The sequence below is a fragment of the Eschrichtius robustus genome, chromosome 13, assembly GCF_028021215.1.
Source record: "Eschrichtius robustus isolate mEscRob2 chromosome 13, mEscRob2.pri, whole genome shotgun sequence".
NCBI classification, from domain to species: Eukaryota; Metazoa; Chordata; class Mammalia; order Artiodactyla; family Eschrichtiidae; genus Eschrichtius; species Eschrichtius robustus.
The window spans coordinates 45,884,766-46,026,424 of record NC_090836.1 but is presented as its reverse complement, the minus strand read 5'-3'; the positions used below and the strand labels follow the sequence as shown (position 1 = coordinate 46,026,424).

The 141,659-nt window shown below is 46.7% G+C and overlaps 5 protein-coding genes across 6 annotated transcripts in view; 3 read left to right on the top strand and 2 right to left on the bottom strand.

The window, feature by feature from the left end:
• Window positions 1-169: 169 nt before the first annotated feature.
• PPP1R1A (protein phosphatase 1 regulatory inhibitor subunit 1A) lies at window positions 170-7,740 on the top strand. 2 transcript variants are annotated; one of them, XM_068560807.1, is made up of 7 exons: window positions 170-316; window positions 3,847-3,907; window positions 4,909-4,946; window positions 5,314-5,347; window positions 5,940-6,095; window positions 6,955-7,061; window positions 7,609-7,740. In XM_068560807.1, the coding sequence occupies exons 1-7, from the start codon at window positions 233-235 to the stop codon at window positions 7,612-7,614; spliced, it is 486 nt and encodes a 161-aa protein (XP_068416908.1). In that variant the 5' UTR covers window positions 170-232; the 3' UTR covers window positions 7,615-7,740. The 2 variants fall into 2 exon arrangements, with proteins under 2 accessions (XP_068416908.1, XP_068416907.1); XM_068560806.1 differs by having other exon boundaries at window positions 5,284-5,347.
• Window positions 7,741-9,732: 1,992 nt separating this feature from the next.
• On the bottom strand, window positions 9,733-24,133 carry PDE1B (phosphodiesterase 1B). Its single transcript, XM_068560177.1, has 15 exons — window positions 24,071-24,133; window positions 18,864-18,977; window positions 17,786-17,968; window positions 17,532-17,598; window positions 17,069-17,185; window positions 14,680-14,820; window positions 14,167-14,267; window positions 13,960-14,085; window positions 13,741-13,842; window positions 12,579-12,699; window positions 12,174-12,255; window positions 11,746-11,854; window positions 11,188-11,318; window positions 10,560-10,679; window positions 9,733-10,091 (listed from the first exon to the last, which is right to left on the bottom strand). The coding sequence occupies exons 1-14, from the start codon at window positions 24,121-24,123 to the stop codon at window positions 10,576-10,578; spliced, it is 1,551 nt and encodes a 516-aa protein (XP_068416278.1). The 5' UTR covers window positions 24,124-24,133; the 3' UTR covers window positions 9,733-10,091; window positions 10,560-10,575.
• An 18,111-nt stretch (window positions 24,134-42,244) lies between these two features.
• NCKAP1L (NCK associated protein 1 like) lies at window positions 42,245-83,944 on the bottom strand. Its single transcript, XM_068560720.1, has 31 exons — window positions 83,841-83,944; window positions 82,657-82,767; window positions 81,836-81,928; window positions 77,096-77,152; window positions 76,448-76,590; window positions 75,527-75,617; window positions 75,299-75,436; window positions 74,439-74,487; window positions 74,187-74,343; window positions 70,333-70,389; window positions 69,945-70,041; window positions 69,417-69,526; window positions 69,113-69,245; window positions 68,632-68,713; window positions 68,393-68,451; window positions 68,031-68,176; window positions 65,619-65,751; window positions 65,210-65,329; window positions 62,964-63,109; window positions 62,524-62,655; window positions 59,017-59,235; window positions 57,365-57,495; window positions 54,892-54,989; window positions 54,666-54,759; window positions 54,432-54,514; window positions 54,056-54,136; window positions 50,178-50,271; window positions 49,082-49,198; window positions 48,325-48,434; window positions 46,376-46,465; window positions 42,245-42,424 (listed from the first exon to the last, which is right to left on the bottom strand). The coding sequence occupies exons 1-31, from the start codon at window positions 83,940-83,942 to the stop codon at window positions 42,293-42,295; spliced, it is 3,405 nt and encodes a 1,134-aa protein (XP_068416821.1). The 5' UTR covers window positions 83,943-83,944; the 3' UTR covers window positions 42,245-42,292.
• Window positions 83,945-97,345: 13,401 nt separating this feature from the next.
• Window positions 97,346-133,774, top strand: GTSF1 (gametocyte specific factor 1). Its single transcript, XM_068561957.1, has 11 exons — window positions 97,346-97,386; window positions 102,201-102,301; window positions 104,111-104,237; window positions 104,677-104,760; window positions 105,226-105,289; window positions 106,913-107,007; window positions 128,708-128,835; window positions 131,136-131,230; window positions 131,420-131,530; window positions 131,750-131,772; window positions 133,704-133,774. The coding sequence occupies exons 1-11, from the start codon at window positions 97,371-97,373 to the stop codon at window positions 133,772-133,774; spliced, it is 915 nt and encodes a 304-aa protein (XP_068418058.1). The 5' UTR covers window positions 97,346-97,370.
• Window positions 133,775-140,427: 6,653 nt separating this feature from the next.
• ITGA5 (integrin subunit alpha 5) overlaps window positions 140,428-141,659 on the top strand; it is a 21,107-nt gene continuing 19,875 nt past the window's right edge. The window contains exon 1 of the mRNA XM_068559605.1: window positions 140,428-140,932. Within this exon, the coding sequence (XP_068415706.1) occupies window positions 140,565-140,932 (368 nt within the window). The 5' untranslated portion in view covers window positions 140,428-140,564. The remainder of the gene's footprint in view (window positions 140,933-141,659) is intronic.

Sequence of the window (141,659 nt, the reverse complement as noted above, 5' to 3'; positions counted from 1 at the left end):
GGAAGGGGAGGGGGCCGGGAGGGGCGGGTGCCGAGCCAATCGGCGGCCGCGGAGTCTCCGGGGCCGCGAGCCGGGAGCGCTGAGCCGGGAGCCTAGAGCCAGGCGCGCCGGGCTGGGGCCGGGCCGGAGCGGAGCGAAGGGGGAGCGCTCCCGCCCCAGCCCCGAGTCCGCCGCCTGCCCGCCCGCCGCCGCCGCCGCCGCCGCCGCCGGCCCAGCGGCCGCCGCCCCAGCCATGGAGCAAGACCACAGCCCCCGGAAGATCCAGTTCACCGTCCCGCTGCTAGAGCCGCACCTTGACCCTGAGGCGGCGGAGCAGGTGCGGAGCGGGGCGGGGCGGCAGGGAACTCGCCCCACAGAGGACGAGGGACCCCCGGACTGTGCGATCCGAGACCCCCGCTCAGTCCTCCCTTAGCGGTGCGCCCCTGCGAGCGCCGGCGCGCTGTTTGGGGGGGGTCTTCTCTCCCCTCCCCCACCGTGGAAGCCCCGTCTCCCCGTCTGTGCTTCTTCGAGACGGACTGAAGGACGAGCGCCTGCCCTCGAAGCCGGTCCCCGCGAGAGTCGCTCCCTGCCTCCCCAGCCCTGGGGGAGGGGGCTTGCCTGAGGACACGACCCCTCCCCCCTTCGCCAGTCTTTCATCCCCCACCCAGTCAACCCCCCCCCCCCCCCCCAGAGTTTCTGAGCTCGGTAGGGGCGCCCAAAGGTGTCGGAGGGCCTAAGGGAGAGGGCAGGTAATGGAGGGAGTTGAAAGAGGAGAAAGAGCCCCCCCAGCCCTCTCCTAATTGGGGGCGACCCTGCCGGACCCCAGAGGGTGAGAACAAGAAGGGGCTGAGGAAAACTGCGAGGGCCGGGCTTGGGGGAGAGGAGTGGTCGCGTCTGCAGGCTGACTCCGCCGCGCTCTGCAGGTCTGGACACTGGGTCCTTATTCCCATCTCCTGCCCTTTGGATCGGTAGTGGAGGGGGGGGCGGGAAGGGGAGGGCATGGAGAGAATGGCCCTGGGGAGCGCGAAACGAGGGCTTTCTCGGGGCTGGGATCCTAGCTGGGCGTGGGCAAGGGAGAAGCACTGTGCTGGCCTGGGCTCAAGGGGTGGGAGTCCAGGGCCCTGGCCCAGCCTCCCGGCCTGGCCTATTTTTAGCTCCGAGCAGCCTGGCAGAGGCGGCAGTGTATGAGACTGTGTGAGCAAGTGTGTGTATCAGGGAGAGTGAGCATGTGCGTGGAGACGGTGACCACCCGTGGTCGCTACTACCGCCCATTTGCCAAAGATTTGCTCATTTGCTCATTGCTCCATCTCTTTTCGCGTTCTCTATCCATTTGCCTAGACATCCCTGTTCCTAAAGACTATCCATTTCCCTCAAGGTCACTTCTCTGTTTCCCCCAACCGGCTGCTAAGTCTCTGGCTGGGCCTCCCCACCTGAGAAAACTCTGACCTCTTGGGATGGGCTGGAGAGAGTGTTCTTTCTGCTGTTCCAGCTGTTTGGTGGAATAAGGTCTGATGTGAAGGGAAAGGTTGGGTACACACGCTCTCCTTATAATGTTAGCTTCCCAAAGTGTGGGGAGGGGTTAGGGACCTGTGTCTCCATCCTCTCCCTGGCCTGTGGGGGGAGCCGGATCTCCAGACCTCTAAGGTGTGACAGTAGGAGGGAGGGTGGTGAGACTGCAAACCTCCTGAGGATGAGGAGGGTGGAGAGCCAGGAGCATGGGAAGCGTCCCCTTGGGGTCAGGAAAAAGGCTCTTATGCCTAGAGGCAGTGGGCTGGCTAAGATAACCTCAGACCCAGGGAAAAGGGCCCAGGAGTGTGAGCTACGGGCTCAGGGGTGAGGTTCCAAGCAGAAATGCCTTCCACTGGCACAGCCAGTGCTCACTGCCTGACGCCTGCCTCTGTTTGGTGTTAGATGTGGCAGGTGTAGGTGTGTGTTGGGGGAGGGCAGGCCAGCTGGCCCAGGGCTCTGGGGAGCAGGGGAGGAGGATGAGGCAGTGCTATAGAGCCAGAGGGAAAAAGAGCTGGGACTTCAGCCTGCTTTTCTCTCATCTTCAGAAATCTGTGACTGCTCAGCCTGAAATTCTACCTGCAGTCTAACTTCAGCCCCCCCTTGCTGTGTTACCCAAGTGTGTAGGCAAAAAGCTCCAGGCTTGGCAGGAACACCTAACCCAGACTGACATGAGAGGGCGGCAGGGGTTGGAAACTCTGAGTTATGGAGCACAGAGTGGCAGGCGATGGAGGGGTGCCCACAACTACCAGGTCCTTGGCATAACTGGTTTGGAAAGAAATCAAAGGCAAAGGCACCAAATGTCCTTGAGAACTAGGATTTGCGATCGGGGCAAGGAAAATAAGAGACCGCCTACTCATTTGCTAGTAGTTCAGGTGCCTGGGAGGTACTTCAGGAAGTCTAACTTTACTGCCTCCTGCTGTAGGACATCAAAATTCTCAAGGAGTCTGAGTGCTTAGAAATCTTGTCCAAGGCAAGGAAATTGGTTAAGGGACCTGTCCAAGATCACAGAGCCCTGCTGCCCTCTCAGAGGCCCTTTCTGTCAAACTTGCAGACTCCTTCTCAGGCTCCCAACCCCCATTAATCCCCACCCCCACCGCACCCTCTCCCTGTCTCAGCTCCCCTCCCCCAGGGCAGGAAAGAAATAGAGAGGAGTCCTCTCCTAGGAGAAGGATGGCCTCACCCCACATGCACGAAGCACACTTGCCCACCTGCTGGCCCCCAGCACGTTTGCACCAGGAATAGCCAGCGACGGACTCACAAATAATGTCTATGCAGTGCATGCTTGTATGCACACACAAACACACACACTGAACTGGTATTGCCAGGGACCTTGAAATGCCACCAAAAACAGATACTGCTGGATTCTCCTAAGAAAACAGTGCCTACCCCAACCTACCCCCATTCTATGTACCCATTTCTTCTCTCAGGAGTCCTTCTCTCAGATTAACCCTGCCCCCAGCTAGGGCTGATACCCACTTTCTGCCCTGGAGGGAGCTGCAGGGACTCCAACCCCACGGTACCCTTCACTTTCAAGCCTCCAGAGTAAAGGAAAAAACTACGTGTCCCAAGAGTCCTTGGACTGACTTCAACAACAGTCAACTTTATTGGCAGCAAGACAAAAGAACAGAGGCGGGGAAAGGGGGCTCAGAGGCCCAGCAGTCAATCCGCTCTTATCTGTTACTTCCTTAGAATGGGACCCCAGAGCCCAGGATAAGATTTTTCAGCTTAGCTTTAGTCCCTGACCAGGGTCCTGCCTCACGCTTCTCCTCATGTTATATACCATGACAAGGATTTCTCCAGGCCGTATTTCCTGACAAATCAGAAAGGCAGTGTGTACAAGGATAGGGAGGAGATGAGGGAGGGAGGGGCATGGGCCAGGTGAAGGCACGTTCAGACCTACCTTCTCTGTGCTGTCCTCCCAGGCTGGGTGGGGATCGAGGGGCGCTCTCCGCAGGTGCTGGCCCACGACAGGTTCATGTCCGTTTGGGGAGTGGGCTGGGAGACTAAGGGGAAAGCTTTGTGCCCTCTCGGGTTATTTCTGACCATTGATCCAGGATGGACGGAAGGACAGCAGGCCAGAGATTGATGCATTAGCACAGATATAGCTGCTGAGATGGAGAGCTGGGGCCAGGACCCGGGGAGATGCGGAGACAGAAAGGGGGTTGGGGGAAGCAGGGAGTGGAGGTGGTCTTCTGGGTCCCCAGGGCAGAGGGACGGGCCCAAGAACATCCACCTGGAGACCGTGGGTTCAGTGTAACGTGGCACTTTTTGAGGTGTGCTAAGTGGGCGGCCTGGATTATGTTGCTGAGTGTGCGCGGGGCTGTGATGCTTCCACGTGTACTTGACCTCTTCCCTCAGATCCGGAGGCGCCGCCCCACCCCTGCCACCCTCGTGCTGACCAGTGACCAGTCATCCCCAGGTAACCCCAGGATGGGTCGCTGAAGGGAGTGGGGGCTGCTGAAGACAGCTGGGTCCCAGTGAGAGAAGGTGGGTGCTAGACAGGAGGGCACATCTGAGGAGCCCGCGGTCTCCTCAGTCCTGGAGGCAGGGAAGTGGTGGCTGGGTTAGCAGGAGGATTTCCTCTGCTTTGGAAAGACAGAGCAGTGCTAGGAAGGAGACAACCTGGTTCCTAAGCCCCCCAGGAGTTGGGGTGGTCAACGGAGTGTTGGTTGCTGTGGCAACAGCCTTCCAGTTTTCTCCAGCAACTGAGAGGCGGCTGCCCCCACCGCCAGAGGCGGTGACAGCTGTGAGGGGGAGGGGCCGTCACCATCAGCTATTCTCATGGCCCCCAGAGGGGAAGGGGAAGGTTAGAAACAGCTCAGGGAGCAGCTGGCATTCTGGTCACCAGTGTCTCCATCAAGGTCTGGGGAGAGAACAAGGTCTCAGAGAATGTCAGGGGCACTGGCGAGAGAGTGGAAGAGAGGTAGTGATGCTAAAAAGCCGGACTGGAATTCAGGATACCTGAGTCTCCAACTTTCCTCCAACTACTAAAAAGGACTGTCCTGGGCCCTGCACAGGATAAGTTTGCTGTTCTCTATCCGGTGTTCCCTCCTAGGCATGTTTCCGTTCTGGATCGGGGGTGGGGGGCTGATTGGAAGGAGACAGGGAGGAAAAGAACAAAAGGACCACAAATCCTGCCTTCGAGAACCTCCAGGTCTGAGGCAAGGATGTAGATGCAGACTGACCACAGAGGCAAGGACACGACTAGAAGCAGGAGGTAAAGCCAGCCAGCAGAGAAGGAAGGAGCTGGAGGGAAGAGGCCGGGGACAGCCACCATCAGGGCCAGCTTCCTAGGGGCAGATGTGAGGGACGGATCAGGAAGGAGGTGATTGGCAGAGACTCCTCCCCTTGGGAAGTCAGCCTGCGGGACCCCCTGGATTTCCCATCCTCAACACTTTCTCCTTTCCCTCCTTCCCTCAGAGGTGGATGAAGACCGGGTCCCCAACCCGCATCTCAAGGTGAGCTGGCCCCTCCCGCTCAGCCCAGCACAGAGAACCCCCAGACTCATTAGAAAATTATTGCTCAACGCCTCCATCTGTAGGACCTTTTGTCTCCCTCTTTCTTGTACCCCCCCCCCACATGTTCTGGAGTGGATGTACACACATGGTCCTCTACGTTCTCCCACACACCGTCTCCTTGCTCACCATCATGGGGGTGGGGGCCGAGGAAGCAGGAGTTTTCTTCCCCCACTTGCTGAAGCCCACACCTACCCCCAGTCTCCAGTCCCAAAGCATGGCACGGCAGGGAGGAGGGCGAGAAGGGCGGACGCCCACCTGTGCTCTGTGCCCTTCACAGTCCACTTTGTCCATGTCTCCACGGCAACAGAAGAAGGTGACGAGGACCACACCCACAATGAAAGGTTCGGAAGACCCTTCCCCGCTATGCCTGATGCTGAGCAGTGGCCGGGATGACCCCTTTGGAAGGAGTCCTTGGGAAGTCATTAAATCTGCCTTTATTAAAGGAGAGTTGTTGCTGGACCACGCGGGGCTGCATTCCAGCTCTGCCACCCACTAGCTGGGTGGCCTTGGAGAACCTGCTTAACCTACAGGGGCCCTGAATACTACCTCACTTTGGCAGTTAAATAAAGTATGTGAACTCACCCGGCATAGTGCACAGCACAGAGGAGGTACTCAAATATTTCTTGAATCTAAATTGAGTCTTTTCTCCTGCCCCCAAAGGAGACCAGGTATCCCAGCAAGTCAGGAGGATCTTTTGATCTTAAAGGCTCTTCCTTTCCCCTCCCTTACCTTTGAAAAAAGTACATTTTATTGTCTAGCTTTAGTCCCTCCTTATTGCCCAGCAGATGTCCCTCCTTGTTCAATCTCAGACAGGAAAGTCAAACCACACGGGCAGTGTGTGCTGGCCCTCTAGTGGGGCTGTCAAATCTGAGGGTCCATGGAGGAGACTGGGCAGTCACGTCCATTGCTCCCTCCCTTTCTCTTCGCCCTCAGAGCTCCAGATGATGGTTGAACATCACCTGGGGCAACAGCAGCAGGGAGAGGAGCCTGAAGGAGCCGCTGAGAGCACAGGGACACAGGAGTCCTGCCCACCTGGGATCAGAGACACAGCAGCGGAGTTGCGGCTGGGCACCTCTGGGAAAGCACACAGTACGTTCAGGCTGGGGAGGGACCAACCCCAGGGGAGGCCAGCCTTACCCATTGTAGGGAGGGGCCTAGCAGTAGCCAGAAACTGTCTTGAGAGTATGGATTCTTTGCATGGACGGTGTGTGTTTGCATCTCTTCATCTTTCTTTACTGAATGACACCATCCCCTCCCAACTTGGACTGCAGAGCTCCCTATTGTATCGGGGGAGCCCGCCGGAATGGGAGCAGCCTTCACGGGCTGGGATCCTGGCTCTGCCACTTTATCAGCCCAGAGGTCTTGAGCAACTTAAGACCTGCATTGGGTTGTTTGTGAAAATTCAATGAGACTGGTCCTTAGCCCAGCAGCGAACACAAAGTATGCAAGAAATGGAACCTGCATGTCCACGAGTCCTTATCCCAGATGCGGGCCAGAAGTCAGAATTTTTCCAGTTTTATGAAGGTGACACGGTATATATACCATATGTTCCATAATACCCCCAGCAGAGCCCCCTGTAATCAAACACATGAATATTTCTGCAGGGACATGAATGGTCACACTAAGTGGGATAAATAAGCTATCAAAAGCTCATCTCTGTTCAGGTCAGGTTTAGCCACACTTTGAGATCATACCCAAAATTTTAAGCTTTTTTTTAGAGGGTTTTTTTTTTTCGATTTCCGATTGCAGATTTTTAAAAAATAGTGAACCTAAGTAGTCATTGTGACCAGAGAAAACCCTGTTGGTCTTGCCCCGTTGCCCTCCGCTTGGTCTTGGGCTCCTCTCAGGGGTCGTTGAAGTATGGGCTACAGTGAGCAGAAACAGCTCCCTCTCTCCAAGCCCTCCTGAGTACTACCTGTCCCTCCCACCACCTGTTCTCCCTCCTCAGAGCCTGCAGAATCCATCCCTAACACTCAGGAGAGGGGCAGTGAGAAACCCAGCACAGAGGAACCCTCAACCCGTAGACCACCATTGGATTCCCAGGGAGCCAGTTCGGTAAGACCCCAGGGCTGGGCTGCCCGGTCTGCAGGAGAGCAGGCTGTGTGGAGAGGGTGAGGGCTAAGATCTGGAGTCAAGGAAAAGGGGGACAAAGGACCAGCTTCAGTCACTGAAAAGCTGTCCTTTGTGGCCAGAGGATTTGCATCTCCCCGCAAGGACAAACAAAGAGAAATGGGATAAAACTGCAGCAGGGGGGACTGAGGTTAGACTCTGTCTGAGGATTTCTGGCTCCTGGAATGGGTGATGGAAGTAGACCATGGATTTTCTGACAAAGGGCATTTGGAACCCAAAGGGAGATCCTCACCTGTCCAGGCTGGTGAGCAGTGGTCCTGCCTGGAGTGGAGACACTGATGAAATAACCCCATGAGCTCTGATTTTACAGTCTCCCCTCCCCTGTGTAGACTGGACACGGGGCCAGGGACTGGTGTCAGACATTAGAAGTTAGATGCCTAACGGGATGGTTGGGCACACCAGCAGGGGAGGGGACAATAGGACCTCAGGCCTCTCACTCACCTTCTCTTTCTACCTGCTTCCCTCGCAACAGGTCTGAGAGTGAAGGAGGTATCTTGGAATCAAGACTGCAGTTGGGAATGCAAGGACACTGGATTTGTTTCTTACTTCTTCACTTTTGGGGAAAATCTCTTGTTTTTAAAAGTGATAAATTTAGTGTTAAGTCCTTGGTATTTTCCTTCTTTCCCAACTTGGAGAATCTGTTCTCCCTCACGTCTTGTCCTGCCTTCTCTATAGCCCCCCTCCCTCTTGCCCAGCTGCCTCCAGGAAGGAGGAAATAAGGAAGCTGGGCAGGAGCCTTGAGAAGGGAGGAGTTTTTCCCCAGCCTTGCCCTGACTTGCTGGGGGAAGAGAGCTGAGGGTCAGATAGGTAGGAGGACTGACTTCCGGGGTACCAAGAAGGAAGGATGGCCCCAGGCTCTCTTCATATTGAGGAAACGATACAACCACCTGGCAGGGCTGCCCTGAAGCCTTGGAGCCCTAAGGCCCGGCTGGCTGCGACGCTGCTGTGGGCGCCATCTGCTGAACAAAGCCGGGAACTGCACCCTGGCACTTGGCCCATGGGAAAGAGGCGGGGCGTTGCGTGGATGCCTCCCTGCCTGCCCTCCAAGCCTCAGTGATTCCCAAGCTTCAGGATGTGTTCCCTCTCCAGCTGTGCGGAGACCACCACCCAGATTCCAACCTGTTAGCCAAGCTAGATTGAGGACACAGTGGCTATTCACGAAGAGGCCCTTGCTGGGAACTGGAAAGGTCACCTCTCCCCCTTGTCCGAGACACCGAGGGGCCAGGGTAAACGACGAAAGCTGAGCAGAAGTAAAGAAACTTCCTCAGACCCCACAGCCAGGCCTCTCCTGTCTACTGCTTTTGATTTTTCCAGGCAGTGGAGGGGAGAGGGGAGGAGGGAAGGCAAGATTCACCCCCTCTTTACTGAAGAAGTAGAGTGATGGAGAGAAAAAAGAACTTCAGAAGTGTAAGGTCCCCTTCTGCCACCCTTGCTGTGCACCTCAGGCAAGACCTCACCTCTCTGGGCCTCCCTATATAGCAGGATGAACACCGCACCAGGGTTTCATCAGCTTGAAGAGACAGTGCACGTGAAGATGCACAGTGCACTTTCACCCGGCAAACAACACACACAGCCAGGCCAGGTCTCCCTTCTTTATTGATCTCTGGCTATAGCAGGATTCTGGGAGACCAAGGGCGCGGGTGAGTCACATGCGTCTCTGCCCCACTCAGGGTGGGGTAGGAGGGACAAGTGGCAGGTGGCAGGTCTAAGAGACCATGGATATGACTTCACAGGAACAGGGCCCACTGTACAAATGCGTGGTTGGTACAAGACAGGAGGAGGGCAGTCACCTGGACTTGGGCCCTTCCTGGGACAAAGTGGGGTGAGAGGAGCCTGAGGAGAGGAAGGGGCAGGCGCCTGGCTGGGCTCTCTCCAGAGGACACGAGAGCAGCAGCCCTGAGCCCCTGCCCGTCTGCCTTCCACCCGCCACTCCCCACTTGTCCTGGGGAGGGGCCTCTTGGGCCGGGGCTAGGAGGGGGAGGGACCCTCTCTGTCAGCAGCACAGGATTACCGGGTTACACCTCACCCTCCCCATGCGCCCTTGACCCCAACCCAGCTCTCCCGCCTGTGCTCGTAGGATGTATCCTGAAGGTGCTTTGCTGGGGAGACTTCAAAGCACTTTACAGACATTGGTCGGATGGGAGCCTCCCAGCCCCAGGGGAGAGGAAGGAGGCAAAGGGTTCAGGACTCAGCCAGGGCAGGTGACAAGCCCCAGGGGCCTAGACCAGTCCCGAGTCCTTGGGGACCCCAGGAAAGGCCTCCTCTCAGCCCCTGGTGGCAATGGCTCCTCTTCCCCCGGTCACCATTTCAGAATGGGAGAGAGGGAAGATTGCAGGGTCTGGGCTGGGGATGGGACTGAAGCAGTGCAGGTCTGGGGTAAAGAGGATGCCCCCCATTCCCAGGCCCTAGAAAGGTACCATGCCCTGAAGGAGCCCACTCCCCTACCCTCACATAGGGCTCTGAAAACCCCCAGCTTCCTATCCTATTCCAGCCCTTCCCAGGGGAGGAAAAGGGGGACCCAGACCTGCCAGCTAAGATCTGGGGTGGGGGCTGAGGAAACCCCCAAAATGTATTGCTTAGAAACTTGGAGGCAAAAAGGATGGGGGAGGACCCAGGGGGCTGGCATCTCCAACCCTCCCCCTCAGGCCCTGGGAAGCCTCCAGGAAGCTCCCCTCCAGCCGATCATCTGGTCATAGGGAGAGTCCAGAGGCAGGGGGGATGGACACAGTGACCACTGGGAGCCTGAAGTTCCCCAGTCTTGCCGCTGGGAGATTAAAGTGCGCCCCAGTGGGTGTCGGACGGGGACAGGCCCTTTCCCCAATCCCACAATCTCTGGCATTTGTCCTTCGGGTGGGTTGTCTGTTCCTCGACGTCCATGCTCCCTTGGAGCAGATGGGGGAGCCAGTCCCGATGGATGGTGCTGATGACATCGAACACTTCGGACCCGGTGAGGACCTGGAGGAAGAGGCGACACCTCGGTGCTCTGATCTCCGCCTTCATCTCCAGCCTGACTTACCTTCCTCGGGTCCCACCGGATCCCCACTCAGTCCCGCTTACAGTTGAGCAAAAAATGCCCTGCAGAAGGAGCTCAGCCAGGGCGCGAGCGGGGCTGGATTGAAAGTCATGCCCAGCTGGCCTCCCGCAGCCTTGGGCCCTGACTGCTGCCTCTGCCCAAGCCCTCACAAAGGAGCTGCTCAGCCCCACTCCCCTCCTCCTGCAGGTGGGCGGACTCTGCTCTGCACTCAGGCCCCGGCTCGGGTCTGTGTGTTCACTTCCTCCATATCCCCGCTGGGAAAGAGGGAAGGACCGCCTTGCATCCACTGAACCCCAGAGATGACCCTTCAAAGAGGCCTGTGGGACGTCCCGCTGGCCCGACTCCCTGCAGAACCTTAAGCCCTTCCCCGCGCACCGCGACAGGCTCACCTGGGCCAGCCCCCCGCTAGTCCAGATTCCCGTTCTGGCTGTGCTCATCGTCGGCAGGGGAGGCTGGGGCCTCTTCCTCACAGGGGGACAGCTCGTCAATGGACATCTGGTTGGTGACGCCTGCAAAGGGGCATGAGGGAAGCTGGGACCAGACCAAGCAGTATGTTTCCCCCAAACCCAAGGAATATGTGGAGACAAGTAAGGGATTCTCACACATCCCCCTTCCTTCGAGCTGAGCTATGTTCAACCCATGCCCACCCGGGGAGAGCCTCTCCAACCTTGCTAAAATGCACAGCCCTCAACGCCCACGTTAAGGAAGAGATGTCCCAGCCAGGGCCACCAGGTTACCACATCCACAGGGCAACACTGACAGACCGCAATGTGCATGGGGTCCCTCGGGTCGTGGCATGTGGCTGTCCCTATCTTCTCTCAAGTCCGCATTCTAGAACAGTTCAGGCCAGTCAGCCAGTCAGTCTTTCCTGGGGTCTTACTGCAGCCTAGTCAGTTTCCTTCCCAACTCAGGGAGAGAGTCAGACAAAGGGTTGCTTGACGGGCTTAAGGAAAAGGGACCCGCTACTGCTGCATCAGCCGCCCTCCCCGCAAGGCCTCATCCTCCCAATGGACCCACCGCTTGCCGCCCGTTCCTTCCATTTCTGCTTGTTCTCCTGAATGTATTTGGTCCAGGTAGAGCGGAAGCTGACCACGTCGGGGTTGGGGTCTCCCACTTCCACATCCAGAGAAGGCTGGCGCCACTGGAAGCTAAAAGCCGGACCCCCAACATTGCAGAGGTCAGGCCCTGCCCACCCCAGAGCCATCTTCACAGCCCTCGGAGTAGAGGGGGTGGAAGACCAGGAGGCTCAGGGAGCCTCGTCCTTCTCTTTTCCCTCTGCTAGGCACCCGCAGTCCCCATCCCTCTCCACACCTTCCCTCCTACTAGAAGGAAAATAAAAGCAGATTAGCAGAAAGGCAATAAAGGCAGAGCTAATGGGAGAGAGATAAATACGGCGGAGGGAACACAGGTGCAGACCACACTCCCTGCCCCCCATCCTTCCGCCCCTGTGTGTGACTCGCAGTAGAGGGGCTCCCACTTTTGGGGTCGCCTACTTCTCCACGCCCGCCATGCCTGTACCTCCTCCCTGGGAGTCGGTGCTCTCTGTGGGTCCCCGGCTGCTGCGGCCACCCTCACCTGGGCTGGGTTTTAGACTTGGAGTCTTCATCCCCCATGGGCTGGACACTCTTCTCGGCCACATCAGTCAGCACAGAGAACGTGGGTTCCACGATGAAGTCAATGAAACCTGCAGTGCAGGGGTAACACAATGGAGCCATCTGACCTGGGGGGCTGGGCAGAGGATACTGCCAGCACAGCTGTGCCCCCGGCTGCATGTAAAACAGGGTCACCTGGGGCTGAAAAGTTCCCGGTGGGGGCAGCCTTTGTGATGATGTCTTCGCGACCCCAGAGAACTCCACCCCAGGACCCCATGCTCTAGCACAGCGGGCTTGCCGCTACGGGAGGAATGGCTTTGAAGGATGCGGACTTGGAGAGGTCCTGACCCGGCCCAGCCAGCATCCTTTAGCCTTCGCAACTCTCTCCTCCCTGCGGGAAGGGACACTCACCAATCTGGGACTGTGCCACGAGAGTGGAAGTGCGGTCACAGAGCGGAGAAAAGGGCAGGCCCAGCTCTGCCTCTTTGTCACCCTGGGGGAGCAGACAGGGCGGGGAAGCACCTCAGTCTACCAGATCGAGGTGCAGCTGGGGGTAGAAGGGGCTGCCGGGGGAGAAGAGGGATCTGTGTGCCTTTGACCTGGAAATGAGTGGCATGCAAATGCCACTGCCAGCAATTACTGTTAAGCTTTTCGGAGATGACATTGTATCCCATGGGTTTGGGATCAGGTTGGCAGCGGCAGGCCACTGAATGAGGAGCTGGAGTAGGAACAGGGAACTTGGAGAACAGAGGGGAGAGAAGGCCCCATGGGGGGGGTGGGGGGGGAGGTGCGGGGGCGGGCAAAGAGGCCTCGTACCTGGCGGAAGAATTCCTCCATGAGGGCCTTGGTCCAGCGGCTGTGAACCGACCACTGCTTGGTTGGGTGGCTGATGTCAGCCGTATGGAGCAGTAGAGACAGGGCCTTGGACTTATCAATCCTGTTGGGGCAGATGGCGAGGGGAGGGAGACTGATCTTTTAGGAAAAGGAAGCCTGGACCATTCCTAACTTCCCATCACATGCCCTCTCTCAGATCACACTTCAAACACCCTGTGAGGCTAGACACACACACACACACACACACACACACACACACACACACACATTTACATATGTATAGGAAGCAGCCCAGGCTCTCAGAATCAAAGGGCCTGGGTTCGAATCCCCACTATACCTATCACACACTAGCTGTGTGATGAAGAGCAAGTTACTTAAAATTTACATATTTCATTCTCCTCAATCCTAAGTGGAAATAATAACAGAATCTGCCACATAGAGTTGTTCTGAGAATTAAATGACATACAGCATATAAGTATTTAGAAGAGTGTCTTGCACCTAATAAGTGCTCGGTAGATGTAATCTATAATTATTATTATTATAATTATTATTATTATTTCCCAACAATGACACACTCTGACACTGCACACTCTCCCACACACAGACACCGTACATTAACACACACCTTCAGGACACACAAACACAGTCTGTTCTCCCTTACATTTATATACTCCCACCCACTTTTAAGCAACATTAGATGTAATTATGGCATTTCTTCTGTGCTTTTTTTTTTTTAACCTCACATGACTCTCCCAATAGCCCTATTAGAGTAGGAACTGGTGGCAAGCTATTGTGGAGGGAGGCATTACATTTTCACATTTCACAGATACAGAAATGAGTCCAAAGAGTTGAGTGCTTTTCCATTACATTCCAGAGTAAGCCTGACCTGAAGCTGCCCTGAGAACGCCCATCTCAGACCCCCAGCCCAAGCGCTCTCCAGTAGACCGGCTGCCTGGGCTGTACACAAACCCAGGGCCACGTGCACACACATCACATACACGAGATACACTCAGATAGCTGGAGCCAGGAGAGTTTCTATATCCAGGTAAAGACTTGTAACACCCTTTACCCATGCGGATGCCCCCCCCCAATTCACACACCCCTCACTCTGGCCTATGCCCAGCCACACCCCACCATATCTCACCTTTCCAGCTGCTGCAAGGCCGTCTTCATGGACTTCACTTGCTGGAAATGGCAGGACATGTCTGTGGCCAACACCATCTCAATGACCAGGGCCCGCAGCTCTCTGAAAGGACAGAACCCAAGTATTGATCAGCACTGCTACGCAGGAGTTCCGGGAAGTGGGAAAAGAGGGTTGGGGTTAGGGGGTCTCTAGGGATGCCCACTCCTGGCTTCTGCTCACACGAACTCATCCTTGGTGAGGTTGATGAAAATGTTCATCTCGTCGTCCTGCATCATTCGGAAAACAGAGCTGATGTGGTGATTCTCCAGCACGGAACGATCATTGTACAGGATGGCGCATTCTGACCTGCAAAGCCCAAGTCACCGTGTCCGGCCCTCTGCACCTCCGCTTGGCCCCTCCTGCCCCTGCCACGTCCCCATCCCTCACTTGGTCTGGATGTGGAAGCTGTTGGTAGTGCCGGTGTGCTCATAGTCGTGGATGGCTGCAGCAAAGATGATGGCCAGGACCTCGATCTCCGACAGGCAGTGCTGGGAGAAAGAGACAGACGATGAGAGGGGGCGGACCCCCTGCCGGCCGCTGCCCAAAGACCTCCACACACAGGCAGGACCGCTCAGCCCAGCCCTTCCATTCTTCGAGGCCAGCTCTTGGGCTAATGCAGCCACGTTTCTCAGCTCCCGGAATGGCCAAAGACCTTCCTCCATCCCAACCAGCAACATTCCCATCACATGCCGGCACACATCCCCAGCGCTGCCCATGAAGTTACGGTCCACCCAGGAATACTCTAGAGTGAGTAAGCCCAATCTGACTCTGTAAAGACTTTGGGATGCCAAAGGAGAGGAACCAAAGAGAGAAAAAAGGAAATGGGAGTAAAGTCTAGACTTCCCGGTTCTGCAGCCATAAGACCCTAAGTCACAGAAGAGTGATTTCCAGGGCACCTACCACCATCCCTGTGCGGAGCAAGAAGCAATGGACCGTCTGGGTAACGTCAGCTGCATGGATCTGGTTATGGTAAGGGTTCTTGTACTTCCCATAGCCTGTCTCCAAGGCATCCAGGAAAGTCATCAAAAACACAGTGGGAATCTGCAGTAGGACGGAGGAAATCGAGATTTGTGGAGGATGTGCGGGAATGGCAGCGGCCGAAGACGGAGGTCAGCAAGGCCCTTTCTTTGGAAGGCAACAGGGCATAGGAGAGCGCTGGCTCCGCAGTCGGGTGAACCTGGGTTCACATCCTGGCTCTACCACCTGCTGGCTGTGTGACCTTGCGCAAGTCACATGCCTTCCTGCGCCTGAGATGCTTAACTGCAGAATGAAGATAATACCACCTACCTTGAATTTAACGAGATAAGCACAAGGCACTTAGTAAGTGTTCTCTAGAGAGTAGCTATAATTATTATTATTTCCCTGGAGATTTTTAAGAAGAGGAAAGAAAGTTTCCCTCCTACCTTCCAACCACTTCACTCCATCCCCAAGCCAATACACTGGAGAGGGGCTCAGAAGCAAACGAAAGAATAAGATGACCTGGAGAGGCCCCTCTAGCCAGATGTGGATCACCCCCTCCTCTGAGAAGCCTTTCCCCACCCTTCGACCACCACACACACACACACCCAAGCACCAGGAGCCAGAGCTCTGTCGGGCCTCGGGCTACTCAATCCTGTCTCGGTCTCTGCATATGCCCTGGGGTACGTTTGCTTCCTTCAAAGGCCCAAGGTTCCCAGAGGGCAGGGCTGGTGTCTGTACCTGTCCCTAGATCTCTGAGGCTGGGAGGAGAGCGGGGTTCAGGACTTGAGGAAGCTTCTGTAGAGATGCACAGTAGTGACGAGACAACAGAGGATGTGCCACTAGTCAGTCAGACCCTAACATCCCCCGCCCCAAACCCTGGAGGGCTGTGCCCCAAATTCAGGGAATTTTAAAGGACTGTTTCCATGACAACCGCCCTGGCTTTTGCGTTGCCATGGTGTCCCTGGAGGAAGGGAAGGGAAGGGGAGGAGCATGGGAGGGGCTGGGTGCCCAGGAAGGGAAGGTGGAGCTTGAAAAGGGCGGCTCCAAGGGGTTCTCTACTACTAGAGCAAGAAGGCTCCTCTCTCTCTAACTGCCTTGGAGCAAGGTGGGCTGGGGCTAGGCCAAACCCAACGTGATGCAGTTACTCTCGGAGTTCCCCGAACCAGTCCTGCCGGGTGAGGAAGCACCCGGAGAACTTCGTGTCTGCAGTAAGCCTGAGAACCAGTCTGGAGAAACATGAGCTGGGAAAAGTCTTAGGAAAAATAAGAGCCTGCTATTCTCCGTCCTGGAGAGGGCAGGATTGGAAAGAAGAAGAAAACGCAACTGCAGAAGAACAGGGCTCAGGGAGGCACTGAAGAAACTCTCAGCTGAGCATCTCAGGGAAGTTCTGGAAACCCCTTGGGAGTTGTAAAGGGAGGAGTCAAGGGTCAAGGAAAGGCTCTCACACACCAACAGTCTGTTATAGTGGAGTGGAGGCACAGGTGGCCGGGTGGCCTTCCAGAGCCCTCTGGGAGGGGCCCTCCGGCTGGACCCTTTTGACCCCCCCATACCCCTCAGAACACATATGCTCTCCTCCACCCTAACGCCTATTGTCACCCCCACCCGAGCGCTCACCAAATATCCCCATGGCGACTCCTCAGCCCCCCTCACCCTCCACTTCCAAGTGTGGTTTTTCCACATGCAAGTGATTTTTTACCAGCCCCTGTTCCCAAAAGACGCTCCCTCCTGGCACAGGATCTGAAGAGGACGTTAATCCTGTACACTTCCTGGCCAGCCAAGCTGAATGGAGCAAACGGAGTTCACACCCTCCCTCCCCTCCTACAGCCCCACCTAGCCTTGCCAAGAGCTGACCCTCTCCCTAAAATCCCTTGGACAGAGACTAGAGCTGGAGGGGGAGGGGAGGGAGAGGCCCCCCCCTCCCCGGAAACAAATGGAGAGACACTTGTCCTGCAGGGCACCAGCTGAGAGCATCTGGCCTCTAAGCCTCCAGCGTCCATGGGCAGGGGCAGGAGGGCTGAAACAGGGAGCTGAACTTGCAGCCAGCCTGGAGAGGACAAGTTAGGGGACAAAGCAAAGGGCGAGAGTGCAGAATCCTAGGCTGGACAGTTGCAGGGCTAGAATCTTCCCCTAGAAAGCAATACATGAAGCCAGAGGCTGGGACTGCAGCAAGTGAAGGAAAGGCTAGACTGGGGTGTGCACGGGGCGACTTCCCTGACAGTGAGACGGAGCCAGGGAGCCTGTGGAATCTGCTGCTTGTTGGGACTCTTTGAGAACAGGGTGGTGGGAGTGGAGAATCCTACCCAGAGGCAGGGATAGGATGCTGCCCGACCTTAAAGCGGCTGATGAGGTTGTGCCGAGTCAGCAACTCAAAAACAATGGTCCTCAGGGCGTGGTCATCAGCTGCCCGGTTCAAGGAAAAGACATCAAAGCACCAGAGATCCAGGTTCTGTGGAGAAACAAGGAACTAGGCAGGGAGACTCCCAAGGGGGACATCCCCTGCAGCAGCAAGGGCTGCAGGTAGACTTCAAGGAGGACTTCCCAATGGTTACAGAGGCTTGGGAAGCAGGAAAACAAAGCAGTGGTAAATAGGCCTCTTTCTTCCCAGATATCATTCAGTTTGGGAGTGACAAGAAGTCAGGCGTGTGCCTCTTGAGTGGGGAAAAGTTGTTTTGAGGAATATGGAAACAACAGTTAAAAGGGAAGGCAAAAATCATCCCGCAAAGAGTCTGAAAGTCCCAAGGACTCTTCCACCCCCGCAAGCTTCTCCTCTTGCCTGAAACCCCCGGGATCACCTTGAGACAGTTGAGGACCGCAGTGGAATAGGTGGGGCCCACAGAGGTGTACGTTCTCCGGAACATCCTGAGGGAGAAGAACGGAAAGGAGCCCAGGTGTGAGGTCTGGGAGTGGGGTCGGATCAGGCGGGGCTGTGCAGATAGGCCGTGGGCATGTGGGGCTGGTGGTACAGTGGGGTCCTGGAAGACGAGGGTGGCTGGGAACGAGGGACACAGCGAGGGGTAGAAGCGGGCAGGGCGTGGGTGAGCCTCACCGTTCCACGAAGATCCCAGCCTGCACCGCGTGCACGATGCTCCGGAACTTGGGCTTCTCCTCTGCTCGGCGGCCTTTGGCCCGGGCCTGCTGGGTGAAGGTGGAGGCCAGCCAGTCCCGCACCTCCGAAGGCACCGCGTCAGACCGCAGCTCCTGCAGCTCATCCTCCGTGTCCAAGATTTGCCTGAGGCCCCAGAAGGGGAGTCACAGAGGAAAGACGTCAGGTGCTTCCGCAGCCTAGAGGCCCGGGCCCAGCCACACCTTGGAAACTCTCACACCAGCTCTCTCCCTTCTCTGACCCTCCCTTTCCTTTCTTTCGCTAAGTCTTTTTACTTCTGTTTCTCTATCTGATGTCTCCAATAATGAAACAGGTCACTATGCGAGGTAGTGAACACCCCAACTCTGGAAGTATTCAAGCAGACAGTGGAATGGATACCACCCGTCAAGGATGCTACAGACCAGCAGCACTGTCCTCCAGAAGTAAAATGCAAGCCACGTATAAGTTACTTTAAATTGTCTAGTAGCCACATGCAAAGGTTAAAAAAAACAGGTGAAATCCACTTTAATGATAACGTTTCTTTAACCTAATACACGCAAAGTTCTATCATTCCAATGTGGAATCAATATAAAAATATTAATGAGATCGTTGACATTCTCTTCTCAAAATCTTGTGAAATCCAGCATGTATTTTACATACACACACATCTCAATTCACACTTGCCAGGTTTCAAGCCCCACAGCCATGTGTGACTAGTGGCTCCCACCCTGGGCGCGCAGGTCTGGAAGGCCTCCGCACTGGGAAGAAGGTTAGGACTAGATGAGCTTCAAGGTTCCTTCCGGCTCTGGAACAGTGTTCTCTTCTTGATGTCTCTGTTTGTCTCTGTCTCTGCAACTCTATGCCTGTACCTCTGCCGATATTTCTACTTATAGATCTATCTGCCCTCCCGCCCCTCCTCCCTGCTCTGGCTGGGTCAGGTTTCTGTCTGACTCCCCGGCCCTCCCTGAATCACTGTCTCTGTCTGGTATCTTTCTCCTCTGTGTATGGGTTTCTCCCCGCAGCCCCATGTCACCACTCTCACCGCGTCTCATTTATGTAGACGGCCTCCAGCAGGGAAGCTGTGTACTCCAGGTTTTTCTTCAGCTCCTCAATGTTTACCTCCCCATTCTCCAACTGCTTCACCATGTAGCGCAGCCTGTAGGGGCCCGGGTACAGATAACCTGCTTAGGCGCTGCCACCTTGTCAGGAGAACAGGATACCTCTAATAGGATGCATTTTACAGAAACAGCCTCAGTCTTCCATAACCCATTAATCTTTCTAATAGAATAACAGCAGCTGGGCTTCCCTGGTGGCACAGTGGTTAAGAATCTGCCTGCCAATGCAGGGGACACAGGTTCGATCCCTGGTCTGGGAAGACCCCACGTGCCGCGGAGTAGCTAAGCCCGTGCGCCACAACTACTGAGCCTGCGCTCTAGAGCCTGCAAGCCACAACTACTGAGCCCACGTGCCACAACTACTGAAGCCTGCGCGTCTAGAGCCCGTGCTTCCCAACAAGAGAAGCCACGACAATGAGAAGCCCGCGCACCGCAACGAAGACCCAACAGAGCCAAAAATAAATAAATAAATAAATTTATTTTTTAAAAAAAAGAAAAAGAATCCGCCTGCCATGCAGGGGACACGGGTTCGATCCCTGGTCCAGGAAGATCCCACATGCTGTGGAGCAACTAAGCCCATGCGCCACAACTACTGAGCCCCCGTGCCACAACTACTGAAGCCCGTGCACCTAGAGCCCGTGCTCCGCAACAAGAGAAGCCACCACACTGAGAAGCCCATGCACCGCAACGAAGAGTAGCCCCCGCTCGCTGCAACTAGAGAAAGCCCACGTGCCGCAACAAAGACCCAACGCAGCCAAAAATAAATGAACAAATTAATTAATTTTTTTAAAAAAGAATTAAAAAAAAGAACAGCAGCTAATGTTTTTCATCACAGGCCATTGCCACTGCCTGTACTAAGTTTACCTAGCCCCCAAAGTTAAATCTCGGGCTCTTCCACGGTCCCCATCCCCCTCTGACCTCTCAACGCCCCCCTTTTAGTCAGTGTTTCCTGAAAACTCTTGTTTAGATTGCCCGGGGCCCAGCAGAATTAGGCAGGTACAAGCTCCCAGGGTGATGTTTTGGGGATGCGCTGTTTCATAGTCTGAATAACCAAGAGCTGAAACTGCTTATTTCCCCCTAAGAGAGGGCTTTGGGATCAACAGCCATCAAAAGAGCCCCAGCATTCTTTCATTATGTCTTTTGGTCTTGGCGGGGAGGGGGTACATGTCCACAGCCCCTCTGTCCCTGGCAGGGATGGCGAAGACACAGAACAAAGACCAATCTGAATGCTTTCGCCTGGCCTCACTCCACCCCGGCAGAGCTAATCGATTATGATTCCAGAATCCATCAACCAGGACAAAGCAGGGTTAACCCCTGCCTCCCCAGTGCCACTCCAGAGAGAACCTCTGGCCAAGGGTGACTGTACCCATCCCCTACCTCTGCCCCGTGGCAGCTTCCCACAGAGCCAAAGTGGGGAGGGTGGGGTTGGAGGTCTCACTTACTGGATGCTTTGCCTGAAGGAACAATCCCTCATATTTTGCACTCACGAATTCCGGGGGATTAACAGGGAGGCTTCTTAAAAGTCTGGTTTGTGACTGCCTGAGTCCAGCCCAGGCAGTCACAAAGCAAACAGAGCTCTCTGACTTTAGATGATGATTTTAAAGAAAGCGATGAAATATTCCCCTCTGGCTCCTTCCCCCAGCCCTGCCCCACCCCATCCCACCTAAAACCAAGGTGGTGTGAAATGGTGGCCAGCACAGTTCCCCACTGAGAGGGGCTTCAGAAACCCAAGGTCACCCTATGAGTCACGGAGGAGAAGAGAATGAGTCAGGGATTGGAGGCTGAAATTAGCACCGATTCCCAGGGATGCCGGGGGGAGGGAGAACAATGGCATTCCTGAACAGAAGCAGCTCTAGAATCCCGGGGTCTCAGCAGCTTTGGAATAGGGGCGTCCAGAATAGCCAGCCCCAGGAAGCGTCACTGGCCAACTCTCACCTCAGGAATCAGCAGTCCTGGCCAAAGACAGGTCTGAATGCAAATGGGGCAGAAGGGAAAGGGGAAAAATGGGTGGGGAAAGAAGTTGGAGGGTGACGCTGCAGCCTCCTCGGTGGGCTATCTTCAAATATCACTTCCAGCCTTCCTGCTGCACCATCTCCATGTGGAAAGAGCAGGTGGTTCAATAAGGAAGAGTCCAGGTTCAGTAAAGCTCAGTCCCAGCTCAGGCTTCATTAGGGAGGAGTAATAGAGGCTGACAACATAAAAGGCTTTCCAGGGGGCTTCCCTGGTGGTGCAGTGGTTAAGAATCCGCCTGCCGATGCAGGGGACACGGGTTCAAGCCCTGGTCTGGGAAGATCCCACATGCCGCAGAGCCCGTGCACCGCAACTACTGAGCCTGCACTCTAGAGCCCGCGAGCCACAGGTACTGAAGCCTACACGCCTAGGGCCCGTGCTCTGCAACAAGAGAAGCCACTGCAATGAGAAGCCCACGCACCGCAACGAAGAGTAGCTCCCCGCTCGCCGCAACTAGAGAATGCCCGCGCGCAGCAATGAAGACCCAACACAGCCATAAATTAATTAGTTAATTAATTAAATTAAAAAAAAAAAAAAAGGCTTTCCAGCCAATGGGCTGGAAAGGAGCAACTGAGAGCTGACCAGAGATCACAGAGGAAAGAGATACACTCTGCCATTGGGGCACACGGCTTCCCTCTCCTGGTCAGTCCCCATGGCCAGGGACCCTCAACTCCGGGGACGCACAACCCAGGAAGAAAAAAAGGCCTCTGGTCCCATCTCTTCCCAATCCCAGCCCCAGTCTTCCATTTCGATCAGCCCCTTTTACAGCGGAAAACTCTGCCCACTAGGGGTCAATGCCCACCACCAAAGTTCTTCTTTCTTGAGAGCCACCTAGGGAAACACGCATTCCAGCACAAGCTCCCAAGTGAACAGCCAAGCCCATGGGTGCTCATTTGCATGTATTTGCATAATCTCTGACAATGCTGCCAGCTCTACATTCTAAAAAGGGCTTTCTCCTACATTATCTCCTTTTGTCTTCACAATGGGCCTAGAGGGAGGGAGAGAGGGAGGCAGGAAGGCAGTGCTGCCCCGATTTCCAATGCAGAAACCCAGGCTCCCAGCACAACTCTGGGAGGCAGGAGTCCTGGATGCAGACCTTTCACTTCCTGGCTCTGAGTCCTGGGTAAGTCACTAATCCTTCATCAGTGTCTATCAAAGTGTGGCCTGTAGACCACTGCATCTGAATCACCTGGGATACTTGTGAAAATTTTAGATTCTGGGCCTCACTGCACACCTATTGAACCAGAATTTCTGAAGTTTGGGTCCAGGGATCTGCATTTTTAACAAACATCCCAGATAATTCTCATTCACACTAAAGTTTGAGAAACTTTATTTTCAAGCTTCAATTCCTTCATCCATTAAATAGTGAGGATAATAGTAAACCACCTGTTAATAAGAGGATTAAATGAAAGAATGTATGTGAAAGGCCTGGCATATAAAATGAGGCTCTTTAAACATGATTTGAATTGGAATTAACTGACCAGCATCATGCTGGCCCAGCTCACGCCTCACTCCCTTCAAGTCCAACAAGCGCCTGCCTTCTTGATCCCAAGTCCAGATGGAGAAGAGTGAGCCTAGTTTGGATGGAGGCTGGTAATTAGGAAGCCCCCTAACAGAGGAAATGAGAGGATGATAATGACCATGATCTCTCCTTTATAATTGCAAACCTGACTTGAGCCTCACAATCTCCTTATGGGGGAGGTTATAAGACTCGTCCAAGGTCACACAACTTGTCAATCTCACTCAGGTCGGCAAGCCTACAACTCACTCTACTGGAGCCTTACTGTGTCCCAAACACCAAAAGCGATGCTGGACCCCACTGCATCACAGCTCCTTCAGGGTCAGTCGTCCATCCTTCCTGGGGTGATGGTGTCTGCAGACACCATCAGACCCCCAGGAAACTGGGGGTGTCTTGATGGCACTGACAGTGACTTTTCTATCCTGGCTGCTGCGCCCAGAGCACATAGTACATGCTCGGTAAATGTTCATTAAACAATAAAAGGGAAAGGGAGCAGATTAATCAGGTCGGGGGCTATCTGCCAGCACTCCCAGTTGAGATCTCAGGGCTTGGGGAGCAGAGTGCGGTTGTAGGCTGGCTTTCAACACACCCCTCCCTCCAAGTTCCTCCCATCTCCACCTCTCGACGTTGTCCAGGAGCTCTTTTATAGCTCCTGTTGAAATCTGAACCCAACATGATCCAGACACCAGAAGGAGGGGGGAGGGGGGAAAAAAAAGATTAAAGAATAAATTTGCCAAATGGGGAGGCCAAGGAAGGGACCTGGACTCGGGCAGCTGGAAGGATCCAGGTGCTGAACTTCTCCCTCCTGAAGTTACATAACTCTCCCCACGTGTCTCCCCACGACACTTCCTGGCCTGGCGGGGGGCCTCTCTGATTCTCACGCCCTTCCTGAGTTAGGATCTCCACAGACCCACCCAAAGTCCACACCTTGGCATTCATCTGCTTGGACGAGCAGGATGCTCACCCCTGTCCCGTCCTCGTCCAGACCTAAGGAAACCTGCAAGCTTCCCAACAGCCCTTCCACTCCACTCCTAGCCCTGGTTCACCACCACCACTTCTTTCTCCTTTATCTTCAGTCCCCATACCACAACGGGAAAGGCTCAGGTCCTGACTGCTGGAGGCCCCAGTCTCTCCCAGCTCTAGGCAGCCAGCTGGAAAAGGCAGCTCTGAATAGTAATAATCCCAACGCCCCAGAAGAGTGCAGCTTCCCCAGCCCCCATGGGATGATCTGACGATTTCCAAAGTCCCCTGCCACTACTTCCAGCACCCACACTCCCTGAAAGATCACTGTAAGTAGGGGGCTTAGGACAGGGCAGCCTCAAGCTAAGAGGCTGGGAGTTGAGAGAAGAATCCTATTTCCCTCTGGAGGTTTTAAGACCAGATGAGGAGATATTGGAGGAATATGAGGTCCTAAATGATGCTGGGGGGTCAGGAAGGAGAGAAAGAGGGGAAACACTGCTAAGTCACCTGCCACTGCTAACACACACACACATAGCATATGGGGCTGTCAAGTCTTGATCCCTCCCCTCCACCAAACTACAACTGGTAGACCCACAGCAGCCTGTCCTCCTCCCCCCATCTCCCTTCCTCATCCCTGGCGCCTACCTGAGGATGGGGCCCTGGAGGTGACTCCTCGGCACAGGAACAGGGCTTGCCATGGGAATCAAAGTTTCCTACTTCAGAGTATCAAAATGCTGCCCCCGGGCCCCCTGGGCCCCTGAGGGGAATGGCTCCCTCTTGGGTCCCTGACTTCCTCCTCCAGGTCTCAGCAAAAGTGACTGACCAGAGAGAATTTGGGGGAGGGGAACAGGAGGAGCCTGGCTGGAGGAAGGAGTGATGAGGCAGAGACCCAGCCCACAGCAAGTGGGTGAGAGGCCGCAGGAAAAGTTTCACATCTGAATCAGACTGAAAACAAGAATCTGTTCTCAGAAGAATCCCAGAAAGGACAGAAATAGTACAGGCCAGCCCCTTGCTCTGAGGAGGTGGGGCTCCTCTTTGGGGAGAAGGAAAGGGTTAGCAGGAGGCTTAAGGGTGCAGGGACAGGGAACCATCCTGAATTTGTCCATGAGAGGAAGTCTGTAGTGAAGGGAAAGGGCCCTGAAAGAGCCCCTCAGCGAGGCCAAGGCAGATTCGGCTCCCTCCCAGGGTCTTTTTCCCCGGGGCCATTCTTCAAAATGAGCTTTAATCCACCTGAAAGGATGGAAGCAAGACAGGAAGAGAACTAGAAACTGCAGGAGAGGGGCTTGCTAAAGCTAGGGATCCGGGGATCCTTACCCAGAGATCCGCTCAACAGGGAGGGAAGCCCCCGCCCAAGTAGTGACTGAAAGTCAGAAGGACTTGCTCATCGAAACCGAGAGGCTGGGCAAGTTTCTTTAATACTCCCAGCCCCAGTTTCCTCATCTGTAAAACGGGGACTGGGGAATAACCGTGAATTAACTGGAGAGAGGTCAATCCAGCCCAGAGGGAGAAGAGAAGTGATGGGATAGCCTAGAAAGTGTCTGGGAACCAAGACCCCTCTTCCTCCTCCTGGTTTTGCTCTCGCTCAGGTTAGGAAGGAAAGAGCCCGGCCTCTGCGGCGCGAAGTGGACGTGCGTATACAGCTCCAGCCCGCCTCCGGATTGGCTGTGGGGTGACGTCACCAATACAAGTGCATTGGGGTCGCGATTGGTCAGCGGAGGGTCGAGGCGGGGCTAAGGAGGAGAGCCGGAGTGAAGCCAAACGCAGCGGGTGAAGAGAGTTCTGCTCGATTACAGTCTCCTTAATCTACGGCCTAGGGCTGGTGGTAACGTGGGGATGAGGAAAAGCGACTAGAGGGGATGAGTATGACAGGACAAAGAGAAAAGAAAAGAAACGGGCCAAGAGCCAGGATTTTATGATGGGAAGTCTTGCTCCAACCCCTCACACACCCGGCCTCGCACCCCTCCCCACCAAAAGCAGGGAGAAATTAAAATACGTTGTCACTGTGCCATAGCCTTGAAGGCTTATAAACAAATGAAGTTTGGGAAATTACTGGGACCAGCGGAAGTGGGCTTCAGCAGCAACAAGAAGCAGCAATGCAGGTTAAACGTCTACAAAGTTGTGTTCTAATAAACTCCTGGTGGCCATGCAGCGCGGCCGCTGCGCTAGGTAGTGTTTTTAGAGAGAAAGGACTAGACCCAGAGTCAAGAGACCTAGAACTGCCACCCAGGGGATGAGGGACAAGTTATTCAGCCTGCTCCGTAGACAAGCTCGCTTGGAGAGATAACAGATGGGGTGGGAGTGGGGCCAGGTGGTACACCAGCAAACACCAACCCAAGCCAGCTCCCCTCCCTCACCTGACTCCAGGCCCAGCCCCCTGAGCCAAGTAGGCACTAACCTCAACCATCCTACTGAAAGGTAGAGATTTCTTAGACTAGAAAAGCTCTAGAGAGGATGTCTTGTCCATCCCTCTGCTCTCTTGCCCAGTAGAACCAAAGATGGTTGGACAAATAACGGCTTACCACATCATCCCAGCGTGCACCCCGTACATGCTCATCCCAGCCTATTATCTACTGTTCCTAATTAGAAAGGATATTGATCCACCACCATCCCTTCCTGGGAAAACAAATTGTCCCACGTATCCACTCACCCACACATATACGCACATGCCACACTCTACCTCTGTCTGAGCTAAGGAGACTGTTCCCTGGATGGGAGGCAGGGCATAGATGTGATGATCCCAGCATGAATTTTCCTTCAGCCCTTAAATGTAGTTTTAAAATAGCAAGGAGCCCAACTACAATGCCTCCATCCCTGGTCCATCCCCACCATTCCCCACCTGCACTAAAGAACAGGAGCTGGAATAGGGGATGAGCAAAGCATAGGAGACTCTGCCTGTGGTCAGAGAAGAGGGGTGTAAGGGGGAGTGGGTGGAGGGGTGCTGGGGAAGGGATTACCTGGCTGATCTAAAGCCTCCAAAATCTCAGAAATTGAAAAAAATCAAGGAAATCATTTAAATCCAATAGAAAAAGGATATGAATTAAAATCAGGAGATTTTTGCCTGGACTTTAGCACTATGTGTGACCTTGGACAAGACACCCTGGGCTCCAGTTTCCTTGTCTGTAAAATGGGTAAATACACACTTCATAGAATTCTCACGAGGATCAAACGAGATCATATGAGAGCACCCTGGGAACTATAAAGTGATGCATAAATGCAAAAGATTACTATTTAGTTTTTATTTTAGTTAGTTCATTACAAGTCCTCCATGAACAAAGTCTAGTTCATTACAAGTCCTCCATGAACAAAGTCCCCTGTGCCCACCCTTGTACCCAGGGCCCCTGATGTGGAAAAGCCCAGTCTCCCTGCCACCACCATTCCAGATGTCTGGGTCTCCTCCCTGGCTCCTTATTCCAGGGACCAGGAAAGCAGCGGAAGCGGAAGCTGGGGACATGCAGAGCATGGAGCTCCAGAAACCGGGAACAAGCAGATCCCCACTTTACCCAAGCACTGCCGCTCCCCTCACTCCCCTGGCTTCCCACTGCTATACAGGCAGCCCCAGTTCTGGCAGCTGGCTGGGCACAGTGGCGGGGGTGGCTCCGGAGATAAAAATAGCCCCCCCCCCCGCCGGTGACAGAGCTGGGGTGCCATCCCGGGAGGCGGCAGGCCTCAGGTTGACATGGCAGCGGTGGTGAGAGATCTCCAGGTACTGGACAGAGGAGCTGGATGGAGGGAGGGTCGAGGGAGAATTGGGCAGGGCCTGGGGAAGGCTGGTGGGTAATGGAGGAAGGACAGGAGCCAGGAGAGTGGAGGGAGATGAGGGAGAGGGGCAGGAGGTATTAAGGGGGCAGGGAAAGAAAGAAAGGACACTTGAAAAGCACTGCTGCAGAAGGTCTGGGAAACACTGAAGAAGAGGGGGACGAGTCGGCTCACACCCTGCGTGTGGCTGAAGGCAACTCCCCCTCCGCCTCCTGACCAGACGCCCTTTCTAACAGGTGTTCCTAGCAATGGCCCAGCACAGCTTAGATCAGCTGAGGCGGGGGTAATCTAAGCAGCTGGAGCCTTAGCCCAGACTAATAAGGACCCAGATACCCCAGCTGCCTGCCCAGCACACAAGTGAGTCACCTCTCCCTCAAGCTTCAGCCCTTGAAAGAGGGAGGAAATAGGAGGGGTGGGCAAGAAGGTCAGGGGAAGGCTAACCAGAGAGGAGGCTCCCAGGACCCAGCCCAGAAGACCTCTGTCTCTGGTTCACTTGCTCACTCCTCCTCGCCCTCCCTGCACTATTTAATTCTGCTCATTAACCACCTCCGCATGGACCACCCCACCGGCCCTCCAAACCACATCCCAACAGATGTTCCCAGCAGATGCCCTGCTTCCAGGGGACCTAACAGATGTTGAAGGTGGCCTTGGATGGGAGAGTGAGTTGGAAGCTTGGCAAGGTACTGACTGCCAATGTGATGGGAGCAGCTCTAGATTGTGAATCAGCAGGATTTGAGTCTGCCCTCAGCCCTGCCCCCCACCTCACCAACTGTTTCTGGGCCTCAGTTTCCCCCTCTGTAACACATTATGGTTCTCAGAGTCACTGCCTGGGTTGGAGGCACTAGGAAAGTAAGGTGCCTGGGTCTCGAGTCCCTGGTTGGAGTTTATCTTTCTGACTGGTTCACTGCTTCCCCCAACTTAGCCCTAACCTGATGCTTTAAAGGAGGAGGGTGGCTTTCTTCTTTACCTTAGGAAGGTTACATTCTAACCTCCATGAACTTTCCAGGAAGTTCTCCTGCATATCTATCTTCAGTCCATCTCGCTGCAATGAAAACAACAGCATTTTCTTGGCATTTCAAAGAAGAACAGAAAGGAAGAGAATGGGCAGGACGAAGAAGTCTTTGGGGTGAGTCTGGTGCAATTTGATTTATTATATTTCTTTCAGATTGGAATTTCTAAAGCTAGTGCTTGTAGAGAGACGGTTGGAGCCTGATGACACTGTTGGCATGTGTGCTCACTCAACCCAGGCCCCGAGAAGTTTCCAAACAAGGTGGGCGCAGAGGAGAGAACTAGGCAGATGGTGCCAAGTTAGATGATCAAGAGATGATAAACAGGGGAGCAGAGAAGCCAAGGAATAGGAAGGAAAGAAGCTTCTCTAGTCCCCAGGTCCTGCCTGCCAGAGAATCATTAAGCCCCCTGGAAGCCAAGCTCCCTTCCCAACCTAAATGGTGCCAACACCAGCTGGCAGGCTAATCCCACTGCAGCCACTGTAATTATTTGCAAGTCTGACTTCTCATTGCAGCTGCGAAATCAACTGACCTGGGGGCCTGGCTGGATCCAACAGTACCACCTGAGTACCCCCTTTCTAGCTTTTCTCCCAGCCCTGAGCCCCCAGGCCTCTCCCTGGATATGCCCTTTCTCCCCCAAGCCTGCTTCTGCACCAAAACCCCATCCCAGCTCCCTCAGTGGACCTCTGCCAGGTCTGGGATGCTGAAGTCATAACCTAACCTGCTGTTTTCTTCCCAGAGAGGGAGAAGATGCCGCTGGGACTGAGGGGAGAGGAGCAGCTGCAGGGCTGGGGACCTGGGAGACAGAGGGGCAAGAGCACCGGCACTAGGGAACTTCCTGCAGTGAGTGGATCACAGCTCGCTTTTCTCCTTTTCCCTTCTCAGTAGCCCTTCTTCCCCTTCAAGTCCCATCTTTGCCCCACTCACTATTCCCAGGATTCTCCCCCAGTTCTCGGGGACCATTAAGTCTTCCGCCCTTAGGGGACAATCTCATTATATAACAACTGGGAGACCAGTCTCCCAGTGGTCTCACCTGCAGCCCACCTGCTGCCCTGGTTCTGTCCCCCTTTCTCTGCTGCTGTCCTGAAGAGAGTTGGAAAATAGCTACTCAACTTCCATACCTGCGAAAATCAGCCCCCTGAGATCCAAAGGCAATTACCTGGCTTCCTCCCCAGAGGAGCTGGGAGGATGAGGTCACTAAGAAGGCGAAAGAAAGGCCTTGCAGAATACAGGAGTTGAGGCTGGGCTCATAAGGCGGCCCCAAAGGGTGCCTGCAGCAAACTTGCCCTGAACCATCACTGCAACAACGCCTGAGCCTGGGGAAGCTGGCGGGGGAGGGGTGGGGTCCTGGCTCCTGACCAAGAGAGAGAGGAAGAGGGACAAGAGAGGAGAGCAAAATAGAGCCCAGCAGAGAAAGAGAAATGAGAAAGAGATGGGAACAAAGGAGGGAAGGGGCAGAGGAAAGGCTGCAGGAAGACTCAAAGAAGAGGAAAGCAGAGGGAGCAGAGAAGCTGCAAACAAATCCTTGATGATCCCCTTAAAGACTCAACAAAGAGGGAAAGATCTGTTTCAAGGTTCCCGGCTCCTCCATCCCAGTCTGATGGGAATAGCCAAAAATATAAAGAGGAGAAGATGAGACACAACCCCTCACTGCATTGACTTCAGGAGCTCCCTGGACTGGGGGCAGGTGGAAAGGGTCTAGAGACATCCAAGCTTCCTGTGTCTGTCTGTCACCTGGCCTTCCAGTCCGATAGCATCATCCCCAACCTACTTCGCCCTCCTCCTGGCAAAAGTGATAAGTGGCAACCTCAAATGTGGGATCTCCTCTGTCTTTTTTAACTGGCCCCCTGGGGCTCCCGGGCAAGCAGAGTGCTTTTGGGTTCTAAGGGACTTTAGAGATTCTCTAGAATAGGATGTGTCATACCTGGTCATATCACCCCCAGGCCTAGAGATTTAGGATAAATGCCAGAGGGGAATTCCTCCAATGCTCACAGAACTCACCAACGAGGTCCCTAGGCTCTCACACCCACCAAAACTTAAAATTGCTCCATCCACTTCTAGTTTGACCAATCGGAAAGAGATGACAAGGAGTAAGTTTCTCTCTTTTCTTTTGACCTCAGGGGCCCACACCCTTTGTGGGACGGCCCTCTTCCCACCCCACCCAGCCTTCTATTCTCTAAGCTCAGTCACCTGCCTCACCCCCTCCAGACAACCACTCATCAGCAAGACTCTTCCAAATCAGGTCCCAGACACCAGGACGCGAACCTATTAAGTCATTCATATTCCTGCCTCTTGAGTCTTTATTTTCTCCCCATCCAAGCCAATGGCCACCCATTTATTCCCATTCCGCTGCCTCTTCACACAGCAAGCTCTCCCATGCTGAAAGAACTTCAGACTTTATCATTTAACAGCCACTTTCATATGGACGCTACCAAATAAAGAACAGAGACACAGAGATTATGTGACTTCAAGATCATGCAGCTAATACTTGGCAGAGTGGAAACAAGAACTCAGGCTCAAGTCTCCCAACATTCCCTCTGCTCTTCCACTGCCACCACTCCGGTCCCCGGTCCCCTCCAGCCACCTGTTCTGACCAGAGGTTTGTGAAGTTCTCCACTTGGTCTAAATTTGAGTTCCCGTATCTCTGCACCTCCCCCTCACCTTACTGCCGGTGTTTTCCACCCTCTACCATCGAGAGATGCCTCATTCAAGACAAAGCTGGTGGGGGCAATAGCTGCCTCATTCAAGACAATAGAGGGGGATATAAAACCCAGGGAGGAGAGATTCCCTTTGCCATGGTTGGATATAAAGGAAGAAGGGCCAATCCAGGGAGGAAGGCACTAAAAATCATTCCTGCCAAGGCCTGGGAGAAATGATGCTCCTTTTTCTCCAGAGGTCCAGGGAGCCAGTTTATCCTGCAGTCTTCATGGCAGCTCCACAGCCATATGCAGAGAAAGGACAGCAGCACAGTTTTCAAAACTGGTTAAGAGCCACAGAAGATCAGTCCATGGGGCATACACAAAATGAAGACAAAAGGTGGGATAAATCAGTGAGGCACCCAGTCCAGTCCCTGGGCTTCTTCCTCCTGTGCATTCGATCTCCCCAGGATTGCCCAAAATTTGGGTGTGTCACAAACACACACACCGGATCACACATACATGTTATCCCATTACCTATACACACACTCACGTACACACGTACATCATCTCATTCACACACAGGACAATTTCAGGTATTCAGGTAAGCGCGTGTTTATTATCCCAACATATTTATTATCACACATGCCATTTATAAACACAAAAACAGACATCGTCATGGAGCTCACACTCCACCAAATGTCCTTGTCACGCACATCAACCTTTACCCAGATTCATATGTATACACGTCAGGCATTCACAATTTCATCCTGATACGTCTCGATCATGTATCCAGATTGTTTCTGTATCCTCTCTGTAACTCCTTCAGTTCCAGGCTCTGTTCTGAGGTCCTCAAAAGAGAGGACCACACCTTTTGTACATCACCCTCTAAAAGCAACAACAAAAACAACCTCTCCCTTTCTTCCATCCCCATGCCTACTCCCCTCACCCCCTACACACAGGAACACACGCAGCACAGAATCAGAGACAGAACTGGGCTCTGTGACATATACAGGTATATTCATTCATTCATTTGTTCATTCCTTTATTTAAGAGCAATTTTTGAGTGCCTATTATGTTCTGGGTCCCACACTAGACTCTGATGAAACAAAGATGGGCAAAAATAATCCCCAACTGGGTCCTTGCTCCAGGTCCCCTGAAGTGACCTTGAACCACAGCTTAGGACATTGGGTCTACACCATGGGAGCCTGAGTGTACACCATGTGGAGAAAGGAGAAGAGAAAGGGATTGCGTCTATACTATCCCAAGGAAGAGGGAAGTTCTGTCTGTAAAATTCCAGGAGGAACTGGAGCAGAGAGAAGAGAGTGATGCTTGTACTATCCTGGGAGAGAGAGAGAGAGAGAGAGATCATATATGTGCTTTTCCTGTGTAGGTAACCCCCCAAAGGAAAATATGAGGCAGATACCAGAATGGTTGAATTTTACCATTTAGATGGGTGTGGCAAAAATGAGGAGCAGGGTGCCTTCTCTACTCTCCACTCCATCTGTTGGAGTTGATCCATATTACAAGCTCCACAGAATCAGGGACTGAGTCCCTTTTGTCCACCACTATATCCCCAGCATCCAGCACATCACCTGCCCCACAGGGGGCACTCAATTAATAGTTGTTAAATGAATGAATGAGCTAAGGATGGCAAACCAATCTCTGCTCATAGCTTTTCTTGTTTCACAAAAGACACCAAAAACCCTTTCAACTTCTACTGGCCCTTCCCCACACTCCTCAAGGCCTTCTGGTCTCAGAGAAGGGTGGGCAGGCAAGTCCAGTCCTCCATCTTAAGGTTAGAGATGCTGAAACTCATCTGGCCAACACATCATCCCTGAACTGCCTGTCTCAGCCTCTCTCATGCCTCAGCCTATTAGTCTGCTTAGGTAGGAAAATCTTCCTGCTAGGTAGAGGTGAAATCCCACACTTAGAGACTCTCCAGCTAATATGCTCCAGATTCTGAATTTAGCTTTGGCAGAGTGCTAGTACGGGAAACAGAATTCCTGGATGCCCTTCCCAAGAAGAAATTGCCCTGGACAATTATATTCCGATGGGCTTTTTTAACCAGAGGAAAAAACACCAGGCCCAGGTTCCCTAAAGAGAATCTTGATGTCCCAGATTAGAAATTAAAAGGGTCGTAGGGGTGGGGGAGATAGGATATGCTGAGCATGGGAATCTATATATTCCATCTGTCTTCATTTCTGTTCAGTATCTAGTCCTGAGATGATCATGTCCATCTACCTCTTTCCAGACTAAATATCCCCTTCCCACCCAGGCCTATTTGGGGACAGTGGTGACTGGGGGTGAGGGTGAGGGTTCTATTTCCATTTAAAGGAGGAAATGCCCTCTTTGCTCACCTCTTCAGAAACCACTCGACCCTGAGAGTTGTTTCCCTCTCCTACCCAGCAAAAGTCCTAAATCCTTTTATTTCCCTTCATCTGATTGGCAAAGCACACACACACCCTCAATATTCAAACAGGGCCAAATCTAGTAAGCTATCAACTTGGGATCTAACTTGATATCAAGATCTGCCTCTGCTTTGAAAAAGTGAGACTGGGAGTCTATTCCTGGTAATTAACATTGAGGAGATGGTACTTTTCTGGGTAAGTTATTACATGTAGCTAGCACTCTTAAGGACCAGATTGCTGAAGTGAGTGAAAACCAGAAGTCTCATCAATAAGATTAGTGATCCTCGTCCACAGTGATCTCCTGTAAGGACACCTCAGCCAACACACTCTGTAGGGGCAGCTGCCTCTACTCCCTCCTTTCCCTGGGTTTCAGTGCCTCCTTGTGAGGGTCCTCTTCTCTTGCCATTGACCACTTCTCACACTAAAGGAAGAAATAGCAATTTGCTTCCAGAAAAGACCTGTGGTTAGAAAGGTGTGGGAGAGAGTGAAATGGTAGAACCTGCTCATTTGCAGCGTCCCTTACCTGGAACGGAGGCAAGGGAAGTACATGATAAGCCACTAGTGCTGTGGGGAAGCATCCTGGGACACCTTGAATTCTGCCACTTATAGACCCTGTGGGCCCTTCTTTGCCTTTTGACCACTTCCCTACCTACCCTTCTTCCCAGCTTAGTTCCTGTTAACAGAGCAGTGTTTTCTGTCAAGAATCACCCGGGGCTCCTCCCAACAAAAATCAGTTCAATTCAGTTTTCCATTTCTTCATCCCAGAACCTCATTCCAAGGCTGCAGTTCATGGAGCCCGCAAATTGCATTGGTCAGAGACAGCAAAGGAGGGGACCGAGAAGCACATTTGGATTCCACTATGGCACATTTGTTGCCCACTATGCCTCCATTCTCCCTAAGGCCTCTCTAAGCAGCTAGTGTGTAAATCAGACCCACGGGCCCAATATAAAGGCGTCATCTTATCACCACAGGTGAATGCTTTTTAAAAAACACAATCATAAACATCTATCCATATTCTACCCCCATCTCTCCCTCTGCCGGAGCCCAGAAATGAAAAACTTAAGTGCTCACCATTGAGAATGCTGGGGAGGAACTGGGTTTGGAGGCTGTGTTTCCTGTATTTCCTCACCAAACATCTGCAGCCTCTTTCCTAGGGCCATGGAAAGTCTTAGCAGGGAGAGGAGCACTTCCCTAACTCTGGTTAAGAATCAACAGACTGCGGAGATTACCCGATGGCAGCTGACAGGGAGATAAACATGATGCATGGCTTGTCTTTGACCCAATCCTCTCCTTCTCTGATGAGCAGGAAGAAAAGTTCCTTTCCTTCCCTGGAACTGGAGTATGGGACACCGGAGTCCTCCCCTTTCCCACTTATTCCTCCCCACATGCCCTCTTCCTGCAACAATAAGATGCCTAAATGTGCTTGGAGATCCTTGGGAGACCCTACAGCAACAAAAAGGTTTTGACAGTTACCTTGCCCCTGTCAACAAATCTCTCTTCACCACCACCCCAGCTCCCAGGTAGGGGCTCCACCCCTCCTCCTCCAGATCCCAGGTCGGGGTTCCACCCCTTCTCTAGATCCCAGATGGGTCCCCCATTATTAATATTCAGAGAGGTGAGCAGCTCAGGTATGGGGTGCCCCGCCCCCGCCCATCCCCTCCGCCCCCCGCCCCGTTGGATGCAGGAGGCGGAAACCACCAATCCCAGTCGAGATACATATGACCCACAGGTTAGCACAAGTATCCCCATGCAGTAGATCTGCAACTGTGTGCAATCACTCTACACACATCTCTGTGACCCTGGGACAGTCATGCACACACATGTGATGTGTCTCACATCTGCACACCCCTGCACATGGATACGTGTGAGTCAGCCTGGCACCTCCTGAATGCTGCCTGTCCGCGGCCCTGCCACACCGCAAATATTGTGCCGCCTCTCTGCGCTGCATGTGTCACCCGGGGGGTCCGCAGGCACATCGTTAGCTCTGCAACTCCTAAACCCGCTCCAACCGGCCGGCTTGCTCCGCACATGCCTTGCACATGTGGTCTGGCCACGCGTGTCAGGGCAGCTTATTTCCTCTCACCTGCCAACATGTGTGCCCGAGAGAATCCAGCGGCCCGGCTCCGGCTATCCCCCGCCTTTCCAGGCTCCCTAAGATCCCTTCCCCCCAACTCCCCTCCCCGGGGACTCACAGAGACCGAAGCTTAATCCACATCTTCTTGCTGGGGGCTGACTTCAGCTCCAGGTCTGACGGGCAGTCTGACTGCAGCATCTCGGGAGGGCTGCTGGGGGACAGCTCCATGCTCAGCCTCTGTCTACGGAACAGAGGGAGGAGACAGCCCCGCGGCTCAGCCTCAGCCGCTAGCCGGGAGACCCGCGCCCTCCATCCCAGCCCCTTCCCACCTGCGGCTGGCGGGGACCAGCCAGGCCGGTGTCTCTAGGCTCGGCCCAAGCTGGCAGAGCTGCAGTTCCTGAGGCTCCTCCTCTCCCGCTGCCCAGCCGAGCTCTGGGCTCCCAGTCCAAGCCCTCCGCGCCGCCGCCGCCGCCGCGCGCTGCCGGAGCCGCCTCCTCGCCTCTCTCCTCCTCCCCGGGCCGGCTTCCCCTCCCTTTCCCCCCTCCCTTCTCCTCTGCCTGCGCGCTCGTCTCTCACTCCTCTCAGCCTCTCCTCCCCCTCCCAGAGGAAAGCTTGGCAGCCTGGGGCACACACAGCCGGCAGCGCCCAAAGGCGAGTGCACGCACGCTGGCGCCGGGTGCGGGAGGCTGCGTGTGCCCCACGCGGGTGGATGTGAGTGCGTGTTCACGGAGCGCAGCGCAGGCGGCGGGCGGCAGGACTTCGCTCTGGACGGTGCTGTGGGTTCCCTGGGTGTGTGTTTTGAGTTTCTGTGTGTGTGCGCGTGCCGTTTCAGAGCCGCCGGTGCGTCCCAGGCGTGAAGGAGGGGTCGGGGACGAGTCCACAGCTCTGTGCCTGGGGTCCTGGGCACTCGCTGAGTGAGGCCACCCACCACCAGCACCCAGCCCCAGACCAGACCCTCGCATGTGTGGTCCTGCCTTTGAAGCGAGAAGTCCAGCGTCTGCTCTGAGTGGCCACGGTAGCCCACTCCTCTGCCCCCGTTCCCTCAGCGCGGTCTTCCTGACACGCACCCATCATGTGGCCTTCCCCCTGGTGCCTGTAACTACCCACCTGGCGGGTGGGAGTTTCTCCTAAGCTTAAAGCTTTCCAGAGAGAATTCACAAGAGCAGGCTGCACCCCATCTTCATTTGGCTATAGATAACTCCATAAGGGCCAGGAAATCATTCCTATCTCATCTCAACCCCTGCTGTAGCTTTCCAGTTTATTTCCTCTTATTCTGTCTTCTGTGAAAGAAATCTAATGGCTAAGGGCCCAACACAAAACAGTTTAGCTGCTTAAAGCATCTGTAGAATGTATGATCTGGAATTTGAACTCAAGACTTGTAACAGGGCAAAGCCTCTTCCATCAAATTGAGTCCTACCTGGAACTCTGGCAGGAACCACCTTAGGGTTCCTTAAACTTCTCCTCCTTAATGACCACCTACTTTGGCATTGGGGAAAATCCTATATAAACAGAAAGTGGAGATGTATTCACTAACGAATCCATGATCCCAGAATGTGAGTTTAATTTCAAGAACTCTGGAGGTTGGAAGGAGGGGTGATAAGGAAAAGATATGTACTCCATTCTAAATATCGGGTGGAAGCTCCCCTCTTCCCAAGCAATGGAGGAGAAAAGAACAGAAGTGGCAGCGTGAAGAGTCCCAACATAAAATGACTGCCTTCTAGGCAATTGGGTTAGGTCAGGCCTTCAGACCTGACAGGACAGAGAAGTATCAGCAGAACCAGCTCCCAGGAAATGCAGAGGCAGAAGGAGAGAGCAAAGTCAGAGATGCAGAAAAAAGCAGAAAGAATACTGAGACTTCAGCCTCTCTGTCCGTCTAACTTCAGCACACACCGTTTCCCCTCCTGGCCAGTGGAACTGTCCCAGCCAAGACATAGATGCCTCTGAGATCTGACTCCTACACAATCCAGCTCTCAAAACTTGAGAGCAATCACCTTCCTTATCAACTGAAAAAGAATGGGCTGGAAACCATAATTCTTTTTTTTTTTCTTTTTTTTTTCTTTTTTTTTGGCTGCATTAGGGGTCTTTGTTGCTGCGCGCGGGCTTTATCTAGTTGTGGCAAGCGGGGGCTACTCTTTGTTGCGTTGCGCTGGCTTCTCATTGAGGTGGCTTCTCTTGTTGCGGAGCATGGGCTCTAGGCGTGCAGGCTTCAGTAGTTGTGGCTCATGGGCTCTAGAGCACAGGCTCAGTAGTTGTGGCGCACGGGCTTAGTTGCTCCGCGGCATGTGGGATCTTCCCAGACCAGGGCCCGAACCCATGTCCCCTGCATTGGCAGGCAGATTCTTAACCACTGCGCCACCAGGGAAGTCCTGGAAACTATAATTCAAAAGAACTGCAAAATAAGATTACAGCTAAAGAGCTCTAATTAGGAAAGTAGGATTAGAGCTAAGGAGCTCCCCAAATTAGGCAGGTATTTCAAGTAGAAGAGGTGGGAAAGAGGCAGGAGATGTACTTCCCGAGAGATCTCTCAACGTTTCTTGTCAACACAGTGGCATATCCCATCCCTGCCCTCTCAGGCCCCCAGGTCCTAACCCAGTTTAAGAAAAGGAAAATTCACTCACACACACACACACACACACACAAATTATTCATGAAAGATACTTCAGAGTCCATCTAGTCTCACCCCATCCATTTAACAAATGAGAAACTAAGCCCAGAAAAAGTATGTGGTCCCACAGAGTCAGTGACAAAGCCAGGGCCAAGTCTCCTAAACTGTTTCTAGTGCTTTTCTGTTCTGTGGCTCTCTTTCTCTTTCTTTATCCCTGGCCCTGGCATTTAACCTCAACCTCATCCCTCTTGTTTCAATCCAATCCCATTTCTGCCTTACCCTACCTCTAGAGAGGTAAGGACAGGGTATGTCCGCTGCATTCATAGGCTCAAAAGACCACCACCGTTCTTCTCTCCCTGTCTTTTCCCCTCGTCCTCCACCCCCAGCTTTCCCAGGCTCCTTCTGCCCAACCTCATCCCTCTCTTTTTCAGCTTCCAAACTGCCTCTGCCCCAGAGACCCTGCCTCCTCACTCCCCTAACCCCAGCCGACAAGCTTGAGTTTGATAGAGACCAAAAAAAAAAAAAAAAAAAAACGATGCTTTGGCAGCGGGTGGCGGTGACGGCTGGATGTGATCTGCCTCCTACAGGAATGCTATTTAAAGGGGCAGCCTCACAATCCTCTCCCTCCAAAGTGACAAGAGAAAAGCCTGCTCCTCAATCTCTCCAGAGCTGCAAACTCAGCTCAAGTTAACTTCTGACTTCCTCAGCCTGCACCCTGGCCTGCTGCTCCTGCTTCCTAGTTAGGTGGGAGGGAGAGGACTTGACAACTCATCGAGGTGTGGGGGCTGAGGGGGGATTCATCCTCATCTCCTTTGATGACAGGTACTTAGGAGGAGCAGGAGGCCCTGTGGGGTGGAAGACTGGAAGAACACTCGATCCCCAACCGCGTGAGTGCATTTCACCCAGGTGCCAGCTTCTTTTCAAAGTCAAACTTTGTTGGAGGAGAACTGATCTAGGCAAGAGGATCTAAGGTGAGGGAAGTCTTGTCCCTAGCGGGGACCTCCTTCCCTTCTGGGTCCCCGTGCGCAAACCACATTTGTTCTTTTCCTCCCAGGCAAAGTGCCAAAGGGTGAGATCCCCTCGGCCAGGCCCCGGCACCCCCTGCACATGAAGGCTGCCCTCACCCACCCACTGGACTGAACAGCGTAGTGGGGGAAGCACTGTTTTTACTGCCCAAAGGAACGGGAGCTCCTCTGCAAGCATCTCGCCCCGGGTCTGGTGGGAGGGATAATTCTATCTCATTGCCGCAAACAAGTTAATGGAGATTTTAATGAAAACACTGCACTGATGAAAATGCTGAGGCTAGAACCTACTCTCTGCCTGTGAGACAAAACAATCGGGGTCAGAATTTCTCCTTGATAATTCATTCTGCAGTTCCTTTTAGGCCTACATAAAGTGAGCTGGGGATCTGAGAGCAGAAAGCAGTTCATCGTTGATTGCATTCCAGACTGTAAGAGGTCAGAGACCCTCCTGGCCAAGGAAGTAAACTGCCTAAAATGCCTATGGGTCCTGTTACCTCATCTGTCCTTCACCTCTAGACAGTCACCTTTTGTTTCAGGTGGTAAAGGCCATATCTCCTCACCTTCTCCTGTTTTTGCTCATTCTAAGGTCTCTGGATTCTAACAACTAAGTCTTCCCAGATGAAGAAGCAGTCGGGGCAGGTAGAAAAGGTCTAGGACTGAATGTCATATTTGGCTCCCAGTTCCAGATGTACTGCTAAACATGTGACCTTCATAAAGTCATTTAACATTTCTGAATCTGCTTACTGGCCTGAAATAGGGAAGCCTTCCCTGGCTACCTTGCAGAATTGTCTTAAGGATGTGAGAGCACTTTGAAAATTTTTGTGGTAGAGAAGTGTGTGTGATTATATGTTTATAAAAAGATATTATGTCATTATTACAGATATTATGTCTACCCTCTATTCCCCTGCAGCAACTTGTCTTGCTGTCCTCCTTTAGAAAAGGAGGACAGATTTGTGTTGCCAGGGGTTAGGGAAGGGGAAGGGGGTTGCAGGAGGGACATAAAAGAACAATATGAGGGGTTCCTTTTTTTAATATTTATTTATTTATTTACTTGGTTGCATCCGGTCTTAGATGTGGCACGTGGGCTCTTCTTTGCGTGTGGGCTTCTCTCTTGCTGTGGCACGTGGGGCTCAGTAGTTGTGGCACACAGGCTCTCTAGTTGTGGTGTGTGGGCTCTAGAGTGCATGGGCTTAGTTGCCCCCGTGGCACGTGGGATCTTAGTTCCCCAACCAGGGATCGAACCCGCGTCCCCTGCATTGGAGGGCAGGTTCTTAACCACTGAGCCACAAGCGAAGTCCCTGAGGGGGTTCTTGCAGTGATAAAACTGTCCTGTGTCTTGACCGTGGTGGCGGATGCGTGAACCTACATGTGATAAAGCTGTACAGAGCTAAATACACACAATGAAACGAGTATTGGGATTGATAAAGTGCTGTTGGCAACTTGTGATTAAAAAAAAGATGTAAACATGAAAAAAAAATCCTGGTTATGATGGCATAGTATAGTTTTGCAAGATGTTACCTTTGAGGAAAACTGGTAAAGGTACATAGGATCACTCTGTATTATTTCTTACAAGTGCATGTGGATTAACTATCTCAATAAATATTTTAATTAAAAATAAGTTATTATGTCTACCCTCTATTCCCCTGCAGCAACTTGTCTTGCTGTCCTCTGGGAGGCTCCTCTTAGCGATTCCACATGTATATGGAAAAAGGATCTCCCAGCTCCTCAATGAGAAGATCCCAGCAGAGATATAAGAGGGAAAGGGTAGTTGCTCAGATATTTCTGAGCTTTCTCTTCCTCATCAACTTTGCCGTCAGTCTCAGTAGGCCTGACCCCGAATCACTCCTTAGAACATAATGTCCTTTCCATAGCACAGAAGGACAATTCGCTGACGCATGAAGCAGGACCCTCTGATGCTTCTATCCTAAAGAGTAGACAACTGTTGCTAAGAAAAACCTGTGTATTGATTATGGCTGCCAAGTTTAATGAGTATTGACTAAGCCTGGGTCTCGAGAAATAAAGATCAAACACACAAATATCTAAAAATAGCTAACAAATAGCTTTAATGAACTCCCATGGATTTCCTGAAAACCAAAAATCGCTTCCCTTTTATCATGGAAGTATAGACATGACCCTAATTAATCAATTAGTTAATTATATTTGCCCATTCCAACCACTCTAGACTTGTGACATATATGATCCGTTGCTCCAGTCCTCCCTGGCACTGAGTGCACAAAAGTGCTGGATGGGGGCCACTGTTTCCTGCCACGGAGTTAACTAAACCTAGTTTAGTGCTATCTTGAATGCCCTGGGCTTTGTGACACTTGAAATTCTAATTAGTGCAGAAAAGGGCTAAGCTGAAACAGCTTGTACTCCCTCAAGTATACCTACTCTCAGGGCCCTGTAACCTAATGAGGTCTATGAAATTTAAGATCTAGAAGAGAAATCCCTGCCTGGAGCAACAGCTGTACCCAGGATGACAAGGGGATTTGGGTTAAGTTAGTCCCTCCAAACAGGGGGGAGAATACCCCCAAATGCTATGTGACAGAAACTCACATGACACTGGTCCAATTAGTTGTCCTGTGACCTACAATTAATCTAGACTGACCCTCTGCTCTGGGTTGTGGCGATGTCAAGGAAAAGCAGGAGGGGTTAAAGTTAAACAGATGAGAGGACTTAACTGGTTACCTACAAGGTGTGGTAGGGCAGGTGAGGGGGGTTTGGGGCAGTGAAAATCTCTCAAGAGCACTTCCTCGTTGCCCCTGCAGGACGCAGAGCTGGAAGCAGAGGAAGAGACTCACGGCTCCTACAAGAGCTCCCACAAGGGAAAAAGGGGTTCCTTTCCTACTACTTTGCAGTAGGGGCAGGCCGAACGCTTGCTGAACACATTTGGAAAAGGAAGAGAGGAGATAATCATCCTAATGAATGTGCAGGAGACAGAAGCAGCTCCAGTGGGAGGATTATAGGCTCATTATGGTTTAATATGATGATTGATCATCTCTGCCTGCCAGCTTATCCTATAATAGTGATGAAGGTCGAAGAGACCCATGCCAGTCAGAGCTCAAGCTCTAGTCCCCAGAAGACAGAAAACATACTTGTGTGTCAAGATTTTTTCATTGCAAAAATTCATACCCGTGACCCCAATCCCCTAACTTTTTTCCATTAAAAAATCCTCCACTCCCCGCCCCAGTGGGCCCCACTTCTCTATGATATCTCAGCCCTGGGCTGTTCCCCCATATTCCTCTTCACCAACTCTGGCTGATCCTCTCTCTAGTGACCCCACCCCATTCCCACCCTTTGAGAAAATAGCCACAGTTTCCAGTGCAGCATGGGCTGAGGTAGGTCCAAGGGGCCCTTCAGTGGGTACTGGCCGACACTCGGTTCAGGTGGAAGGCCCGGGATACCTCCCGATAGGCATTTCGAAGCAGGACATATGGGAAACAGGACTCCAGCATGTCCAGGGTCAGGAAGGAGGATTCCTCCACCACCTGGAAGAGAAAGGGCCAAGACAGATGAGGACCCCAGGTAGGGCATACCTCAGTGACACCCTGTTCCTCTTCATTCAGTTCCCTGGGCCCTCTGGGGTGCTTAGAGTTACAAGTGAATGGGGCTCCCAAGGCACTCTCCCCCCGTTCCTCCCACACTTCATTCCACTCTAGGAAAGCAATGTGGCCTCTTCAGCTCCATTATAATGGCCTCTGTGCCCCTCCTCAGGGTTATATAAAGAGCTCAGAAGCAGAAAGCAGGAAAGAATCACTTCTCTAGCAACGGAAAAGCTCCCATTCTCTCCCATTCTGGATGCTAAATCATACGTGGGTGAGCAGCACAGATGCAGGTAAGGATGGATGAAAGAGCTGACGACAAAGCTCTGCAGAGAAAGAAACAGTTACCACTACAGGCCAAGAAAGAGGGGTCTGGAATCCACACGGGTCCTCTTGTGCTGGGCCTCAGTCTCCTCCCTCCCTTAGTACAGTGCTTGGGGAACAGCAAGGATGCTGCATGAAGGAGCAGGAATGATTAATTAGTTTAATTAGAAGCCTGTGTGCTGCGGTAATCCCTGCAGCCCGCAGAGCCAAGCAGAATGACAGATGGAGATACCTGGGTAAGACGGAGGGAAGCGGGGCAGGGGAATAGTAGCGAAGAGCAGCACAGCCTAGCGTTGGGCCAGAGGACCCTCTTCCCTAAGGAAGGAACAGGGTGTCTTTCCTTCGGTACTCTCCTCACCCAGAGGGCCCCCTTCCCTAAGGAAGGAACAGGGTGTCTTTCCTTCAGTACTCTCCTCACCCAAGAGGTTGTGGGACTAAAAACACACTCTGGAGAGAGGTGTCCCATATCCTCTGGCAGTTCACACAGATGGGCCTTCCCAATATGTCTGGTGTTTCAAGTCCTGAAAATTCACTCAGGGAAGAGAATCTACCATCTCTACTCTAACATGTTTCTCTCCCTGAAGCCCTTTCAAGTTTTAAAATTTGTAAGATACTGCAGTTCTCAAACCATGCACACACAGTACACACAACAGCCTCAGAAGAGCAGACACCACAGGCTGAAGGAAAGGAAATCTGCCCGTAAAACTGTAGCTCTGATCTTGGGCTGGATGACAGAAAGAATTTCTTGCTACACACAAGACTTTCAAACCTTAAGCCAGGAGAGAGATACGATCTCTTTTCCAGGACATGACCCTTGGGTACGGGGAAATGAGTGGTGGCTTCAAGAAGGATCCACTTGCCCAAGACTTCTAATCTCCGCTCTATTAAGCACAGAAAATCACAGGGCTCCTAACTGGAGGAAATTCATGGTAGTGGAAACAGCCCTAGAGTGAAGGCCAAGAAATGGTTCTAGTCCCAGATCTGCCCATATATTCTGGGGGAGACCTTGGATGTCATCTTTGCCTCCCTCTCACCTATGAATTGTGAGGACTGGATTAACTGCCAGCATCTGATCTGGTTCTGACATCTAGGATTCCATGATTCTATGAGAGAGTCATTCCTTCCCCCGTGACACCCAAGCCAGGAGCAATCTGACAATAGTGGGGGTGGGCACTGCCCAGGCTTGACAGCCAAGACAGAACGACCCCATGGAGAGAAGTGCCTGCCCAGGATTTGGGGCTACATGAGTAGCCTCTTAACTCAGAATACAGCTCCTTCCCTTCAGTCACTTCCAATTTCTCTGTGGAACCATTAGCATTTAAATTGCTTTGCAGCAGTTAGGCCCTCTGTCTCTTCCCTCCTACAAAAAGTGCCTGGTCCTAGCTCTGTTCCAGCCACTCCGCAGGCCTGTGATGCCATAAGGGGCAGACAGCTTCCCACACTTCGGGGCAGGGGGAGGGGGGACTCAAAGCAGAGGGAGGAGACAGCACTGAGCGGCAATACAGCATCACCTCCAGCCTCACAGAGGTGAAAACTGCCCAAGGGAATGAACAGGCGTGCCTAAATCATCCAGAAACTAAACTAAGCAGCGGAGAGAGGGGACTAACATTTATTTAGCCTCTCTTATGTACTAGGCACTTCTATATATACCGTCTCATGAATCCTTGCCCCTCTATCATAAAGATAATTGCCCACTTTCATGGCTGAGGAATCAGTCTCGGAAAGGTTACTTAACTTGCCCTAGGTCCCACTGCTCTGAAGACTGTGCTCTATCTAGCATACTACACTTGCCTTCCCTCTGCCCTCCTTTGCCTCCTGTGCCTTCTCACCCCTCACCTCACCCCACCCCCACCCTCAGGTCCATTCTCTTCTCTTCTCCATCATAATCCTTAATCAGCCCAACCTAGGCCTCTTTCAAGCTGGAGAAACTGAGACACAGATACCACTCAATGCCTGTGTATTTAAAGAAGGAGACCCAGAAGGAGTTCCAGGCTTGCCTGCCCCTAGTATTTGTCGGCCTGGCCAAGAGTACAAATGGAAGCCCATGTACCATATGACTAAATAAATCAGACAAACTATTCTTCCTTGTGACCTTTGCAATATGTAGTCGTCTCTCAATATTCATGGGGTACTGGCAGGGGATTTGTTCTAGGACCACCCCTGGAACTAATTCAGGGGATTCAGATACCAGAATCTGTAGATGCCCAAGTTACTTATATAAAATGGCATAGTATTTGCATATAACCTACAATATCTTCCCATATACTTAAATCATCTCTAGATTACTTATAATACTTAATACAGTGTAAATGCTGCATAAACCGTTGTAAATACAATGTAAATGCTTAAATAGTTGCTGGTGTGGGCAAACTGAAGTTTTGCTTTACGGAACTTCCTGGAATTTTTTTTTTAATATTTTCAATCCACGGTTGGTTGAATCCATGGCTGAGAACCTGTGGATATGGAGGGCTGAGTGTACCTTTACAATTTCATGGAAGACAGGTTTGAATTAAGAATTCTTAGACCCCCCCAGAGTTCTGCACCAGAATAGGGGGAAGAGAGGGAATCAGCCTCCAGCCTGGCCCCCTTCTCCTCCTAGCCCCAGTGTGGGGGATCTGTATACACACATAAACTTCCTGTCTGCACATCTAAACTCCAGCCATACATTCCGTGGGCTCTAGAGCACAGTCTGCCTCAGTAGGATGGACTTGAAGAAGCTCAGCACAAGCCCTACAAGTGGGCTGGAGCTGCTTAGCAGAGAATTCTGAGGCCCTAGAAATCTTTAGTGGGGGCTTCAAGGTGGGGCACAGGCTCCAGGTGGGCATGTCCTCTCCCTGTAGGCCAGAGGGGGGCCACTTAAACCCAGGGCCCCAGACAGGAGCCCCTGCTGTCCACGTCTAAGTGCAGCACTAACCGAGGGAATCAAACTTTAGAGCAAAAGAGTAAGCATGTTGAAGAGGGAAACAGGGTCAAGAGGAAAAGATTTTTTTAAAGTTAATTGGGTCAGAGTTGCCAGAACTTTCTGCCAAAGTAGGGGAAAGGCCACAGCTTGGGAAGACAGAAGAGACAGCAGGAGCTGTCTGATTCATGGCCCACCTGGCTCCCTGCCTTACAGCTTTTCAGCTAAAATCCCATCCCTCCTCTGAGCCCCCATCCCCCTCCCCCAGTTCAGCTGTGTGCTACTCAGCACCTTCTTCATGGTACTCTTAAGAACAAGAAATACAGCGGTAGGAAGTGGTCAAGTAAAACCAAACATGTACTGGACAGATAGTTATGGATGAGGGACACAGCTGCCCCACCACGTCAGACTCAAGAACACTGCAGGGAAAGGGGCCCAGTTAGCTAGGGGCTGGGAAGACCCTGTCCTGCAGAGAAGTCCTCGAAGACTCTACTACCTTGGGATTACAGGACAAGTCTAGAATGTTAGCCAGAATGTAAGGCCTAGACCTCCTCAGGCAGAATTAAGTTCTTAGTTAATGCTTTTGGGTGATAACAATGGCTGGGAGCCAAGGACCCTAAAGAGGAACCTCCTTCTGGCCCTTCCTCTAAGACCAACTTACACCAGATACATACCAAGCGCATGAGCAGAGAAATGGATTCCCGATTTCTGGTTTTAAGCTTGTCAGTCTCCTGGCCCAGCTGCAGGAGGCTGACGGAAGCTACCTGTAAGGGAAGAATTTGTAAGGAAGCAGATTTTTATGGTCAGAGTAGGACAGCCTCAGACTACAGAAGTCAACAAAAGATCAAGGAGGTGAGTTAAGAAGTGCTGGGATGTTCCTGGAGGCTCAGGGTGGGCAAGCGGCAAATCCCCCAGGTTTCAGAGATGCACACTGCCTCTAAACTAGCCAGTGCAGACAACAGGAGGTTGCTGGGGATGCTGGAGGAGAGGCTGCAAGGGGCGAAGAAAGAACCTGCAGCAGAGGCAGGTAATACTGTATGCCAGGAGATTAATCTCTTTTCCTAGGCGGCCTCCAGACACCACTGTCATCAGACTGTTTACAGCTGACTCCCCACCCGACCAGAGACAGAGCTGGGCCTCTGATTCAGACACAGTGTTCTTGGTATTCTCCTCCTGTCAACTCCCGAATGGCTGTCCTCTTCGTTCACCTTCAGGCCCCCAACAGATCAAAGAGGGAGAAAGAAATGTCACTAATTGCATCCCAGGCCCAGGTTACCTGTATTTAGCAAACAAAGAGGGTAAAAGGGGAAAGGTGGCGGGGTGGGGGGGGGGTGGGTCGGGTGATTCCCTTCTCACTCCATCTTAGAGATCTGGTATGAATCCTCTTTCTATCCAAGATGCTCAGAGCCCATTTTGTGTGGCCTGTTGTCCCAGTTTAAATAGAGACCCTCTCACTAAGCTTCCAAGTCCCTGGCATGTACTTCTCAGGTCAAGAGTGTGATTCCCTAGAGCATATGATCTACTGTTTCCTCCTAAAAGGAGACAGATAAGGACCTAGTTTTTAAATCAGGACCATGCTTTGCAAAAGAATAAGCTCCCTATTGCTGAGAATGCTCAAGCAGGCAGTGGGTACTGGACCATGTTTCAGAAGTGTATGGAGGGGATTCCTCCATGGAGTATTTAGAATGGGAAGCTCTGGGGCCTCTTTGAACAAAGGAAAGAGATTACTTATTCTGTGATTTTCCAGAGGCAAAACTTAGATCAATAATGATAGCTACAGGGAGTCAAACTTCGGCTAAAAAAAATTTTAACAGTTTTTTTCAAACAAATTGGACATAACCTATAGTAAAATCAGCTGCTTGATTGTAAGTTCCAGTCCCTAGAAATCTAGACCAGTGATTCTCAAAGTAAGATCACAGGATGGGCAGCACCAACATTACCCGGGAACTTGTTGAAAATGCAAATTTTCCAGCCCCACCTCTAATCTACTGAATTAGAAATTCTCCAGGTGATTCTGACTTACAATGAAGTTTGAGAATTTGAAAAAAGCTTGACTTTTTATCAGTATTAGAGTTGAAAAGGGCCTTATAGATTATAAAACTCAGCGTCTCTCCAACTTCACTGTGCATCTGGTCTCCTGGAGACCTTGTTAAAAACAGAGGCCTGGACTCACCCTAGAATATTCTAATTCAGTAGGTCTGGTGTAAGGATCAGAAATCTGTATTTTAACAAATTCCTCAGGATAATGTAATGCACACCAAGGTAGTGAATCATGGATTCAGTTTAATCTTTCTATTTAATAAATGGGAAAACTGAGGCCCCAAAAGTTTGGGTCTTCAGAGATCACACAACTGCTTAGTGGCAGATCCAAAACTAGAACTCAGATTTGCTAACTCTTAGTCCAATGCTCCTTCCAAGTATTTGGGCAGAGGCTGAAATACCAGCTGTTAGAGAATCTAGAAGAAACCCCTGCCTTTCACAAAGTGGCCTCTCACTACTTAATGAATAGGATGGGAGGTTAGGCTCCAAGGCCTGCTCAACAATAACTGTCTATGGATTTAAGTCAAACCAATTCCCACCAGACTTTGCAATCGTCCATTCCTTATAACGTATACCCACTCACCACCAGAAATTCCTTGAGGTGAGTTTCAATGTTCTTGTTGTAGAGGGTGAAGAGGGCAGCAGACACCTGGATGATGGCTTTGGTCAAGCAGTGAATATTGTTGCTGTAACCTAGGTTATTATTGACAAAGAGGGAGAGAAAGGAAAGGAAAGTGAGCCACCCCAGGCGACCCCAGCTGGTAACTTCTCGTTTTTTCAGGCTGGGCCATCCCTGTTTGACACCAAAAGGGCTGGAAGGCATTTGAGGATTAGGAGAAGGATATTCCTATGTAATTTCACTGGAATTGAATTTTAGGGATAGTTCATTCTCGAGTGCTTTTTGAAACAGAACTTTACATCTGAGTCAGAAGTCTGTGTTTTCCAGACAAATGTCTCCGTCTCATCTCCCGACCCCAGGACACTAACCTAAACTGCACTGGTCCCTCAAACCTACTCCTGGGCTTCCCTGGTGGCGCAGTGGTTGAGAATCTGCCTGCCAATGCAGGGCACATGGGTTCGAGCCCTGGTCTGGGAAGATCCCACATGCCGCGGAGCAACTGGGCCCGTGAGCCACAACTACTGAGCCTGCGCGTCTGGAGCCTGTGCTCTGCAATGGGAGAGGTCGCGATAGTGAGAGGCCCGCGCACCGCAATGAGGTGTGGCCCCCGCTCGCCGCAACTAGAGAAAGCCCTCGCACAGAAACGAAGACCCAACACAGCCATAAATAAATAAATAAATTTATTTAAAAAAACAAACAAACAAACCTACTCCTTACTTACCATCCTTCTCAATGCTATAGAAGGAAGCTGGGTCCATGGCAAGGAGGGGGAGGGAAACGGCAAGAAAGATCAAGAGCAGGCAGGCCACCTTATATTCTTCCTCAGGGGATGACGTATCTGGAAAGAAGGAAAAAGGAAAAGAGAGTAAGGTCAGCAAACAGGAGTTTTCTTCCGTGGGGTCCTACTTCGCAGAATTACTAGGAGGATCACATGAGAAAATATCTGTGAAAATTACTTGCAGAGCACTATAGGCAAGTCATTACTGCTGCAGGGGACAGTACTAGCCTCCACTGATGGCGAGAGTTACTTGCAGAGCACTATAGGCAAGTCATGACTGCTGCAGGGGACGGTACTAGCTTCCACTGATGGCGAGAGGCCTGAGCCCTGGAGGCTTCCCCTGGTGACTGAGCACAGCTCTTGGCAAAGGGCTCTGCTGACACGCAGTCTGAGGGCACTCTGTCAGCTGCTTGATGGGGTACAGAGGCAGGAAGGAGAGGAAAGAGTCTCACCAAAACCGAGAGAGAAGAGGGAGAGCCAGTCTGGCAATTTTAAAAGGGCTTACTACCAGCCCCCTGATTCCATCCTATTCTGAGTGTGTACAAGTACAAATGTGCTAATCCGAGGAAATGTGTAATGGAAATATAAGAGACAAGTGTGAGTCCAGGGGAGGAAGTGCATGGTGTCAAGGTGATTTTAGGGGAGGGGAGAGCACAAGATCATTCTGGGGAACTTGGATGCTATACCACACAACTTAGTATGAATTCACGTCTACTGTGTATTGTTCGCTCATCGTTTCATTTGCATGACTCATTTCCCCAACCAGATTGTAAGTTTCTTTGAGCACCTGCTGAGTACCAGACTCTCACTTAATACTTTTTAGCTGATTCACAGATCAACTGGTTAGAATCTGACTAGAAATCTAAATTGCCTGTGGAAGTATTTTCTGGGGATTAGAGACTATGCTTTAAGTCTTTCCTTAGCTCCAATTTTATAACCTCTGAATTCACAATCCCAAATAAAGGCTTCTTTGAGATTGACATTTTTCCACCCCAAAATAGGGCCCAAGCCCTCCGTTGCCCCCTTTCCCCAATCTTACCAGTTTTCAGATTGGCAATGGCAGCCACCAGAGCTGGGTCAATGTCACAGCCCACCCCTGCAGCAGATGCCAGCTCAAAGACACTCAGGGTCACCTGGTAGAGAAGAAAACAACATTCTGGAGGGTATCCCCTGGAGAGAAGTGCTTGACAGAAGCTACAGGCAGTCAAGACTCTTGGATCACAGATTTTAAACTTTTGGTGTCCTATCATCTTTTCTAGGTATTCCTTTCATAGATCTCCCTAACCTACACGGGAAAGAGGGAAAAAAAAAAAAAAATCCAGTGCTTTAGCTTGGCATTCAGATTCTCCACAGTACAAATTTATTTTTTTTTTTTTTTTATTTTTTTTTTAATTTATTTATTTATTTGTATTTTTATCTTATAAATTTATTTATATTTATTTATTTTTGGCTGCTTTGCATCTTCGTTGCTGCGCACGGGCTTTCTCTAGTTGCGGCGAGTGGGGGCTACGCTTCCATGCGGTGCACGGGCTTCTCATTGCGGTGGCTTCTCTTGTTGCCGAGCACGGGTTCTAGGTGCGTGGGCTTCATTAGTTGCAGCACGCGGGCTCAGTAGTTGTGGCTCACAAGCTTAGTTGCTCCGCGGCATGTGGGATCTTCCCGGGCCAGGGCTCGAACCCGTGTCGCCTGCATTGGCAGGCGGATTCTTAACCACTGCACCACCAGGGAAGTCCCCAAATTTATTTTTTCAACCTTATTTCCTCAAATGCTTCCTACAGTCAATGCAGCCAGGGTAATTTATTCACTGTCTCCAAGCTACAACTTACTTTCTTACTTGCATGCTTCGGTTCATGTGCTTCCCTCTTCTAGAGTGTCCTTTCTTCTTGAGAGATGATAGAAAATATATATATTGGTCCCTGCCCCTGGTTCCTGACACAGGGCTCCTAAAACCCTTATAATTTCCTAAGTGATAAAAACACTAGGAGCATTTTTTTGTTCTTATGCGGCAACTCTGGGTGCGCTCCCGAACAGCTCCTGGATGGCGGCTGGTCACCAGAAAGACCAAGCTTGGTTAGAAGCTGGGAATTTTCACCCGCACCACACCCCCACTTCTCCAGAGAGGGGAGCGGGCCTGGAAATGGAGTTAATAATTGATCATGCCTACGTGAGGAAGCCTCCATAAAATCCCAACAGTACGGGGTTCAGAGAGCCTCCAGGTTAAGAACACATCCACGGACCAGGAGGGTGATGAGCCCAACTCCATGGGGACAGAAGCTCCTGCCCTCAGGATCCTCCCAGACCTCGCCCCATGTATCTCTCCATCTGGCTGTTTATCTTATATCCTTTATCACATCCTTTAATAAACTGGTAGATGTGTTTCCCTGAGTTCTGTGAGCCACTCTAGCAAATTAATGGAAAATAAGGAGGGGAATATTGGAACCTCCGACCTACAGCCGGTTGGTCAGAAGCACAGGTGACAACTCAGGTTTGCAACTGGCTTCTGAAGCGGGGAGTAGGTGCAGACTTGTGGGAGTGAACCCTTAACCTGTGTGATCTGACACTATCTCCAGGTAGATAGTGTCAGAATTAAGTTTCAGGACACCCAACTGGTGTCACAGAGAATTGGTGTGGGGGAAAAACCTCCACACATTTGGTGACCAGAAGTGTCAGAAGTGAAGTGTTCTGTGTGAGAGGAAAGAAGACTCGCAGGAGAGAAACACTCAGGAAAGAACTGGGTTTTTCCCTACATAGGAAGGAAAAAAGTCTAGAGTTTTTCCTATTTACCTCTCCTCTACTTATATCTAAGTGACACCCACACTTGAGGCCTAACTCAAATCCCATATTCTCTATGGAGCCCTCCCTGTTGACTTCAGCCCAAGCTCATCTCTCCCTCCTTAACCTGGCACCGCTTACTTCGCAGTGATCACACGCAGCACTTGGTATCATCAGTTTTCTTTTCAGATTGGAGGTGAGATGTGTGGCTTATCTCATCAACTAGATTACAATTTTTTTTTTTAACCTCATGGAATAGAGAGGGGAGAAAAAGGCTTTGGAGTGAGAAGATCTGGGTTCAAATCCTAGCACCACCACTTACTAAATGTGTGACCTTGGCTAAAAGTTACTTAACTTCTTCGAGCCTCCATTTTCTCATCTGTAAAAGTGGGATAATGATACCTACCTCACAGAGTTGCTGTGAAGATTAAATTAGACCACATGTGTAAAGCATCTACCCTAGTGACTCACAGAGTCACCAAGAGACTAATAACCATTATCCCTTTCGCTCTACTTCCTTTCTCTCAAAGCCAGGAACTCTGCATTTCTTTTATCCTCTCTAGGTTTTAACACAATGCTAAGCACATAGAAGGCATTCAGTTAATACTGATTGATTGATTCCTGAATCCCTCACTGTACTTAGAATCAGGTTCCCAAGATGTAGCCCCAAACACCCACCCACCCACCCACCCACCCACAAAGTACTCAGACCCCTTTTGAGGTTAAAAAAAAAAAAAAAGGACTTGAAAATGTTCTGAGAGAACAAGGATAACTGTTTCAACAGTAGATAACTAAGTAGAGTATCTTATGCAAAGAACCCCACAGACATAACAATAAACACACTGCCTGTGGTGCTGGACACAGGAAGTTAACCTCAGCCACATCCTGCTCTGCCCTTTATTTAAATTCCCTACTAACTAAATAACGCTGCTTGTGGCACCCATGACCTAGGAGATCAAGGACCTGGTCCATGACCTGTGGTTTTCTGGAGGAAGAAAGTGATCATTGGAGGAGCTTCTGTTCTCTTCTCCTAATCTTCTCACCCCTCTGAGGCAGTAACAGAATCTCTGACGGACAGGCCACCGCCCGCGCCACCCGACCTGCTTATTCTCCCAGGCAGGCAGAGCCTAAAGCTCGGAGCTGCCTGGAAGATGCCAGCTAGACACACTCCTGACAGGCCAGAGCGTTCAGCCCCACCACCAACAGCTGCCCGAACCCCAGGCTCACCATGACACCAAAGACCTGGACTGAAGGAGCAGCCCGCCCAGTGAAACGTCACCCCCTCAGGGCCCGTGACGCCTTGACCCTTATCATCTGATTTCAGGCAGAGAGAGGGGAAATGTTCACAACTCTTTTGACCTCAAGGTAAAGGAAGTTTTTTTTTCTAAGTTTTCTTTTTTTTTTCTGACTACTTCCTGTTAACCAGTTTCCTCTTCTCACAGACCTCCCTCCGTTAACGCAATCAATTATAAGAGAAGTGCCCTGCCCTGTGCATTTGAAGGTCCTTGTTCCCAGCCTTCAGCTGTATTTCCTGCAAAACATACTTGTTTGTTCTAGGTGATTCAAAAGGCAAGCTGACGTGAGGTGGGGGAGGGGGAATGGATGATTAACTAGGGTGCTTACCGAGTCCCCTCCGCCTTTCCCCATCTCTAGAGGAAATGAGGCCCAAGGCAGGTGACACACGCACAGAGGAACCAGAAAGTTTCAGAACTAGGAGGAAGAAAAGGCCAGAAAAAGAAAGGAAAATCTGAGGGCAGGCAGGGTGGGCAGGAATGGAAGAAACAAATTTTACAAAAAGTACCCAGGCTCCTGACTAAAGAGGGGACTTGTCTGCATATAGTTGGGTATCTAATTTGCACATCTTAGGAGAAAAGCTGTAGGAACTATCCTAGACCTTACTCCTCTCCCTCCAGTAACGTTTCCCTAGCCCCCACAGGATCTCCCCAGGGCTCCCCAGCTGTGCACCCTCTCGTCTGACCAACGCCCCTCCCTCCACAAAATCTTCCCCAACGTGTTTCTATTCAAATTCTGGCTCTTCTCCCTGCAGTATTCTTCAGAGCCCTCTCTCCCTTACAAGATCCTAGCTCCATCCTTTTTCAACAACAAAAATCTCCTAATTAGATTCCACTTTGCACTCTCCCATACCTTGATATCTGTGTCTGGGGTGACAAACTCCTTCAGGCACTCAATGGGACCCATAAGAAATGGGCAGTGGGAGGAGAAAACCTGGAGGAAAGAGAGTACAAATGAGTCCAAGGGACAGTGGCCGATGCCTTCAAACAGGTGGAAACAAAGAAACAAAAAAGGGGCCTCAGCTTAGATAAGAACTTAGCCAGCTTCCCATGCTACTTCTCTCGTCATGCGTCTAGGTTTCTTCAGCTCATCTAGCCTCAAAGAACTTCCAGGACCTCTACTGAATTAAGCTCCGTTCTCCTCAATGCTCACCAACCCTTTCCACAACTTCTCACACAAGCCCTACCCAAGGCTTTATCCTGTGGCAGCCCCCTCTCCCCCAGCTCACCTCCCGAAGTCCCTCTTGGGCCATGGCCCTAAAACTGAGGATAACTCCAATGATGGTCATACGCTTCAGCACATTATCAGCCCCTGAGGAGAAAGAAGAGCGTTCAAGAAGAGAACTTAGGAGAATGGCAACAGTTTTGCTTCTTCAGACCCAGCCTAGGCTCCAGAGCCCCAAAAACCCGTCATCCACAATGCTTTTCCCACAGTTCCTTCTCCCTTTAGGAGACGTGCTCACCCATCAGCTGGGGAAGCAGAGAAGCCATCAAGTCTGCCTTGCTAAAGTTGGATCTGATCTGAACAAGTACATCCATGTTTTCCACCACCAGCTTCTGCAGCCAGGACACAGAGCCATTAAGCACGAAAAGATGAGACCCATGGTACATCTTCCCCCTGGTCTCCTACCCCTACCCTTCTTCCCCCGGGGGCTGGACCTTCTTCCCGGGGACTTGCTTCCACAGTACCTTCAGCTCCACAATCTGAGAGGTCACATGCCACATCAGGTTTTCACTCAGGAACTTCATGCCATAGGGGCCCAGGAGTTCAGCCAAAGCCCGCAACTCTGGAATAGAGTTACAGAGGTCCCAGGTGGGACTCAGAGGACACTGGTGCTTTTGCACAATAGCTATAGGGTAACGTGAACACCTTAAGTGTTTTTCAGCAAGGAAAGGAAGTGGGAAGTTGGAGAGCAAACGTAGCCTGAAATCCTGTATTCAGGTGACAGGTCTGGCCTGCCTGTGGGACAACTTACCCTCTCCCCACTGGTACTCACACCAAGACGTACCACAAATGATAACTATTTACTTTTCATTCCTATAAGAATCTAGACTTTCCCAGTCCCTTTACATGGCACCTGGGCTTTACTCTTGCTGCACTAGCTGCACTAGCTTTATCAGATGTTAAGCCCCTCTCTGAGCCTCAGTTCACTTCTCTGTAAAATGAAGAAATTAATATCCACTCTGAATACCTCACAGAGTTGATATGATAGCATAATCAGTACACATCCCCAGACTCCCAGCTGTCTTTTCCCCTAAATTCTTCTTCCCTCAAGTCTGCCCCATTACCTTATCCCTCCCTACCCAGCCTGCTTCTGGTCCTTTGTGAATTAAATAAAACCTGGCCGAGGAAATCCCACGTTAGAAACACTAGTGACAAATTCAGACAGGGAAGAGCTCCAGCTATGATCTTTGGCTATGGGCGGTCCCAGCAGAGAAAACCATAAAGACCAGAAGTAACAAGAGACCAGTAGAGGAAAGGTGAGTTTAACATAGTTAACAAGAGTTCAGAGGGAAAAGGAAATCAAGGCTCCACACTCAAGTGTTTAAAGGCAGGACCAGTTGATCTCCACCTCTACCATTGACAAAGGAAGTGGAACTGGTCACAGCAGCTGACACAGAGCCTCATGTGGAATAAATACTAAACATTTTTAGAGTCACCTATTTACGATAGGAACAACTGAGCTGAGAACTAGAAAAGGATTTCCTAACTGGCCAACTTAGATAATTCTAAAATGGCTGACAGAGAGGCAGAGGGGCTGAACTGCCTTCTCTGGAGAGAAGACACACTGATCTACTGATTTGGATCTGCCAACTCTCCTTACTCTAGTCCTCTCTAGGCTATAACCCTAGGGCATCCTTCTCTATCCATCTATCTATTTTTGCAGCAGCATTGCCCCATCACCATGGTAACCCAGGGAAATTGGGGTGGGGGTGGTAAAAGGGGGAATCAGCATTACCTCCTGCTGCTCGTCAGTTGTCAGCGAGACCTAAAGCTGATTTTAGATGCTGCCTACAGTCTGTGGGAGGAGTTGATAAGAAGGGGACATCTGAAGCCTCCAGCAGGTAAAGGGTAGGGTCAGCTCACTGATGGAGTCAGTATGAGGGTAAGAAGAAGGTAGAGTTGGAAAACAGAACTGTATACTCTGACTTTCATAACACCCCCCAAGGAAGGGGAAGAATGGGGAGGGCAGGGTCATTGAAACATCTCCTACCTGTCTCAGATACCACGCGGGGTCCATGATTTATACGGAGGTGAGAGGAAGCAGGAAGCAGTGGGATAGTTCATGAATCAGTCAGTCAGTAAAACAAATCTATTAAAAAGGATCTGCATGGCTTCAAGCCCTCTTTAAAAAGAGGATAACTTCCCAACTCATTCACGACACACTCATCTGCCTGCCTTGAGACACAAAAGCACTTCTATACACTGGGAAGCAGCGTGACAGAGTGACTAAGCACCCAGGTTCTGGAATTTGACTGCCTTGAGTTGAAATCCCAGTTCTACTATCTATGAATGATGTATGACCTTAATCAAGCTCCTTAACCTCTCTGTGTCTCAGTGTCCTCATCTGTAAAATGGGGGTAATAAGAGTACCTACCTCAAGGCTGCTGTGAGGAGTAAAGGAGTTAAATACATGTGAACATTTAGAACCAAGCCCACACTAAATGTCATCCATTATCTCATCATCATTATTAAACATCAGCAATCCAAGCACTAGCTAAGGCTCTAAAACTTATCCCTCAGGGAGAAGATGCCATGACGTCAGACCACTGTTTAATAATTCCAAACATCAGAATGTCCTCCTTACATTTATCCTTTACCCCTCATTATATGTCCTACTCTTTACTCTTTGTGGAAATGGAAAATAACCATTTACTACCCTTCGAAGAATAAATCCTTTCAGTGACTTGAGTGCCCCTGCCTAGCTCCTAACTCCCCTCATCCTCCGTCTCCACCTTCAACCCCCAAGCCACTCCTCAATTCTGGGTCTCACTTGAAATCTCTTTTTACTGTCCCTAAGGTAGAATCTAGCAGAGATCTAGGAGAGTACAGAATGAGCCTCTGGGAAGGTAGGAGAATTTAGATGGGATCCATAGGTTAAGATATTGTATTGAGGGGAAAGGTTCGGCTCCCTGACAGGAGACCAGGCTCTGGGCTCACCAGAGATGTCAGAGAACTCCTCTGCGCTGAAGTTCTGCTCCCCTTCTCTGGGGAGGCTGATGAAGGCCTGCATGGCTGGTGAGAGGATAATGGTCCCACTGCTCGCCTGTCTAAGCAGACTTTCTAGGTACCTACAAGGTTCGCAAGAAAGCACAGAAGATTAGTGTTCAATCCTTTCTCCCTACCACCACCACTGGGCTCAGGAAGAGAAACTCCACCAAAGGCTGGGGTGGGGAGAAGAGACTCAAAGAAGACAGTACAACACTCTAATTAACACCCCAAGCTGTTGGCTCAAAAACAACTGGCAGTAGCGTGGTTCCGCTTTGCCTCTAATCTGCAGGGCATTTGGCTGTGCTGTCAGACGTAATGGTGTGCACGCCCTACCACCTTTTCTAGCTACTGCACACCCCTCGCCCTTGGTCTTCCTCTGTCAGGTGAGACAAGCCTAAGCTGACAAGACAAAAAATTCCTACTAATTGGGCTCCTCTGAAATATACTTAGCCTCAACCTCTCCAACGAGAGTGTTGGACTAAGGGCCTAGGACCCTGGAAGCAGGTCTCAAGTCAAACCTCCTGGACAGAGAGAGGCCCCGTGAACACTTGTCATCCAGTCTCCAAATATGCCCTCCTGACCTCTGGGCAAGCTGAGAAGGCCTCCAGCCAGTGTCAGCAGAGGGCGTGGCAACGCCTGCCACTTACCCAGGCACTAGCTCCGGGCCTAGGTCTTACAGAAGTCACAAGCTAACCAGGGGTAGGTCAAAACCAGCATTCAAACGTGAGGGTTTTTCCTTTTAATTTGAATTAGTTGTCAAATTTTGGAAACTGAGAGATTTTACATTAAAATAAGGATTTAGTGGGGCAGCGATCAGATGGAGCTAAGTGGCGGCTGCCGCCTTTTAGAGGGGCATGCCCTCTCCAGCTATTCAAAGTCCCCACCTAGCCCACAGCACCCATTTACCTTACCTGCCAGGCCCCTGTTGGCATTTTATTGTAAACCTTGTCTCAGTCTTTCCCCCTCCTCAGGGGGTTCTTTGCAGCCGGGCTCCTGCCGAGCTGATACTGGATTAAGAACGCCACCCAGTGGCTTAGGGAGGTAGGAATCCAGCTCCTCTCCATCCTTAACCCTCAAAGGAAATACTGCTGACCCCTGCCTCCTCCAGTCTGGGGGAGGAGGCCCCTTTCGCTATGAAGAACAATCTACTAGACGTGACACGGTCATGTCGGGAGGTAAGGAGCAGGTAAGGAGACAGTGCTCTGGAGAGATGGTGTGAGACAGAGTGGTCTCCAGGGGGAGAAACTGGACAAAGAGAGAAATAAAGAGAACTTCAGAAAGAGGAAGAGAGATCACTTGAAATGAAAACAGTAAGAATCCAGAAAAGGAAGGTTAAGAACGGCAGATTAAGAGGAAAAGGGTCAAATTGCTACAGAGTAGATCAATGGATGTTACATGGAAGCTTAGAAAGAGACCTCATGGTGGACAGAGGGGATCTGAGTCTGCCCCAGCTTACAGCTCCAGTCCTCGGGCAGAAACAAGCTTCCGTTTGGGGGTTTATGACCCTAGGAGCTAAAATGCCTGGTCCCGAGGTCCTACTGCATAAAGGAAAAAGTGCTAACAAAGAAGTAAGGCAGTGAGAGAGGATAAGCAACACTGACCAATTTGTGTAGAGAGTGGTGATAGTCTGTTCCCCACACGAGTCCAGTGGCTGCGTCTGCTGCAGGAGGGCGTTGCGGATGACTCTGGACACATCTGCACCCAAAAACTGGGCCAGTGACTTTATGAAACCGACGTACGCTTTGACTCCTGCCAAGAGCTCAGAAGGCCTGGCGATCTCCTGGGTTGTGGCATTGTAGCCAGCCAGCCACACAATGGCTCTAGGTGACAAAAACCATAATCACAATCATAATGACAAACACAGTAACAGTTATCACATTTATACTGTGTTCTGGGTGCTGTACTATGATTTAACTACACGCATTATCTCATGTAAATCTCACAGCAACCCAGTAAGGTAGGTACAATTATTATCCCCATTTTACGGATGAAGAAACTGAGACACAGTAAGCCACTTGCCATCTGTGAAGACCACACAGCTGGCAAGTGGCAGAGCTGGGACCTGAATCCAATAACATTTGATTCTCAATCACCATGCTCTGCTGCCTCCAACGGAGAAATTAAATCAGGTGGTAAAAGACCTGGGCTCCCAAATGCCATCTAACTGTACATGCTTGCTTACAACCTCCTGCATTCTCAGGGCCAGCATTTGTCTTTTCTCCTCGGAAAAAATTAGTTCCAATCACTGTCAGAAATGGAAAACCACACCCAGAAATCCTTAGAAGTGCAGTGCAATCCCAAGTGGCCACAGGATGCCAGGTGGAGAGAGAGTACACTTGGCTGGCACACATCTATAGCCAACCTTAGAGAAGGCAGAATAACTGTCCACACTGTATTATTTTAGGGGCACACCAGGAACACCCCTCCTCACTGGACTCCCAGCCCCTTCCAAAATACCTTCCCCAGGAACCTGAGAATTCACAATTAGAGTCAGTCCTCTGCCTGAGGCTTTCTTCCTTGTTAAAATGTAAACAGTAGGGGAAAGAGGGACATTAGACTTTGCCAACACAAGCTTTTGTCAGTCATCTGCACATCAGTATGAAAGAGTCCATCAGGTTCTCCCTAAAGCCATAGATGTTTGGGAGTTTTTTGTTTGTTCTGTGTTTTTGGAAAACTGTTTACGGCAGGGGAGGGGAAGGGAACAGGAGGGCCTACTCCCCAGATGAAAAGGAAAAGAGAAGAGGTACCACTTGAGGAAAAATACTACGGAAGGGACAGACGGGAGGCAAGCCTAATCTATTTTAGAGTTTTCATTGAGGCCAAACCTTTAGGCCAACTTCCAGGCTTTAGGAATAATGATGCCAGTGACATGCTGCTCCAGGGTCTAGAAACCATTGCCAGCTTCTGAAGGTTTACGCATGGATGATTATCAAATTGTCATCTTCTTGACATTTTATATGCACCTGAGACACTTCCTTCCATATAGCTAAAGTGTACGGAATGAAAACAAACTAATTTTACTGTCACCCAAGCAAAAAACTAATTGAAAAATTAGCCTGCATCTCCGACAGTCAAGGCACAGACTCCTAACTGTTCTCCCTACTCCTGTCCTTGGCCCCCCTAGTGCAGACAGAGTGAACCTACTGAAATGTTGAGTGAAAACATGTTCCTGCTCTGCTCAAACCCTGCCTAGGTTCCCTGTCTCACTCAGAAACAAAGCCAAAATCCCTACAATGGCATAGAGCCACCTGAACAGTCAGTCTGCCACTCCTCCAGCCTCTCTGACCTCACGTCCTACCAGTCTCCCCCGGGCTCACACTGGTCTCCTCCTTGTTCCCTGAACATACCAGGCATGTTCCCACCTCAGAGCCTTCGCACTTGCTGTTTCCTCCGCCCAGAATGTCCTTTCCCCAGATAGTCACCCACTTGGCTTCCTCAATTCCTTCAGGAGTTCACTCAAATGTCACTTTCTCAAGCAGGCCTTCCCTGGCCACCCTATGTAAAATTTCACCACCACCACCGCTACACACTTCCCATCTCCTTTTCCTGCTTTAACTTTCTGCTTAGCACTTATTTTCTAATCTACTATATATCCTACATTCTTATTTTGCTTGTCTTTAGGGTAAGCTTTATGTGGCCAGGAATCTTTATTTCTTTTGTATACTGCTGTATTAACAGCTTCGAGAACACTGATGACACACAATAGATGTTCAATAAATACTTGTTAAGTGAATGAATAAATATACTACGTATTGCAAAATGAAACAGGAGATTATTCATAAAAACTTTTTCCCCTCACTCCCCCAATTTGCCTACTATAGTGCCCAATTTCAATATAAGGACTGTTCCTGCAGCTTCAGGGAGCAACAGAATGAGAGGCAAAGTGGAGGGAAGGGAATTTATTTTGTTGAGGCCTATATATGTCACTCATTATTATCTTTAATTCTCTACCAATTCTCAATTACAGGTAATTCTCATTATAAGGTAAATATCATTATCCTTACTCTATAGGGTAGGAAATTAAGGCTCAAACAAGTTAGATAACCTGCTCTGATGTCTTAGCTAACAGCATCAACACAGATCTGCTGACTGCAAAGGCCCCACTCACCCTACTAAATCAGTGATGACCAGTTCTGGTTGTTCATCAAAACCACCTATAGAGGGACTTCCCTGGTGGTCCAGTGGTAAAGAATCCGCCTTACAATTCAGGGGACATGGGTTCGATCCCTGGTCAGGGAACTAAGATCCCACATGTCGTGGGGCAACTAAGCCCACGCACCACAACTACTGAGCTTGAGCGCCTCAACTAGAGAGCCCGTGTGCCACAAACTACAGAGCCCACGCGCTCTGGAACCCGTACACCACATCTACAGAGTCCACATGCCCTGGAGCCTGCATGCCACAACTAGAGAGAGAGAACCCGCACGCCACAACTAGAGAGAAGCTCACGCGCTGCAACGAAAGATCCCACACGCCTCAGCGAAGATCCAGCATGCTGCAACTAAGACCCGACGCAGCCAAAAATAAATTAAATAAATAAATAAATAATAAAATAAATCTTAAAAAAAAAAAAGAAACCTATAGAGGTTTGGGGTTCTTTTATTTATTTGTTTGTTTGTTTATTTATTTATTTATTTTTGGCTGCGTTGGGTCTTCGTTACTGCGCGTGGGCTTTCTCTAGTTGCGGCGAGCAGGGGCTACTCTTTGTTGCAGTGCACGGGTTTCTCATTGTGGTGGCTTCTCTTGTTGCGGAGCACGGTCTCTAGGCGTGCAGTCTTCAGTAGCTGTGCACGCGGGCTCAGTAGTTGTGGCTCGCAGGCTCTAGAGCACAGGCTAAGTAGTTGTGGCACACGGGCTTATTTGCTCCGCAGCATGTGGGATCTTCTTAGACCAGGGATCAAACCCGTGTGCCCTGCATTGGCAGGCAGATTCTTAACCACTGCACCACCAGGGAAGTCTGGGTTCTTTTCATTTATTTATTTTTAATAGAGATGCTTGGGAGCTATGCCAGATTGACTGCATCAGAATGACCACCAAGATGGATCTAATGGAACCCAACTTTGAGAACTACCATACTAAGCAAACAGAAGACAACAAAAGAGTGATACCTGTTGAGTCTGGCCTCCAGATGGCTGCTGAGATACTCAGAAGGGAAGATGGTGTGTTCAAATACACAGAAGCTGTGTACATGATTCATTGTCAGTGCCAATTCTGTCAAGTTTAGGTGTAGCTTGTCCATGCTGGGTAAAATTGAGAAAGTAAAATGAGCCTCCATTACAGGTCTGACACTGCCTGCTAGTATCTGGGGAGGATCTGTCAGGCCCATGACCCTCAGACCCCTTTCATCTTCTGGAAAAACTCAGCCTAGAAGAGTACCCATTGATGGTGACTTCAAAGGCAAAGTAGAAGATTCATATTTAAGCGCTTTTCCATATCTGTCATTCCCCACCACCACTTCCGCACTCTTTTGCTGTATCACCTTCCCTCTTTCCTGTTCTCCCTTCTTTGAGGTAGTGCCCTGCTGGCCCCCTAAGGCCTAGGTCCTCACTTGGTGACAATGCTGCGGTTCTTCCGGTGACTCTCAGCTCCTGGTTTGTCCCTCTCAGGCTCTCCTTTTCTCGGAGTCTGCCTCTGCTTCATGGTTTTCTTGTTTTTGGCCTTGCTTATGGTAGTGGCACAGTGCTTAGGTAGAAGCTTTAGAAACAAACACAAGTGAATGGAGAAGTGAGATTCATTCCTAAAACTGCCGAGTAATCCATCTAACAGTTATAAATAGGTCCCTCCCTTATTGTCTGTTCTTTTCTCGTTCTGCCTTTCTCTCTCTTTCCTTCCATGCATCTCTTCATTTGGAATTACTCTTAGAGCACGATAGCATCCATGAGAAAACTGGTTTTCTTACTTAATAGTCACACTTTTTTTAAAAAAATCCAAGCTTCTACTGCTTCCAAAAAATCAAGTCTACCTTGATGGGCAAAGGTGCGTCAACCTTGAAACTATGCAAAGCTGTCTGTGGTAGATTCTGAAAGTAGTTCCAAAAAACGCAACTCCATTAGTAATGGCAACATCACTATTTATTCAAAATGATAACTTTGGAGGTGCCAATACTCATTTACAAAAGTTTTGGTGTGTGTGAAAATAATACATAATGTTTTAGTCAACCCTGATACAGCACTGAGCAAATATCTTTAACCGTGTCCTTTGCATGTAGTAGGTATTCAAGTTGAGCGATGAATATACCCATAATTGTACTTGTTTACATATCTTCCTTGCATTGATTATTTAAATTTCTTTCAAACATGTATTTGTACACTTTTCTCCCTTAAATTGGGACGTTCCCCAAGGGCAGGAATTGTGTACCTTTCCTTCTGGGACCCCATCCCAAAAACCCAGCACAGGGCTTAGTGCCCAATAAATACCAAATAATATAGCAGCTAACATCTATTGAGAATTGCATACCAAATATTTAACATACGCTATTTCATTTCACCTTTATGATACTTCTTTTAAGAAACTATTTTTGGACTTCCCTGGTGGCACAGTGGTTAAGAATCCGCCTGCCAATGCAGAGGACACAGGTTCGATCCCTGGTCCAGGAGGATCCCACATGCCGCGAAGCAACTAAGCCTGTGTGCCACAACTACTGAGCCTGCATGCCACAACTACTGAGCCCGTGCACCACAACTACTGAAGCCCGCGCACTCTAGGGCCCGTGCTCTGCAACAAGAGAAGCCACCACAATGAGAAGCCCACAAACCGCAATGAAGAGTAGCCCCCGCTCACCACAACTAGAGAAAGCCCACACGCAGCAACGAAGACCCAACACAGCCAAAAATTTAAAAAAATAAAAAGAAACTATTTTTATCCCCATTTTACATATGAGAAAATGGGAAGGTTAAGTAATAATATAACTGTGCATATGTACACACACACACACGTACACATGCACATGCACACAACCTGACTCCCCTCCTACCAAAGTTGCTACAAAGCCTGACTCAAACCCAGGAAGGGTGGGTAGTCTAGGAAACCTGAAAGAATCCAGGGCAACAGCGGAACAAGTTCTTCATTTTCAAATTTCCTATAAACTTAGGTTGAGCTAATCATGACCGGGTGCTATGAGTCAGTCAACGGAGGGGAGGGGAAAACAACAGACAAGGACACAAAAGCAAAGCAGAAATTTCCAGCTGAAAATCAGCAAACAGAATCCAGAAGCAAAGTGAAGAATAACACTATGATGGTGAAGTATGTTGAATTAGTGATTCAATATTAAAATCCATTAACATAATTCAAAATACTAATAAAATCAGGAAGGTTGACTCCTCAAAAAAAAAAAAGACACAAAAGCAGCCCTGAGGATAAACACAGAGGAGGTGCCTGAAAATGTTCAGATAGCTACAGATTAGGGTGCAGATGGACAGAAAGGTGAGACAAGACAGGTGATCTGGGGCCACTGTTCTAAGTATGTGTACACAGGGCAGAGAGAGGAGGGGAAGTAAATTAGAAAGTTAACTCATCTCTTGGAACACTTCAAATGAAAGCACAGATTTTGTTGCAGTGCAGCTGTTCAGATTAGAGTATTTTTAGACACCTCTATTGAGCCCCAAGGGAGTAAAGACTGACGATGGGACTACACTAAAAAAAGAAGCCTGCCATAAACTCATGTACACAAAAGCCCTAGCCCTACCTGAAAGGGTTAGAGAACTTGGTGTTTGAGAAGAAGATAAAGGTAGATAGAGCGGAAGGCGCCAAGGGACTGCAGAGGGCAGACTGAAACAGAGAGAGGGCTGAGCCTACCTGCTCACTCAGGTTTCGCTGTTCAGCACAGACCTCCAGGACACAGTTGCTGGTCTGCTTGGCCAACTCTTCCAGGAAGGAGTTGCAGTGATGAAGACCATGGTTCTTCAGGTGGGGGTACTTTGGGAAAGAGGACCCAAGGAAGAAACTGTCATCACCAGGACAACCACTTCTTCCTCATAATACTGTTCTGAGCCCCAGCCTGAGCCACCCACTCCTACAGAAGAAGAAAATGAGACCCAGAGAGAGTACACATTCTACATAAAGCTGAGACATTTAGGGACTTGCATCAGATACCTATGTTTGTACCCTTCCTGGGACCAAAATCAACCCTTGGAATTGCGTTTTGGGGGAATAAGAATGAGATGTGATTAAAGAGATGACAGGGTTTGGAGTTCAGGGTACTCACCTCCTCTGGGCACATCTCATGAGTGCAGTGGACAAAGTGAGCACAAATCAGGGGAAAAGCAATGGCATAACGCAACATGGCAGGTTCCTCCAGGGTCATAGCAAACATCTTCTCAAAGGTACGAAGATGAAAGCTGAGGAAAAGGGGGAAGGACACTTACAACCAAGGTTTAGGAGCTGGTCCCTTTGAGATAGAGAGAATATTCATTCTTTCAACAAATATTTATTGATATTCACCCCTCCCTCCTTAATTTCCCTACCCTTAAGGTAGACGGGAACCCAAGAAACTCAACCCTTTCAGACTTTTTTACTGGATCCCAGGACAGGTTAGTATCGGGTTGGCCAAAAAGTTCGTCTGGTTTTTTTCTGTAAGATGGCTCTAGTAGCACTTAGTTGTCTTTAACTTCATTTGAAACAACTTTTGTTAGATTGTATTGTGACAGCTGTCATTATCAGCATGCCTTTAAAAAAAAAACTTATCAAAATTGGTGAATTTGTGTGTAGCCATTTTAGTATTGAAGATGAGAGAAAAAAAGCAACATTTCTGGCATATTATGCTTTATTATTTCAAGAAAGGTAAAAACGCAACTGAAACACAGAAAAAGATTTGTGCAGTGTATGGAGAAGGTGCTGTGACTGATCAAAGTTGTCAAAAGTGATTTACGAAGTTTCGTGCAGGAGATTTCTCGCTGGACCATGCTCCATGGTCAGGTAGACCAGTTGAAGTTGATAGCGATCAAATTGAGACATTAATTGAGAACAATCAATGTTATACCACGCGGGAGGTAGCTGACATACTCAAGATATCCAAATCAAGTGCTGAAAATCATTTGCACCAGCTTGGTTACATTAATCGCTTTGATGTTTGGGTTCCACATAACTTAAGCAAAAAACAAACCTCCTTGACCATATTTCCACATGTGATTCTCTACTTAAACATAAAAAAAGTTCCATTTTTAAAACAAATTGTGAAGAGCGATGAAAAGTGGATACTGTACAATAATGTGGAACGGAAGAGATCGTGGGGCAAGCGAAACGAACCACCACCAACCACACCAAAGGCCGGGCTTCATCGAAAGAAGGTGATGTTGTGCATATGGTGGGACTGGAAGAGGGTCCTCTATTATGAGCTCCTTCCGGAAAACCAAATGATTAATTCCAACAAGTACTGCTCCCAATTAGATCAACTGAAAGCAGCACTCAACGAAAAGCGTCCGGAATTAGTCAACAGAAAACACATAATCTTCCATCAGGATAACGCAAGACCACATGTTTCTTCGATGACCAGGCAAAAACTGTTACAGCTTGGCTGGGAAGTTCTGATCCATCCGCCGTATTGCACCTTCAGATTTCCATTTATTTCGGTCTTTACAAAATTCTCTTCATGGAGAGAATTTCAATTCCCTGGAAGACTGTAAAAGGCACCTAGAACAGTTCTTGGCTCAAAAAGATAAAAAGTTTTGGGAAGATGGAATTATGAAGCTGCCTGAAGAATGGCAGAAGGTAGTGGAACAAAAGTGTTAATACGTTGTTCAATAAAGTTCTTGGTGAAAATGAATAATGTGTCTTTCATTTTTACATTAAAAACCGAAGGAACCTTTTGGCCAACCCAATAATACCTCCTTCCCTTTTCTTGTACAAAATTTGCTATTCCTCCCTCAGAACCTCTGCATGATTTGGGCCCTGATTTAGAAGTCCCTCAGTATTACTAATTCACATCCCTCTCAAAATTTGACACTCAGGCTCCAGAAAACTTTCTCTGATTAATTTCATGAGACTGATCTTTCCTCAACCCTGTATTCTTGCAACATTATGCACATTTGCCATTATTATGTAGATGTCCTTTTCACATGTGGGTATTATACCTCCCCACTCATGTTGAAAGCAGAGAGCAGAGCCAACATATTGTGTTGTGTGTTTGATCCCTCAAAGGGAAGAGTTATGAACAAGTGGTCACTTAGTAAAGGCCGAATGATACCCAAGGAAGACAAACTCATTTGCATTCTCTAAAGACCCTGTTCCCCAGCCCTCCCAATTATTTTCAGTCCTCTCCACTAAACTTCCAAGTTTTCCATGTCTCTTTTAAATCACAATGTCCCAAGAATAAAAAGAAGAAGGAGGTTCCACATATAACCGTGAGGAAAAGACAATCAATGAATTATCCCAGAGAAGAGAAGGCTGTGTAAAGTCCAACTGGCTTTCCTAAAGAAAGCCAACACAAAAGGGAATCAACTTCAAATTCCTACCACTTGATAAAAGCTGGAAAGAAGAAGCTGTGGAGTTTGAGCATCCGCCTTTAAAGAGATCTCAAAGAAAACAAGCCTTTCCCGTGTATCTGGGGGAATTAGAGTCCTCCACAGAGGCCAGGCAAGAGATCGGGTCAATTGATAAAGAGCTCTGAGTCAGGACATACCAGAAAGTAGATAAATCAGAAGTTTCCACCAGCATATTCTCTACTGAGTCCAGCATTTGAGAGTGAAAGACAATGAGGTTCATCACCTTGGCTAAGTCAGGGTTCTCATGCAGGTGCAGGGGAGCCTTAGCCACACTGGTATACGCCTATGGTTGGAGTTCAGAAAAGGGTGGAGAAAAACAAGATAAATGAAAAAGACTCCCAGGCTTGGGACTACAGTTTGGCTGGTATTTGTCCTGTCCAATCAGCAGTTTTCAGTGTTGAATCATTCCATACAGCAGAGCTTAGGAGTTAGAAAGAGAAGGGATTGTGAGGGAGAAAAAACCTTGAGAATGGGGGACCATTAACAGAAACAGACCTACCTGTAGACGGAACCAGTCCAGCCTCAATCCAGAAAATTCAAATTTTTCTCCATTATCAACTGCAAGAAAAATAGAAGTTTAAAAGGAAATAATAAAACAGCACCTCTATCCAACTGCATGGAATGGTATAATAGGTCCTCTTCAAAGTCATCTTGGCTATTCCCTGGCTCAAGAGATCAATATTTCTAGACAAAAAGATGTTTGCCCTCACTCTTCCTCTTCCAATTCCCTCCAGTTACCTTGTTTGAGATTCAGAGAGGAGAGAGTATTGACGAATGAGGACATTATGATGGACTCCTCCTCAGGACACACAGACAGGTTCTAAAAGAGAAGGTGGAGTTACCGTCAAGGAGGTATAAGTTCCACCAGGAGAGAAACAAGGACCACAAGGCTCAGTCAGTATATGAAGGTAGAAAGAGCTGCCAAGTGCCACAGACAAAGAGAAAGAGCCAAACAAGACATGGAGGAAACTCCCTGAGTTCCCTGCCATGCTAACACCCAACTGCCCTTTACTCTTCCCTCCTATTTCTATGCAGCCTCACTTGGGGAAAAAAATTGCTAAGATTATTAGTCCTTTTTTTAATTTTAACAAACGTAGAGGGGAAAATCAGGCTTTTTGACACACAATCTACAGAGCATGAGATTCAGCCAGGGTGGCCCCCAGGGGAAAATGACCAGGGATCACCCCAAAATTTCCAAAGTATCATCAATTAAACATACTTGAATGATGTCACTGAGCACAAGAGCATCAAATCTGGCCAGGTACTGAAGGTGGTATTGCTCTATCACCTTGATGTGTCTTCGGACCAGAGCCCTAATCTCCTCCAACAAGAAAAGCAGTTCTGCAATGCTCCTACAAAGTTGAGGATGAGAACAGAGAGCCGTATGAGACTGAAAACGTGACCCGAAACAAAGACAGCGACAACAGGGCAGAAACTGAGACCTCCTGAGGTCATTTGACGTCCCTCCGTCCCTTTTCCCAGTCCATCTAAGGTCAAGATTCTTAACCATGCCAAGTACTAACGAGTCAGCATAGTCCTCAGGGGTCTTCGTCTTGGTGACATTTTCTGCGTGGCGAACCAGCCAAGTGACCTCATCACGAATGAAGGACAGGGCCATGAAAGCAAAAAGGGCCTAAGGAGGGGACAGGGATTATGAGAATTTTCAACTTTAAAAATGGATTTCAAAGCACAGAGAAAACTATCATGAAAATATGCATATGGATACAACTGTGTAACCATACCAACAGTGGTATCCAATATTAAACACAGAGACTCACAAAAAACTATCTGTCTTCAATTAGTTCACAGTCAAATAGAGGATAAGACAAGTACACAAATAGCTATAATATATGATATACTATGATAGTGCCCAAAAAAGAGATACAAGAAGTTTTAGGGTACTCTAAGAAGATTCAAGGAAATCAGCATATACATACACAAACAGAACAAAAAACTCAGAAATGCAAAAACTCATGAATGCCAAGTCATCCCCCACATAGGAGTCTTTTATCATTGAACATCGTCCCCCTCCCAACGTTTCTTTCTCTTGCCTTGGGACCCAGTAGTCCTGGTTCATCGGTTAACACAGTCTCCAGCTCCTTCACAGCCATCCGCAGAAATTGACGCCTTTGAGAGTGAAACTGGCCACTGAGGAAAGAAAGTGGAAACTAGAGAATATTGCCTCTCCCACCCTTAAAAATCTTCCAAAGGCAGTGCAGAAGACAGCTGCATTTAGGAAGGGGTGTCAGCTAGGAGGAAGGTTCAATGCCACAGTTAGACCCGGTAAGGAAACACAAGAATCTGTGGGGCAGCAGCAAGTTCTTGGGTTGAGACAATAAGGCTGTACAGAAACTTGGGTGAGAACAAGGAGAGGACAGAACAATCTCAGGAGAGATTCCTATTCCATCCCCTCTGGAAGAGCTCATTCCCCGTCTTTACCTGTTTGCAATTGCATGTTCCTTGCTTTCCTTTACGTCCGCCACTCGCTTGCCATACCTGAGGATTGACATACGCACAGAAGGGTTGACCATGCCACCAGCTAAAGGCCTCGTCCCACCTTCCCAGTCCTCAGAGATTCCAAACTACAGCCTGCAGGGAGCATGGGCAGCCCTCACCATCAGGATCTTTCCAAACCTTACTTTCTACCCTGACCTATTAACAAGAGACTCATAGAGCTTAGAGATTATCTAGTTCTCATCATTATTTTGCAGATAAAGAAAATAATACCTGCGGAAGAAAACTGACTTGCCCAAGGTCACATAGAGTTTTGTTTTTGTTTTTGTTTTAATTTTTTTTTTTATTTTTACAAGAGATAAATAGACTGACACCAAGCATTGTACATGGATGACCACAACAAAAGCAACAATGATTGCAATTACAAAACATGAAACACACTCATACTATGTCATAATATTGACATTCAGTCCAGTAATCCTCCACTGTAACAGCTCCTTTACTTTGCAGGGTCACATAGGGTGTTAATGGCAAAGCTGGGACTAGATTTCTTGTCCTGTGCTCCTGCCTTGACACCTTCAAGCTGAAGTACTCTTCCAGGTTTGAGGGAAATACAAAGAAGCAGTGCATAAATATGACACAGGCCCTGCTCTCAAGTAAAAGTAGTTACTCCAGCTCTCCCCTGGGTCCCATTCCCACCCATCTTCTCTTAGAATTTAACCTTATCAGTTACCCTTTTGTCACTTCAATCTCTCTCTCTCTCTCCACTGGTTTATTCTCTTCTCCCAATAAGCCTCCCTTATTCTAAAAGGAGCCTCGCTTGACCCTGACAAGCTACTGAACTTTGCTCATTCTCCCACATCACCAAACTCCTCCAGAGAGACACCTTTACTTTTTTTCACCTCACCTTTCACTGACCCTTGAAGCCCATATGACCTTAGACACTAAACAAACTGCTCTCTCTAAGGTCACCGTCAACTTCTTAATCACCAAATTAGATGGCCTTTTCATTGTTCTTTGTTTATCTGTAACATTTGACTCTCCTGACCATATTTCTTTTTTTCAACTAGTGACCCATGCTCAAAAGTCCCACACTACTTTAGGCTCTGTGCTCTCTATGTCCCTTATATCTGTCTTCTCTTGTCCTGCATCTGTTGCCACCACATTAGTCGAATTTATAACCTTTCGTTTCTCTTCTCCAAACCACCCCTTATTGAGCTTAGCACAGAATCAAAGAAATTTATAGTTGGAAAGTATCTTAATCAAATCAGGATTCAACTCCACAGCATTCCTGGTGGGTAATTATTTCATCCTCTACATGGTATGATGGAAAGTGAGAGGATTAAGAGTCAAAAAATCTGGAATGATTTCCTAATTCCATCTCTTATTAACTGAGTGACACTGAGACTGAGCCTCTATTTTCTCATTTATAAAAGAAGATATTGGGACTTCCCTGGCGGTCCAGTGGTTAGGACTCGGCACTTCCACTGCAGGGGGGCGCGGGTTTGATCCCTGGTCAGGGAACTAAGATCCCGCATGCCGCGTGGTGCAGCCAAAAAAAAAAAAAAGAATATATTAAACATATACCTGAGTATAAGTAACATGAAGATCAAATTAGATCATTTATGTCAAAGAACTCCCTAAACTATAAATCTTACATGTTAGTGTTGTTCTTAGTGATGGGGAACCAACACACGCTTCAAACATCCCTTCCATTCCCCAGAAGTGGTAATCATTAGAAAGTTTTTCTGTATATCTGTATCTATTTACCTCCTGTAACTTGTAATTATTAATCTTAGATTTACTCTCTCTTAAATCTGGCAATGAATTTTTAATAATACTCAGTTGCTGAGAGTATGAGGAATAAGTATTCTCATAGATGGTAGATAATACATCTGTTTGGAGGACAATTTGGGAAGAGCTATTAAAATTTGAAATATGCATATCCTTTACCCCAGCAATTCTACTTGTAAGAATTTACCCTATAGAAATGCTCACAAAGATATATGTCTAAGGACATTCATTTCAACATTGTTTGTAAAGGTTTTTTTTAAAAAAAAAAAAAAAAAAAAGGAGGGAGAGAGGGAACACTTCAAATGTCCATCAATAGTGGATTCGGTAAATAAATTATGTTACAACCACATAATGAAATACTGTTTGACTGTTAAAAAGAATAAGTCTCTATAGACTGATATGCAAAGATATCCAAAATACAGTAAGTAAAAAAAAAAAAACAACTTCAGAATATAATGTAGAGGGGCTTCCCTGGTGGCACAGTGGTTAGGAATCCGCCTACCAATGCAGGGGACATGGGTTCGAGCCCTGGTCCGGGAAGATCCCACATGCCGTGGAGCAACTAAGCCCGTGTGCCACAACTACTGAGCCCGCGCCTAGAGCCCGTGCTCTGCAACAAGAGAAGCCACCGCAATAAGAAGCACGCGCACCGCAACAAGGAGTAGCCCCCACTCGCCGCAACTAGAGAAAGCCCGCGCGCAGCAACGAGGGCCCAACACAGCCAAAAAAAAAAAAAAAAAAAAAAGAATATAATGTAGAATATGGATCCATTGCTTTTTATCAATTGCTTATATAAGGTTGAAAATATATGCACACCTTTACATGTTTATATATATACACAAGCATCTGGAGGACATGCACCAAACTATTCTGGGAAGTGAGACTGTAGTCAACTTCCTCTTTGTATTTTTCACATTTCTGGTGTTAGTTTTGCAACTACAAAGATAATAAAGGTATTTGATCCCTTCCTTAATCCCACACCTCCTTCTTATTATAGCTCTGTCTCTATTCTTCCCTTCAAGGTCAAACTTCATGAAAGAGTTACTTACTAAATTCCTTATCTCCCATTTGGTTCTAAACCCACTGCAATCCAGGTTTTGACCTCAGCACTCAACTGAAGTTATCCACAAGAAGGGGACTAAGACCATCTTTACAGCCAAATTCAACAAACATTTTCCTGTCCTCATTTTATTTGACCTCTCAACATCGTCTAACATATTTATAGATAACTGGTCCTTTCTTCTTAGCATGTCTTCTTCCCTTGCCTCTGTTATTCTTCTTCTCAGCACCTCTCACTGATTTCTCTGCCTCTGCTGGCCCTTAAATTTCAACGTTCTCAGAGGTTCTATCCCAGTCTCTTCCCACTCCACACATTCTCTGTGAGTAATCTCACCTACTCCCATGGCTTTGATTACCATTTTGCCAACCTTTATCTGAATCCAGATCTCGCTCCTAAGTTCCACAATCACAAGGTAAAAGGTCCACATCTAACTTCAATGTGCTACAAATACTTCAAATTCAAACTGCTTAAAACTGAATTCACGACCTTTCCCCCACAAACCAGCTTTTATCATATGTTCTTTATCTTAAGGAATACCAAGTATCCAATCCAGAAACCTTGACTTGATCCTCAGTTCCTCCTAATTTACTTAATTAACCCCTGCTTCTAGTTTTTTTCCACCTAACTTCTTTTCTTCCCTGCAGCCAGAGTGACTTTTTCTAAAATGCAAATATGATTGTGTCACTTCCCTGTTTAAAAATCACTCAATGGGGACCTCCCTGGTGGCACAGTGGTTAAGAATCTGCCTGCCAACACAGGGGACACGGATTCGAGACCTGGTCCAGGAAGATCCCACATGCCACGGAGCACCTAAGCCCAAGCGCCACAACTACTGAGCCTGCGCTCTAGAGCCCGCAAGCCACAACTACTGAAGCCTGCATGCCTAGAGCCCATGCTCTGCAACAAGAGAAGCCACCGCAATGAAAAGGATGTCAGGAGGGGCTAAAAATCCCTAAAGAAGATTAGTTGGGATCTCATATCTCACCCTTTCAAACCGCTAAACAGATCCTCGGTGACCTTGTGCACTTGTAGCACATCCTCCCGTATGAGGGTGATGTACAGGGAACCCTGCAGACACAGCTTCCACAGCTTCTGGCACTGGCTATTGGAGTTGAGGCACCCATGACAAAGAAGAAACCCAACTGTGGGTGGGTAAAACAGTGCAGAGGAAGACTTTTAGAATTTGATCTCCATATAGCATGCTATGTCTGTTCCCACCTCATCCCACAAAACTTACTGACAATCCAGCGCTCCATCACTTCCACAGACAGGTACTCACAGGCCATCTATGAGAAGAGAGGCAGAGATGGTCTAGCAGTTATTTAACCTGGTCTACGCTAAAGACTAAGGCAGTCAAGACAAGGGCAGTCAAGCTAGAATTTGAGTATCAAAACCAACTTTTATTTTACCAGACTGGATAAGGGCACTTTGATAAGCTAATATCTGGGAAACCTGCCAATAATGGAGGTGAGGCACTAGAAGTGGAGTGAGGAAAACAGAATACAGTTGAGAAAAGAAAAAGGAACTTAGACTGGAAGTGAGGACAAACAAATGGTTTGACATAACTTCTCTTCAACAATTCAGGAGAGTAATACTCAAAATCTCATGATTTCCCTCTCCCTTGGATTCTTTTACCATGTAAAGTATACATCACTCGTTTGGTGCTTCTCATACTCTTGTACCGTCAGTTGTATTTTTATGACTACATGGCATATTTTCCTACTAGATTATAAATTCTTTGAAGCAAGGACCTTGGGCCGATAGTGGTTGAATAAAAACATTTGTTAATTAATTGACATCTATGCTCAAGTTCCTGCTGGGCTGAATAGGTGCCTAATGACTCAGTTTCATCCATTCATTCATTCTATGAACATTTATTAAATTCCTTCTGTGGGCAGGCACACACTAATCCTGGTCCAAAGAAAAGCTCCAACCCAACTATGATTTTTTTAGCCACAAGAGGTGATCAACTCAGAGGCATATCCTAGAAGAGTGCTAAAGCACTCTTAGGCTGATATTTCCTGAAAAGAAGCACCCTCTAAAGAGATGGCCTTGGAAAGAGAATGCTTCCACTGACAAGAGGAAAAGGGAACTCACTGTGTCTGAATTAGCAGGGTTAATCATGGCTGCAGGGGTGCTGATGAGACTTAGAAGCTGGGCACTGCGCCACTGCTCAGCCCCCTGGTTCCTCCGGACAAACAGAAAGTGCAAAGAAAGCAGGGCTCCACTCACAGCCTGTGGAGGAGAACAAATGAATCTTCAATGTCAATGATGGGGACAACATGCTTCTGCCTGAGGAATTCTCCACTCTCTCAAGAAACTTGCCTTTGTGTGAGGCCCAAACTCCTCTGTCAGCTTCTTCAGAGGGTGGTCATACTCCAAGACCATCTGACCCAGACGGGCAAAACTGGGGTCACTGGAAGCATAGGAAAAAGGAGTTACAGCCCTCCCTTAAACATGACGTAAACTCTCATGTTTGCATATAGGATAACGATGTGTACCTAGTCTGGTATTCTCCACCACCTCCAAAGATACTAAACTGTGAATTACATATACAGATAACCCACTCCAGGCCCAGGTATAACTAAGATAGAATCACATGATTTGGGGCTGGTCCATGAAAGTTTCTTCCTTATAAGCACCTGAAATAAGGTTGGACACATGACAGGTATTCTATAAATTCATATTGATTAGTCACAAATCAAGTAATATGGCTGGACCCAAATCTGTATACAACCCAAAAGAATATATATACATTCAAAGCGAATGGTAAGTCATGTGCCTAGGTATTCATGTAGGCACATGGGAATACACATCATACATAGAACAATGTTCCACGGCCCACTCTGATCCCTCTGTTCTTTATTTTTTTCAGCCCTTAAATACTTTTATTTGCACTAATGGAAAGGCAAAGAATTGCAGATAATCCAAAATCCATTTATATTTGGCTCCAAATGTATTTTCATACATTACTTACCTCTAATGGCTTTAACTTTACTAATATTATTCCTACCAATATTAAAAAGAATTTTCTTTGCCTTTCGCAATAACCTCAAAAGTAGAGTGGCAGCCAGCCCAGGATTAAAAACTCGTTAGAGACAGTGCAATTGTTTTATTTTGCCTGGGTTATCATATAGATTATAGATTCTCACATGAGAAAGCATGCCATCTATTTCTCTTGTATCCACCTTTACCTCATAGCACCATGTATGAGATTCTTCATCTTGTCACCTCAACTCAACTCACCTATGTCCATGCAACATCTCATGGGCACAGTTGTACACGCCAATGAGTACTCGTCGATCCTCAATCCGTGACAGAAGTAAAATAACTGAGGTATAAGTCACTATCAAGTCCAGGTAACTCCGAGTGAAGTCAAAGTTGAGATTCTACAAGGAAAATACATAGGAACCCAAGAACAGCAAGGCCTATTAACCACTATTTCCCCAACCATTCCAGACAGTGCTAAACAGACTCTGGAAAGATCTATTTAGAAGGAGAAACTGACAAGACTGCAAATTCAGAAGGAGAAAATTTTAACAAAATTCAGGGGCTAAAAGTGAGCTCAAGATATAAGGAGGCCAGGAAATAAGGTAGCATTTAGAGGTTGGAGGAGGTAGAATAAGAAGATTTTTATGTGAATTCTGGATTAAATAAATCACATTGCTGATCTGCTTAACATGTAAATACACTTTAACTTCAACATTTTTACAAAAGAATTATAGTCCTGGAATTAATAGCCATTCATTCATTACACAGTATATATTATATTATATATATTATATTATAATCTTGGGGGAATAGCCATTCCTCCAGTCCCACCTCACCCCACACTGTCCCAACAGAGACAATTTCCGTGGCTCTAGGATAGAAGAGAATTGCCAAGAATCTTACGATATCGAAATGGCACTGGCAGGCATCAATCGTGTTGAGAAGTTCATATACATGATCCTGGGGGTAGAATCGGAGATGAGAATGAATAAAGAATAAAGAGAAGATGACATGTACTACCAGAATTTGAGGGGAAGGTTCTCTCCCTTGGAAGTCCTAGAGAGCCACTGAATAACATAAGAGAGGCTTGCTGAGTAGAGGGAGTTCCTCCTCCGTAAGCTGTCCGTGGGCCCCTATCAGGCTACCCTACTGGATGCCCATGTCTCCACAGGCACAAGTCACTACTACATTACGCACACTTTCCCTGATCTTATCATCCCAGTGCCCCCTTCCTCCACAAAAAAAGGTTACAAGATGCAGACTATCTGATAGGCTGTTTCTAAAATACCAAAAATCAGACCCGTTTTTATTGATGAATCCCAAAATCCCAGTCTGTTCTTTGATTCTGTCTCTTATTCTCAGAAGTTAATCATTAACAAATGGGAAAACTACCCAACTTTCTACATGTTTCTGTTTACTGAACACCTACTATGTACTAAGTACTTACTAGGTAAGTTGCATATACTTCATTTCACCCTCATTTCAGTGTGAGAGGGATTCTTTTTCTTTTCATACATAATTTTACCTAAATAAATATGCAGTTTTACTGTGGACACTTTCCTCCCCGCAACATCAGCACCCACTGCCATCCTGCCCAACCCTCAGGTAAACCAGTTTAACAACCTGGTATGTCCTTTCTTAATTTTCATCCTATTTATATAATCCTATTCAGATAGGGAGAAAAAGAGAGAGAGGAGTCTTTTTGAAAATCATTTGTGTTAAAAATTTGAGATAATATTACACTGTTCTTATCATTTTACTTTTCTTATTCAACCTTACCTGCTAAAAGTCCTCAAGTCATCTGGTAGAGCACTAATGTACTTCTTATTAATGGCCGCATAATAGCCCATGGTACGGCCAATTCATTCAGTCTTTTTCCCACTGATGAGTGTTTGCTTTGTTCCAATTCCTGGCCCTATCCACTGCACATTAGTATTTTCATTTCTACAAAAGTGGAACCGCTAGATCAAAGGGTATATATATTTTTATTCTTAAAATACGTTGCCAAAAGATTTGAACAGGCTCTTTACAATTAAAAATATAAAAATGACGAATAAGCACATGAAAAGACGCCCAATAATATTAGTCATCAGGGAAATGCAAATTAAAATCACAAGAAGATATCACTACACACCCATCAGAATGACTAAAATTCGGGAGTTCCCTGGTGGTCCAGAGGTTAGGACTTGGCACTTTCACTTCAGTGGCCCAGGTTCAATCCCTGTTCAGGGAACTAAGATCCCAAAAACTGTTTGGCACGGCCAAAAAACAACAACAAAAAAAAAGAATGACTAAAAGCAAGTGTTGATGAGAATGTGGAGCAACTGGAACACTAATATACTGCTGATGGGAAGGGAAAATGGAACCATGACTTTGGAAAAAATGTTTGGCAGTTTCTTATAAAATTAAACATATATATACCATATGATTTAGCAATTCAACTTCTAGATTATTTACCCAAGTGAAATGAAAAATGATTTGTACTCAAATGTTTATGGCAACTTGTGCATAATGGCCAAAAACTGGACACAACCCAAAAGTCCATCAACAGGTAAATGGATAAACAGATTGTATCCATACAATGAAATAATGCTCAGCAAAAATGGGAAATGAATCATGAAACATAAACAAATCTTAAAAACATGCTGAGTGAAGGAAGCCAGACACAAAAGAAAACATGCTATATAGATTCTAATTATATATATGAACCCCTGAAAAAGAAAAACCTAATCTGGAAAGCAGACCAGTGGTTGCCTGGGGCCAGGAGTCAGGGAGGTAGGAATTGACTGAGGAAAAAAAGGTGCAGGGAAGCTTTGGATTGATGGAAATCTTCTGTACTTTGTGGTGGTTGTTACACAGGTGTATACATTTGCAAGCTTATTAAATGTATGGGGAAAAATGTTTCCAAGTTACCTTCCCCAAAAGGCTGTATCTAAAGTAACATATGGGGAAACTGGGGCTAAGAGCAGTTAAGAAACTCCCCAAAGATCACAAAACTAGTAAGGTAAAGTATCAGAATTAGAACCCGGAGGCCATGATCTTCTGTCTATACTACATGATCTCAAGACCTCTGTCTAGGTCTATGCTGCCTCCTTTGCTGGGAAGGCCTGTCTACAACTCCTTCCTGCAACCCAATTCCCAAGGGATATAACTGAAGTTTGCTTTCAGCCTCTCATACAACCAGTGTCACTATACTGTAAAGACAGAATCAGAAGGAAATGGATTTAACATCTGTTTGGCCTATTACTTTATTATATGCTAAACACTGTACTAGATGTTTTCAATGTGTTATCTCATTTAATTCTCACAAATACCCCATGTAGTAAATCTCATTTCCCCTTTTATAGATAAAGAAACTGGGAGTCAAAGAGTTTCTTGTCTAAAGCCATACAGTTTGTAAGTGATGAAGCTGAGATTTAAAACCAGGTCTGTCTGATTCAGAGCCTACCTACTTTACAATGCACAATACCTCCATGTCTCTATTTCCCTTCCTGCCCTGAATGAGGCATACTAGGTTCCTTGGGCTCAGAACTTTACCACTGCAGCAACCAGAGGTATCCTAAAATCTCCTTTGGACAAATTTTCTAGTAATAGACTTTTTATATGCTTCCAGCATTCTTCTACTACCTCCACCAGTGCCTACCTTCTTCCTAATCACTACTCTCAATTCCAAATGAATTAACCTCTGACCTGACCCTCCTTCAGACCTTACGGTCTTCCATGTCCCAACTTCTCTCTTCATTGCATGATCTAATGAACAGCCTGGATTAGCTCCCTAGAGAAAACACAGGACACCCAAAGCAGGGTCCCATACTCTTGTACCATCTGAAGAAATACTATAATACCATCACAAACTTAAATGGCTCAGATGACTAAAATTTGTGTTATTTCTTGAATACATAAATAATAGGTGTTCATTGCAGAAAAATTAGAAAATACAAACATAATTTCAATTTATTTTTAAAGCCACTCATAATCTCACTATGTAAAGAAGTTCCAGCCTTATTTATATGCATTTTTATCTATGTAAAATATACATTTTAGGGACATCTCCTGTCGTAAGCTACATTGTAATTTGCTTCTATACTAAAGAACATGTGAAGAGCATTTTTCCATGCCGATTAATATAAATATGTGTTATCTTTAACAGCTCTATAATATTCATTTATGGACATATACTTTGAACTTTTAACTAAGCCTCTATTTTTTTGAATATATCAATTATCAAGTTGTCACTATCATAAATAATGCAACAGAGTACATTCTTGTACATATACCTTTGCACTTCTGATTGTTTCCTTAAGACAAATTTCTAGAATAGAATTGTTACATTTAAAAGTATATATTTTGGGGGCTTCCCTGGTGGCGCAGTGGTTGAGAATCCGCCTGCCGATGCAGGGGACACGGGTTCGAGCCCTGGTCTGGGAAGATCCCACATGCCGCGGAGCAACTAGGCCCGTGAGCCACAACTACTGAGCCTGCGCGTCTGGAGCCTGTGCTCCGCAACAAGAGAGGCCACCATAGTGAGAGGCCCGCGCACCGCGATGAAGAGTGGCCCCCGCTTGCCGCAACTAGAGAAAGCCCTCGCACAGAAACGAAGACCCAACACAGCCAAAAATAAATAAATAAATAAATAAATAAATAAACTCCAAAAAAAAAAAAAAAGTATATATTTTTAAGACTTTTGAAACACCATATCGATCTGCCCTTCAAAAACACTGTACTAAATAATTTTTCACAGTTTATGTTTACAAAAATAGTACATGTTCATTGTTTAAAACTCAATTTATCATCCATGTATTATGCTACCAAACACTGTTAACAATTAGACAAATCCAAATTGAGAGAAATTCTGAAAAATAACTAGTCTGGATGCTTCAAAAAGGTCAGTGTCATGAAAGACAAAATAAGGCTGAGAACTATTCTAGATTAAAGACTAAACAGACATGACAACTAAGAGACATGACATCAATTTAATGTATGATCCTTGAGACAACTAGAGGAATATGAGTATGGGCTATATATTAACTATGACATTGTAGCAATTTTACATTTCCTGAGTTTGATAATTGTATTAAGGTTAGGTAAGAAAATATTCTTGCTCTTAGCAGATGTATGCTAAAGTATTCAGGGAGGGAAATGTCACGATGCCTGCAACTAACTCAAATGGTTCAAGAAAAGAAAAGGTAAGCAAACATGGCAAAATACTAAAAATCAGGAGATCCAGGGGGAGAGTAGAACAATATTCATTGTACCATTCTTGAAATTTTTCAGTAGATTTGTAAAAAACTATTGGGTAAGAATACTTAAAATTTTAACTCAAATAATACAAAAATATATAGTGTAATAAATTAAAGTCAATCATAATAATCCACCCCCAAAGGCAGGTATTTTTAACAGTTTAATGTGAAATATTCCAAACCTTTCCTATATATATATACTAACACTATGTGTATATAAGTTTATGTATCTTTTAAAACAAAAATAAAATTGTATCATACACTATTCTGCAACTCACTTTCATTTAACAATACAACTTAGATATCCCTCCATGTACCAATACATCTTATTTTTTCAAGAAACAGGAATAAGGAACATAAAAGAACATCCAAACACTGGGGACCTGGGCTAGAGAGAGCTCACCCGAAATTCCATAACGTCCACAAATGACTGGTAGTAGTTGGTGAGGAATCTAATTATCTCAGATTTTTCCCGATGTACTGGTCCTAAATGTTGCTGAGAGAAACAAAATAAAAAACACAAATTAAGAAGACAATTGATCAAAGTAACCCAAGAAGAACAGGGGTTGTACCTAAAACATTCTTAAAGAGGGTTAAAATACACTGACAGAGGAAGTTGGAAAGTCTTCTAACTCTGAACGTTTTTAAACAGAGAATATTCTCTATCTAGGCAGGATGGTTGCATGCAATCCTGACCGGATATAGAGTGTGAAATGAGAGGAAATTTCAAGGTCTCTTTCAGCTAAAGAGGTTTATTATTCATATCAAAGTCAAAAGGAGCTGAATGAGAAGATGCTATAGGTAAGATGGTAAGAAATCTAGGGCTAACATTTAATAAGGGAGAAGTAAGGGGTATGACACTAGATGCATAACTCTAAGACAATAACCAAGAAAACACTGAGGGGGAAATAGGAACAACAATAAAATATATGCAACTGCTTCATCGATAGAGCTGTGTTTCTTGGTAAGAACAAAGTGTTCTTGTGAATCTTACAATGGGGAAAGGGGCAATGCTTTGCTCCAGTTTACCCTAGGAGAATCCCATCTTATCTCAGAATTCTTAAGACTACAACAACCTGAAGCCCTGTGGTTGAGCTTAGGAAAACTGAAAGAAGGCTACTCCATCCCCTGCCAAGTTCAAAGAGAGGCAGTCAAAAGAGAGTTTGAACCATCGAAGCACAGAGTTATTTCAGAGAAAGGAAAGAAGAGAAACAGCATTCTCACCGTGCTGTTTCGGACATCTATGTTGGGAAATTTCTTGTTGATGTACTTGAGAGATGATTCCATGGACTTTTCCAGTAAGAAAGGGGGCTTGGATTTGGGGTCTGAACAAGTCTGCACAAATAAATAACACTATATTTCAACCCTTTCTCCCACTCCTTGGAAACATACCTCTTCCTGCATCATGCATTCTCACACAATCTCTCTTAGGGAAAGGGAATCTGGGAATTAATTATAAAAGCATAAGAGTAGGTCAGGAACAAGTTCCAGGACATTAAGCCAACTATCAGAAGAGCTAAATAACCTCGGCATTTCGTCTTGCTGGGTAAAGCTTAACATCTGCTCGCCCGGCACAAAGAGGAAGCTCTCTCCTCACCCCTCAGCTGAAGCCGGAAGGAGTGAGAAAAGCACCTGCTCAGGAGTTAGACTCTGTGGGAGAATCAGTGTCACAATTATGTCCATTATATAAGCATCTTATCCCAAAGGGCATTTATAGGGGGCATGGAGACAGAGAAACTATGTCCCCAGTGATTTGTTTTATTACGAAATGCACCAAAGTCCCCTCCCCCAAGTCCCCTATTTTCTCTTCCAGAAATTCCCCACTCCCACCCGTCTTTTATCTCTTCACTAGGCCCAGCCCCTAGCCCACCTCTTGCCACCAGCTTCTCCCAATTCCACAGTTCCTATCCTAAACACACATATATATAACCACAGCAAGAACTGTCTCAGAGTCTAAATCCCTCAGAAGGTACCTACTCTTTTTTTAATCCAAATATCATATCTATTTTTTCCTTTTAGGGACAGTACTTGTACGAAAAAGTTTTTGCCAGAGACCCAACTTTGGCTGTCTTCAGAGTGTGGGGGACCAGCACTAAACAGAGTGTGGGGGACCAGAATTCTAGACCCAGACTTTTATCCCGGAACACAGTTATTTCCCATCCCACCTCTAACCCCAGCAGGAAGCAAACACCCTCGTTGGGGTGAGAATCATACCAAGAAAGGGGGAAGCCCTGAAAAAAAGCCTCCGCTTCCGCCTCCCAGCACTGGCTGTCCTACATAATCCGAGTGACTGAAGGCCACTTAAACTAGTGAGAAAGAGGAGCAAGCCTAACGGCTGGACCTGCCTCAGGGTTCCCTGCCTTACTACTGCCGGAATAGTTAGTACTAGTCCAGTTGCCTGTGCTTACCTTCTTGATGTTATACATTCGGATGAGAACCCCCTGACCTCGGTCATTCAGGATAGTGAGCTTCTCTGCTAATTTATGCTGGTAGGCAGAAGTCAAAGACATGATGGCCACGGAGAGAGAGGAGCATCCAGACAGCAATGCCTGATCTCCCCAGACACTTTCAGCTGGGGTGGTGACACCCTCTGGGCGGAGGCACCCAGCCTGGTTGGTGCGCTGGTCTTCCTGTTGCCTCTACAATTGGCTCATGGCTGAAAGCAGTCATTACACCTCACAGGCCCTCCGCATCTTCTGTGCTTCCTCTTGCATACTCAGCAGGGGAGACTTCCTCTTTCTAGCTGTGCAGCATTTTTGGTAAGACTGTAAAATGTGTGGAAGTGGGGGAGAGGGGCAGGCTTTCAAGGCTCTTCACAGTCTGCCACCAACCTTTCTGGCCTTACCCTTCCACTAGTGCCCTATATAAAGCTCCACACCAGACAAAAAGTATCAACCACCCCAGGCCCATCCACCTTTATACTTTCCCTCTTTCATATCCCCATCAAGAAAGCCTATGTTATTCTCTCCTGAACCTTAAGCCTATTCACATTTTAGGGCCTAGATTAAATTCCAACTCCTCCAAACTACCCTATTCAATGTCAAACATTATATAACACTGTATTCCTTGTTATATTTTTAAGTATATGTCTCATCTCCCCAACTACATCATAAGCTCCTTAATGACAGGAATTGTATCTAACACTTCTTTATATCTCTCTAGCACAATGATTCTCAAAGTGTGGTCACATTAGCATCACCTGGAAACTTATCAGACATGCAAATTCTCAGGTCCCACCCCAAACCTACTGAATCCAAAACTCTGGGGTAGTATCCAGCACTCTGTTTTAACAAGCCATCCAGGTTAAATTCAATGCTTTCCCAGGTTTGAGAACCACCACTTAAGTACAATGATTCTTAAAGGTGCTTAAGAAACTGAGATCAATCCCTGTCTCCTGAGATTCAGGATTGGCAGGTCTGCAGTGGGGTCTAGAAGTCTGCATTAACAAGTACTCTAGGAGGTTTTGGTGCAAATGTTCCGTTGGACACATATTGAGAAACAATGATCTAGAACACCACCTCTTACACACAACAGCCACTCAATAAATATGCTGATTTATTTGTTGAATTATTAAGACTAAACTGGGAAATAGGCCCCATAAAGAAGAATCAAATTAACTGAGATTAACAAGGGGAAATTAATGACAGACTTTAAATCTTAGAAGACTAGATAAATTTTAGCACTGTAATATTTTTGTCATTCCAAGTTAGGCCTTAACTCCCTAACTCAAGAAAATCAGCTCCCTTTCAAGTTTCTTTCAAGGCAAAAAGCAGAAAGTCCTCAGAAAATTCTAAATCGAACAGAATTGTCTTCATATCTACCTCCTTTCCAATACCTTTTCAAATAAACAAGAAGATGGAATAAAATTTCAAATATCTCTAAGGTAGACTTTGCATTTTCGGAAAACAGAATCTGTCTTCCAGCTTATTTACTGCAATTGAGTCCCTAGAAGGCTATGGGCCTAGCATAAGGTGATAGTGGCCCCAAATATTTGAATTACCTGCTGTTACCAACGATACTCAGGTTCTACTAAAGAGATCTGTGAGGTTTCTATTGGTCTTTCACCTTGATGGAGGAGAATAAAGGGCAGGCAGTAAGACACCAATATCTACGGAGCTGACCAGCAGTATAGCAGCAGCCTCCTTATGGGTTAGTATAGTTCCTATTGGATCTTTCTCACTTGCATTTCTTATCCTCATCCAAAAAATTCTGTTAAAGACACTCCATGCCAAGCCAATCTTATGCTCTGCTGTCCCCTATTATGTACTCACCAGCTTAGTGGGAACCATGTTCTCCGTGTCCTATGTTCATTTTTCATTTCTGCCTTTCTCATTTATGTATGCTTTCCCTCTTGCTGACCCAAATCCCAGTCAATCTTCTGGATCTAGCACAAACAATCCCAAGTCCAGCCCTTGCTGAACTCCTACAGCACTTGGTCTATAGCACATATTTTACACCTAAATTAGTTTTCACCTTTAATTGCCCATTTCATATTATACTGCCACCTCAGCTGAACTGTAAGATTGCTAGAGCCTAGAAACACTTATTTGCCTATACTTGGCATATGGGAAAAGCCTACATTTTGGAATCAGACAGAATTCTGGGTTCAACAGTTGAGTACAGTGGACTGAGCCTTATGACTTAGAGGCTAGGATCCCAGGTTCTAGAGCCAGATAGCTTGAGTTCACATCTGAACTCTATCACTTAGCAGCTTTGATCCAGTGTCCCTGTCTGTAAAATTGAGATGATATTAATAGTCCCTATCTCTTGGGAGTACTGTGTGTGTTAAGTAAGTTACTGCATGTAAAGTGATGACCTGGTTATTTACTATGTACCAGGTACTTTAAGTGCTTGACATGTATTACATCAAACAATAGTAATAATGATACTCAAACACTTGCTAGCTTTTTTTTTTTTCAGAGAAAACAACTGACAGTATTTACTGCCACTGATAAAATACAAACTGTCAAGCAGAAATGACAATTTTGGAAAACTTGTATCCCCTACTATGAGCCTGACAGATTCCCGATACTTAAAGACGTTCCTGATGAAATCAACACTTACTAGCTTTGTAACTTGAAGCTATCTACCACCACTGAGTTGGTTTCCTAATCTATACAATGGCAGTAATCCCTCATACAACTGTGCAAGTAATTATATGACATGGTGTATGTAAATATTTGGCTCAAGACCTGGTACACTGGATTAGGAAGGCCAAATATAAATTTTTGATTTTTTTTAGCATGTAGTGAGCTTATGTTGCTTTCTGTGGAATTCTGTTTGGCACCCCATAAAGAAAAAGGCCAGGTTTAAAGATGAGACTAATCATGCCAACAGGTAATCTCTAGAGAAACTTCACTGGAAACATTATGTGGCAGGTCCTGCTGGAAACTGGAGGAACCCTTCTAAGAGGAGTTTAATTACCCCAGAGCAGGGTCTAGTAACCCTGGCTACAAATCAGAATACCCTGTGGAACTCTTTTAAAGCCACAGTTAGCCAGACCCCATTCGTGAAGATTCTAATCCAACAGTTCTGGAGTGGGGCCAAAGGCTCTGTCACTTTAAAACTACTCAGTGATTCTCATGCACAATCAGGCTTGAGAACCACTTCTCAAGACCTAACTATGACATCAAAAACTTCCAAACCTCTGAGAAACCGAAGAACATATGATGGGAGAAAAGGAATTGAGTAGAAAGTTGCTTCACACCACTTGAACAGAAAGTTGCTTCACATCACTTGACTGAAAGGTACTGTGCTTTCCCTCCCGTCAAACTTCAGCTATTTGCCTTGTTTTACCTTACAGAAGGACTGTTCTCCTGTTCAAGTGACCCTGCCCTTCAGATTCTTGAGAGTCACTGCTTCAAGAATAAGTTCGGTCTAAAAAGCCTTTAGACTAGGTTTAAGTGTCAAGCTAGCATCAAGGTTGGAATACTCTTGCCAAGTCTAACAAATAGTATTAAACCAAACGGCCTCCATTATAGTGTTGGCCTCTCTACGTGGGATATTCAGCTATCAATAATTAGGTGAACGATCCCAGGTCACCAATTCTCGAGGCCTATTCCTGAAGCACTCTTTGTTTATTAAGACCAGCCTTTCAGTCCAATCAAACTTCAAATTTTTCTAGGCTGCTGGCTAAAAATAAGGGTTTGAGGTTATCTAAAGACTACATTTAGGTATTAAAGCTCTTTTTCCATTATCTTTAAGAATCTTCATTGTAAAACAACTATACCCCAATAATAATAAAAAGAAAAAAAGAAGATGAATCTAAAGATAGCTATGCAGTATTGGATTATACTGCGCCTTTATATTCAGGGAGCCAATTCACTTCAGAGTAAGTGTTCACGGCTCTAATATAACCATTAATATGCATTGTAAGCTTTAAAAAAATACCTTGGCTTGTGTTCCTGGAAGGTACCTGAGTTTAAATCCCTAGACTTAATCACCTAAATGCCCTCAGGAAAATCTGACATTTAACAGTCTAGCTCTGTGCCCTTTGTCTATGCCCTAGGCATGATGTAAAGTAGAATTGAAATGGGCTATTCTAGGCACTTTTCTATCCCTACTGCTTATGGCAGTCTGCCTTGATCTTTTTCCCCCTTATCAGACTGTGCTGTCTCTGCTTTGCAGAAATCTCAACTGTAGCTGTTGCCTGGAAACTTGGGAGTCCTTGAAGTGAATGTCTGCGATGCTAAAGACGGCTAGCCATAAGGGAGTGTAGGCCTCCTATTGGTAGTAAAATGAGGCAGATTTGAGACTGTGTATTCTTAGTTCACTTCTAGGAGTCTTCATATGTTAATACCTACAACTTTAGAGATTTCAGATGGGCATTCTCAGATAATTATAAAGTAGCCTGAACTTGAATATGGTAATGTTCATTCTTCCAAATCCCTCTCCCCAAAAGTGTCTTATGCTGACCTATCTGACAAGTAGCATCCTTGTCTGGAAAAGAGCTTAATTTAGACAGGTTTGGCAGAGAGATGGAAGGGGGCAGTGCTGAACAGTAAAAGAACCGGCTGCCCCAGCCCTTGCTTTCTCCAGCACTCAAGCTTATGGTGTTAAACTTCACCTTACCCCAGTACTGTGAGTTTTCCAAGGAATCCTGTTTATTTAACATGCTAATGAAGGGCAAAAAAACCTATCTAAAACAAGCTATATAATATGTACAAATACTAATTTTTGGCCTTCCGAGGCAGATAAGTAGTGAATTTGTCCTATTATCCTATTATCTAACTGGCTAGGCTATTGTTAGTTATCCAAAACTTTCATAGGTAAAACTTGAGACACCAATATCTTTCACACTATTCTTTCTCTGAGAACAAAAAGTAGACCTATGTCAAGATTACTTGATCCTAAACGTCAGTATTTTCTTTGCCAACCAACGGCTCCTGCTATTTAGGCCTCATGGAGCTAGAAGTCTTGGAAATATGTCCTTATGACCCAGAACACAGGATGTCAGCCAGCAGGTTACAGTACCACCTGGCATCATGTAGAAAGGTAAGTTTTCCTGATAACTCTTAAGTCACTGGAGGGAGAAAACTAAGCTCAGAATATAAAAGGTTAAAGACCTTTTAAAAAAAAAAGAACAGGACTTCCCTGGTGGTGCAGTGGTTAAGAATCTACCTGCCAATGCGGGGGACACAGGTTTGAGCCCTGGTCCAGGAAGATCCCACGTGCCGCGGAGCAACTAAGCCCGTGTACTATAACTACTGAGCCTGAACTCTAGAGCCCGCAAGCCACAACTACTGAGCCTGCGTGTCACAACTACTGAAGCCCGCATGCCTAGAGCCCGTGATCCGCAGCAAGAGAAGCCACCGCAGTGAGAAGTCTGTGCACCACAATGAAGAGTAGCCCCCGCTCGCCACAACTAGAGAAAGTCCGGGCACAGCAACGAAGACCCAACGCAGCCAAAAATCAATAAAGAAAGAAAGAAATTTAAAAAAAAAAAAACCAACTTCTGAGTATACATAGCACCTGCAAGTTCTTAATGTTGGAACATGGTATGTCTTCAGCATTTCCAGAAAGGAATGGAGGGTAGAATACAGGCAAAACCTAATAGCCATTTAACAAGAACTTCTTCCTTTTAGAAAAATCCAAAGAAAGTTAAAAGATGGCTAACTGCAAATATAATGCTTGTCATGTGGTCCCAGTCAAAAGGCTCAAAGAACATGAGGCTAACTGTGTCAATAGAACTGCTATAGATAACGGTAAGTTTTTCATTTGGGGGACAGATAAGTGGAGTCGAGTTCTATTGCCCCCCCTCACCCTCCATATTTCATAGCTATGGACACCTTAGCCAAATGAGGAATGAAAAACAAAAAGAAGTTTCCACTCTGCTTCTATAACTTCTGGTCTGCTTTATTTCAAAGCCATTTAATCTTCCAAAGGTTACTTCTCCAAGTTTGGAACCAAGTGAAAAATTTTCTGACGCCGCCAATCAGATTCCTGACCCTGATGTCTGGAATGTAGGTAAGCAAGGGTGAGACAGTGAACACAGTCCTAAGTGAAGGCTTGAACCCTAAGTCCTCTATAGCTAATAAGTACGAAGCCCTGCAGTAATTAGTCTTAATACTCCTCCCACAAAATCCTTCACCAAAGCAATCAAAAGAGTAAATCTGAGAATTTCATCTCTCTCTGGAGAGGCAACCCAGTAAAAAGGAGTCTAATTAAATCTAAATTCACTTATAACAGTTAAAGATTCTTATCTTACCAATACCCAGTCACTTTCCATAGAAGTAATTTTTTACCTGTAATCTGAAAGGTTAGGATCTATCCTATCTCAAGTGATATCCTTTCTCTAAGATGCAGCATGTTATATTGGAGAATTCACTAGCTTTTCAGTCAGATCTAGGTTCAACTATCTGCTCTGGCCTTAAGGGAAGTTACTTCTCAAACCCATCTTCTTCATCCATAAAAGGAATACTATCTACCTCATAAGGTAGATTAATATTAAATAAAGATGTATGTATGTGCTAGGGCAATGCAAGCCCCTTTAACAGATAAAGTCCAAACTGTGTTAATGTCATGATTTAACACAACAGAAGTTCCGTTGTATACAATCCAGTGCAAGTATTCGGTAGGAGTGGTGATTCAAGAACAGAGGCTCTTCGACTTTTGACTGTCACCTCCCACACCTGGCTTCCCAAGCTGCCACAAAAAGAGAATGGAGAAAGTACAGCACCTCTTAACCACCTCAGCCCAGAAGAGAATATTTCTACTCACATCCCATTGGCAAAAACTAGTCACAAGACCATACCTATGTCAGGGAGGCAGGAATGTAGGCCCAGGCAGAGCAGTCACTTCCCAGCAACAGCTATGGAAGGGAGACTCAAATCTCCTGCCAGCTAGCCTTCTCTGCAATAATGTAAAAATGCTTAGTACTTGTGTTACTTCATCCTGATTTCTTTCTTTCTAGATAACACACATCATTCTCCTTCATTTGTCCTTAAGACATTTGCTCCAAAAATGCTGGTTTGTGAAAGGTAAGATAAATCATCCTATAGAAGTTATTGGAATAGAGAGTGGAATACCTTTAATACCTTAGGAGAATGGCCACTAGATCATAGACATGGCAGATGCCTAAGCTTCAATTACAAATTTTAAAAGAGCTGTATTCATGGGCTCTGAGTATTTCCATTCCTTTCCTAAGGCTCCACTTAGGACTTTAATCCATCAAGGACTTGATTACACAAGGTTCTCAATTCTGTGTCAGATTTCCAAGGAAAAAAAACCCCAATTCCTAAAGCTACAAAGGGGAAAGAGCTAGTATACTATACATAGGCAAGGTCCCCAACCACACAAACTTGAAGGGCACAGCCAAGAGCTAGAGGAGCCCTCAGTGGAGTTACCCCCTGGATACACAGTGGGGAGGGAAGGTGCAAAGGAACTATATAAAACAGAAGCTAGCACAAAACCAGTAATTCCTACCCTGACATGCAGTAGCATCAACTATTTTTGTTAAAGTAACTTTAATCTCCTAGAACTGGTTATCTGGACTAATTCTCTGGTTCTGATTTCCAGCTAACTTTCCTCCTTTGGTCATCTTCTACAGCGACTCAAGAGACATAAAAAAAAGAGACTATGGATGATAAACATCCTAACAACCGTAAGTCCTGGAGAAAAGGTAGAATAACTTTTTTAACATCACAGTTTTAACATATATTAACATAGATTTTTATATTAACATAGTTTTAACTAATATCACTAACATCGTATTCTAAATCTTCAAAGATTCTTAGACAAGCTTTTCTTCTTTAAACATTTTCAAAAAATAAAACATAAAAAATAAATAAATAAAAATAAACGTTTCCTATTCAAAGTCCTCCTCCTCTCACAATAGAATGCAGGGAAAGTCCTGATGGCTTTAAATCAGACTGGAGAAAGAGCTGTCTAGAACTCTATTTGAAATGCTATTAACACACATCAAGCTTAGGTCTTCCATAAAAACGCTTGCTATCAAAATGACACTGCCTCAATGTTCTCTTTCTATCCTTAGGTCAGAAGAACTGATCGGGAAGTTGTAGATTAAAGAGCCAGCAGATGGAAGATTTATTAAGTCTTTTTTTAAAACTTTGGGGAAATCTTTACTGTCAAGTTTTAGGTAACAACTCTTGTCACTGTTGGCATCTTAACATGTTTTTATTTATTTAAATAAAGAGTATTTTTCCTATGACAAGCTTCATTTGGTTTTTTATTCTTCCTTGTTGTCATATCCTCATTTTTCAACCAAAGGGCTGGAGGGCTGATTTGCCTATTTCTCTTTGTAGGGGAAATACAGTCACCATGTGGTCTATAATGCTATTCCTTAGTTAGGTTCTTTATCCCCCAACATTTTTCTCCTACCTCCAAGTCATTTACTATATGACCATCATATCAACCTTCTTCAATCAATTCTCCATACGAATCTTCCATGCTTAAAGGATATAGTTTTGGGCTTCCCTGGTGGCGCAGTGGTTAGGAGTCTGCCTGCCAATGCAGGGGACACAGGTTCGTACCCCGGTCTGGGAAGATCCCACGTGCCGCGGAGCGGCTAGGCCCGTGAGCCACAACTACTGAGCCTGCGCGTCTGGAGCCTGTGCTCCGCAACGGGAGAGGCCGCGACAGTGAGAGGCCCGCGCATCACCATGAAGAGTGGCCCCCACTCGCCGCAACTGGAGAAAGCCCTCGCACAGAAACGAAGACCCAAACACAGCCATAAATAAATAAATAAATTTATTTTTTAAAAAAGGATATAGTTTTTATGACAAGCTGAGTTTGAAACATGGCTCCAAATCTACCTTCCTAACTCTGCAGAAGTCAGTTTACACCCATGTTAAATATGTTTTATTCTTTTTCACTCTGTTCATTTTAAAATGTCACCCCTTGCCCTTCAACTATTCAAATCCCTGTTCTAGCTTTTTTTAAGTCCAATTCTTAATCCTCACCTCATTTAAACCTTCCTTGTCTCCGACCTCAACCAAACCACAAACCTTCGTGAAGGAAGGCAGAATCACATACTGCTTTATATTTGCTACCTCATTAGACTAGTGCTGTGCATCTAGGAGAAATTCAAATACTTGGTGCTTAAACTGAACCAAGACCCAATTTAAAACAGGCCAAAATTAGTTCCTCTTAAGCTGTAATTTTTATTGCAGCTAGCTAATCCTTTTAAAATAATGAGTTTGGGGTTTTGCTAGTTGACTGACTAGTTCAGGTATATTTAGACTTAAAGAAGTTTTAGTCAAATGAATATTTTCTGCCCTTAGGAGTCCTATCCCTACCTAAGTATTTTCTAGATCCTTTTCAAACGATCTTTTTTTTTTCTTCTGCTAAAATAGAAGGGAGAACACTAGACACTTTTAGCATCTAGCACATTCCAGTATATTTTGTACAAAGTGGAGGGGGTAGGGGGCTACTGACTTTCTCACTTAGCTTTACATAATATAAACAAGATTTACTTTTATCTCTTGACTAAGACCTTACACATATTTTGATTTTTTTAAATTATACTTTGGTATATTAACACCAGACTATATAAAAACAAAAGGTTGTTTCCCGGGAAAAATGGCCCTAAAAGGTAAAACTGTCTTCCTTTATCATATTTTAGCTGTATGGAACCTTCCCCTAAAAGAGCATGCAGTCTTAACTGGGGGACCATATAATTTTTCCTCCAAACCAGGATACTCTTGAGCTTGAAAGGGGGACAATAATTATCCTGGGATAACAACCAGACAAACCGAGTCAACCACGCTAATAAGTCATCACTTATTAGGCAGGTGTATCATTCAAAACATGGGTGCCAGATTTACTCAAATCTTGCTTTAAGAGGTTTTGAGTCCCTTGGAAAAAGGCACAATAGAATCACTTTTTTTGGTTTCTAACATAACATTTGGTCAAAGCTTCAAAAAGACCAAATTAACTTATGGAAGAATACTTTTTAAAAAAAGCAAGGTTTAAAAATAATTGCCTCAAAGCTTGCCTAGATTCCCCAAAGTCCTAACTATTCCCCCAGGCTCCCATAACAGGTGGCTTATGTCTCCTTTTAACCCCCTTTCATTCTGATTTATTACTATTAAACTATAATATGCTTTAGGAGAGGCATGATCTTACTATGTACTAGTCCTATGCCCATACAAAATCAAAGCTGCTGAATGTGGAGAATCTATACTTTATACCCATGGTGTAGTAAAAGAGATTCAGTACTCTGGGCTAAATGTTTATACTGAAAAAAAATCAACCTTTCAAAACCCTTGGTAACCAGGTTCACTCATCTTCACAGAAAAGTTCTATCAAGGTGATTTAAATTATGTTTGTGTAACAGTAATAAGACTTTCTGGCTATAAAGTTTCATCCCTAAAATCAGGTTTTAGGGTTTCTACTCCTACTTTCACAGTATGAACTATGGGGAAAAAATTGCTAAGGACCATTACTCATGTCCTAGATACGTACCAAAACATATCTCATTGGTTCCGCATCTTTTATCCTTTTGTTGGTCCATACTTTATGGGCCTTTTTGTTCAGGCTTTCCAAGCAGCTGTGGTATAAAAAAGGGAAAGAAAACAACCTCAAATATTTTAGTCTCTTCTTCCCACGTATTCTCTTACAAGACAGATGATGTCTTACAGTTGCTGCAGCCCCTGACAAAATATACCTGTGCTCTCAAGTCAAATAATCAAGTATCTACTAAGTTTGGGACACTATGTTAAGAACTATAGTAGGGGGCTTCCGGGGGCTTCCGGGGGCTTCCCGGGGCTTCCCTGGTGGCGCAGTGGTTAAGAATCCGCCTGCCAATGCAGGGCACACGGGTTCGAGCCCTGGTCTGGGAAGATCCCACATGCCGCGGAGTGGCTAGGCCCGTGAGCCACAACTACTGAGCCTGCACGTCTGGAGCCTGTGCTCCGCAACAAGAGAGGCCACGACAGTGAGAGGCCCGCGCACCGCGATGAAGAGTGGCCCCAGCTCGCCGCAACTAGAGGAAGCCCTCGCACAGAAACGAAGACCCGTCCTTGGTGATTCGTTTTGGGGGGTTGGCGTGGGGGGGGGGGGGGAAGGGGGGGAAGGGGGGGCCTGTTGTGTCTGCTTATCACCTTTTCAATTTTCCTCTTCCTTCCAGTCAAAATCTAAATTATCTTTCTCTCTGGACAACTTCCACAAACAAGGCTTCGTTCTCACCAGTACCCATCCATCGACCCCTAACGAGTCCCGGCCCTCCTCGAGCGCCCAGGTCTCAGCACTCGTTCTCCTTTCTAAGATGGCGACCCCAGAGCCCGGCAGGGCAGCGCGAGTTCCACCCACGCAAGGCCACGGTAATTCCGTGGGCAAGAGGACGACGGCCCAAGGTGGGGGGGCAGGGGTGGGAGAGCCGAGGAAGGAGGGCCGAGGAGACCCTCTGCGGAGCCCGCGCCTCGCTCGGTCAGAACCCCGCCTCCGTCACAGGAAGTGGGAGCCCCACCCCTAACGTCAGGGGCCGGAAGTGAGCGTTGCTGGGCACGGGCGTGGGGTGAAGGCGAGTGTGACCAGAGTGTGTCTCGGCCGAGGTAGGAATGACGCGCGGGCCCCGGCTTGGGGCCTCCAAAGACCTCACCTTTAGTGGGCTGGGATACCTTCACCTTCTAGTATCTTCCCTTTTCTGCCCAGAGCTTTCGGCCTCGTGGGTTCTCAGCGCGGTTGTTTTGGCAACCGGTGGTGCTGCCGCTGCTTCGTCCCCTCGAGGTCCTCCCTGGCTCCTGTGTCTCCATTCTTTTAAGTTAACCATCTTCCCCACCTTCTCCTGTTTAGTCCCATTGTTTAAATCGACTCTGACTGTTTTGTTTAAAGGAAGAAAAATGATGGTTTTACCGAGACCCCAGCTCAGTTAAGAGTGTAACCAGTTGCTTCAGGCTGCAACCAGCCCCCAAGCTTGACTGCTGAGTGTCATTTGTCCATTACACCGCTGTCTAGTACTAGGGAAAACGTAAAAGACTCACTTGTTAACAGTTTAATACGGAAGATACTTAGATGGACAGGGCTGAATGATGAGGCTATAGGTTCCAGTGCCCTTAATCTTGTGTAATTCAGTCTTTTTGCCCCCAAAGGATAGGATGGCTCCCTACAAGTTGCTGAATCTGGCACTGATCGCTCCTTTAAAGGACTTAAAATCAAGAAACATATTGCTTGATTCTTTCTTCCAATTCTCTTTTATTTTTGTTGAAAAAGTATAAAGTTACTATGTGTAACATGTCAAAAGGAATGTCAGAATTTCTTAATCCAGACATGAAAAATATTTTTTATGACAGTTTCACCGATGATTGTCATTTACAAATGAGCTCTGCAGCAAATTACTAAACGAGTTCCAGCTGATCACTTGTATTTCCTATCATAGGTTCCAAGGCTGCTTATGTCATAGAATGGGGGGAAGGGGTGTGGAATTGTATGAGGAGGCAAAGGAGAGCTGGCTCTAGAGGCAATAGATGTAAACCTAGCCAGTTTTCAGAAGTTTCCTATGGAGATGGTTTTATATAAATTTAGTCTTTTCCATAATGATAAGTTTATTTAATCACAGAGCTCAATAGGGGGGAATCTCAGGTGGAAGAGGACTGAAACTAAAAAAACATTTGTCTTTTAATCTTCCACATTTCTGCTACAGACTTGTTCTTTTATGACTGTCAACTATAAAATGGACAGTTCTCGAGTCCTAACATTCAGAAGTTTTTCCTCAATGCATAGAGGGAATGAGTATTAACTGGAGAGATTTAAATTACCAAGTCTATCCATTTTAGCATAGGAGATTTGGGGAGGTGGGTAAAGCATCACTGGAAAAAGTATGGTACTTCCTAATCATGTTTAAGAAAAGTCGTAGAAATAGTAAACTAGAACGTCTCTGGACATATTGGATGGATTGAGTGTATAGTCTGACACAGGCTTCCAGCATCCCCAGGTCCCCGGGGGAGAAGCAAGACTGGCAGCCTGCCCATCCTGTATTTTTGAGGACTTGAGAGGAGAGCTTTAAAATAGTACCCTTTTCCTTTGTTTATCCTGAAGTTTAAATAACAGTATTCTTGTGGGCTTGACTTGCCCCCTCTAATGTTAAATAGCATCAAACCCTAATAGATGGTAAACAGTGACAGGGTGTTGTAATGGCACTTAAAATAGACTGACATCTTATCACCTGAATACAGTTTTAGTAGTCATATTTGGTTTTTCTAAACTGTGAGCCCTAGAATTTATTCCAAGAGTGTGAATTGGGCAATGATGTTAAAATGGTTCAAAGTAGTAAAGAATGCCTTCAAGGGGAGAAACTTATTGAGGGGGAGGGAGATGCTATAAGGGTTTTTTATATTGAACTTGGGTGACTTCAATTCTAGTTTGAATCCAAGTTTGACTCCACTTCTTAGGGCTACTTTTGATACATTTCATTTCTGATTCCCTGATCCACTGCTTTTTTTTCCCCCCCAGCACTTGGATTTGGCTCCTTCATTTCCAACATGGAAGACACTTACAGTACGTACTTCTTGTTGCTTTTAGAAAATAAGTTAAATTACTAACATGTAGTTTTCTGTCTGACAAGACTTTTACTGTGTTGGGAAAGATTCACTTTTCTCGCTAGACTGCTGAGAAGAAAAGGTCTCCCCAGAGACTGTTTTAGTAATGTAGAGAAATGTCCAAATTTGAAATACGACACTTGAAATTTAAAGAAAGAAGTATGAGAAGTCATCAAGCTTTGAGAAAGCTGTGGTTGGGACACCACACCATAGTGTGTTTAACACCATAGTGTTTAACACCATAGTGTTAAACTATATTTTTATTAAATGAAGCATTTTCATTCCTCAGGACTTCAGTTTCTCCTGTTAATGACACAGGGATAGTCATTAACTAACTAACTGGTTTCTTTCTATTTTGTGGGATAATATGATATACATAATGTTGATGTACACTGCGTTTTTAGACTTAAAGAAATCCTAGGGAGGATTCTTGTTTCTCAAGTGATCCAGGAATCTAGATGGCCCAACAAATCAAATGGGAACCAGGAGACCTAGGATCATACAAGTGTAGCACCAAAAGAGACCTGAAAAATCATTTCATTCAACGTTCGAATTTTACAACTGAGAAAACAGAACCTAGATTAATTGATTTGTCCTAAAGTTACGTAGTTAGTTGGGGACAGAGTCAGAACCAGAGTCTTATATGTTGTTTGTATGTAGTGCCCTACTTGCTACTACAAAGCACCATGGTTTCTAGACCCTGACCAAGTCTGAGGAACATCTGAGTGGATGAAACTCGTCAACAGGGCCTCCTTTGTCTCCTACTTTCTGTCTTGTTCAGAATCTCTATAATTAATAAGTTCTAACTAAAGGGTATTTTAGTCCCATTCTACCTTCAAGGAAGAGTCCAATAGAATCTTTATCACCAACATGTAGAAACTACATGGAAACAATCTTTATTAAATATCTACAATAGAGATTCTTAAACTTTAGCATGCAGCAGAATCACCTGGGAGGCTTGTTAAAACACAGGTTGCTGGACCCCACCCCCAAAATTTTTGATTCAGAAGGTCTGGGACCCAAGAACTTGCATTTCTAACATGTTCCCAGGTGATGATGCTAATCTGAGGACCATACTTTGAGAATAATGGATCTGATTCTCCTTGATCTTCCGTAGGGCTTCCTCCTTCACCCCCTTAATTTTTCTAAAAATATGTTAATTAAAATCTGAGATTTCCATGTGAGATAGATATGAGAGATTTATATTTATTTATTCTTGGAAGCTTACTACTCTATTAAATTAGAAAGCAACATCTCCCCTTTATATCTCTATTCATTACTTTTGTCAGTGGTGATTTTTTTTTTTCTTAGAAAAATATCACCTGGTTCTTTTAATTACTGTGTTGCTACATAACGGAAACTTTTTTACATAGTGATAATCAGTAGATGTTTGTTAAAGAAAGAAGGAAATGGTGAATTTTGCTGTATGTTTACAATTTTATTTAAGTTTTGTGATTAAGTTTAATAAATAAGTTGGCTTGTGAAGAATCAACTCCTTTAAGTCTATAGCATTTCTGTTTATCTATGTCTTTCTTAATAAAGCTTCTTTGTTTTAAGACTTAAAAAAAAGAAAAAAAAAAGAAAAATATCACCTGGAAGTAGGTTAGAAATGCACAGCCTCAGGCCTCATCTCAAACCTGCTGAATCAGAATCTGTATTTTAACACAGTCCCCAAGTGATTTAAGATTTAACACCAGGAATCATGTTAAAGTGAGAAACAGTGCTTTAGAATATGTTTGACCTTTTTCCCAAAGTGACCTAAAACTCTAACGTTAATCTGATAGATTCCTGAAGATCTCCAGCTTCTTCTGTCTTTGGGCGGTAGCTCTTAGCTGATGATACTCTCGTCAAGTCTAGTTCCTTATTTCCGTGAAGTTTCCTCCATTTCTCACCATGGGTTCTGGGCCCTATGCAAGTGTGAGGAACATCTGAGTCTACTCTCTTGGAGGAAGGTTGTCCAGAGGGCCTGCTTTGTTTTCCAAATTAAGTTATATTCCCAGAAAGCCACTCAAGATTTTTGCTGAGCAGTTCGATAGTATTCATTACAACTTTAAATGCATATATACTTCGTGTAGCACTCTTAGGTATCTGCCCAAGGGAAATACTCGTACAAAGCACAAAGAAGTATATGTTAGATTGCTAGTCACAGCATTGTATATAATAGTAAAAAACTGGAAACAACTTAAATGTCTATCTGTAAGGGAACTGATTAAGAATCTATGGTACATCCGTATGCAGCAGTGAAACATTTCTTAACATACTGACATAGAAGGAGCTCTAAGATAAGTTAAAAGAAAGCAAATGGCAAAATAGGTACAGGAAATCTTGTCACAGGCTACACTGTGGATGAACTTTGAGGACATTGTGGGAAGTGAAACAAATCAGTCACAAAAAGACATACCATATGATTTCACATATATGAAGTGTCTAGAATAGTGAAACATAGAAACAAAAAGTAGAATAGTGGTTGCCAGGGTTTACAGGGAGGAGGAAATGGGAGTTATTTAATGGGTATAGAGTTTCAGTTTTGCAAGATGAAAATTTCTGGAGGTTGGTTGCACAACAGTGTGAATATACTTAACACCACTGAACTGTATACTTTAAAATGGTTAAGATAAATTTTACGTTATGTGTATCTTATTACCGTTAAAAATTTTTAATTAAAAATAAAATTTTAATCTAAAAAACCAGTTTAGAGCTGACCTAAGTTATCAGAGACCAAAAAGTAAAGCACTTTGATAGGAAGCTATCATTATCAACTCTGATGAATACCACTGTATGGGCAGTAAAATGTGTATGAATCATAAAGTACGTCCAGTCTGTCAGCTGCTGACATGGCCTATCATTTGCTAGTGATGGAATGGATTAAATGAAGGAAAACTAACAAGAATTTCATCTGTAAACTCTTCCTGGAGCTTCAGAAATATGAAAAGATTGCTGGTCAGGATGAGCCTGGCTGGCATAATAAGCCTGCTTGTCCTTTAAGACTTTTCGTTCCTATTCATTCTGTCCTTCAAGTCACCTTTCTGGCTCATTTGCATCACCATCATGGTTAGCAATTTATCCCATGTTTACCACTCTTCCAGTGAAGCTGTCTGTTTCAATTCCCCACTAGCTTCTGATTTTCATAGCAGTCTCCTGGTTTATAAGCTTCTTATCAAATGTGAATTGTTTATCTTATTTCACTTTTATTATTGCCTTCAGTGTGGTGGCAACAGCATTTTATTAGGTTGCCTCTTGTCCTCATAATATATTCAGAATGTGCTTAACCATTTAATTTCCCTTCTTTAACCAGGCTTCTTAAAATTTGGGGCTCAGTCTGGACATTTTGCAGAACGTAAGAATAGTTTTGCACGTTCAGAGAAACTTCTCTAGTTTCTATTCACACTATTGAAATGGTCCCTAAAAGTATAGTCTTCTAAGGGTACTTTTAAATAGCGTGATATAGGTTAGGGGCTTTCTTTCACACAGCAGCCCCGTTAAGGTGTCTGCAGTTGTCTTAACTTAAGGTTCTCTTTTTGCAGATTATTCTACTTTTTTATCTGGCCAATTTGATAATCACTAGGTTAAAGAATTCTCTGTCTTTTTCTCATTATGTTCCAAAATATGAAAAGTAAAACCACCGATCTGGTAAAGGTATTGGTTTCATTTGAGAGGTAACTAGATTAACCGAGATCAGGAACTACTTATAGAAGTACATTAAAGCAGACAGACGAAAAAGAAATCTATCAATGAATATTTCTCAAGCTTCCATAGAATGTATAACTGATATAGAGCAATGCTTACCAACTTTTTTCATGTCATAGCATACTAGTAAATAGACAGGGATGCTAGTGTAGGGGATTCACTACCCTCAACTTACCTAGGACTGGTTGGGGGATAGGGGACACGTGTGCAGTGGACCCGCACAGCAGTGTATCAGTACACTGTCCATTCCAACTTTCAACATACTGGCTGGGAAGCTCTGGTTGAACTAGCTAGAGATAAGAATGACCCTGAATTAGCACTTTTTTTTCTTTTTGGCTGCGTTGGGTCTTCATTGCTGCGCGTGGGCTTTCTCTAGTTGCGGCGAGCAGGGGCTACTCTTCGTTGCGGTGCGCGGGCCTCTCATTGCGGTGGCTTCTCGTTGTGGAGCACGGACTCTAGGCACACGGGCTTCAGTAATTGCAGCACTCGGGCTCAGTAGTGGTGGCACGCAGGCCCTAGAGCACGTGGGCTTCAGTAGTTTTGGCATGCGGGCTCAGTAGTTGTGGCTCGCAGGCTCTAGAGCGCAGGTTCGGTAGTTGTGGTGCACGGGCTTAGTTGCTCTGTGGCACGTGGGATCTTCCCGGACCAGGGCTCGAACTCGTGTCCTCTGCACCGGCAGACAGACTCTTAACCACTGCGCCACCACGGAAGTCCTATGACCCTGAATTAGCACTTTTAGAAAAGGAAAAGATGTTTCATTTAATTTTTTTGTTTATAATAAGGATAACCAACAATGAAAACAACAATATTTATGTACAACCAAATCTGAACTAGGACCCCACCCCATGATTGCTGGTTTTGCTGGACTTAATGAAGATTCGATGATAATGCAGTTTTATCTTCTCACAGTTACATTTTTATTTTCAGATGTTTAGTCACCCTTTTAAAAAAAAAATTCCAAGCCGTCGTTAGACTGTCTTGTTCAACTCTTACAGATTCTGTTGAAAAAATCCAATGTGCCGTGGATGCTGAAGTTTTACAAGGGCCTGTTAAGCTTTATACTTACCCTATTATTCTCTCTTTCAGTCGATACCCTGGACCCTGAAAAGCTGTTACAATGCCCCTATGATAAAAACCACCAGATCAGGGCCTGCAGGTTTCCTTATCATCTTATCAAGTGCAGAAAGGTAGGGTATTATTTTCTTAATTTGCCCTGTGATGCCCTCCTGAGTTCTTTTTAAAAGCCAAATTTTGTAAATATCAAATAATTTTAACATAAATGTTTTAACTGAATGCCAGAATTGCTTTGGGTTAAATACCAATATTTATAGAAAAGAATTTGTTTATTTCTTGGATATGTAAGTTTTTTCTTGTTTTGGTTTTTCCCCCCCACTAGTGACAGAGCACCCTTCATAAACAGCTTCTCTAGAGTCTTCGCAGCCTTTGTAAAACAGAGGAAACACTAATTTTTGCTAGCAGTGAGAAATCCCTCTTGCCTTGTGAATTTGATGTGTTCATTGTCCTGATAAGGATTGAGTATTGTAATACATTTATTTCTGATTTTTTTGTTTGTTTGTTTAGAAATTTTAGAGAAGTTGAACAGCTAGAGGTTAACCCAAGAAAAGATCATTCCTAAAAATAACTGTTTCTCCAAGTTTCAACAGTAAGCATCTTTGGGGGAAAAAAAAACAGCTCAAAGATTTTTTTTTCTCTGGTCACCCTTTTGTAGACTTAGCTGATGTAAGCTAGTTTAATGCTGATATATTAATTGAGGCAGTTTGAAAGGATTGTTAGAATATAGATGTCAGATACAGAGGCCAAAGTTCTGCCAGGATTTATGCTTGGAAAACAATTTTGGTATTTAATCTAAATCTGCATACAATTCAAGTATGCATTAACATTCTTCAAAGGATGTTTCTCTTGCAGTCCTGGAGACATGATTATAATGCCATTGTTGATTATTTCTCAGCTCCTTTTAATCTCTAGAGCAAGAATTCCTTAAGGTTGAACCTGGGCAATATGGACTAGCAAATACTACCACAACTTCCTCCCCTAGGCTCTCAAAAATGTTCCAAAGATAAAGGTTGGGAAAGGGATCCAAGTGGTAAAAAGACATTGTCATAACTCCCCTATTCTAATGCTCTTAATCTTCAGCTACAAAACCTTTGCATTCGATTGCCTGATATCCCTTACAAAAATCATGGAGATACCTGCCCTCACAATTTTCTCCATCCCCTATTTTTTTCCACCCTTCTCCCCACTTTACATTATTTTTACTTTTTTGAGTATCATTTATGATATATCTTTTGCTTCTCCTAATAAATTTCTTAATTGCTGGTAAACTTACCATAGGATTTGGGTGATATTAAACATTTTGTTTTGTTTTCTTGTTTTGTATTAAAATAAGGAACTTGGTCAGCAGAGTTCTCTATCATTTGGGCTTTTCCTTAGTGAAATAGCTGAAATAAAGGTCAAATTGTTCAGAGCCTCATTTCAGGCATCATTACTTTAAATAAGCGTTCCTGTGTTAATCTGAAAAATCATTGGGTTTGCCTCTTCTGCAGCTCCCTTCCAACAGCTGTTTTCCTGCACTATTGTACTGCAGTAGCAGGGGCACTACTGCAATGCAGACTAAGTGTGTTTTATTGTTGCTGTTCATCCTGAATATCAGCTTTCAAAGACGTCCAGAGAGCTCTACCATTACAGGCTGTGCCGCCTGAATCTTGTGACCCTGAGAAGTAAACGGGGTGAAGATATGTTTCAAATACCCCATCCTAAATTCACTGTTTACTTCCATATAAGCCACTTTAACCCCAGTATCTGTGTTGTCAGTCTTTATAATCATAACAAAGAGGCTTAGCTTTTGATGATTCTGAGGTAATGTCTCTATGGTCCATATGAGTGATAAATAATTCCCTCTTAATGTTCTACTATGAGTTTACCTACCAAGTTAAGCCACAAGTTTATTGACGGACCCCTTTAATTTTTTTTCACAGAATCATCCTGACGTCGCAGACAAACTGGCTACTTGTCCCTTCAATGCTCGCCATCAGGTTCCTCGGGCTGAAATCAGTCATCATATCTCAAGCTGTGATGACAAAAGCTGTATCGAGCAGGATGTAGGTAAGACTGACTAGCTAAATGTTTCTGTGTTGGAGGTTAGCCCCTTCAAATTTATATGATGCTACGTTATCACCTTGATTTTGGCTTTCATCATTTCAGAAGAACAGTGGTTTTCTGCCTTTGAGATTTTTATTTTAGCAGCAAAAGGTTGTCAGGTGGTGTTTGTCAGACTGCTTTCTCTTCTGAACAACCTGATTTCATTTTACTAATAATTCATCTAAAAATGAAAATTCTTTTATTACCATAAATATGGCAAACATCTTTGTTTCTGCTTCTCTTTCTTGTCTTCTGTTGGCAAGGGGATAAGACCTCTCTGTTTAGCTTTCATCCCGTCCATTTTTCAGAAACAAAGACCCTGCAACCTTTTAAGCCACTAACCCCTTTAAACAATAACTTGGCAGTGTTCCCTTGTTAAGTCAGAATCTCTATTGTCTTGCAGTCAGCCAAACCAGGAACCTCGGACAAGAGACTCTGACTGAGAGCACATGGCAGTGCCCTCCTTGCGATGAAGACTGGGATAAAGGTGAAGTGCTCCTACATCTTTTTCTTCACAATGTCAAAATCTCAAGTCATTTGCTTTAGATAGAAGGAAGATTTTCCTTTTTTATGAACATACCATGTTGTTCAGAATGACTTGTTATTTTTACTGGGCCCCAATACAAGCACATTTGTCTCTCTGTGCAGACACGTGGAACAGCCTATCCCTCTTGATTGGAAAAAGCACTTCTTTACATCTGTTTTTTTCCATAAATTGTGTTGTACCATCTGTGTTTGGTTGCTGCTAGGCACATTTATTATTATTTATGTCACTTGTGTTTATATCCTTCAATTAAATTCTTGCTACTCTGTCACTTAAGCCAGGTACTTGATCAGTTATTACTTGCTTCTCTAAACTTATGTTTATTATTTCTCATCTTACAAATTCGACTAGCATGAATTGGTGTTTTACCTAGTAGTACCACAAACCATGTTTTGCTTCCTTTGGCAGATTTGTGGGAACAGACCAGCACCCCATTTGTCTGGGGCGCAGCCACCTACTGTGGCAACAACAGGTAAATGAAAGGGCCTCATTCCCACCTCTTCCTCCCAGAATCACAGTGCTCTGTTACCAATAGAAGCCACCAAAGCATGTATGGACCTCTTTCCTTGATGATGTTACTTGGTGGTAATTTAGTCTAGATATAGTTTTGGAGGGGTTTTTTCCTTATTTATTCCTTGATTCATAAAAAGGTCACATGCTTTGTGTTAATTACCGCGGGAACACAAAAATACTAGCTTATAGTCTAGTAAGGGAGACAGTGGCGCCAGCTATTCTTATGTCTTAGTTGGAGTTTTTGCTAAGTTCACATTATTTTAATGCTTTGAAAAAATTCTCTAGCTATACCACATGTATCATTTTTACTCTGGGTAACTAGTGTCTAAGGAAAAAGTAATCTTAAAAGTTCTATTTTTTTTAATAAATTTATTTTTTTTATTTATTATTTTTGGCTGCGTTGGGTCTTCGTTGCTGTGTGCGGTCTTTCTCTAGTTGCAGCGAGTGGGGGCTACTCTTTGTTGCGGTGCACGGGCTTCTCATTGCAGTGGCTTCTCTTGTTGCAGAGCACAGGCTCTAGGCGCGTGGGCTTCAGTAGTTGTGGCTCACGGGCTTCAGTAGTTGTGGCACACAGGCTCAGTAGTTGTGGCTTGCAGGCTCTAGGGCGCAGGCTCAGTAGCTGTGGCGCACGGGCTTAGTTGCTCCGCGGCATGTGGGATCTTCCTGGACGAGGGCTCAAACCCGTGTCCCCTGCATTGGCAGGTGGATTCTTAACCACTGCGCCACCAGGGAAGCCCAAAAGTTCTTGATTTGAGATTGGGCAATCCATAATACCAAATGGGTAGGAAAGAAAACGCATCTCTTCTTCCCACTGATTTTGTATCTAATTTAAATCTCTACGATTTTTCATTACTACTTGATCTTCAAACCTTAAAAGATCATGTTTCAAATTCCCTGGCAGTCCAGTGGTTAGGACTCCGTGCTTTCACTGACGAGGGCACAGGTTCAATCCCTGGTTGGGGAACTAAGATCCCATAAACTGCACAGCGTGGCACAAAAAAAAAAGATCATGTTTCAAACCCAAATGAGATTATTTCTGGATTAGAAAATGAAGGAATTAGATGCTAGACTTCATTTTTTTCCTCAAATAGAACACTTACCAATATTTATTTTTTAGCTCCTGAAGTCAGTTAGTTATAATAAATGTATCTTAGTCTGTCTTGCACTGAGATAGAAAAACTTAAAGATGAATTCCATTGGTACAATTTTAATTTTATCTCCGTTCTGTGAGATTTGTTGCCTTTAGTTTGGTTGTCTTGGCATTTTGTTTTATCTCTTTTATCTATTGAGTTCATGAGCCTGTCATACAACTGAACAGTAGATGGCGTTGCTGTTTATCTCAATTTCTGGAAAATGAAAATGGTTAGACCCATCTTAATGCCTGTACAGAAGAGTGAGCTTTCCAGAGAAGCTGGTAATCATTCTCATTGTGAGAATGTTTTGATGGAAATGTGTTTACATTTCAGAATGTAGGTTGTTGTTTTCCCCCAAATTACAAAAAACGCATTTTGATTATCTTGTGTGTGCCTGCCTGAAGAATACAGATATGCTGACATAGTCAAATTCATCTTTCTTTCTGAAGCCCCGCAAGCAACATAGTTATGGAACATAAGAGTAACCTGGCTTCAGGCATGCGTGTTCCCAAGTCTCTGCCATATGTTCTGCCATGGAAAAACAGTAAGTGAAATAGAGGCAAAATGCATTTACTCGGTTTGTTGTGCTAAATACAGTTGGTCTTGATTATTCAAGGACATGTTCAGTCTGAACACCTTGTACCCACATGACCCTGACAGTGAGTGCCTCCTTAAATTTTGCACCCCAAGCACCTTACTCACTTCCCCCTACTCCTGGTTAGTAGCAGGAAAGGACAAGATCACAGAAGCATAAAGAATATTTTCAAGATGGGGTGACCACTGACATCGAATACCATGGGTAAATTTGGGAACCAGTAAAAAGGCTATTGATTTTGGCTAGGAGGAAATCATCCCCAATTCTCAAGGCATAATATTGATAGGGAATTGGGATTAGAAATTGGATTGCAGGGGCCTAAAAGGTAATGGGTAGAGACAAAATGAAAGTAATAAGTCGTAAGAACCAGCATAAGAATGGTATTCAGATGTGTTTCCTAGGCTTCAGAGACCATGCTGAGTAAACAGGTGTGAAATTCATGTCATACCACCCTAGTGAAGAAATTCCTACATATGGTACACCCAAGATACTGTCATTTTTATTTAATACAAACTTTCTTTTCCTAATGTCGCCCCCAAATTCAGATTCTCTTGATTTCAGTTTTTGTTACTGTTTGAGCTAATTTTTAGATGGCTAGAGGATGCCCTTTAAAACATTTCCCTTTGGATACTTGCATTTCTCCAAAAATGAGATCACCAAATCATATGCCATAAGGCTTGATAGGTAGAGGACTGTTTCCTTTTTCCATGCTCTTGAGTGGAATCCAATTGCTAATTTTAAATTCTTCTACTTTTATATTGTAATTCCATATACCCCAGGAATAAGTCATTCGTGTTTAGTAAGAATAGGGGATGGAGTGGTTTTCAATTGACATGACGTATTTATTTTGAAATATTTCTACTCCGTAGATGGAAATGCACAGTAACTGAGTATCTATCTCAAGTAAGTATTTCAGTTTTATTTCACTATTTTTTTTTCCAGGTGGTAGTAAGATTTAACTGGACATAAAGCAATTTGGGTCCAATTTTCTTTCAGATTATGGTACCAAATTAAAGCTTTGTATGTGCCTGTGTTTTTAAGTATATAGCCTCTATTATGGCTTTACACGCTAATGAATAGGCATTTAGTTAAATTAGAATTCTGTTACATGCCAAGTTGCTTTCCCTAATGTTAGTACGCACTGCCTCTTTCCTTTTTCTTTTTTTTTTAATCAAAGTTGCATTCTAGATCTATCATGCCTTTTTAATGGACTGAGATTAATCAAACAACTGTGCTTCACTGCTCTGCAGTTCTTTCCCTGTGCAGTACAGTTTAATGCTCATCAAAAAATTCATACCCCTTTGAACGAGAACTTTAAAGTTTGGGTCTCTAAGAGTCTCTCACTGTTGATCTTATCTGAATATTTGATTTAGCAGAACCTCACAAAATATATATAAAGAGTCCATAAATCTTTTAGTTTTCACAGATGAAGCCTTTCTTTGAGGTCACCCTGTGTACCCATAGCAGAGCCAGGTTTGATGCTTCAAATGCTGTCTTGGCTGAGGCTGCCCAGCCACACTGCTTCTGGCAGAAGGAATATTGTTGGGCTGGGAATGGGGTGATAATCCCCACTGTCTTGCAGGTAGTAGGCCTTCAGTGAATATTTAGTGAATGAATGAGTAATTGGCCTGTTGCCTTCTAGTCCATTTACTTTCTCTGGACAGTGAAGTAGATGGATCTTCTGCGAGTTAGGGTTCATTTTAGTACCAGAACTGATGTTTCTTCTGGTAAGAAGCAGAAAAGAGATTCTAAAAGCAAACACCCCTTAGCTATGAACAATAATATTTATCAGTTGCTTGTAGGTACTGGCCATTTTTCTTGGTAGGTTCTGACATCAAGTTATTAAATATATCTGGAAGCCAGAAAATTGGATTTGATCCCAGAAGGGAAAGACACAACTGCACTGGGGTGTGTCAAGAAAGCATACACAGACATGGGTAAATGGTGAACTTTGAATCCTTCTCTGACACACTTCATGAGAGCTTGGTGTTCATAGAGTGTGGATAGTTACCTAGTAAAAATGGCTACTCTACGGTGAAAGCCTAGGAGAAACTTCTCTCTATCACTTAAGACTAAACATTTTTCTGCTTTGGAACTTAACTCTTTGCTAATAAACTCCTTACACACTGATAATTTTTTTTTTCTATGTAACCCCTGAGGAATAAGGAAAAAAAAATAGGTACGAATCCTTTAAAGACCTTCTTATCTTCTTATCCCCTTAATAAAAATAAAGCATCATTTTTTGAATGCCTGTTGTTGCAGAACTCTCTTCTTTGGATAGATACACACACACAAAAAATGTAAGACATGACTTATTCCCTTAAGGAACTTAAGAGTGGGTGGAGAATTTTTTTTAATGCACATGCCTGAAAAGGGTTTGTTCACCTTGCACTTAAATGCTTTATCCCATTTGTGTTTTTATCAACAACTCCAATTTTTACTAGGTAAGTGCCTCAAAAGCAGGTAATACCATGTTAATTTTTGTTCCCCTGATGTACATTGTAACAGCTTAAAAATATTATTGAATTAATGAGTAGATGGGTATGTGAGAAGAGAAAAAGATCAATATAAGTTAATTGGAATTAATCCAGAATTGTCTGGAGAAGTCAATTGCCTGGATGGTCAATTCTGATTTTCTCCTCACCCGTGAAAACTGTTGACACGAGTGTAGGTTGATCTCTGTATAGAATGTTTTTAATTCAATTAACAAGTTTCTGTGTGCTTAGTGATACTAAAGAGCTAAGGGTCAGAAAGTACTTGGTGTTCTGCCATTAGCAACAACAGATTCTTCCAGCAGACCAAGAGACTTTAATTGGGCTGTAGTTGTGTGGCCCATTGTCAGATATAGTTGATGCTTTTGTCATTGATAGGAACTAAGAACTCTTTTTTTTTTTTTCTCATTTCCTTGCAGATGCCAGACCCTACAAGACTCTTTGCTTCTTCCTGCTACAATGGGTTCTTCATTTTTTTCTCCTAATCTAATTAGAGAAAGATAAATTGTCTGTGACTTTCAAACTGATAAGTACCTTTCTTTTCCTCCCTCCTTTGAGTCCTTACTCATTTGATGCAAGAAAGAACCCTCATGCTCAGAACTGTTTCAAATAAACCATCATTGTAAATAGCTTGATAGTTTGGTTAAGTACCTGCAGCCCCAAGATCAGAACTCATATCTCATTCTACATTAATGAAACAAAATCATTTAAAGTTATCTTAAAGGAGCCAGCTAAAGCAGGCAAGAAATTTGGGTTGGAAAAAGTAACTGTGTATATATTTGTGTTCTCTGACACACATGAACCAAATTCCTTTTAACATTTATAGGAATGGACCTTTTCTGATTAGTGCATTTGTTTATTGAGTCTTTGATGTTGATAGCATTTATATATAGAAATATACCCTATTCTTGTTTAGAATCTTTAGGACATCTTGTTCCCTGAATATTTGTAACCTAGGGTAGGTTTCTTTTATTTCTTTTCTCTTTCCCACATTCCAGCTAGAAATTGTACTAGCTGTCAAACCAGATGTGGATTGTGTAGGAGTGAAGATTGGAATGGAGAGGAGGAACCAGTGTACATGTGGAGAAGAGATAGGCTTTTCAACTGTGTGTGAAATTTGATTAAGCTTCAAAGCTGAAATGTGTGAAGGCCCTGCTGACTACCCTGGGACGTGTGTATAATAAGTTAGATTTCTGAACTCAAGGCTCTGGCTATCCTAGCATCTTGTTGACCCTCACAAGGAGACTTCATAATCTCCGAGACCAGTTTTTTGTTTGGTTGGTTTTTTTCAGGTTTGGTGTGGTTTGGTTTTAAAACCATTTGGCATGGGAAGGGATTTGGGATCTGGTATAGATAGGGAGTCAGATGAAGCATACTGACCAATGATTCCAAAACTGATGTGTTGAGCATTGTTTGTAGGGGGAGTGGGCTCTTGTGGAATGCCTCTTCCACAAGTTTCTTTCACACAAAACAGGATTCTCTCTTTAATGAAGCAGAGCTATCTGTTTATTTAGTTGCAATCTCTAAAAGCAGATTCAAGATAAGCCCTAGTACAATAGTATTTCTTCTTCTAGCTGTATGAATAAGTGAATAAGTAGACCATTTCTTCTGGAGTGGGTGGTATAATGTATTGAGGAGGGGAAAAAAACACCCATTATTCTCTTAATTCTGGTTACTTATGTTTGAGTACCAGTCAGCAACTCACATTTAACTTTATTTAAAAGTAATTTTAACTAGAAAATACAAAACCCTTCTGATTTCATTTGTTTGGGTAATGACAACCCAAACTGTTCTACACTACTCTTGTAACCCAGAGCTTCCTAGTTTAGGAAAAACAGGGGTATGAGTCATATTGCAAAGAATTAGCTACTTGAGTACAACTCAACAAAGGAATTAAATAGAAAATAGTTACTTTGTGTTTTTTAAATATCTAAAGGGGCAAGAAAAGCTAGCATCTGTCATTCATGACAAACCTTATGTTATTTTAGGAGGACACCTCTTTGCTCACCACTATGAGAACTTAACCACAACACATCTGACCTTTGCCAGTGTGAGTAACACTCACTATGGGAGAATGCCTGCCTATGTTAATTTTGTTAGCTCACAAAATAGATAACCCAGTTGTTCTTTAGTAAACTAATGATTAAAGCAGCCAATTTGTCTTGTCCAGGAGCTTTCAGAGACTGCTTAGGATTTTTATTGGGCCTAGGATTCACTAGACTGGATTTAGTTTGCTGAAGGTTTTTGGACATTCCTAAAAACTAGAACAAAGAAGTGACTGTTTAACTCTTGTCAGAAGTTGGGAGAAGAAGCTTACTTATTTTTGAGACCTTCTTCTTCCCTTTGGAATGTGAACAGTGGAAGGTAAACAGTTGAATATTCTACCTTAATTTCAGTTAAGGTCAAGTGTTATGGTTAAAGGTTAAATGCAGACATGTTTCAAAATTTTGAGCTTATCTTAGAGAGCCTTTGAATCCTGCATATTGATCTTATCCAGGGATTCCATACTCTACCCCAAGGAGAGGATTTGCTTTCTGGAAGATTACCTTTCTCTGTAGGTATTCTGGAAGTGCCACTGTGATTTGCAAATGTTCTTACCAGGAATAAACAAAAGTAGGTAGTAAATGATACTTAGTTCTCCTGGTAGCTGTACCTGAGCTAAACAAGGAGAGTATTTGGATTCAGTTTCAAATAGTGCACTGCAGTACCCTTTCATTGTTGAGAGAGAACAGTAGCTGCTTGTGTTAGTCTCTTAATACCTATACTGACATTCTTAGAGTCCTTTAGTTGTACTTTTCACAATTCGTATTAAGCTCCAAAGTAGACAGAAACCAAGGAGATGACATTATACTTCTTATTACCATTTTTAAAGAGGCAGGTTAGGGCTTCCCTGGTGGCGCAGTGGTTAAGAATCCACTTGCCAATGCAGGGGACACGGGTTCGAGCCGTGGTCCGGGAAGATCCCACATGCCGCGGAGCAACTAAGTCTGGGCTCCACAACTACTGAGCCAGCGTGCCACAACTACTGAAGCCCGTGTGCCTAGAGCCCATGCTCCGCAACAAGAGAAGGCACTGCAGTGAGAAGCCCATGCAGTACAACGTAGAGTAGCAACGAAGACCCAACGCAGCCAAAAATAATAAATAAAATAAATAAATTTAAAGAGGCAGGTTATAAAAATCAAGGTGATTTGTATGCTATATTTTAAATGATTGAAGCAAGACTGGCCTTGGGAAGAAGATACCTCTAAGAAAATATGTTTTCTTGTGCCAATTCAATGGGTAGAATAAGGAAAACTACTGAAATTCCATGAAAAAATTACTGTAGTGAATGCTCATTCTTTTGACCACTGTTGTCCTGATACTGTTAAGGTTCAGAACATACTCACATCCTACTTTACAGTCATGGCCTCTTCAAAGGCCACTGAAAACACATTAACCGGTTACCTCGTACCAACAGTCTCAGCTGACTTTCTATTCCAGCCATACTGAAGTCTGATAAATGCAGACCTGTGTATGAGCGGGGCATTTATTTGCCCTTGACATAGCAATTCCAGTGCCTGGTCCAACTCACTTAACTCTTATCAACTTGGTAACTGGTGTGACAGATACAAAATCTCAGGTTGTTTACAGATAGGGAGAACAGCATCCTAGGCCAGACAGTCACCCTAGAGGAAAACCATATATGGTCAGCAGATTTGCATTTTTGTTTACCGTATTTAAAGACGGTTTTTTATGAAACTAAAATAGTGTTAAGCACCTTTGATGAAAGTTAAAAAGACAAAGTTAGTTGTTTTACTTTATACTACTTATATATACACATGTATGTGGAAGAAATAATTCCAGGTTGTATTAAAAGCTACTGCATATGAACCCAGCCATGCCTCTTAATTTTTATTAAAATACTTGTCACTGAAATAAAGTATGCCTTCCCAGTTCATCTGTTTCAGTCCTATTTCTTCAGGCTTGAGTTTCAGGATTTCATTGGACAGGGTCCGGGGCTTAGATTATTTAGCTCCTTGTGTTGGTTTTCTCTAGAGTAGAACTTTATAGCAGAGGTGCAAATTGAAAGTGATGGAAAGTCTTGATCTTGAAATTAGAAGTTCAGTTGAGGGGGCTTCCCTGGTGGCGCAGTGGTTAAGAATCCGCCTGCCAGTGCAGGGGACACGGGTTTGAGTCCTGGTCCAGGATATCCCACATGCCGCGGAGCAACTAAGCCCGTGCGCCACAACTACTGAGCCCGCGTGCCGCAACTAATGAAGCCCACGCACCTAGAGCCCGTGCTCCACAACAAGAGAAGCCACCACAATGAGAAGCCCGTGCACTGCAACGAAGAGTAGCCCCCGCTCGCTGCAACTAGAGAAACCCCATGCACAGCAACAAAGACCCAACGCAGCTGAAGATAATAATTAAATAAATAAATAAATAATTTTTTTTTAAAAAAGCACAGACGCTTTTTAAAAAAAAAGTTCCATTGAGATATCCTTTTGTTGAATTGGAGATTTCAACAGAAGAGCAAGTGTTTTAGCTTAATAAAACCCTTGAAAAATAAACATTGATATGGTTCTGCTAGGTATGTAGCTTTCCTATCCACCTATCATATCTCATATACTCTTAAAGCTAGAAGGGAGTTTAGAGAGCCGCTAATCCAAAGCTTCATCTTACCTATAAAGAAACAGGCCCTGTACAAATGTGGAACATGACATTTTTTTTAAGGAAAAAGAATGATAAATACAAAATTCAAGATAGTTATTTTCTCTAGAGGAGAAGCCAGGAGGATGGGATCAGGAAAAAACACAGTATATTAGTAGTAGTCTGTTTAGTAGGTTGGGTGGTGGGTTTCCCAGTGTTTATCTTATTATGCTTCATATGTGTGTATTAAATAGTATATAATTTTAAAACATCTAAGAATAATTGCTAAAATCATTGCAGAGTGCTTACTGTAAATAAGCCACTGTTCTTAGCATTTTACATATTTTAACCAAGGATGAGGGGAAAACAGGCCTTGAAAATTTTCTCTTTACCAAGGATACACAGCTTGTTAATAGTGGCCATAACCTGCAACTTCTGATTCCTAAGTTGCTGCTTTGGGCTTCTATAACCATCCTGCTTCTCTAAATGTTGATTCTGCACTCAACCTCTCATTCTCTCAGGCTGTGCGTTTCCTCCTCAACTCATTTCCATGTCTACCAGTTTGGACTCCATGGTCAGTCACTTCAGTGGCCTAAGTCAACACCCTGAGTTCCCTTGACCCTGTTGTTCTTCTACTGTCTCCGCCTCACCAATTCTCAAGTCAAGCGAAACCCGCCATCTCTTACTTTATTTCCTCTAGGTTATCAAGCGTAGTGATAGAAAAATCACAAAAATATGCCAACTGACTCCACTGCAGATGCATGATTTCTTAAGCACTCATTCCTGTTTGGCTTTTTTCAGCTTTACCTGGTAACTATTGCACCCTTTTTATTGTTCTCCTCAACTTTATAGTCCCTACTTCCCACCCCTACTTTCAGCAGATGGCATTGCCTCTTACTCTCTTGAGAAAATACTGGTCATCAAACTTAACTTCCTCTTTTCCCATCACTAGACTTGCACTCTTGTGACATCCATCTTTTCCTTTACCTCAGAGGTACACTTCTCCAAGGCTAACTTCACTCCTGTACTATATCCCAGCTATTGATGCCTAACAAATTTCCCCAAAGCACAGTGGATTAAAACAAAACTAAATGTTATTACCCTCCCACTTTCTATGGGTGAGGAGTTCAGGTGTGGCTTAGCTGGGTAATCGTGGCTTGGGATCTTTCATGTGGTTGCAGTCAAGATGTCAGTCAGGGGGCTTCCCTGGTGGTGCAGTGGTTGAGAATCTGCCTGCCAATGCAGGGGACACAGGTTCGAGCCCTGGTCTGGGAAGATCCCACATACCGCAGAGCAACTGGGCCCGTGAGCCACAATTGTTGAGCCTGCGCATCTGGAGCCTGTGCGCATCTGGAGCCTGTGCTCCGCAACAAGAGAGGCCGCGATAATGAGAGGCCCGCGCACCACGATGAAGAGTGGCCCCCACTTGCCGCAACTAGAGAAAGCCCTCGCACAGAAACGAAGACCAACACAGACATAAATAATAAATAAATTTTTTTTTAAAATTAAAAAAAAAAAGATGTCAGGGCTACAGTTTTTCTGAAGACTTGACTGAGGCTGGAGGGTTTGTTTCTAAGGTGGCTCCCTCACATATTTGGCAAGTCAGTGTTGGTCGTTGGCAGAAGGCCTCAGTTCCTCGCCATGTGGGACTCTGCACAGCCTGTTTGAGTGCCCTCACAACATGTCAGCTGCCTTCCCCCAGAGTGAGTAAGTTAAGAGCAAGGAGGAAGCTGTGAATTCTTTTGTGACCTGACTTTAGAAGTCACACTCCATCATTTCCATAACATGCTTTTGGGTACACTGGTGAGCCCTTTTCATTGTAGGAGGAGAAGTCGAAGGAGCATGAATACCAGGAGGCAAGAATCATTGAGCCATCTTGGAGGCTGGCTCTCAGACACTTTTTCTGTCTTCCAATATCTTCCGTAAGTTATTCCCTCTTTTCTCTTTACCTTAATTCTATTTCTTTTTCTTTATATGTTATATTTTTCAGTAATAAATAGGTTGTCTTCTTTAATCTTTAACTCTTTAAACTACAATGATGCTAATGTTACATTTCATTCTTTAAAAAAACACATACCCTCTCCCCCATATTAATCAGGGTTCGGTTGCAGAAAACATCTATTTGAGCTAGTCTAAGCAGGAAGGGACGTGTTATAGGGCATTAAATGGATCACAGAATTATTGGGAAGACTGAAGAAACAAACTCTAGACTGGACTTCCAGAAATAACACCCAGGAAGCTGCTGCTTCTACTACAGTAAGGAAGCTGCCACTGCAGCTGCCAGTTCAGGAAGCACACTACCTCTGCCACTGTCAGCATCCCCAAATGGATGCCCTGTACCCTCTCTTAATCGCTGCTGGCTTTAGAATCATACAATAGTTCATCCGATTGGCAGAACCGAAATCACGGCTGAACCCTAGTTACAAGGGATTATGGGAAATGTAGTCCAGCTTTCCAGAGCGGTACACTAGAAGAGTATCATGTTAAGCAAACCAATACATAGAAACCTCCACACTCCCTCTCGAGCTATTGCTTGCTTGCTTCGTCCCTTCAGTGCCCGATTTCTTGAAAGAATTGCCTATATAGTTGGTCTGCAGTTCCCACTTATCCCTTAATCCATTGCAGTCTGCCCACTCTGTTCTGTCTCCACCCAACCTACTAATTTGCAGGACCAGTGGTCTATTTTAGTCCTACTCCCTTGGACATTCAAGGAGCAGCAGGTTGTTTCTTGTGTTGCTTGTGGTAAGAGCCATATCAATGTGATGCACAAAAGAATTACTTAAGGCCACTCTCCTGGAACAGGCCTTGGACTTGGAGGCACTTAGAGCCTTGAGCTTCAGCTGCTATCTAGACCTGCTCTCCCTCATACGTGACTAGGTTAATGATGTTTTTGTTCGCCTAGTCTTTTCAGAATCCCTCACATTCAATTAGTCATCAGATCCTGGAATTTCAATACCAATGATGACTTCTGAAGCCAACCAGTTCTTTGTATCTCCACTGCCACTGCCTTATTTCCGATCATCGTCCCTGCCTGGATTATTACAACAACCTCCTAAGTAGTCTTTCAACCACTAGGTTTTTCCCATTTCAGTTTATCCTCCACCTGCCTTCAAGATATTTAATAATCGGTTTCCAGTTTACCTAATGATAATAGCAAAGGCTTTTTGAGCACTTGGTCTGTGCCAAGCACTGTACAAAGCACTTTGTATGCACTGTCACATTTAATTCCCCATGAAGTAGATATTATTAGGTCCCCACTTGGTAGATAAGGAAACTGAGGATCATAGAATATACAAGATTTGACCATTAGTTACTCCATGGAGGAACTGGAATTGGAGTCAGGTCTGCTACCCCCCAAAGGCAGTATTCTTACTCCCGCCACATTTTACGGTTGCTCCAGCCTCATCTTTCCCGACCCCGTTCATAGCCCAGCTGTAGTGAACTCCCCATCCCTCTTAACACATCGTGCTCTTTAATGACCACACCTTGGTGCATCTTGTTTCCCTCGCTTTCCCAGTGATTCTCTGCTTAGCATATTCCACCTTCAACTTCCAACTCAAATGTTACCTATTTGGGTAACTCCAGGCTCTCTGGTCTAGGCTCCTGCTGTTCTGTTAGTACTCATTTTGAGTTGCGTTGTGATTAGCTTCTAAATGCCTGTATCAGCCAGTTTAGAATAGGAAACAGAAACCACTCTCAATATCTCCATATTTTAAGCAGAAAAGAAATTTAATACAGAGAATTATGAAGTGCTTACCAAATCCTTGGAATAGCTGGAGAAGCAGGCTGTAGCTGAGGCCTCCAGGGATGACTCACAGAACACTACCAAACTAACCCACCAACGGAGCTACAGCCTTGATGGCCGTGGGGATACCGAGTGTGAGAACATAGCACTCTAATACCACCCAGGGATCAGGAAGCTGCTGACAAACAATCCCACGACATATATAATGTCAGACTTCTTGCAGAGCTACTAACCAGTGTAAACATCCAAATGCGTAGTCAGCAGAGGGAGGAAAAAGGAAACTGGATAATCAGAACCTGGAGCACTGAGGGTTTGTTCTAGGGTGGGTTGGGGTTTTTGAATGTTTGCTTTCAAAAAATAAGATTGAGGTAAGACTTTTTTTTTTTTTTAAGGGAATAGTTATTTTCAAAGTCCACAGGAAAAGATAACCATATGCCAACCTCCCCACTCCAAAAAAAAAAGCCAAAAATTCTGTAGCTGCAGTACTTGAGTACTAAGTGGGCAGGCAAAACCACTTGAGAAAAGTGGTTATGAAAGCAATTAAGAGAGGTAATGTTAAACTAGGAGTCAGTACAAACTTACTTTGAATCTAAGACCAGCCCTGTGACCTTGGAAACATCATTTAAACTGTCTGTGCTTCATTCTTCTTTTCTCTGACCTTCAATCCAACCCTAAATTTTTGGTTTGTTAGTTATTCAATTGAAAAAAGCATTTTTAAAGTAAAGAGGAGGAAGATTATGCAACCATCTCTAGGGCTCTCTGTACTTCTGATCATTCTGTAAAATTTCCCTGTCAACCTTAAAACATTCTCTGAGGCCATCCAGATGAGGTGAGAGAAGCAGTGGGGAAGAAAGGAACCTAGAAAGTGGAGGGGATTTTGCCTTCACCATATTGAATCAAATACAGTCTTCTAAAACACACAGAGCAGCTTCGGAATTCCCTAATTTCCCAATTTGGAGTTTTGGTTAACCTGTCCCCTGAGTTAAGGGGGAAAGAAATTCTTCAAAGATTCTAGGAGCTAGAAGGGCTCTTCACAACCTCAGAAGCCAAGCTTGTTATAAAAAGTGCATTAAGAAGCATCCTCTAGGCTATGTTAGCTAGGCCAGAGATTAAATGGAGCTTTCCCCAGGTCCCTGCAGCCTCCTTTGGGCTATTTGAGGTGCTTGCTGTATTTTCTGGCCTAATTTTTTTTTTTTTTTTTCTGCAAGACTTGTCCTTCATCTTCTTGCTTCTCTGATGTAAACGGCTTTTCAGAACACCATTCCCAGACAAACCTTCAAGTGTTAGTGGAGGGTCAGTTTGCCAATACTGTTTTTTGTTGTTGTTATTTCCTTCAAAATAAGAGACTGGTGTTGTCTTCAGAGAATGCTATGGCATGACGGGAGCCTTGCGCAGCCCTTCATTTCTCCCCTGCTAATATGCTTCCTTAGTTTGCTTCAAAGCTTGTTTACCAACTCTAGCTTAGTCCCCGGACTCTCCTCCCTTCACCCTGCCCCCTGCATTGTGCATTTCAAAAGGTAGAGAAAAATAACAGCCTCTTCTCAGCCCTCTCCAGTGAAGACAGCAGAATTACCAGGGCCAATATGTCAAATTGTACAGCCTTCACCAAACCTTTGCCCAGAGATATTTCAGGTTAGTAAAAGAAAAAGCCACTTCACATATAGCACAAGGGCCTCTAACAGACAGGGAGGCTCCAGGGCTGCCTCTCCTCCGTGCACAAAAAAAAAAAAAAAAAAAAAAAAAGAGAGATACGAGTGAATAAGCAGGGTTTAGTTCTTAGCCACAGATGATACAAACCCAATGATACATCTATTGCTACATGCAGCCAAATTAAATGGGATGTACACATGAAGATTTGTTATAGTTACAGCCCTACCCTCAAGCCATTTATAGTCAAAGGCAGTGTTTCTCAAAGCATAATCCAAATACAACCTACATCATAATTACTTGGGTGCTTATTTTAAAATGCAGATTCCTGAGCTTTCATCCAGATTTCCTGAATCAGAATATCTGGAAGCAGCACATAGGAATCTATTTTTCACAATACACCTCATATAATTCTTAGGTACAGTAAAGTTTCTGAAACCACATATTACTTTGAATAAAGGCTTTTTAGGAATTTACAAGGAAGATAATTATACTATTTGAGTTTTAAAGCCCCAGGTCCTTAAAAAATCTGCACATTAATCACAAAGTAAAGAGTATAGCATAGTAGCAATTAAGAACAGGAGTATAGGGCTTCCCTGGTGGCGCAGTGGTTGAGAATCTGCCTGCCAATGCAGGGGACACGGGTTCGAGCCCTGGTCTGGGAAGATCCCACATGCTGTGGAGCAGCTGGGCCCGTGAGCCACAACTGCTGAGCCTGCGCGTCTGGAGCCTGTGCTCCGCAACAAGAGAGGCCGCGATAGTGAGAGGCCTGCGCACTGCGATGAAGAGTGGCCCCTGCTCTCCGCAACTAGGGAAAGCCCTCGCACAGAAACGAAGACCCAACAGAGCCATAAATAAATAAATAAATAAATAAATAAATTTATTAAAAAAAGAACAGGAGTATAATAAAGTGCAGTACCCGAATCATAAGATCATTTAAAGGTATAAATGGGGGAAAATGCATTAAAGTTTTTAAGAGTGTTCACAGTAAGCACTCAATACATTTTAGCCGTAATGAATAAACTGAGGGCACCTAATACACAAATGACGTGACGTACATGGAGCACAAGATTATCCCCATACACTGTCTTGACTCCTCGATTTCTTCCTTCTAAAACAAAAATGTGAAAGACATTAAAGGACATCCTCTCGGTCAAGGTCAGGCAACCAAAAAATAAAAATGGCTGCTTTTTACTTAACCTGGGTAAATCACAATATCAGCTGGGAAAGGAGAGTAGATTTCTAGATCTGCTGTCATTTGTTTGCCTAACCCTGTAACCTCCACAGATTGATATTATTGTATGTCCTGATCAATTCTGAGGGTATTTATTGACATTGTCCCATTTCACCAATAAAAGATTCGTTTGAGAGCTATCACTACTTATAAATGACCTTCACCTCTGAAGATACAGCCTGAGGACTCTAGGGGTTAGCCCACGGTTTCAACATGGACTGAATGATGCTAATGGGTTCTAGTGGTGTTGTCTCTGCTAGGAGCGTAGGAAGAGGAGAACAGCCAGTGAGTATAAAGAGAACAGTAGAGGATGCCCCCACTTTCTCCCATACCTGGGTCAGGCAGGGGATAGACAAATAAGGGCAATTCTTTATCTAGGATTTCCTTCTCCTGGCCGCTAAGGCTAACAAGTACCTTGTGATCTATGCCCAAGCGTAAGCCCACCTGCCTGCTGCTTTCTGTTTGTGGACATAGTTAAACTGTATGAAGAGGGGCATAGATTTCAACCTCCCTACACCTCTGGCAGCTGAACAAGGAGACAGGGCTCTATATTCAGCCTCTGAGTTTTCGATAAAGGACAGCATATGGGGGAAACTGCACCCAGGTCTCCCTTGAATCCGAAATAGACAGTCTTCCGAGAGAAAACTGTAACTTCAACAGATTCTGAGAAGGAATAATTTAACCTTGGAATGAAGGTGGAGTAATTGTGAAGTTTTATTTAATTCTATGTCTGAAGAGTTGACACAGAGTCGTCGATCTCCTTGGTGTCCAGCAGGTGGAGATACAGTCTAAGGCTGCCCGGCACTGCAGTGGAAATTACTGGGCAATAGGTACCTTCCAGAGTCTTCTGAAGCCTGTGGCAGAGAGTAAGCAGGGTGCCTTTGCTGCTTACCAGTCCCCAGTCATCCTAACCTGCATATTTCTCTTCCTTCCCTTTCACAGAAACTTTAGCCTGAGACTATGACCTGTCAGCTTTTGGTATCAGGCTAGGAAGGGGTGATATAAAGAACTCTACGGTGGAGGAGAGATGGGAAGAGGGGGATCATAGAGACATTTGAAGAACTTTCCTGAAGTCCAGGATCTGTGCTATTTAGCACAGATTCTGTGTTGGCAGTGAGGTGTCATTCCTGCCAATCTGGAAATGCCAGTATCTTAAATCCATGGAGGGACCACCCCCCTAAAACTCAAATAAACAAATGGTGACACATAACAAATCTCAAAGTGACACAAACCAGGACCAGGAGACCAGGCAGGATTCAGCATAAGTATCTAACTAAACCTCTGGCATCTGTGGATGCCAGGCATCAGGTAAAGGTATGGGTGGGCGCCCTCCCTGCCATTGGGCACTAGGCCATGACCACCAGTTGGGTACAATCAGCCTGCCAAGGTGAAGGGCATCCCAGGATGTTGTGCCCATCAGCTTCCCCTGCCACAAACTGAATGGAGCCCGAAACTTACGAGAGCCCTCCTCCATAGACTCAGTTCCTCCTTGAGAACAGCAGGAGAAAGGGAGGCAGGGAAAGGCAGTAACGCTCTACTTAACCTAAAGACAGTAGCAGAGGCTCTTCACTCCTCCACTGGAAAAGAAGAGTCTGGAAATGGACCTTTCTGAATATGACCCAGAACTTGAAGTTACAAGTTAGTAGGATAAAACAATGTATGATGGAAGTAGAGTGAAGGCAGTGTGGCATCGTGGAAGGAGCAAATTTGGGATGAGGACACCTGGATTCTATCCCACATTAGCTGTATGACCTTGGGCAAGTCATTTATTTTCTCTGGGCTTCAGTTTCCTTGTCTGTAAAATGAGGACATTGGGCTGGATGGTATCTAGAATATCTTCCTTCTCCAACATGTGCTATTCAATTTTGAGAAATGATTGACTTTCCCTTGTTGAGGGTGACTAGTCTAGCACCACAGACCCCCATGTGACTAGGCATAAGCTATGTCTAAGCTAAGGGAAGCAAGTACTAGAGGAGTGGGGAAGTGAAAGTTCTGGGTTCCCAATGTCCCTCCAGACTCACGATCTCTATTCCCACACTACGCCACAGGGATTTCCCACCACCACAGAGCCTTGAAGTTCAAAGGTCCAGACCTCCTAATCTTCTGTATACTGAGAAGGCTGGAGGTTCTTGTTGTCAACCTTGTAACTAAGAGAATCTAAAACTCCTGTGTCAAAAAGAAAGTGATACTCATCTGGGTAACATCCATTGAATTCCTATCTACTGAGTTTGGATCTAATGCAGATCTGTCTCCGATCTCTGCTCCATTGCCCCCAGAGCTGCCCTTCCTCACTCAGATCCCTTCCTGCCCATTCAGATTCACAGTGGGCTGAGTGTTGGTTCTGGCTGCCTGTGCAGGGTTCACCTGGTCCCTAGAATAGGACCTGTGCCTGAATTTATCCTGTGAAGAGAGGTATCCCTTTACTTCCCCTCCAAGCATTGTCTCACTTCTTTGCCCAGGTGAGTTTCCATAGGATATTGGAAACTCCTCATTTACCAAAGCTTCCCTATATACCCAGGCTTAAGAAAATATTCCACTTCAGAACTGAGAACAGGGAGTTTGGGGAGATTCCAAAATGACAAATAATAATACTCACCTGAGACCTGAGTTCTACTCCCTTGTCCTCCCCTCCACCCTGGGGAATCTTAAATAATACCCCCAGGGAGGAAAAAATGGTTGGAATAGTCGGACAGATTAACAGCATGTTGCATTGCGCTGAATTTCAAAGGGAAGTTAATTTCACCGCTCATACTCCACCATATATTTGAATATGCTATAATCTTCAAGGCGGGGAGGGGCAGGGAGATGCAATAACTTGAAGTAAAATAGGTATAAAACATGAATCCCACTTTCAAGGAATTTATAGCCTATATTATTTATCTATTAACACATAACAAAATTACCCCCAAAATGTAGTGACTTAAAACAACAATAAGCATTTATTCTAAAAAAAAAAATTAAAAATTAAATATTTAAAAAAAACATTTATTCTCTCACACAGTTTCTGTGGGTCAGGAACTCAGAATCCGCTTAGCTGGGTGGCTCTGGCTTGATGGCTCTCATGAGGCTGCAGTCAACATGTCAACTGGGGCTGTAGTTATTTGAAAGCTGAACTGGGGTTGGCCACCACGTACTGCAAGATGACTCACGTGAGTGAACTTGATTTTTAGCAAGTTGGTGCTGGCTTTTGGTGGAAGGCCTCAATTCCTCTCCACAGGGGTCTCTCCATAGGGCTGCTTAAGTGCCCCCCCTGACATGGCAGCTGGCTTTCCTCAGGGCAGGTAATCCAAGAGAGAGACCAAGGTAGAAACTGCCGTGTCTTTTATGACAGCCTTGGGAGCTACACATGACACTACCACAGTATTGTGCTGATCACACAGGCCAGCCATGATTCAGTGTAGGAAGGGAACACAGAGAGGGCATGAATACCAGGAGATGAGGTTTGTTGGGCCATCTTGGAGTCTGGCTACCATATAAACCATCTGGGATCTCAATGTTATCATAAATAATACATTATGGGGGCTTCCCTGGTGGCGCAGTGGTTGAGAGTCTGCCTGCCAATGCAGGGGACATGGGTTCGAGCCCTGGTCTGGGAAGATCCCACATGCCGCGGAGCAACTAGGCCCGTGAGCCACAACTACTGAGCCTGCACGTCTGGAGCTTGTGCCCCGCAACAAGAGAGGCCACGACAGTGAAAGGCCTGTGCACCGCGATGAAGAGGGGCCCCCGCTTGCCACAACTAGAGGAAGCCCTCGCACAGAAACGAAGACTCAACACAGCCAAAAATTAATTAATTAATTAATTAATTTTTTAAAAAATTGACCATACAGAATTGAAATTAATTGCAAAATGTTTAATTAATTAAAATAATAATAATAATAATACATTATGCTAAACAAAAGAGGTAGAATATTTATAAACCTGCAAGAAATTTGAATATGCCATGATAGGGCAAATTTCATAGTTTTTCACAAAATGCCATTAAATAAACGACTTCAGCAGATTCTGTTTTCATTGAAACTTGCTTCAGTTTTACCTTTAAACTCCTTGAGAACATTCTTCAGAGTAGGCTAAGAGATTTCATGATTGCATTGTGATCTTAATCTTTATTCGAAGAATGTAAGCCATGCTGCTATAACCAAGAGACCGGCAAATAGAGGGGTTCAGATAAAGTAATAGTCCAGAGGTAGATGAGGTAGATAGTCCTTGACTGGTGAAGAAAGCTTGCAATGCTGATCCAAGGTGGCTGCTTAGTTTGTCACCATGTCCCAGCAAGCAGAAGGAAGAAAGAAGAAGTAGAAGATGATCAGCTTTCCTTTTTAAGAACATGACCGAGAAGTGACACACGTTGCTTTACTCACATTCCATTGACCAGCACTTAGTTGTGTGTCCACCCCCTAACTGTTGGAGAGGCTGGGCAGAGTACCCTAGCTGGCAGCCACACACCCTGCTAAACTCAGTGTGTGGGTGGCCAGGTGGAGGGTCATATTACTAAAAGGAAGAGGGGACTAGATCCTGGGCTACAGTGCTCTCTGCAACACCTACAAAATTTCGTTCTTGGGGCATAGGTCAGGTGACTAAGGTTAACAAGTAATTGGATCACATCTCCAGCTACATTTTTTTTAATATTAATTAAAAATATTTTTTAATATTAATATTAATTAATTAATTTGGCTGCACCAGATCTTCGTTGTGGCACGCAGGATCTTTAGTTGTGGCAAGCGGGCTCTTGTTCCCTGACAAGGGATCGAACCCCAGGCCCCCTGCATTGGGAGCGGGGAGTCTTAGCCACTGGACCAGCAGGGAAGTCCCTCCAGATACATTTCAAGAATTGGATGTACATTAAAACACGATAGCAAGAAGTGCTATCTTGGGACTTCCCTGGTGGCACACTGGTTAAGAATCTGTCTGCCAATTCAGGGGACATGGGTTCCATCCCTGGTCAGGGAACTAAGATCCCACATGTCGTGGGGCAGCTAAGCCCGTGTGCCACAACTACCGAGCCTGCGCTCTAGAGCCCGCGAGCCACAACTACTGAAGCCCGAGCGCCTAGAGCCCGTGCTCCGCAACAAGAGAAGCCACCGCAATGAGAAGCCTGCGCACCGCAACGAAGAGTAGCCCCCGCTCGCCGCAACTAGAGAAAGCCCGCGTGCAGCAACGAAGACCCAATGCAGCCAAAAATAAATAAATAAATTTATTAAAAAAAAAAAAAAGAAGAAGTGCTATCTTGCTGGAACACTTTTTTTGGTTTTTTGGGTTTTGTGTTTTTTTGGACACACCGCACAGCACGTAGGATCTTAGTTCCCTGACCAAGGATGGAACCCACACCCCCTGCAGTGGTAGCGCAGAGCCTTAACCAGGGAAGTCCCTAGAAGACTATCTTGTTAAAATAAATAAATAAATAACTTAACTTTTTTGTCATAGAGTTCAGAAATTAGTTTTATAATATCACTTATGTTTACCGTTACTTTTTTTAAAAAGACTCAGTTTATTCACATAATGTTTACTGATCTAGGCAAAGTGTTAGGCAATGATGGGAAAACAGAAGTAAACAAGATCCTCACAGAATTGAGTCTAGTGGGGGACGCAATTACACAAGGAGATGCAATACAGTGGGGTAAGGGCTATGACTAGTGAAATCTGGGGTACCGGGTAGGGGATTAACGAAGGCTTCTTGGGGGAAGTAATATCTGTGCTGAGAACTGACCTATAAAATACGTTCCATTCTATTCAGAGAGCACATCAGACTTTGAATAGTTTTCAGATTCCTCAGACAAACTGAATGAGGCTTTAATCTGCGCAGTCAAGCACTGTGGTAGGTAATTTTACATATAGTATATTAGTTTAATTATCCCAATAAATCTATGAGGAAGTTGTTATCTCCATTTTACAGAGGAAGACGCTGAGACCCAGGAAAGTTAAGTAGCTTCCCAAGGTCACATATCTATTAAGTGTGGGAGGAAGCATTCAAACCCAGGTCTTCTTTCCAGTATAGTATACACCTTTCCTTTGCAAATTAAAAGTACATCAATAAAAAGCAAACGTTAGCATTAAAAATTCTATGGAATATGCTTTCATAAAATATTTATAGTTGCTTCTATCATATGTACATCCAAATGTATCCCATTTCTAAATTGCACAGCATTTTGTAAATACCCTGCATAATTAAGTGCTGGACTCTGTAGTCCAGACTATGAGTGCAGGAATTCAGAAGAGTGGGACATTACTGAGAATTATAATGAGCTGGGGAAACTTATGCAGGCCTTGGGTGGGCCTTGATGAATGATACAGAGGTCAGTGCATTCCAGACGTGGGAATCACAGGAGCAAAACTAAAGATAAACTGGGCACAATAGTGAGACAATATGGAAACACAGAGACTCAAGTGACTGGAAGAGAGGTTGTACTGGAAAGAGGCTTTTTATGGTCCTCACAGGTGGGGGAAGAGTGAGGCCTCGATGTCAGTTTACCCTCATTTAAGTGGTCCTGGTAGCTGTGGCCCTAACCCCTCCCCTTTTCTAGGAAAAAATATATTCCAGCATTCCCAAGATCTCCCCTGCTCCACTATTATCATATTGTCACTTTGCGTATCAAGAAGTATAGTATATTATTTTCCTAATGCTGGTCTGGGGCCTGTACCAACTGACAGACACACAATCTTTGTTCCATTAAAGTTTCCAGACTAATGGGGCCACAAACAGACAATTCAGAGAAAAGAATGGGGTAAACTTAGTCCAAAATAAGAGCATCATGATTCCCCTTAAATGTCAAAGTGCTTATAGCTACACCACAGAGGGGCCATGACAAATTTCTTCACATGGAAGAGAATACTAGGCAGGGGTGGGGTGGTTCCAGGCTGGATGAGGTTACCTATGCCCCCAAATCCCTGCGATTAATCCAGAACAGTCACCTGGAAAGGGACTGACAGAAGGGGTACCTTTCCTCCAAAGGAACCCTGCCTCTCCTCTCTCTCCCCCCGAAATGAGCATTGAGTAGGAAGCTGACCAAAGGAAGAGGTAGGAGGTGCTGTGAGGGTCAGACAAGACCCAGCAACCTGGACCCAAGCCAGCGGAAGCCACCATTGTCTGAGTTGCTTTCTCAACTTCCTGCCCCCCTCCCAACGTGCATACTCCATCTCAGGCCTCCGGCTCCATCACTGTGGTTCCCGGGTACCACAGACCAAGAGGACAACAGACCACCAAGGTTCTCCTACAGCGAGAGGGAACATCATCCAGACCTGTCCCCAGTGGGGAGGGGCAAAAGACATGACATAGTGCAGGCCTTTGAGATCGCGAAAGGAGGCTGTTTCCAGATCTTAAAGGAGATCCAGGATACTCTTATCTCTTTCAACCCCACTCCTTTCTTCTCGTGCAGCTCACAGGAAGATCTGGGGGTTTCTGGCAAAAGTGAGCAACAGCTGGATGGGGGAAGAGGTGGATGGGGGTTGTGTCTATGTAGGTATCTGTGCCTCTAGGCATGTCACAGTGGTTTTATCTGTGGGAGAGAATACGGCAGACAGGGTGTGGCAGTGGGTGTGTCCTGAATGGGATGAGGGTGACAACCCTCGCAGCCATTTCTCATCATTACTCAGTTAAGATCTCCAGCCTCCCTGTCCTACCAGCCCTGACCCTGAGCACATTTCATGACCCTGATGAGACCAGATTCCCGGTCCCAGCTGATTCCCATTCCCAACCACCGGCTTCCAGCTCCTTGGTCCCTCCCCCATCGCCACACTCACTGCTCTGGCAGGAGAGCTGGCTCTTGGCTGAGAACTGAGCTCAAAGCGGAAACGGGCAGTTGGGAGGTGTGATTTATGTCTCTGACTTCACCCCAGGCTGGAGCCCAAACATATGGACCCTCCCCTAAAGTGCCCTTTTGGCAAATTTCCTCCTCCTCCTCCTAGAAATCTCCGGCTCTTCTAGCTGGTCAGAGGTCATGCGGGCCAACTACCCCGTGTCCACTACCATCCCCCTGTCTATCATTCCCCTTCTCTACCACCACTACCACTACCCCTCCACCTCCCACAGACTGGTAATGGAGGAATAGCATTGACTTTACAATCACCGTAGGAGGCGAGATTCCCCTATCAGCCCCAAACAATAGGGAAGTCCTTCTATATATCTAATTGCCTTCTCTCCTGCTGTTGGGCCCCGTAGTTAGTGAAAACAAAGAGCAGCTAGCTCACTCAGAATTCTCCCTCTAGCTTCTCAAGCTCCTTTTGCAGATTTAAGGTAATCCCCAACCCTATGGGTGTTTCTATCGCTAAAGACTTCTAAGGAGCATTCTCCAAGATATCAGAGTGTCATTTTCCCCCTCCTAATCAGTAACATGTCATGTGACCTTGGTGCATATCTTCATCTCCCTATTTGTCAAGGGCTGGAAAGCACACACCCCACCCTCCCTCCAGCTAAACCAATCTAGAAATCCAGAGCCAGCAAAGATCTTCCTGGGAAGTGAGAGTCCCCTAACTCCAGGGTCTCCCACCTTTACCAGTTAGAAAATCCTACTAGAAATCTAATTTCCCTTTTTCCGGCTTTTTCAGATCCCTCATCAACCAAATGGCCTTGTTAACTTTAGAGGGTTGTTAGGAAGATGAAATAGGGACATCGATTTGAAAGATATAAAATGCTGCCTCACAGGATTTTTTTTTTTTTGAGGTGAAATGAGGTAATACATGTAAAATGCTTAGATGTGTACCTGGTACTTGGTAACTATTAGCTAATTTTTCCCGTAATACCTCAAAAATTGAGGAGGGACCTGAGAGTTTGCCCTTCCTAGACATCTAGAGCTCATACTCTCATATAGCCTCCTCAGATGAGAAGCTTAGCTCTCTAGGTTTTAATTTCTGAAGGGACACAGTTGAGTGAATGAATGAGTCCATCCTCCATTCACTGTTCTGGGGTCTGGCCTTGCCTGGCCTGGCTTTCTTCCCATCACCCACTGCAGAGCCTTTCCCCCAGAGCCCTGAGCTCATCCTAGTTACCAAATGTTTGTTTAGTCCTAGCGCCACACAAGGACTCCAGCCTCCACGCTGGTTTTCCCCGCTGAGTTCCCATAGAGGAATCTGAATGTGTTGGGGATGGAACCTCAGGGATCATCTAGTTCAATTCCTTTGGCTTATGAAAGACAAAATGGAGAGCCAGAAAAGGGGAGAGTCTTGCTTAAACTGGTACTTCCAAGTCAAATACCTGGATCCATCCCAGGGGGTTCCTGTCTGCTGTCAGGGCTAGAAGAATTCTCATCCCTTTCTTCCTTTTTCCCCCTCAGTGGGGAGAATAAATCACTATTTTTAACTGCCTAGAACATAAGCAAAGGCTGGGGAAGGGCTCAAGGAAGTCCCTCCACACACTCCCTGTGGCTTCTCCTTCATTCTCTCAGCTCGGCCCTAGCTCTCATTTCTCGTCCCTTCTTGCATTCCCCCACTCCCCCATCTCCTCCCTGCTCCCCAGTCACACTTATTTAGCTTCTGTGCTAACCTGCATATCCTTTGCCTGTCACTTAACAATAGATTTTGTTTTTAGTTTTGTTTTTTTTTTTTTTAATGCATCAATGGCTCTCTGGGAGTATATAATCTGAATCCATGCAAACACCCAAGGGGCCATAGTAGGGCCCATGTGACCGGCAGCTTCTGCGAAGTATCACCACCCCACAAGCCACTTGGACATTCTTTATGCCTCCGCCAGTGAGTCTCAAGTATTCCACAGGCAAAGCCAGAGGGTTCGTTTCTCGTAAAGAGAAGCCTGATTGCTTGGGTTTGAATCCCAGCTCTTCCACTTACTCCGGGCAAGTTACTTAACCTCTCTGTTCCTCGGTGCCCTCATCTTACCAGATAGGTCAACGGTACCTCCCTCATAGAGCGGCAGTGCCAATGAAATGAGTTAATACATGTAAAGCTCTTAGAATGCATAGCATGTGTTATAATATGTATGATAATATTTGTAATAGTATATATTATATAGTATGTATAACGATAGCTTATGCTATTATTATTATTGTAGGAAAGACAATAACTCCGGGAAGCTGTGCCCTCACTCCCGCTCCCATACATACCTGGGTCATGCGGCCCAGTTCCCCTTTCTTCCCGGGATCCCATTACCCTTCTCCAAACCTGCCCATCTGGCCCCTGTGCAGTCTTACCCTTACCCAGCCCCCTTCTCTCCCCTGGGGCCCAAACCGGGGTGTTGGGGAGGGAAGGAGGAAAGGAGGGAAAACGTGGCCATTTTAGGGCAGAGAAGCCGTTAGAGGGGAGAGGGAGTGGGAGTAGCAGGGGAGCGGACCCGGAGTTCGAGGCTCCTTATTGGGAAAGGCCCCTGTCTGATTCTGTGAGACAGAGGCCAGGCCTGGGCACTCAGCCAAGTGCAAAGAGCGGGCCCCAGGCCCTCATCCTGGCCCCGAAGGCAGCACCGGTGAAGGGACTAGATGCTCGGTTGCTTTGGGCCCTTCTCCGCACAGTCACTGCACAGTCCCCTACGCCAACCCCATCCCTTCTGCCTAAACCTCCGTGGCCCTTAGGATGGCTGGACTCAGGCGTACCACCTCCCTGTGTGTGTGTGTGTGTGTGTGTTGGGAGCAGGGGGGCTCCTGCTTTGGTTCTCTCTGGGACACTGCCCACCAGACACAACCCCCGCTACTGCTACCTCCCCTCCACGTCCAACACCGGGAGCTCCTCCTACAGGAATTCAGCCAGTTCTGGGGAGACGACTGCCGGTGAGGGGGGAGCCCAAGGGTGAGTAACAGTTCCCGTGGGGATCGGGGCGCCCATGACTAATCAATGGGAGAGTGAGGGAGGAAACTTACATTCCTTGACTTGTAGGGCAGTGGATGGAGGTGGGAGGTGGGGCAGGGGCAGACTGAGGCAAGGACAGCCAAGTAGGGACACAGAGATGGAAGCCAGGCTGGGGTGGGGGTGGGGTGTCTCTCCAGCCCTGATCTCTCCACACCCCAGGCTGAAGGAGAGGCAGGCCCCAGGTAACCAAACACCTGGGCCTCTGCTTTGCTCCGAGAGCTTCCCATTTGCTGGCCAATGAGCCCCTCCAGCGATCGCTCAAGTCAGCTTACAGACCTTGAATGGGTTGAGGGAGGGGCTCACTGGCATCTCATTCGCATTCCTCAGCCCCCATTCCCACTCATCTAGGGGTCCCCATGCCCAGAAACCCAGCTTGGAAAAGCTCTACGGTGCCAGGTTGAGGGCTGCGCTAAGGGCATAAGAGCGGAAATGAGCTGGGAGCCAAGGTGCCGTGGGGAGGAAGGAAGCCAGTCTGCCGCCACAGAGGAGTCAGGAAAGAGAGGGAACAAACAGCCAAAGGCTTCCTGCCCACCCTCATCCCTGCCACCCCCTCACATGCCCCACCAACCTCCTTCAGCCTATCCCAGCATCTTGGGGCTGCGGAGAGGGAGAAAAGGGGTGCAGAGACCCACACCGGACACCCAGTGATGCCTCCAGCTCAATAGCCTTCACGGCAGGGTGCCAGGGGCTACTCTCACAGCAGCCCCTGCATCCGCTGCTGGGCGATCATCCCCACCTCGGCCAGCTCGGAAACCCCTTGCCCCAGTTTCTTCCACTGGGGACAAGAGTGACCCATTCCTCTCTCTGTCCTCTGGCTTACTTTCTCTAGCCTTCCCCTTGTCTGTGGTTGAAAGAGAAGGCTCCGGGTTAGGGAAGGGATGGGGTGACGGGGAGGGCAGGCAGCTGTCTCACCTCCCACTGCACTGGGAAGGGAGCAGGGTGGTCTCACACACGCACACACACACGCACACACACACACACACAGGTTTTCACCTCACATAAACATTCACATCACACAGCATCTTCCCAGTCCTGCCAGCGCAAATGGTGAACATTCACGTGTAGGGATAAAGAAACCTGGGCCAACTTGGGCCCAAAATCTATCCTAGCTTTGGCTCTTCTCAAGGCCAGTTTCTCCTGCGCCCTTGCTCCTCCCCCAGGGCTTTCCCCGCTGAGCACAGCAGAAGTGGGCTGGGGGCACCTGAGGGTGCCCCATCCCCGAGCACGCTTGTGAGACTCGGTCAGCACTGGCTGGGTTTCTGGAACCCAGCCCCCCTCCCTGAGGTGATCACATGGAAAATGTCCAGCTGTGGTTGCTTGGAGAGATGAGCTCAGCCAGTCTGAGTGGGGCTGGGGGCCTGGACTCAGCGTCAGACTTTCCACCTCAGACGTTTCCCCTCCCCCCACCCGCAAATACCACCCCAGGGACTCAGGAGCAGGAAGGGGGCCAGAGGGACTTCTGATACACATTCTCAGCCCTGCACTGGTTTGGAGAAGGAGGGGGACCACTGAGTGCAGACTAGACCAGACCTGGATGCACCTCTGGTCTGTTTCATCCCTGCCCAGCCACTTCAAAGACAGAAACCCAGAAAAGAGGGCCACGGGAGACTGCCCCACAATGTGATGTGTGGGAAGGACGTTGACTTCAGAAATCTGTGCCCAAGAGATGAGGGTGGGGAGGGAAGGGAACCAGAGGAGGAAGAGTCAATTCAAGGACCCCAAGATGACAAAGGACATAGAAAGTTCTAAATGCGAAGGGGGTGGGGAGCAGACAGGTGGCCTGCAGGCTGTCTGAGCATCCAAACTGCCAACAAGAGGCCAGAGGGGAGTGTCCCCCTTTTCTACCCATCTCTCACTCCCCATGGCTCCGCACCCAGCCTCTCTCTCTCTGCCGGTCCTCTCCCTCCATTCCCCTCCCTCTTCTTTCCTTCTCCTTTCCTTTCCCCTTCCCTCCCTCCTACCATCTTTCGGGGGCCCTCCTTCCTACTTCCTCCACCACCTTCATTTCACTCCCCACTCATCACTCCTGGCTTGCGCTCCGTGGTCACTCTGCCTTTTGTCTCTTTGGAAACCTCTCTCTACCTCTTTGCTCTTATTTGTGTCTCCACCTCAGCCCAATTCCCCTTCTTCTTCTCCCTCTTTATGCCTCCCAACATGGGCTTTGGGCCCAACAAGGCCCACTGAGCTTTGCACATAATTAGCACCCAAAGATGTATATTGAATTGGATCACTACACTTACTATGTGACTTGCACAGTTCTAGACACTTTATTTTCTTTTTTATAAATTTATTTATTCTATTTATTTATTTTTGGCTGCATTGGGTCTTTGTTGCTGCACGCTGGCTTTCTCTAGTTGCAGCGAGCGGGGGCTACTCTTCGTTGCAGTGCGAGGGCTAGTTGTGGCGCACGAGCTTAGTTGCTCCGCGGCATGTGGGGTTTTCGCGGACCAGGGCTCGAACCCGTGTCCCCGGGATTCTTAACCACTGCGCCACCAGGGAAGTCCCAGTTCTAGACACTTTAGAGTAGACAGATCTTTACTGATTAAAAAGTTGAAGCCAGGGAAGGTTTTGAGCTGACAAGGAACATCCTTAGAGCCTTGGTGAAGAAGATTAATTTGTCTGCCTGCAGTGAGTAGGGCGAGTTGCAGGGAGATGAGACCCTTTTTCATGTCCTTTCTCTCTCTCTCCAGCTGTTTCCCTCTGGCTCCTCCTCATCCTCACAGGCTTCCCCACCTGACCACAGCTTCTCCCTCTCTCCCTTCAATGGATCTCCCTCTCCTTCCTTCAGCTTTCCTTCTCCGCACCCCCTTTCCACCCTCCCTTCTCTCAGCCACCCCCGTTCCTAGAACATCTGTAAGCAATCGGCTTGTGGAGGGGGGATAGGGTTGAGAGCTCTTCCCAGCCAGCTGTGGAGGGTGTGGCCTAAAGGAAGGGCTTATCTCTAGGAGGTGAAAGCTTAGAGCTCCATCCCACCTTCCCCTCCCCCAGCCACTCGGCTCTCCACCCAAACCCCAAACTTTCCTTCTTCCCCTATCAATCTCTACCACACACCCCTCCTCTATCTTTGAGACCTGAAGGCCCTAGCCCTACCCCTAACCCCACAATTCCATCATCTGGTACCCTCTAGTCAAACCTAGATCAGAGAGGTATCCCAGTGCCCAGCCTCTGAACTGCTGGACAGCTATTGAAAGAGATCTAAGCCAAAAGGTCAGGGAGCTCCTCTCCTTGGCTTCTCCCCTGGGGCTTTGAAGTCCAATCTAGGGTTGAGGCCAGAGGTGAGAAGAGATGGAGGCTGAAAGGGCATAGTCCATTCGACCTTTGCTGCAGGTAGGACAGGAAGCCCAATATATTTTTATACATCAGACTTGTAAACTGTATCCACCACTACCTTCTATTATATTAATATCTCAACTCAGTAAAGCCACAAGCTTGAAGTCCAGAGGTTGTTTAAAAATCTTTTAGGGCTTGGTTCCCCCTCCAGCTATAGCTATGGAAGAGAGGGCTGTGGAGAGGAGCTCTCCCTATCACTGCGCTCCTGAATCTCAGCCCCAGAGACTTCTCATTTTACCCTTGGGGTTGGCTGCTGGGAACACCTGGATCCCTCTCAGGGATCACCGTATACCCCATTTACCCCCTAATTCATTACCCCAACATGTTATATCTCCCTGAAGGGAAGGGCAAGGGGAGGGACCTATTCTTAGCCCTGTACATGATGCCTGGCAAACAAATGTGCTCATTACGAGGTGACGATGGACAGGAAGGAATTGGCAGCCAAGGAAGGAGTGTGTGTTTGTTTGGGGGTGGAGGGGTGAGAAGTGCCAGAAGTCCAGGGAACTCATGGGAAGACTTATACCTTTTCACAAAAAGCAAGAAGGGGAACATGCTAGCCCCCATCCCCAACCTGATGCCAAAGCCAATGTATTGTGTGTTTAAGGACAAGTGGCATACCTATGCTGTACACACACACGCATGCACGCACGCGTGCACACGCACACGCACACCCTGAGTCCAAACTGATCAGAGATGCTGTCTTTTTTTATTTATTTATTTATTTTTGGCTGCACCACATGGCCTGTGGGATCTTAGCTCCCCAACCCGGGCCCTCAGCAGTGAAAGCGAGGAGTCCTAACCACTGGACCACCAGGGAATTCCCGCTGTCATCTTTATAGAGCCAGAAAAAGCTGAAGCTAGTGAAATAGTATGTCTGTGTTTTGGGTGCAATCTCTGGCCCTCTTGCCCTCCTCCCGGCCCCTTCCAATGCCCTAACTTTCCGTCTGGGATTGGTAATCCTTCCCAAGAGCGGGCTAGAAATGGCAAGCATCGTGGGGGTGGGAGGGAACGCCTGGCTCATCCTCAGCTCCTCACAGCCCCAGTTGGGTGTGCAGTGGCAATCCTGGTGCTCCAGGTCCCTCCCTGATGGGCTCCAGATGTGCTTACATCTGGGAAGGCCATCCCAGGAAACGACGCTCCCGCCCACAGCTCCCACCCCGGATGGATCTCTCCTTCAGCTTCCAGGCCCTTGAGCCCAGAAGCTTTAGGCACTCCTTTCTTCTCCAGAGGTAGGTACATGGCAACAAAGGAGAGAAAAAGGATGGAAAGTAATGGGGGTAGGGTGGGTGAGCAAATAAAATCAGGTCAATGTTTAGGACACCCCAGAGACTCTTATTTCCCTTTTAACTTCCTATGTGAAGTTGTTACATTTTCCTGCAGAATTCTGTTGCCTCAAAAAAATGCCAAAAGGTAGAATAGAAAAACTGAAGAGGGTTTGGAAAAGAAGACACTAGCTTGGATGGTGGAAATTCCTTCCCATTAATCGGATTGTTCTGGAACCCTGGGCCTTGTATTTTTTTCCCCCAGTGTTCCCTTAGCCCTGCCCCCCTCCCACCAGTGCCCTTCCCCTAATCCCTGTCCCTCTGCCCCTCCCAAACCTAGTCCAGCCTGGAAAAACTCCCAGTTTCGTCCCTGCAGAGATACATGAGCACAGTCTCAAGCCTTAGGTTCAGAGCCCTAGAGCAAGAGAACCAAAGCATCCCATCTCCCAGGACTGGTCTTGTCCCCATGATGTCTAGCAAACATCCTTCATCCACCCCTCCTGTGCTCTGAGCAAAGTGGGGGTAGAAAGGGGAGGGAAGTCTGCATTTATTTTAGGTCAGGACATGGGGGAGGGGTTTTTCCCAGGGTCAGACAGGGAGTGGGGATGGTGATGGGTGACTCACAGATGATGGAGCCATCAGTTCCCCTAAGCAGAGACCTGAGTCAGGGTGGCGACAGAGCTTTAGGGTTCATATGGCCCACTCCTGTGCTTTCCGACTTCTCTCTCTTGGACACACATACATTTCAACTCTCCGTCTTTAGCAGGCTCCAGACCCAGACTCCTGGGATAACCAGGATCCTACTCTACTTCCAGAATCCTCCCCCAACCCCCAACCCTTGCAGCTCCATAATCTGTATACCTATCCCTCCTTCCTTCCCTCTGGGACACCCAGCTCCCACTCATCACCCCACCACAGGGCAGGAGGAGAGGGGCCCAGAAGCCGCAAACCAATAAGCTCCTCTGATCCCTTTGTCCAGCGAAGTCTTCCCACTCTTTTTTGCATCATATCACATTGAGAACATTAGATTTGGACCATCCCCAGAGGTAGTGAGAGAAGTCGCTCTGGCCAGAAGCCACTAGCCTGGGGTCTCTGGTGCTCCCAGGTCTTACCAGGCCGCGAGGGTTGAGGGGATTGATACCTGCCTCAGCACACCTACAGCCCCTCTGTGTGTGTTAACACACACCAGTTGGGAAGTTTTATCTCAGGAAGACCTCACCCAGCCTATGCCACCCCGCCAGGCTTCTTACAGGCCCCACAAGGCTCAAGTCTATTCCCCGAAAACAGGATATCCAGCCTCAGTGCTCTCAGAATTTCCAGGCATTTGAGAATCTGGAAGAAGCAACCCCAGAGAAGTCTCACACACACACACACACACACACACACACACACACACACACACACACACTTCCATCCTGTTTCCGAGGATTAATGAATTGTGCACCCAATCTTCCCCACCCCCACCCTAGGAACAATGGTCCTATGTTAAATATCTCTGCTCCAGAATCTTCCCCCTGTAGAAACCCAGCCCAGTTTAGAGGACTAAACTAACAGTGCAGTGGGAAAAGCAAGGACTTTGGGATCAGTTGGGATGAAATTTGGATTCTACCTCTGCCCCTTTCTTTCTGCTGATCTTGTCTTACTCACTTCACTCTCTGGGCCTCAGTTTCCTGACAGTAAAATGAGAATCATAATACCTGCAGTGCTGGAGATATTTGGATGATGAAATGGGATAAAGGCAGGTTAATGGTCAAGCCCAAGGCCAGGCATATAGCATATGCTAAATAAACTATTATTAATATTCCTCACCCCTCTCCCACGCCACTGACACTCAGCGTGGCTCCTGGCTTTAAAACTTGCACCTCTACCCTGAACTCCTCTGAGGAAATTCAGTCTCCTAGTTCTAAGCTCCAGCCTTCAGGGCAGGCAGGCTGGTGACAGCAGGAGTCTGGTGAGTGTCCTGCCCTTGCCCTTCACCCCTTCTGCCCCTCTGTCAAGCAGACCGTGATTAATAATAATCAGTCATCACAGCAAATCATTCTTACTGAGCAATGAAGGGACAGAGGGTAGCAGAGAGGTCAGAGCCGAGAGAGAAAACAGAGACACTTGGAGACACACAGACTGGCCAGAGACAAGCTGAGAGATACACAGAGAAAAAGCTGACAGGAGACAGAGCATTTAGTGGGCAGTGGGCTGAGAGGAGAGAGTATTGGGTTTAGAGTCAAAACACTTAGGTTCCAGACTCACCACTAACTGGCAGCCATGTGACCTTGGACAAGTCAATTCACCTCTCTACACCCATTTCCTCTTCTGAAGGAGAGGGTTGGGCTGATGATCCCTAGGAACCCCCTCCTGGCTGACCTTTCTAGGCCAGCTTCCAGACCTGGAGGGCTGCCTGAAGCAGCTCCAACTAGGAGGGAACCCCAAGTGCAGGCCTGGCCCGGAGCAGAGGAAGGGAGGGCCAGGCAGAGGCAGGCATGGTGAGACGGAAGGCAGGAGGTGTTGGGGCCACTGGGAGAGGACTTATAAGGGCAGAGAGAGCCAAGAGAGGAGGGATATTGGGGGGAGTAGAAAAGCCAGCCAGAGAATGACTAAGGGGCTCCCGGTGTAAACAGGAGCAGGGAATGGACAGGGAGGGGGCCTGTTTGACTTGGCCAAGCACGGGGGGGGGGGGGGGGGGGTGGAGTGGGGAGGAGAACTGGGGCAGGACGCTATGTCCCCTGTCCCTCACCAAGGCTCCTGGGAGGAGCTGAATCACACACCTCCCTCCCTGTATCCCTCCCCACCCCCACCCCAAGCTCCCAAATCCTGGGAAAATCTAAAGAGCTTGTGCCTGGGCCGAAAAAGGAGAGATTTGGGTTCACACACACATGCTCTGCTGGGTTATACAGCAGTCAGCCCTCAACCTCTTTCCTCCCAGAGAGGGTCTCAGCCCTTGGCTTGAGTAGTTTTCACCTAGAGGTTACCTTCGCGGCAGTGCTGTGCTTAAGATCCTGACCCAGAGATTCTTTGGGTTCCTCGCCTAAGAGGGGGTCAGGACCTGCAGATGTGAGAGTGGGATGGGAGCCAGCATCACTCCACAGTCTGACCAGCTGCCTTCTCCCTTGGGCTGCAGCTGGCTCTGGAGAGGGGCTTTTAAAAAAACAGCTGGGTGATTTGGGACAGGAAGTAGAGTAGTAGAATGAGGAGGAGACTCGTGGCGAAGGAAAAAGCATTGATTCTGAGTCCCCCAAGCCAGAGTGGGGCAGGGGACTGGAGAAGAGAAGGGGCAGGGTTCTGATTCGGGGGATTATTATTCTGGAAGGGGAGGAGTCCTGGAGGAAAAAGACAGGAAGAGGGCTGGAAAGGAGAGGAGGTTAGGAGAGAATCTAGGCCCCTTGGTCCCCCTCCCCCAGACTAAGATAAAGACTAGAATCCTGAAAGGTGATCTCATCACACAGAGCCAGGGCTGGGGGAAGGGATGGGCAGGGGGTCACTGCCTTCTCCTGCTACAGTCCCTTCCCCTACATTCACAGGGCATCTTGGGAGAATGGGGTCCTGGGTTCCAGCTCCCAGAGCCTAAAGACAATAGAAGCTAAAGGTTGGGCCCCTTTGCAAGACACCACCCCACCCCATCCTACAATTCTCCAGGTTTGTAGGAATCAGGCCAGTTTGATCAAGAAGACACTGAGGGGCCAAAGCAACCCTTTCCCCCCAACTACCAGGCTCTTGGTCAACTGCCAGATTCTAGGACGGGACTCACCAGAGGTTTCCATATCCTACAACCAAGAAAGGGGGAGGCCTGGACCGGAATCCTCCCGGTGAAGTAACCCCAAATTTCTGGACTCCCGGGTTTTCAATTCTAGCAACTTGGTGGGGGGGAGGGGGCAGGGAGCGGAGAGCCGGTGCAGGTCCTCCATCGGATTAGGCTGACTGGGAGCACTCTGTACCTCAACTCCTGAGTCCCAAATCCAGCTGGCTGGAACCCAGGCACCCCATGGCCCCGGAAGGCGAGGGGGAATCCCAGTTGGCCAGATGCCAGAGGTGTCTCCTCTGCCTTTAGACCCCAAAGCCTCCTCCCTGAATTGGTGAGGGAGACCCCACACACATACTCAGACTCCCTCCGCCCCTCCGGAGGTGATTCCTTTCCTCATTAGGAAATTCTCCGCTCCCTTTTTCCGACTCCTTTTCCGAGCGTTTACGTTGTACATCTGGAAAGGAGGCGGGAGGAAGTAGGGGGAAGCAGAGAGAAGGAGGGGGAAGAGCCCAAACCAGCCCAGTCTGACCCAGTCCAGACAACCGGCCTCCAGCTGGGGCTGGGGCGAGGGAAGTGGAGAGGTGCGTCCCCCCCCCACGCCCCTTCGGGGTGGGGGGCGCGGGCTCAGCGTTCCAGGGACCCAGGAATGCCCCCCCGCCCGCCCCCCCGGCAGGCGGGGGGAGGGCTCAGCCGGGAGTTTGGCAAACTCCTCCCCGCGTTGAGTCATTCGCCTCTGGGAGGTTTAGGAAGCGGCTCCGGGTCGGTGGCCCCAGGACAGGGAAGAGCGGGTGCTATGGGGAGCCGGACGCCAGGGTCCCCTCTCCTCGCCGTGCAGCTGCGCTGGGGCCCCCGGCGCCGATCCCGGCTGCTGCCGCTGCTGCTGCTGCTGCTGCTGCCGCCGCCGCCCAGGGTCGGGGGCTTCAACCTAGACGCGGAGGCCCCAGCAGTGCTCTCTGGGCCCCCGGGCTCCTTCTTCGGCTTCTCGGTGGAGTTTTACCGGCCGGGGACAGACGGGTGAGTTGAGGAGGGTTGGCGGCGGGCTGGCGGGTCGGGGGTGCGCGCCTGGAGACAGGGGGCGCGGCTGGAGTCTGGAGGGGACCAAGACTTGAGTTTGGGAGGCGGAGTTTGGAAGGACTAGGGTTGGAGTTGGGGGCCCTCGCCGGAGTTGGGGGCCCGCGCTGGAGTAGGGAGGGGACAGTGGCCGGCGTGGAGGGTGGCCAGGAGTTTGAGAGCGATCAGCAGGGAGACGTGTGGGGTGGGGAGAGGACACGAAGCTTCAAGCTGGAGAAGTCTGGGCCGGGGTCTTGGGGCCAAGAGAGAGGAGGGCGCGGGAATGGAGAGCAGAGGGTCTCTGGTTGAGATCCGAGAGCTGCCGGGACCGGAGGCGGATGGGGACGGAGAGGGGGCGCGGAGGCCAGGGTGGGCTTTTTGGAGCACTGGGGAACCCCGGGACCCTTGAGGGCCATTGTGCGGAGAGAGAACGGGTCGAAGCAGAATGAGCTGTGTGTAGTAAGAAGGGAGTCGGAGGCTGAAGGGGTCCGGAGGTTAAATGGGGGCCAGCCTCATCCTCCCCTCCCCCCTCAACTCAGACTGGGAAAGACTCGGGAGGGGGACGGCGGCTCCCTCCCCTTTCTCCTCGGTCTCCTACTCCGCCCGCCACCCCCAATCTCTGTTCAGAAGAGGGGATCCGGGAAGTTGGGGAGAGTCCCGGGACCCTGGTCCTGGGGGGCGCCGGGGCTGG

What these genes read in the sequence shown, in the direction of transcription:
- PPP1R1A (XM_068560806.1), top strand. Translation starts at nt 233, where the DNA reads ATGGAGCAAGACCACAGCCCCCGGAAGATCCAGTTCACCGTCCCGCTG. An exon ending in TCCCCAACCCGCATCTCAAG is followed by an intron (nt 4,947 to 5,283) that starts GTGAGCTGGCCC and finishes TGCCCTTCACAG; the next exon opens with TCCACTTTGTCCATGTCTCC. An exon ending in CACCTCTGGGAAAGCACACA is followed by an intron (nt 6,096 to 6,954) that starts GTACGTTCAGGC and finishes CTCCCTCCTCAG; the next exon opens with AGCCTGCAGAATCCATCCCT.
- PDE1B (XM_068560177.1), bottom strand. Translation starts at nt 24,123, where the DNA reads ATGGCAAGCCCTGTTCCTGTGCCGAGGAGTCACCTCCAGGGCCCCATC. An exon ending in CTCCAGGGCCCCATCCTCAG is followed by an intron (nt 18,978 to 24,070) that starts GTAGGCGCCAGG and finishes GGGCCCCTACAG; the next exon opens with GCTGCGCTACATGGTGAAGC. An exon ending in ACCTCATCAGCCGCTTTAAG is followed by an intron (nt 14,821 to 17,068) that starts GTCGGGCAGCAT and finishes GTCCTACTGCAG; the next exon opens with ATTCCCACTGTGTTTTTGAT.
- NCKAP1L (XM_068560720.1), bottom strand. Translation starts at nt 83,942, where the DNA reads ATGTCTTTGACTTCTGCCTACCAGCATAAATTAGCAGAGAAGCTCACT. An exon ending in GCCAGTGCCATTTCGATATC is followed by an intron (nt 76,591 to 77,095) that starts GTAAGATTCTTG and finishes TTTTCCTTGTAG; the next exon opens with AATCTCAACTTTGACTTCAC. An exon ending in TGGACTGGTTCCGTCTACAG is followed by an intron (nt 68,177 to 68,392) that starts GTAGGTCTGTTT and finishes CTCCAACCATAG; the next exon opens with GCGTATACCAGTGTGGCTAA.
- GTSF1 (XM_068561957.1), top strand. An exon ending in CGATGAAGACTGGGATAAAG is followed by an intron (nt 104,761 to 105,225) that starts GTGAAGTGCTCC and finishes TTCCTTTGGCAG; the next exon opens with ATTTGTGGGAACAGACCAGC. An exon ending in GGTGAGGGGGGAGCCCAAGG is followed by an intron (nt 131,531 to 131,749) that starts GTGAGTAACAGT and finishes TCCACACCCCAG; the next exon opens with GCTGAAGGAGAGGCAGGCCC.